Raw genomic sequence first — 144,179 nt, forward strand, 5'->3', positions numbered from 1 at the left:
TAGCAAAGATGATTATATCCGTGTTGGATTTACATGGTAATATATTTTTGTTATGTGAACGAAAGGCGGGAGGGGGGGGGGGGGGCATTGGGCTATTTATTTATTACACAAGTCCCCAAAGTTTTATGATAACGTTTTCTTATTCGTTGAAGTAACCATTTTAGGGACTTTTGAATTAAATTGGTTGGTTCATTAAGCTGAGAGTCCAAACGTTTAAACTTTCAAGCATTAATTGTAATCTGCAGAAGGGATTTTGTATACTATCATTGGAGAATTGTCTTATCCCTTTAGATATGTGTGTGAATATCTTTTGGCGACTTTGCCTATCATATCTTTGTTTACATTGTAAAAACACTTGAGTTGTTGACTTTTATTTGTCATTTTAACATTGATTTTTTTTGGGCACTTTGTCTTTTCAATCCCTCCTTATTGAAAATGTACTTTTCTTAAATTTATGTGAGTTCGAATGTTCCCCCCTCTCTAATCATTTAAAATAGACTATTATATTTTATCATATCTTTGTTAGTTTAACACGAATTTCTCGGCTACTATTACGTCTATCTATCGGTCATACCACATAAGCATATGAAAAGGTTCCATATTGTCCATAAAAGTATTGCTCATCTAATCTATATAGCTTTTAGTCCGTTTGTCAATTTATGATATTTTTTGTGCTTCGCTAGTTATGGATGTTGTCATTCTTGTTTCTCTAGCTCATTATATATCATCCTAACATTATCTTTCTCACATAAAACCCAGGAAGTGAGGGAACATTGGGCTGTTTATTGCATTGCATTGCTGTATCCAAAGTTTTACAATAACGTTATCTTTCGTTGGGGACTTTTATTGAATTTTGATTAATTGGTTCATTGAGTGTCCAAAGGCTGCAACTACTAATTTTAATCTACAGTAGGGTAATTTTGTGTATCATAATTAGGGGTTTACAATTACATCAAATTATCGGTTATTATCTATTTCTTATTTGTTACAACATTAAAAGCGAATCATCTCTATAATAGTACTTAAAATGAAAGTATATCCTAAAACAGTATCCTGTAATTAGGCAATTCACATAAGTTTTGCTTAGACAAAATCAATATTCTGTACATTTAGATCTACCATCATTACATGCTAGTTTTTCCTACCCTTCGCGTTTATGGATGTTGTCATCCTTGTTTTCTTTATCTGTTTTAATCTCTCTATTTCTTCTGTTGTAAAATTAAATGTCATTAATATTGATTAGACTAAATAGAGATAATCTAGACTCATATTCTCTAGATAAGCCAATATGATAACACAGGAGGAATAATGCGCTAATTTTTTTTTGAAACATTGTACAGATTTTTATACAAATTTAGTCAATCTTGTATCATATATATCAAAATATAATCAAAGGTTTTATACTGCTGGAATTTTATTTTTTTAGTTTGAAAAAAATTGGGTCATTTGCAGGGGCGTTCAAGCTTTTTTTTTTTGGGGGGGGTGGGTAAAATGGCGAAGCGCACCGAAAAATTTTTTACCCCCCCAAAATTTTTACCCCGGGGGTAAAATTTGCTTTAGGGGGGTAATCGCCACTTTACCCCGCACCCCTTGGACGTCTATGGTCTGTTGGAACATTTAGAAATAATATGTCTATTATTAGTTTATTTTTGTCAGTGTAACTTGTTGCTTTTACGGACAAATTAAACAAAGAAATTTCTTTGTAGCCAGTCTACTCTAAAAATGTAAGCTATTGGTCTGCCCGTCGTTTGTTCTATTTTTACTTATCTAATTTGATTTATATTAAAACAATTTTTTGGACATTGGGCTGTAAATCATATTGGTACCCAGAGCTTTATACACACATTATCTTATTGGTTGGATTAAAACTTTGAGTACTTTAATTAAATCTTTATTTGTCAGTTCAAATTTTTCAATCAGTTATTAAATAAACATAAGGGGTAATTCTATTTATAATCATTCGGGTTTTATATCAATTTGTTGTCCATTGTCTTAACCCTTTGGAATCCTTGGGTTTATTCAGCCTATATTAGACATGAAAAATAGGAAAGGCTAAATCTATTAGAGGAAAAAAAGTCTTTTACTTAAAAACAATTTTATTTAGACCATATAATGCATAGGAAACCCTTACTCTTAGGTTAGCATAAAAAATGTTATGGAATTTATTCTATTCTATCATATTTTATTTTAAGGCATTTCCAACATTGACTTTATCGTTCTTGTTTTTGTACAGAGAAAATGATATTTATTTATTATAATAATTTTGATACCACGTTTGATTTCTATTATAATTACACCTCAAAAAAAGAAAGAAAATATCAAATTAGTTTCCGTACATGAGTACTGTCTTTACATGATTAGGTTTTAATTTAATTTTTAAAAAGTAACTACTCAAAACTATGGCATGTATGTCTGTCCTTCTCAACGAGTTCTATTAGTTGGTAGATTTTTAAATTTAAAGCGTGTAAAAAGGGGCTGGTAATCCCACTTTCAACCCTTTACCAACTTATTATTAAATTTTTATTCGCGTCCAAAATTTGAACAAAAGCCATAGGCAACTATTTTATTATGCCTATATATTAACACTTTGTGTCAGAAACCTAAAGGGATAAGACAAAGAACTAAAAATGTATGAATATTCATAATTATGATGATCAAAATAACTCCTTCTGCGGATTAAAACTTTTTTCAGAAATTTGTGCACACTACCAATTTATCCCATCCAATATTTGTCAAAAAGTCTTTATATACCAGAGATCGGTTTTTAATAAATGCCGCGTTTTTTCGACAATTTTTTAGACATTGATTGATTGAACGAAGACGATGGGAGAGTATACAACATAAGAATTCAAAATTTTAAAATTATTATTATAGCCATTTGTATAATGTCTAATACAACTTAAATCCATTTTCGCTGCATATTTATTAATGCATCTTTTTAGATCTGCATATTAGACATTATACAAATGGCCAAAATAATAATTTTAAAATTTTAAATCCTTAAGTTGTATACTCTATTTTAAACCTTATTTCATCTTGAAGATCAATGCCCCGTAGGATTTTAACAGAGTATACAAATTAAGAAATCAAAACTTTAAAGTTATCATTTTGGCCATTTGTATAATATCTAATAATATAAATATGCAGCGAAAATGGATTTAAGTTGTATTAGACATTATACAAATGGCTATAATAATAATTTTAAAATTTTGAATTCTTATGTTGTATACTCTCCCATCGTCTTCGTTCAATCAATCAATGTCTAAAAAATTGTCGAAAAAACGCGGCATTTATTAAAAACCGATCTCAGGGAATGTGTTTGTAAACAGGGAGTAAGGGAGGGGACAATGGGCAATTAATTCAATATAAGAGTTATCAAAGAAAGGGCATGAAATCCAGTTTAATCCAATAAATTTTTAGGAAATTATAAAGCGATTGTTAATTGAATAATAGATTTCCATAGCGTCATGTAAAGTGAAATCACAACTTGTTTTTGATGAAATATATTGAGGTTTTTTGGTGTGATTTTTATATTAAAAGATTATTGGACCCGGCCAGCTGCTAGCAAGAATATGACTGCCCCTTTTTATTCTGTTTATTTCCCTTGCCCCCACCTCCCTTCTCCCTTCTCTCCGTCTGCTACATTCCAAACTAACACAAAGAGTGTTTATTTCCCTTGCCCCCACTTCCCTTATCCCTCCTCCCCGTCTGCAATATTCAAAACATACATAACGAGTAGCGGCATTTCATGCGCAAGTCCCCAAACTCAGTCAGAAACTGCTAAATTCTTGCACATTCCCTTTAAGCCAGTCCCCAAAGTCTGAGACTCCTAAAAATTGAATATTCGATCCATTGTCCCCTCCCTTACTCCCTGGTTTGTAAAACATTGGGTGCCAGTATTTCCAGTCTAGTCCCCCCCCCCACCCCAACTTTTTACCGACTCTAAATAATTGTAATCAAGTGTACAATTTTAATTCAAATATAAGAGGTCAAGTCTAAACTCTGAAATTAGGGCAACAGATGATGATATAGTGGACAAATAGATTTATTGCCCTAGATGCAGAATTAAAGGCAAAGTTTAATCCTCAAGACAGACTTATTGTACAAATGAAGAAAACTATGTCTTTTTTATACCAATAATATGGAAGGATTGTTCCTATTTTGTGTTCTAATTGGTCCAATTATGTGATTTGAGATCTAGACTTTCTATATTTTTTGGTGTACACTTTTTCTAGATGAACACTTGAGTTTAGAAATTGTACACTTTACCATCTTTTGTTGCCCTTAATTTTTACAATAGTAAGTAGGTTTTTAAAAAGCCTTTGAGCGTTTTGACGCATTGGTTTTTGCCCTCCATTACAATTCATTTAATATTTTGTCAGTAAGAAAACGCAGATATTTTTATATTGAACACTAAAATTTGTTTTCTTGTATTCATTCGAAACCGGTGGATTAGAATCGGTTCTCACCCATACGAAAAAAACAATGCCTTGCATCGTTTTATATCCAGTTTTCTACGAATATAAAAATGTACAGACATAAGATTTAAACCATTTTTTTTAGCCAGTGCCTTCAGCATCTTTGGGCTAAAAAACTGGTTTAAATCTTAAAATTGTACATTTTTATATTCGAAGAAAAATGGATTATAATAATGCGAGAAATAATTATTAAAAATAAAATAGATAGCTCTTATTATTTTGGTTAATGTAATTAAAAAAAATTACCCAACGGAGCTAAAACACAATTAGAGCTCTAGAAATAAGATCTCAAATAAAAAAGTTTTTAAAATTTAAAAAAGGTTCGTTTTTTCTACAGGTTCCCAGGGGTGATTTCTCTTGGGAGGGTGGAGGTACGTTCCCCAAAATAGTTACAAACCTTCCCTGAACCTATTATAAGCTTTACTATAAAGGATAATCATATCGGTTCAGCGGTTAGAGAGATCCTTTGCTACATGCAGACAGACAGACACACATCATGTTATTTTTACATTAGGATTTACATAATATAAAAATTTTGTTAACTTTAACTTTTTAACAAATAAATTTTACATTTTTAAAGGAATTATATAAAAACCTTCAAAATTGTTGCCTAAATTTCTCTAAAATTAGTTCAAGTACTTTTCCTACCCTGAGGCATATTTGATTTTACGCATTTTTTTGCGTACACATTGTGTCTGTGTTGACAATCGATATGTTATTACTTGGGTGTTGCACCACATTTTCACGTAGTCTAATAAAGTAATACTCCTAGCTGGCTAAAATAACAATACCCCCTCCCCTCCCTTCCTACTAGATGAACAAGCTGATTAATATATGAGTTCCATGGTTAGCAACCTAAATTGACGGTAAATTTCCCCCTGTCAATTTATCCATTTATTCTATATCCATTGTCTGTTGTGTTGACACCTTGAAGGCTTTTCAATTGTTGGCGTTCCAACAATACCGTCATAAAACTTTTTATGGCTTCAAAATCGACTAATATCCGTTGGATTGGAACCGGTTCTAAGCCATACTGAAAAATCATGTATCTTATTGTATTACAGACATTCTTTATCGCAAAACAAAAAAAATATATATATAATAATACCAGTTTTGTCAGATCAGGCCTTCGGTCCCTCGGTGCTAAAAGAAACTGGAAATAATCTTAATTATTTTTAGTTTTCCTATCCACGGAAAGCTGTCTATGATACGATGCGATAAATGAATTTTAAACGCCTCTAAAAATATTATGAATTGTCGGATTTTAAAGATACTGAGTTTTATGCATCCTAATTAAACCAAAACAATGAATGACAATATCCACAAGAAATTTCCTACAGCTTTATTTCCTTAGCTTAGTGGACTGACAGAACAATTGATAAACTTATTTACAAAAAAAGTTTAGCCATTTATCTTTCAGCGAAGCGCCAAAAATCTGCATAATGAAGTATCTTCGTTGTCAAAATAAACAGGATTGACAACACCCATAAAAGTTTATAGCAATATCAATTAAGAATTACAGAATACAACTTACTTAAAGTTTTAGGACTTAATTATACCGTTGCTTCCCATATAATATTGTATTTTTTTGCCCCAGGAATCATCATTTAAAGCCAGATGAATAGGATAACGATACAGGGAGTAAGGGAGGGGACAATGGATCGAATATTCAATTTTTAGGAGTCTCAGACTTTGGGGACTGGCTTAAAGGGAATGTGCAAGAATTTAGCAGTTTCTGACTGAGTTTGGGGACTTGCGCATGAAATGCCGCTACTCGTTATGTATGTTTTGAATATTGCAGACGGGGAGAAGGGATAAGGGAAGTGGGGGCAAGGGAAATAAACACTCGTTGTGTTAGTTTGGAATGTAGCAGACGGGGAGAAGGGAGAAGGGAGGTGGGGGCAAGGGAAATAAACAGAATAAAAAGGGACAGTCATATTCTTGCTAGCAGCTGGCCGGGTCCAATAATCTTTTAATATAAAAATCACACCAAAAAACCTCAATATATTTCATCAAAAACAAGTTGTCATTTCACTTTACATGACGCTATGGAAATCTATTATTCAATTAACAATCCCTTTATAATTTCCTACAAATTTATTGGATTAAACTGGATTTCATGCCCTTTCTTTGATAATTATTATATTGAATTAATTGCCCATTGTCCCCTCCCTTACTCCCTGATAACGATATCATACAAAAAATGTTGTCAAAAAAGTTGAAAATCCTCAATGGTCAAATTGATGGAATAATTTTAACATGCCCAAATTAACGATAACATCTATACCTTATAGAAAATAAAACGAATGAACGGACCAACCATATTCATAGAAAAGCTACGAATTTAAAAATAACCTAGATTTAGATTTTCTTTATGCATAGTTTTAAGTAAAGGGTAACAAGTTAGCAACAATAAACTAGCCTAAAAGATTCATCAAAGTCATAAATATGCATTTCTTGAGCTTGCCTAAAAGAAAGCCTGAAATTTATTTAATAATGTTAAAATAAACTTAAACTGTTTTTGAAGCAATTCAAAAAGGAGTATATACTCTGAAACTTGTAGAATCATACTGCAGAGTTGAAAATATATGAATAATTACCTGCATAATTATTTTGGGGTTATTTAATCTTTTTTCTTTATTCATTGAGTACTGACCGTTCGAATGCCATTTCTAAAAGCTAAAATCATATTTGAATAGTAAATTTACTCTGCTGCTTTTTTAATCTTCTGAATCTATTTTTTGTTGTTGTAAAGTTCATTTGGGCTCAGCAGATAAAGCCATCAAAAGCATGATAAACTGACCGGCTTATCAGACACAGCCATCTAATTTTGATTAAACCATTCTAATCCACAGTCATCATATTTTAATGCAACTACCCACAGCCGCAGCCAGTCATTGTATCCATAAGCTTTAGCCAACTAAAGCCACCCATAGCCGCAGCTAGTCATTGTATCCTTAAGCTTTAGCCAACTAAAGCCACCCTCAGCCGCAGCCAGTCATTGTAACCCTAAGCTGCAGAAAACTAAAGCCACCCATAGCCGCAGCCAGTCATTGCATCCCTATGCTTTAGCCAACTAAAGCCACCCATAGCCGCAGCCAGTCATTGTATCCCTAAGCTTTAGCCAACTAAAGCCACCCATAGCCGCAGCCAGTCATTGTATCCCTAAGCTTTAGCCAACTAAAGCCACCCATAGCCGCAGCCAGTCATTGTATCCCTAAGCTTTAGCCAACTAAAGCCACCCATAGCCGCAGCCAGCCATTGTCACCCTAAGCTGCATCAAAATAAAGCCACCCCCAACCGCAGCCAGTCATTGAATCCTAAGCTGCAGAAAAACTAAAGCCACCCACAGCCGCAGCAGCGCAGCTAATCCCCTGTATATTTTATTTTGTCCTTACGTCAGATAATGGTCTAGTAACAGGATATCTATCTGTCTGTCTGTACCGAAGGAGCTTGCTAATCACTAAATTGTTATGGTTCTCCTTTACAATAAGGTTTATAACTAGTTTTTGATGGGATTCCCCATTCTCAAAAGAAATCACAGCTAAAAAAGACCTTCTTAACTTTTTTTTTACTTTTTTAAGATTTAAGAGGTCTCTAGGGATGTTAGAAGTTAATATTTTTCCTGGGATGTAATTTTATCTGAAAAGTAATCACAACAATCAACAAGTTTTAAAGATTTTTTTTCTTTTCTTGCATGGTCTAAAAGAAAGTTTAGTTAATACAATATTGCATAAGCTTTCCCTTTGGCCAACATACAAAATCTTAGACGAGCGGGAATGTGGTATTTTATGAGCATGGTTAAAACAAGGATTAAAAGATCCACGAGCGTTAAAGCACAAAAAATAAAAAACTTTCAACGGACAGACTGGTGCTCTAAGGTGATGGAAGTTTTAGCCATTTATTTTTTTTATAGTAACTGAAGGTAAGCAAATATTTTTTTAAAAACGAAATTGTGTGTTTTTAAGAGCAGTACAGACAGACAAACATAATGACCATGGGGCCGTATATTATCACACATCAAATACAGCAGTCATAGCATGACCGACGGACAGAAAATTGTAAACTTGTCATAGGCATTCTAAAATAACTTTTTGGCCGTCTATCCTAAATAACAGAAAAGAAAATAACACAGACCTGCAGCAGTCATATCAAATTGTAGAGTTGCTCCGCTACTAAAATACAAAGCGGCAACAACTTTTGCGCGTGATAACATGAAGGAATGAAGCTTTCTCTTCGCCTAAGCCTGCAAAATTTTTGGTCTGGCAAACTCAGGAATCTAAATGGATGGGATAAATTAATGTACCCCCAATCATGATAAAAAACGTATCCTTTACGTATCTTAGATTAAAACTGTTGGTGAATAAGTTTAGACATTGAGACGTTTTACAAGTCAATCAGAATTAAGCATAACCCACAGAAGCTGAACGTTGGGGGGATTATTATGATTTACGGGCAATTGTCCCTGACTTCCCTGGACAAACTTGCTTTGTGAATACCCTAATCTATATATTTTCTATTACGTATTAGAAAGATCAGAGAATACGCCTCTGTTCATTCAACCCACACGCGCCTATGTGTTCAAAAGCTTTTCTATAATTAGGGTCGGTCCGTATGTCCGTTCGTAACGGTTAGCTCTTTTCGTTAATTTAAACAGGTTAGAATTGTCCTATTTATATCAAACTTTGCATGTTGATTCCTATGAAAGTTAGGTACGATTTAGAAAGCGCAAAAACTCTATAACCGTTATCAAAAAGTCCATACGTCAATTTAAAACATGGTGATTTTTTACTTGTTAGACAACAAATATTTGTACGTAAAATTATCCGATTCATATGAATTTTTTAAATACTGACTCCTTTTACAACAATGTACAATGTAAATAGCGAAGCATCTCTATAATCAAGTCCTAAAAATGGAAGTATGTCCTTAAACAGTATCCTGTATAAAACAGTTTTGCAACAAACTCATTTCCAATTTTGTTTGGACTTTTGCATTGATATTCTACTTATCCAGTTCTGACACTCTACAATTGTTAATGTTCGTTTGTCCTTCCATTTCAGAGCTTCGCTTTTATAGATGTTGTCGTCCTTGTTATATCTAAAAAAGCAGGGAGAAAATACGTGGATACATTGACAAGGGAAAATTTGTAGTCAATTTAGGTTTGAAGTTTACCAAGTAGGATGGGAGGGGATTGAATAAAGGGGGTTGATGGGGAATATCGTTATTTTAGCCAGCTATCCATCTACAATAGTTCTGTAGGTTCCACGACAAACGTAAGAGTCCCAAACGTCAGAGTGGAAAAACATCAGAGTGGACAAACGCAAGAGTCCCAAACGTCAGAGTGGGACAAACGTCAGAGTGGACAAACGCAGGATTTTTGGGACAAACGTCAGAGTGGACATTTTATAAGTAAAACGTATGAGTCTCGATTTTATAATCATTAAAGCGCTGCGGCTAGGTAGGCCAGGGTGCTGAGTGCTGCAGCCAGAGTCATTTTCTTTATGATTAGGTTAGGTTAGGTTATAGGCTAGGGGGCCGAGCGCCCGCGGCTAGGAAGGCTAGGGGGCCGAGCGCTGCGGCTAGGTAGGCCAGGGTGCTGAGTGCTGCAGCCAGAGTCATTTTCTTTATGATTAGGTTAGGTTAGGTTATAGGCTAGGGGGCCGAGCGCCCGCGGCTAGGCAGGCTAGGGGGCCTAACTGTCTATTTTTTGTCATATAATTAAAATAGCATAGACTCTGATGTTTTACTTAAGCAATGTCCACTCTGACGTTTGTCCCACTCTGACGTTTGTCCCACTCTGACGTTTGGGACTCTTGCGTTTGGGACTCTTGCGTTTGGGACTCTTGCGTTTGTCCACTCTGACGTTTGGGACTCTTACGTTTGGGGTAGGACCGTTCTGTAGCTTTAATATTGCATTTTCCAGTATGGCCTCGAAATCGATTGATATCTGATTGTTCTCAGCCATACTGAAAAATTCCGCATTACAGACAATATCCCACGAATAATAAGATAAAAATCATAAAATTGAAAACAGACCTGGCCTCTCGGTACTTACAAAAGTGGTTTAGATTTTATAATTTTAAATTTCTATATCCGCGGAAAACTGTCTCTAATATGATGCGATGAATAACTATTTCTTCTTTCATTGCAACATAAATAGATATTAGAAAGAAAATAAATTTTGTTTATTTAAATATAATCAATATTTTTATATTTCTGCCGCAAAAGCTTTTTTATTATGCAATTCCTTTCTTTCTATTTTTAAAATTTTTTCATGAGAGGGTGCGACATTGATAAGATTTACGGATAAAGGGATAGCTAAATGACATATCAATTTGAATATTCTCTTGTTTGTCAGCCAACCTTCAATCTTTTTATATTGAGGGAGGTTTTCAAAGGTTTTAGGGTGTATTTATTAAAATTTTGATTTGGGTAATATGAGGGATTTTAAAGTTTGATTGGGATAAACACCCTTTACCCCCACCCTATGACGTCTATGTCAACCTTCTCAAATCTCAAATAAAAAGGCATTGAACAAATGCCTTCATTTTTAGGCAGCTGGCCGCAGCGGGGGATGAGATCATTAAAGTTTTGCTGGCTGCAGATATAATAATGTTTGGATACGACTCCGTCTTCAGATGAACTAAAATTAGCCAGGCGGCTTCCATAGTGGCTTCCATAGTTATTACAGTATTACAATTTAGCTTGTTCTATACAGCATTTTTGTTTTGATGTTATATCAATTTATCTGCCATTATCATTTCCCTGCAACCCTGAAAAGATTTGAATGATTTGATAAACTCTTTTGTCTTGCAATTTCTTATCTTATTATGAATTTGCAAAAAAATATAAATGTTTAACAAAGGGCATATTAATGGAACCTAGACCTAACCTATTTCTTCTTTTTATCTTTTTTTTGTTTAATCTGTTAAATCATAGAAAGCGCAGCAACTTTAAACTCAGGTTATGCCGACCCGTCCTCCTGTTTGTCCAATAAAGCTATGGACATACTTACATTTTTGAAACTTTTTTGTATACTGGCTTTGCTTATAATTTTTTCATTGGTGTCCTAAGAAATATTATTTCACAAATAATATAAATAAGATACTTTTGATTATAGTTTTTGATAGCGATTATGTGTTTGCTACGTTTTCTAAATCAGACCTGGCTGAAATAATCTTGCAAAGTTTTAAATCTTTAGGTCAATTTTAACATATCAAAATCAAATGGAAGTTCATGTTTGTTTCTGAGTTTCTGCTCCGTTGGTATGAATTTTGTCATGTTTGTAGCCTGAAGATAGAATATGTGAACGGGATACACCATTCTCAACCAAATCTTCCTTAATTGCTGTATGGTCAGAAACCACCCCTTTGATTAAACGACTTTTGCCTGGATTTCCTAAATGTGCATGGTAATGAGTTGAGTTAATGCATTCCCTCCTTTTCTAAATATTCATGGTGTATAGCAACAATAGGAACCACCTTTAACGTATTTAGCATTTGTCGTCTATGGGCCGATATTCGAACCTAACATCTTACCGACAACGAGCGGATGCGCTACTTGTACTTGTTAGTCCACGGTCGTTTGTTAATAAACCCTTGTCATCATAGTGAGGAAAAACCATGGCCACACCCTATCTATAATACAAAGTAGCTTGATGTCTGTCCGTCTGTCTGTCCCTTAAGATCTCGGTAACCGCTGAACCGATTGGATTCTACTCTTCAGGGTATATACCTATTGGTCCTGTGGTGGTTTTAAGCTATTTTCTTGGGGGGTGGGACACCCCCAACCCCCCCAAAAACAAAAAAAATCCTCCCCATTTTTTTTTTTTTTTTTTTTTGTAGAAGAATTCTTTTGTAGAAATATTCTTTTGTAGAAGAATTCTTTTGTAGAAATATTCTTTTGTAGAAGAATTCTTTTGTAGAAGATTTCTTTTGTAGAAAATTTCTTTTGTAGAAGATTTCTTTAGTTCTTCTTATTTTTTTTTGAATTTTTTTTGTTGTCGTCTCTTGGGGCAAAGCCCCTAGAGGCTAGGGGCGAAGCCGCTAGTATATGTATATATTTGAAAGGCCAAGAAATTGTTTGTTATGGGGAATCACAAGAAAATGGGATTTCTAAAGATTACTCTTATATTTGCAAAATAAAGTAAAAGGCAGCTTTAAACAAATCGATATAGCATTATACTTTTATGTTGCACCAGATTTGCATGTACTCGGATAATGTGATGCTCGCTGCTGGCTATAATAATTATATGCTCCATCCACCCCTTTTACCCCGTCCCCTTCTACTGGATGAACGAACTGACCAATAAGTAAAGTCTTTATTAGCATGCTAAATTAACGACAAAGAGAGGGGTAGGTTTCTGGTGGAATCCGTAAAAGTGTGTGTTTATAGGCTTAAAAATAGTAGTAGAACGATAATATTCACTAAATATGTGTATTTCTTATTGAAAAGAACTATAGACAAAAAAATTTAAAAAGTTAACATAAATTTTTATCGTTCTACTACTGTTTTTAACTTATAACACATAACCTTTACGGATTCTACCAGAAACCTACTCCTCTCTTTCTCCCTGTCAATATATCCACATATCCTATAACTACATATATTAGAAAGGCCAATAAATTATTTGCAGTGGGGAATCACAAATAAAGAAATGGGATTTCTAAAGATTAACCTTATGTAAGCATAGAATTTGCAAAATAAGTTAAAAGCAACTTTAAACAATGAGAAGCACCTTAGGGACACAAATGCTGGTACAAATACTAACTCCGTCAATTTACATCATTAAATAATTCAATTATCTCGATTAAAAACTTTATTGCATAAAATTCCTTTTCCAATATAGACAGATTAGTGTGTCTGATTGGCCATTGACATGACATGTATGACGTATGGAGATAAAACTAGATGCTGATATGATTATGTCATGTATACAACTTTAAACAGTGAATTACAAAAATCTTTGAAAGATTAAAAACATATATAGAAAGTTCAAAGAGAAAGAAAGAGAGAAAAAATGAATTATTTAATAAAACAAAATTTAGCATAAATGAATATTTAAATCCCAAGGTAATAAATGATCGAGCAATAGCTAACTGACGAACGGAAAGACAGAGTAAATTATAGAGTAACTTGGCTACTAAAAAGAAAATCCTCCTGTGAGACATGGAAATCTAAAAGTGGTTATAATTTTTAAAATTCCCATGGAAAGATTAGACATTGGACTGTAAATTTTACGGGTACCCAAAGTTTTCAAACACTTTTTATTCGTTGCCTTGAAAACTCATGTGGACTTTAATTAAATCTTATTTAGTTGGCTTAAACTAGCAGTCCAAGTTTTCCAGCAATAATTGTATTCTATAGAAGGGGTAATTTTGTAAATTTTCAATTAAATATGTAGTATGTACATCAATTTATCGTTTTTATCGTTTCCTTAAGATATCTTTAAATACCAGGATATGGGAATTTACAAAGCAATATTAAATGTATGGTAAGAAGAAAACATAACTTATGCCAAGAATAGGAAGAAAGAGTATAAGAGAGCCAGATGAAAGCAAGCTAGAAATGGGAGAGATAGAAATCCCCCAAAATGAATTCCAAACCTATTTTTGAGAATTCACAAAAAAATCTAGTTGTCGGGAGAAAGCATTATTTATGGGGAAAATAGGAAGAGAGAGAGAGAGAAATTTTCTAAAAAGCTATCACGAACCCTTTTATTAAAGTTAGTTTGAACGAAGAAGGCTAACATACAACAACACCACTGCTATATCAGGCGTTCGAGTCACCATGAGTAAGTATTTAACTATTATCAAAATGTGTTTGTAATATATCTTTTTAATGTGTGCATTAAGTTTTTTGTTAGATTTAATTTAAAATTATCATAAAACAGGGGAAAAGCGTTCCTCTGTAATACAAAGTAGAATGATGTTTGTCCGTCTTTCTAAAGCTTAAGATTTCAGTAACTTTTAAATCAATAAGCCTTCAGGGAATATATACTGGTACTGCGGTGGTTTTAAGCTATTTAAGATATTTAATACCTAAAATAGGAAAATTACCCTCCCCCCCCCCCCCAAAAAAAAAAGTTATATCTTTTATATTTAATTATTTTTTTTGTAGTTTCTTTTCTTCTTCTAATTTTTTTTAAATTGAAAAAGATTGGGAAACCTTCCTGTCCCTGTAGATGTGAAGCCCCTAAAAAGCTTGAGGCAAAGAAATTTCTTAAGGCATTAAAAAAAATTAAAAATAAGGAATTATAAAAAATATTGACAATTATAAAAAATATGAAAAAAACATATGAAAATATGAATTATAAAAACAACATTTCCCTATGCCTGTAGGAAAAAACCCGCACAGGGTAGGGGCGAATCTACTAGTGTTTTTAAAAAGTAATACGAAGCTACTCAAGAAATACTTTTTGGCCTCTTATATTTATAAAATGGATATTTGATATTATGTTTTGTGTTTTTAGGTCCTTTATTGACAAACAAACTAAACCATAAAATTAATCAAATGTATTTTATTCTAGCCATGGAGGCAAAGCTAAATCTAGAATTGTCCTGTTCTTTTGTAACGAAGCTACTCTATAAATTGCAATGTGTATTTTTCCGTCCGTCTGTATCATGGAAATGAGAAAATGTATCATGACGTTAGGACTTTTTCAGTGCAGCTTTTAAGCTGCTTCTATTTTTAAAAGCGAAGCTTTTCTATAATTAGGGTCGGTCCGTCCGTTAGTCCGTACGTCCGTCCGAGATAGATAGCTTTTATTCGTTAATTTAGGCATGTCAGAATTGTCCTATCGATTTCAAACTTTGCATGATGATTCCTATAGTAGTTGGGTACGATTTAGTAAGCGTAGCAACAACTCTAAAATCAGTACCAGAATGTCCGTACGTCCATTTTAAAATGTTGATTTTCTACTTTTTTAACAACAAATTTTTATGTGATCTAATTATCCGTTTGATCTGATTTTTGGTATATTGATTCCTGGGACAACAAAGAACAATATTATAAGCAAAGCAACTCTCTAATCCAGTCCTAAAAATGTAAGTATGTCAATAAACATTATCCTATATTAAGCAGTTTTTCAACAAATTTACTTACAATTTTGCTTGGACTATTATACTTTTATATTCTTATTATTCAGTTCAGACACTATACAAGTGTTAATGTCCGTTTGTCCTACCGTTTCATTGCTTCGCTTTTATGGATGTTGTCATCCTTGTTAACTTACATTTTTTTTATATAAATATTTGATGTTTTTTTCTGGAAGTTTTTGTAATATAGAAAAAAAAATAGATTTCTATATGATTTTCATGTTTATACATATTATAGATAAAGAAAGCTTTAATAAAATTTTGCACATACTGTATTTATATCATTGATGTTATTTTTTTATTTTTATGATTATTTGAGGAATCATAATCAAAATCACCTTAGCCTATTGATAATGTGATTTCATTTCAATTCTATGTTGATTAAAAGGTTATTTAAAGTTTATTTGCAGATGAAGTTACTTTTAAATAACAATTTTCCGGATTTATTAGCATTGCGCGTCTTCTTAATACGTTACTTTGGTTTTGGGTTTGTTTTCTTCATATCCTATTTCTATTCATAAGATTCAGTGCTTCGCCACTTATGGATATTATCATTCGTGTTATATCTCTTTACACTTTTTAATTATTTTATTGGTAGGAATAATTTTAATTTGAAAGGTTGTGCGGCAGTTTAACTCATTTTATTAGTATCAAATACACTTCACAATTTATTTTGTTCGCTTATCCATAGTTTCGTCCGTCTGTCTGCTAAAATGACTTAATTATGATTTTTCATTAAAAATTTTCTTGTTTCAAAATTAGGGAATAGTAACATCGCCCCATAAGGGGCGATTCGTCGTAATTTTAAAATGGCTTTTTATAGGTTATTTTAGGTTAGGTTATGTTATATTGGGTTAGGTGATTGGCCCCGCAGGGTTAGAGCCCCCCGCAGGGGCTAGAAATAGGAGAAAAGCTACGGTGAAAAATACGGAGAATCGCCCCATAAGGTGCGATGTTACGAAAGGGACTATACCCCAAAATTGTTATATTATGATTCAATTATTAGTTACTGTAAATGTTTTTTTGTTTTTTTTTAAGATTTTCATGATTTTTGCGCTATTGTTGTTTTAAAGTTATACTTTTTTCTCTGTTAGTCAATAGTCAAACTGAAACTTAGTATAGACAAAGATTTACAAAATTATTGAAAAAATCTCCAATTTTGTCTATAATTGCCTAAATTAGTGATCGCGCCATGGATATATGATAAGTGGATATATTGACAGGGTAAAATTTGTCGTCCAATTAGGTTACTAATATTAACCTCATTTATTGGTCAGTTCGTTCATCAAGTAGGACAGGATGTGATGAGGTAAATGATGTGGATATGGGGTATCGGTTATTTAGCCAGCTGCTAGTATTACTTTACCAGAGTACATGAAATCTGATGCAACATCTAACTACTTATATATCAATTAATCTCGCCAAGGGGTAAAACTAGAATAATCCTGATTAAATGTCTTACTGGGATAAAACACCCTTTAGATTTTGATAATCTAAATGAAAAGTTACATATAGAGTAGTTACGCTCATGTGCCAGGGGGTAAATCCAGTTGAAACTTGTAAATACCCCTTCATACAATAAACCTTTTTTTATGATTCCTTCTCTTATACTTTTTTTTTCATTTTTCGCCCTGCAAGAAACATTTCATTGACCTAATGGGAAAGTCATATGCTTTCATACCTGTTTAACAATGTTATCAGTTTTTTTTTTAAATTTGCTTCCCAATAAGAAAAGTATTTTAAAACATGGCTAATATTTTCTCACAAATTATACACGTCTATAAGACTAGGTGCAAAAATCACCCTAAGACTTCAATTTATTAATAATATAGTCTAAAACCATACCAGGAGATATGTCCAAAATTTCTCTAAAATGAAGAACTCAAATGGTTCTGTGGTGGATCTTAACGCACAAACAAAAATACCTTAATTTTTTTTATAATGTTGTAATATATTGAAAAACATCACATAATCTTTATATTAACTTTTAACTATAAACATTAATTAAATTATATATTTAATTAATGTTAATTAATTTCTAAGAATAAAAAAAAGATCTAAAGTATAAATATTTTATTATTAATATAGAATAAAAAAGTACGTTATAAAGTGTCCTCTTATTATGCTTTGTATTAGCGTGGTATGATACAGTTTTCAAACACTCACATAGTACATTCTAATACCAAACCAGGGATGATGATGTACATTTTTTATTGAGATCTTGAGCTCTAGACAAAAAAACCTTACTACTTTATATAATAGGATTAAGAGCTTTGATAGTCTTTTTGTAAAATATTATTAGGATATTAATAGAAACAGTATTTTAACAAAAAAATACTGTTTCTTTAATTATTTAAAGTTTAGAGTAACTACGCTGCAAAAATCTTTCTTCTGCTATTCAGGGATTAAGGGATATGTCACTGGGAATTTCAATACATAAATATGAACATTCAACCTATAATATAGAAATAAATTTCTTGTTCAATTGGGTTATAGTTTTCAATAAAGTTTAATAATTGTCTTTGGGGGATTTTAAGCTATTTTTCTCAACTACATCACCTTCCCCTGGAGGCTACGGGCGAAGCAAATAAAAGTCATACCATGTTATTTTAGAAAACATATTTATCTCTAATTGATATATCCCTGTACGCCTGCTGACTATCTAAAATTATACACATTAAGTCATTCACCACCAAAAAGTACTTTTTTGTGTAAAAAAGTCAGACACTGCATTTAAAAATCCAAACGTTGCAGGGATCTTTAGGGATAAGACAATGGAGGATTAATTGATCTCCAATGATGATACCCAAAATAACCCCTTCTGTGTTTATAATTAGTGTTTTAAACGTTTGGACCTTAACTTAATGAACCAACCAATTAAACTTCTATGTAAGTCCAGAAACTGGTAAGGCAACGAATAAGAATACGTTATTATAAAACTTATGGGACTAGTGTAATAAACATCCCATTGACCCCTCCCGCCCTGACACATTGCCTAAGAAAGTTATTTCTTTTAACCTTAGATTCACTATTTTTTCTTTTTTCACCAAAATTAATCTAATATAAATTTGAAGTTAGTTCCTACCTATCATATATAGACCACAAACTAACTTTAACTTAACATGGATGAAAAAATTCATAGAAGCGAAGCTCCGAAATCAAAAGGGGTACAATAAACGGACATGAACACTTTTAGAGTGTCAAAACTTAAGATAAGCATAATTTTAATCTAACGGTAAAAGATCTAACCGTTACGTACAAACGGGTGTTCGGACGTTTATACCCTAATTAAAGAAAAACTTCGCTTATAAAAACATATTTTTTTATTTCCTTTATAGTTTGGGTTATGTAAAGTAAAGGTTGTTAGATTACCGCAGAGTGATAGTACAGATAGGAATAAAAAAACCTTTATTTTATTAATTAGGAGATTATTTTATATGAATAATCTTAAATGTTTGATTTTTCCGTAATTTAGAATTTGTTAGAATTTTCCTATCGATTTAAATCTGTGTTTGATAATTCCTGAAACAATAAGGTACCATTTTGAAAGTGTAATAACTTTAGATTCGTTTATTGAAAGTCCATACGTCCATTTTAAACATGCTGATTTTTTTGTATGATATAATTATCCTATTAATTTAATTCTTTTAACAGTGATTCCTAGGACAAGAAAATACAATTTTTAAAGCGAAGCATCTATTTAATCAAGTTATAAATGTAAGTATGTCTTTAAACAAAATCCTGTATTCATGCAATTTTGCAAAAGGTTTAGATACATTTTTGTTTTTACTTTTAAGTTGATATTCCGTTTTTTATGTTTTGTTAGCTTCGCTTTGATTGATATTGTCAGTCATCCTTGTTTTACCTTTCTTTGCTTTTGTGAAAATTATGATATAATGTTTAGTTGTGTTGATAATTGTTTTAAACTTCTTTGTTTTCATTCGGAAAATTTATAAATTTAATTGAATTATAACAATTTTTATTGTTGAAATATTTCTGTAAACTTTCAAACAATATAGCTGAAATGATTTACAAAATATATGATATACCGTATGCCAATTTATTGGCTTAAAGGAATTCAACCCACATGCTTGCTCTCAAATTGTCTATCGAGCACTGAACCCTTTTTCCTTAATATTGAAATAATATTTGAATATATAGGGGAAGGATGGTGTTTATCACCCTGCGGGAGGCCCTAAGCCTGCAATTGCCTATTTCTGCGATGCTCTAACCTTACGGGACTACTCAACAACATAACCTAACCTAACATGATATACAGTAATAAACAAACAATTGACAACCGAACCTAACTTTATATGTTTTAACTTAGTATACAGATTAAGTGGTAAACAAGGATGACAACTACCATAAGCGATACTAAGAACAAAGTTGAAAAATTTTAATATTTAAATTTTAAAACTTTATCATTTTTTCTTTCTTTTTAATTTGAATGCATAAGTACACATAAGAAAATAAATCAAGCATTGTTGAATATTTCTCATTCTTCTTTCTTCAATTTTCTCTAATTATCATTTTGATAAGTAGCTCACTTTTCGCTCCCTCCGTCTCTCCCTCTCTGTCTCTCCCTCGACCATTTTCTCTCTCTCTCTCTGTCTCATTCTCTGTTTCTCCCTCCCTCTCTCTCTCTCTCGTCCTCTCTTTCTGTCTTTCTGTTTTTCTGTTTATGCATTTTTGTGCAATAGAGCGGGAAATTTGATCGGTTTAATGGCTTTCATGCGACTGGCGTATGCAAAGGGTGTTTACAAAAAGAATAAGAACCATATACTGAAAATAGGTAGACTATAATTTTTACAAAAAAAGTAATAGGATACCTGTCTGTGTATATATGTGACTGTAGCTTCAGATCTCACTAACCGATCGACCTGGACCTACATATAAGAAGCTTCACTGTTAAGGAGAACCATATCGGTTCAACGGTCAGCGAGATCCTTCGTTACACACAGACAAAGTTCAATATTCAAGTACCTATACCCTAATTTAAGATAGTATATACGCCCTAGCTTTCATATTTCTTACTATTTCTCATATATTTTCATTGTTTAATTTTATAATAATTTTACTCTCTGTACTATTATCATATGATACAGTGGTTTTATTTTTCAGCTAAAATGGGTATTTAGCAAAATTTAATTATAAATTAAAGTTAAATAAATTGAAAGACATAGTTTTTATTTTATTTTTATTAACCATGGATATCATCAAGCCCAATTGCAGGTTCTAACTTAAAAATTACGAAGTGATTTACAGAATATTGAAGTGTTTACACAATGCGTTACGTAGGACGAAATCTAGAACTGCCAGACAAAGTCCATTATAGAGTAGCTTCGCTACTATAAAAAAGGTCTTACGTAACTTTTGTATTTTGGTTTTATTTGATGGACAATTTTAATATGGCCTAACTACTGCATATTGTATAATAAAGTTCGTTGTCTGTTTGTGTGTTTGTTTGTGTGGGTGTCTGTGTGTCTTCTATTTAACTTATATATTAGAGGTCAATGTTATGAAGTAGGTGAAAAGAAAATGCGCTATGAACTATTTTATCCCATAGTATACAGTGCAGTGGTAAGTTTTTTTTGTCCGTTAAGATCTTAATATATACTTGTTAACTACTGAGAAAATACACTAATGTTATAGGGCTATGTTATTTTAATAGGTAAATAAAAACTTTGGATAGTTTTGTGCTATATTTCTACACTATCTCTTCTCAACGAATACAGCTCCTAGATGCTAGTGCTGCATTTTATACTTAATAACTTATTTCAAAAAATAAAAAATAAATCGAAAAGATCAAATGAAAAAAAAAGACATAAATAAGTAAGATTAACGAAAAAGAGAGAAATAGCTTAAAAACAAATAAAAAAATTAATTAGAGAAATTAATAAGTAAAAAGTCATATTAAGCAGTTTATTGATAATGTTGATAAAACGTTAAATTTTTGTATTTTGACTTTAATTATAGTTTTAATAATCACTTTTTCCCCAAAATTTTCTTGTAAAAGATGTTACCTGGGAATAAATGCATTACTTATGGACAACATTGTCTATATTTTATAATATCTTGATACGCAAAGAATGCGTACAACGCTAGACATACTTTGATTAGTTTGCGGTAGAATTTTTACTTAGAACTTCAGTGGAGAAAGAACAAAAATAATATGCACACAAAACTATCAATTTGTAGAACAGCATATAAATTTTTTTCAATTGAAAAGAGTGTAATTTCTTTGATTAATCTATACATATTTATATTAATTTAAGAAGAGTATATTCTAATTGGTTAAATTAAATGTAGATATATGTTAATTTGTAATCTAAGATAATAATTGTTTATAAAACTAAAAGAATTTCACTTAACCATCTTAACAAATAACATTTTATATACATATAGAGTAGATCATTTTAATAATTAGCTTAGTTTACATTTCACCCAAAAGATGGACATCTGGAATTATAAAACTGCTTTGCTTTTAAAAACATTTTATTTTTTTTTATTAAATTACTTAATTAAGGTTAAATACATTAAAAATCTAGCTATTTAATATTTAGCCTGAATGAAAGTTAACCAAGAAAAGTCAGTCATATAGACCCATCCATCCATCCATCGGTCCGTCTGTCCGTCCGTCCGCAGTTCTCTGACACGCACACACACACACACACACACACACACACACACACACACTCACCAGAGTTGAGTTCAGTTGTAGATTATACCCCGGAGTGGTAACTAACTATATCTGGTGATAACACGTTAAATAATTATCATAAATCATAATTTTATTGTTAGGATTGTTATTCTTTTAGACAAATTGTTATTTTTATTTGTAACTCTAATACTCTATAATTGGTGTATATCTGTACGTCCTTCTGATCGAGTCAATGTGACGCTAATATAAACTTTTGTTTTATTGTCGGAATTTTAAAGTTTCAAAAATGGAAATTTAATTTTTTATTGTGATATTCTAAAATTTTTACTTATTTCGCTATGAATCGTCCTATTAAGATACTATTTTGTCTTTTTACATCCCCCTTTTTACTGTATAACACTTAATTTACACTTGTTATTGCCGCACTACTTTAGACAAATTGTCATTACTAGTTGGATTACAGTGGTTAACATTTCAAGACAATTTAACCATTAAAAAGCTATTTAAACTTATATTGTACCATATCATAAAATAAAATGTTAGATTGTTCTTTTTAAACTGAAACTGAAAATATTTCTAAAAGAATTATTTTGAAATTTTTTTTTAAACCTCTTAATTATCCTAATAAATAAAGTAGAAATGTTTTAGTAATGAGTTCATTAAGATCTTGATGACTTCTGAACAGATTGAGGTGTTCATTTTAGGAAAGCTTCACAAAAGGTGGTTATATGCAGTTTTCTTCCCATTACCTCATTCTTCGAATAAAGTGCCGCTAGGTGCTAGGTAAGCAGCCGATAGTTGTTTATAAACACTAAAAAGCATGGCACGCACGGCCGTTTGGAGGATAGCAGCCTAAGTTCATAGATTTCTTGATATAATCGTTACCAGGATCGTAATTACCTGCACTAACTGCACTAGATCCAGCATTAAATAAAGGGTTGCATAATATTTTCTCTTTTATTTATTTTTAATGTGCTTTCTAGCAATGTATTTTTTTGTGTGTGATATATTCTAAATATTTTGAATTCTTCTTGAATTTCCTCATTTCTATGATTCAAAAGTTTTATTTAAATCACAGTATAATTACATATTATTGAAAGCATAAATTGCACTGTAATTTTAAAATTTTAATAACAATAGGATCTGAGGAATGGACAGTAATTTAGTGACCCAAAATTTTTGCCGGGGAAATCTTCAAAGTCAGACAATAAAACTTTTAAGATTCTCTAAATCATAAAAAAAGATTCCTTTTACTGAATTAAACATAACCAGGGGCTAGAAAAATAGTATAAAACCATCCAAAAGCAAAAAAATGAAGACAAAAAATAAATAGCCTAAAACCATCACAAAACCTATGTGAAGCTTAGACAAAACATGAACCCAATGTGCTCATAAGTTATTGAGGTCTTAAGTTTAAGACAATAAACTCTCATTACAATTTTTTTTTTATAATAGGATTGTTAAATATCTAGATTCTTATGTCTTAAAAGTGCAATTATGACATTTTTATCAATTGATTCTTTTTCTATTTAATTCTTTCAATTCATATTCTAGAATTTCAACTTCAGAAAAGCGTTTGGACATAAAATAGGTGTATCTTTGCTTTTGAAATGATGGTGCTTTCATTCAAACCTAATTGTGGATCACAAACAACCCACCAAGCCTCCTTTTTTTCATATAAAATAAACATTTTTAAGTCCTTGTGGGGAGATCTAGCTCTAAAGGGCTCTTCTGACCTTTATTTAACCTAACCTAACCTAAAATAAGCACCAAAGATCGTCTCTAAAAAGGTTTGTTTTTGGACCTAAACGCGTCATGAGGGGAACTACTAAAATAATTGCACCACTGCAACAATCATTTATGGTTTACCAAATCTTACATCAGGGCAAATATCAATCTTTTCTTTAAACTCTGGCTTCAAAACTGATTGATATCCGCTGGATACGTTCTTAGCCATATTTAAAAATCATGAATCGTATTGTATTTTATCAAGTTTTCTACGAATATTATAATATAAATCATAACTTTAAAACCAGTTTTGTTAGCTCGAAACTTTAAGAACTGGTTTTGATCGTATATTTGTTTTATTTTGATATTCGCGGAAAGCTGTCTAAGGCGAAGTTTATTTAAAAGGCACCAATGCAATGGGCAAAATAAGTGTGAAAATACCATATTGTTATATGAATCTTTTTCAACTATTTTAATCAACAAGTAAAATTTCTATATTCAGTAAGACATGTTGACTACTAAGTGTAAAAAAGCTTCGTGTAAAAAAATAAGCATTCAATCAAATTGCAAAAAAGTATTCTTGCACAAAGTAAAACAAGGTTTATTTTTCTAACTGTTTGTGGGTTTACATTTTATGTAAGTAAATATTACTCACATTAGAACAATAGAGAACATTGATTATTCATTAAATAATGAAGCTTTTTAGAGATAAAGGACGAGTAAAGCTTTTTCTAGTTCGGCTTCGGAACCGATTAATATCCGCAGGATTAGAACTGGCTCTCAGACATACTGAAGAATTATGTATTGAATTGTATTACATCCACGAATATCAAAATAAAATCAGATATACCGGTTTTTCTTAAAATTTTTCATTTTAATATTCGCGGAAAGCTATCTATAATACGATGCGATAAACAAATGTTTTGCACTGGCTATCTTGAGCAAATAGTCCAAAATTTTTTTTTAGTATTGTTTTTAGAGGATTTTGTAGCATATATACAATATATTTATTTAGGATTTACATTTTTTTAGGATGGGGGAGTCTCTCTCCCCAAAGAAATTAGCCTAGGACAGACAGACGCCATTCTCCTTTTTAATATAGATTTTTTATATTGCCTTTTACCGCTCTTTTCAACCCTAAATTTAGTTTTGAAGCAACTAAAAAAGATATATAGTTAGTATATCCATGAATGTTTTTTTTTGTTTAATTATTTTAAAATGACAGAAGTAGGCACCAAGTTTAACAGTTTTTGGTTTCCGCCTAATTTTTCACTATTCTATAACCCTTACTGTCATTTATAGAACAAGCAATATTCTATAAGGTATAGCTTCTCACATAAAATAAAGTATATTTTAAAATGACGAAAGTTAGGTATAAGTTATCGATGTATAATTATTTGGATGTTGCGATTGAGTTACCCTATACCTTCCCCTCCTACTGGATGAACGAACTATTCATTAAATGGAGTTCATATTAGCAACAAATTATTTACGAATTTCCTCTGTCAATATATCCACGTATTCTATATCCATTGTATTAGAAATAGTAGCGTAGCTTCTAAATAACTAGGTTTTAACGTTGTATGTATATCAATTCAAAGGCGAAAATATCTGATTTTTACGTAGATTCTATGCTCAAATACAAGCAGAAATTAAACAAGGATGAAACATTCATAAGTAGAGAAATACAAACAAATGAAGAAAGGACAAACATACATTATAGTTACAGAGCAAATGTTCAGTGATCAAGAAAGCTGTCAGATATTTAAATTATGTTTATGTTTTGCATCAAGACTTAAAGCAAATAAGATACTGGATAATTTTTGGTATAGGAAATCTTCAAAACAAAATCAGCAATTAATTGTCTATTTTGAATAGCAGCTTAGAAAATAAATTTCCTATGAAAGCGTTACAGACTGACGAACAGACGCAGTGCTTTATAGAGTAGCTTCGCTGCTAAAAATCTGTATAAGTCTTATTGCCGGCCCTATTTAGTACCATTATTTCCTTGTTTTTTTTTATCCCCCGTTAATTGTTAGCTTAAAAGTGCACCCTACTAAAAATTATATTTAATAGCATTATTGTCCTTTGTGATAAATAATATCTTAATCAGGATAAAATGAAATTCAAAGCGGCGAAAATTCTTTTATTCTTTTCCAGTATGACATCGAAACCGATTAATATCCCGTGGTTCTCAGCCACACTGTTGATTATTCATGATTATTCAGCATGTGCTTATATTTATCGCTTATTGTCTTATCCCTTAAGATCCACTGTTATCCAACTTAACCAGCAATAATTAAAAGCTATATAAGTGGCACTTTTGCTAATTATTGAGAAAAATTGAAGAATCTTAAAAATAGAGAGAAACAATAGTTAGAACTATGATTAAACTAAGAGACGTCTTTTCCCTTATTTTTTAAAGTTAGCTATAGAGCAGTTGTGTTCATAATAATTATAATTAATAGTATCAGAAGGGTCGAAAGAACAGTAAAGCACAACAGATGGATTTTGCAAACATCACACACACACTCATACACACCAATACTCACACACACACACACACACACACACACACACACACACACACGTTCACACCAACAAAAACCTCAACAAATGACATAAAAAAAAGGTTGAAAAAAGAAACAAAACATATTGTGTGTTAGATTAACAAGGAAGACAACGTACACAACACATGAGAGCGAAGCTTGGGATGCAGATGTTGTAATAGTGTTTCAAATAACAGTAATATAAAGTATTAAACACAAGTGTTTCACAAAAATAGATAATAGTTATTTTAAAATCGTATTATAGACAGCTTTCCGCGGATACTAAAATGAAAAATTTAAAGATTAAAACCGGTTTTGTTATCCCTGAGGGAAAAAATGCCGGTCTAACAAAACTGGTATTATTTTATCATTTGTGGAAAATTGTCTTATTTCGATGCTATACATAATTTTTCATTATGGCTCAGAAACGTTTCTACGTTAAAAAAAAACTAAATTATTTGACTTTTCCGCTAGTCAAAATATTATAACAAGCAAAACCAAGTTTGACTTAATGATGATTGGATGATAAATTAAGATGAAACCTAACGAGAAGCTGCAAATTTTTAAGAAGGAAATATTAAATTTTGTTGCAAAAATCTCTTTCACAAAAATATCATTCAGACAAAAAGTCTTTATTTATAAAATAACAATCTTAATTATTTAATTTTTGTAATATCTTTTCTCATAGACGTCCAAGGGTTGGGGTAATGGGGCGATTACCCCCCCCCCCATTTAAAATTTACCCCTACCCTGGGGGTGCCGTAGGCACCCCCAACCATTTGGGAGGGGGTATTTACCCCCCCCATACAATTTTGGGGGGGTAAATACCCCTCCAAAATAAAAAATCTCTAATAAAAAAATTTTTTGCGCGCTTCGCGCGCATTTTTAATACTACATATATATTTAATAAAATTTAAATTACCCCCCTAAAAATTTTACCCCGGGGGTAAATTTTGGGGGGGTAAACTAAATTTACCCCTGCCAACAGATTTCAGGGGGGGGTAATTACCCCCCCAAGCAAATTTTACCCCCGGGGTAAAAATTTTGGGGGGGTAAAAAAAATTTTACCATTTTACCCCCCCCCCCCAAAAAAAAATGAATTACCCCCCCCCAAAATTAAAAAAGCTTGGACGCCCCTGGTCTTTTCTAAAAGAGTCAATTGCTCAAGTATACCGCTTTACTTATCCGTCTACTGATATTATTTTGCAAAATGTGATTTAATATATATTCAATTTATTACAATTTGTATTTTAGAATTATTCTGACATCAAACAGAAATGTAATACACATTTATACTTACTAAGATTGGCCGAGTGACTTACAGACATTCAAAAAAACTGAATTACCCAGTTTAAAGTGTTGCTACGCTTCTATGTTTCCTTTAAGGAAGGTATTATAGCAAGAAAAACTTCTAATCTGTTTAAAATTTTGTTTGGTTATTCTGTCCTTAATACGAAAAACTTAAAGAATTAATTTAGTAATAAAATACAGGGCATTTTTTACTATCATGGACTAATTTTATTCATAATATTTTAGGAGAATTATTCAATCTTGTGCTTGACAAGATTGTTAAATACTTTTGTATCTGTTGATTATTATAATTAGTACGTTTATTATAGATTGTTAAATACTTCTGTATATGTTGATGAAAGCTAGTAAGTTTATCAATTACTTCATGCATACTTAGGTGTTATGGATGTTGCCATACTTGTTTTATAGTGAAATTGAAAAAAATTCAATTACGGGAAATTGGGTTCTAAATTTTACTTCCCCATTTCATGTAACCTTAAACTTGTATAACCTTCCAAGGACAACCATAAAAACAACAGCCGTTTGTGAGATATTTAGTGACAATCCTCCCTAATGTATTTAGCTTTTAACAGGAAATTCCAAAATTTTAAGTGTACGTCTTTAATTCCTTAGACAACGTTTATTTAATACTTGTGGCAAATCAATGGAATGTTATTTTGATTTACATGAATTTACACACACACACACACACACAAACACATTCTTAAGGAAATACCTTTTCTATCTAAATTAATTTTTACACAAAAACATATTTTGTCTGATTTTATTTTGACAGTTTTCCGCAAATAATTTATTTCTTAATACGATGTCTGTCCGTTTGTCCGTTAAAATCTATAAAAAAGATGTTAACTTTTGTTTATCAATATTGTAGGAAAAAATATAGAACTACTACTTTGTACCATCCAATCAACATTTGGTGAAGGTCCACGAAGTATTTGATTCAATAAAAGTTAAAACCTATTTACAAAACTTTAGGGGCCAGTGTAGTTTTTAACCCAATGTCCTCTCTCCCTCCCCTCATTATGCTATGATTCATTGCTATGTTTGAAATCAATTGGTTAATTCTAACATGCCCAAATTTACAATAAGAGCTATCCTTTACGGACGTATGGACTAAGCCTAAATGTTAAAATACTTCGCTTTTTAAAGTTAAAAAAATGCACAATTTGTGATAGTGCGGAAAAAAATACAATAAAATAAAATAATTGTAGGAAGCATTTTTTTAATTTTTAACATTAAATTTGGCCTTACAGCATCCTTTAGGTGTTCTCATAAAGCCGTTGAACAAAAATAGTTACATATGTAAAGGTTTAAAAAGATTTTCATCATATCGAAATAAAAGTATTATATCCTAAGCAACATATCGTGTATGTGTGTCTTTACTGAATGATCTCGCTAACCGATGAACCAATATGGTTCTACTTTACGATGTAGCTTCTCCTAAGAAGGTTTATGATTATTTTTGGAAGTGGGGACCTATACCCTCCCGAAAAAATTACGCTAACCACCACCAATTTACAATCTTTTAATAGGTATACCTATCATATAGGTTAGCTTATGTTGGTAGATATTGTTAAGCTAATTTGTAAGAACACTTTTCTCCCTTCTTTTCAGCAATAACACATAACAACTCTTCAACTTACATATTGCACGGAGAAAGGGCTAGGAATAGTTATGTATCGCATGTTATATTTGAAAGCTTTCTGCGGATTTAAAATGCAAAATTATAAGATCCTTTGGTCCCTTAGGGCTAACAAAATTGGTTTAATTTTATGATTTTTATGTTAACATTCATAGAAAATTGTCTGTAATGCGAAGCTATACATGTTTGATTTTCAATATCGCCGAGAACCGGTTCTAATCAAGCAGATATCAATAGGTTTCAAAGCCCCAGAAGAAATATAATCTATGCTTGTTCTCTTCTTTAAAGATATTTATTTTCATATTTTGGATTAGAAAACACATCATCATGCCGTAATTGTTAGCAACAAAGAAATTAATGTACATAGTATTATTCTCTTGAGGAAAAGTTTAAAGCACAAATATTTTTTATAGTTAAAAAACACATTGAATTTAGTTCTTTATAAAAAAGAAAATCTTTTCAACAGAGGATAAAAAATAATGTTAAATGGTGGATTTTTATCTAAAGATAAAATATTTATAAACAACTTCATATGATAATTTAGACACAAAAACTATTGAATTTTATGTTGTTTTACATTTTAAGGCTACAATGAAAAAAAACGACAGAAAAGTTGAAGGCCGTTTATTTCTTTATATAAATACATCCCTTCTGATTTGTTACAAACTAAAACTTTGCCATAGTAATTGAATGCGTGTTTAGGTTAAGGGAGTATAAGGTGACCCCCGCAGGGCTGGATGCCTTAATCCACCAAATTGATCCTTTATATTTCCTTTAAAGCTAATTGAAATCAAAAGTGAACGCAAATAAAATGACACCAAAAGTCAGAAATCTTCCAATAATATCCAATAGTAGTGTATAAAAAAATCAGTTTTGATAAAAAAAATAAAGTAACATTTAAAGATAAACTGAAATCATAAAATAACTGGAAAAATACATCAAAAATTTTGATAATGTCTTTAATTTCTATTAGTATCTTAATTTAAGTTTTCATTGGTTACTTTAGAACAACAAATTATCATGTTTAAAATTAAAGATAATTTATTAATTGATACAGACGGACGGTCAAGAAGACTCTGGCTATAGAGAAGCTGAGCTAGTTATAATAAATGTGTCACATTAAAAAAGTGTCAAAATCATCTTTCCTTATTTTTGTTCACCCTTCTCAAAATCATCATCCCCCTTTCATCTTTTATTTTTATTGTATTTCCTATTTATATAAAAAGAAGCGTTGCTACTCTAAGAGTCAGGGTTTCCATAGCCTTAAACAGAAGTAAAGGAAAATGTAAGACTTAGATATAGGGTAGCCTTGGAATTTATTTTCGGATTTGGCCCAAAATATAAAAGTTTTTTTTTCCAGAATGTCAAATAAATTGGTTTTTACAACAGAAAATATTATTTCGTGAAAAGTAATTTTTTTATTTCACTATAATATAATTTATATATAGTGCAAACGACCTACACTTTGATTGCCCGACCAAATCCTTATTGTGCATAGTTTGGACCAATGCATTACCCCTGCTTTTTTCTATGTACTCAAAAGCAGAACCTTTTTAGCGTCTTCATTTATGAGGCGTTTTTGGCTGAGATTCGTTCTACAATTGTTGTCATCCTTGTGTTCCTAGCAACACATGCTTTGATCTTGAGAAACCTCATTGCATGACTTTCAAAAAAAAAAGGATTGACATTGTGAGATAGATAGATAAACATTGTTTCTTTGGTTTCTATATAAAACATAAAGGATGGCCCTTCAGAATAAGGATAATGTTTGCAAAAAAAAGGACATAAGAGGATGTCACTCAAATTTCAGAATTGTCATTGCCTTCAATTATTTCAAGTTGTTATACAAAGTTTTGTGTCATCATTTAATTATTGTCGCTATAAAATCATCTTTATATCTTATTTATCTATCTATTAATGGCTTATGAACTATTTAAGGTTTGAAAGCAATTAAACAATATTTATCAAATTTATCATATTTGGATGTGTGATTGTAATTTCTAAAAAGCTTTAATTGTATTAAGAAAGTTTTTTAGATCTTCCCTTAAACGTACGCCCTCTCCCTTTTTATTTGCATTATTTTAATATTTCAATTAAAAGTAAAAAATCTTTATATTTCATTTTTATATTTCTAGTTAAATATTTTAAACAACTTATTCTGTCTTACTTTTTATTGCATCATTATTGTTTTATTATTTATTCTGAAACTTTATAACGTTTTTTTTTTATAAATCTTGTCTTTCTTTTCCACAAGCATTTTTGAAAAAATAGTAAATGAATTAAAAGCTGGAAATATATTATTGCAATAGAGACTAACACTTACTGCAAAGCTACTCTATAATTAGAAAAGTCCGTCCGTCTGTCCGTTCTTACAAGGTTTCATGATTTTTTTAGTTTAATATTTTTTTATGATACTGCTCTATAGTTAATTTTTCCGGATATCCATCCATAATTTTTGAGCTTCGCTACTTATGGATGTTGTCATCCATGTTTTTCATTTAAATCACCTAAATTAATATCTTACAGCTATTGAAGAAGTCTGCAGGCAGATTTCAAGCTATTCGATTAAATATTAAGAAGAAGTTTTGTGTATAGAAATTGTCTCTATATCTAAGTTCACTATTTAATTACAATATAAATTAAAAGATATATACATAGATAGATTAAACAAAACGATAAAAAATAAAATATTATCTTGGGATAAATGTCGATGTTGACAAAGATTAAAGTGCATTAGGCTTTTATTTTAAATATCATTTGCCACGTTTCATTGATTACAAAATTGTCATCACAGTGGAAACATAGATTTTTAAATAATTTCATTAATTCAAATTGCTTATTCAATTTCTATTCATTTAAATTTAGAAAATAATACTGAATAGCTTTTACTATAATTGCTTTTACCAATTAAATTATAGACTAATAAAATAGGGATCTAAAGGGATGAGACAATGGCCAATAGTTAATGTACACCCCCAATGAACTATGCAAAATTATTCTTTCTGTATATTACAATTAACGTTTGGACACTCAGCTTAATTAACCAACCAATCAAATTCAATAAAGTCCTCAAATTTTTTAAGCCAAAGATTAAGGATAGGATATTATAAACAGCCTAATGTCCTCTCCCTCCCTAAATAAAAAGCTGTTTGAATAGGACTACTAGAAACTTGACACCATATATCCAAAAATACAATATCTTTAAAAATAGAGGACTTTTAAAGAGAAAGTAATTGCGCTTTGATTTTAATTCTGCTTGTTAAAAAATGCATCTATTAAGGAAGTCATAGAAGTCTAAAAAACCCAGCTAATATCCACAAATTGTTGAAATAAAGTTATAATAACAATCTGTTTGACATTTAGTTGAATTAATATGGCCATATTACAGAACATTGTGCAACTGCACTTTTTTCTAAATTACCCTAAAATGTGGAATTATAAGGAGTAAAAGGATATATAAATGCATTCGAAGTTATGATAAGTTACTTATTTGCTAATTTTTTCATTTTCTTGAATTTTAAAATTAATTTTGTAGTTTGAATTAACTATTTTTTAACAAATAATAAAATTGAAGCTCTTAATATTGCCTATAAAAAAGGGGATAAATATTAAAACTTTTGGCCTAAGTGTCCTAAGTGACGTCATTTTATAAAAAGGCATTAAAAGATCTTCTTACTATTCGTAAAAAAAATATGATACTATACCTGATTTTTAGTATTTTTGAGAACCTGTTCTAATCCAGCGGATATTAATCAGTTTCTAAGCCATAAGGTGGAAAGGGTAATTACTTATTTAATTATCCTGTGCAGCAAATTAATAAATTTTTTTGATAAATTGTCGAGATAATGTGAAGTTGACATTTAGCCATCTCTTTTAAATGACAGCCACTTCAAATTTGTCAGAATTTTTAAAAGTAATGCTTTTTATTAGCGCTGCTACTTTGGTGATGGATATTGTCTTTATAAGACTCAGGGATCTTAAGGAATAAGACAATGAACGATAAATTGATATACATTTCCAAGAATGATAAACAAAATTAACCCTGTTAAAAATTGCTGGTTAAAAATTTGAACACTAATAGTTTTGACCCAACCAATCAAAATTCATTAAAAGTATCCAAAGTTTTTGAGCCATCAAATAACATAACGTTGTTATTAAACTTTGGGTAATTTTTAAATATCCCTTTCCTCCCTGGTAAGACTTAAACTTATGTTCAAAGACTTTTAAAAAAATTGTTTCAAATTAACTGATATATCTAACTCAAATTGATAGTTTTCATCATTCTTGAGTAATAATTTAGTTAATATTTACTGGGATAGGATTGTTATTGCTGCGCTACTTATGAATACAATATTTCTTGTTATCAATTCATCTCTTATCAAGAAGGACAATGCCTTATTTGACAGCATCATGATTTTTAAATTTTAAGTTTAAGAAATGGGTTCATGGAGTATTTTAATTTTGTTTAATTCTATTTCTCTGCGATAGATTTTTCTTTTCTTTTTTAAAGTATCTTGGGAAAGTTCATATTTTTTTGTCTATTTTTATTTAAATGCCATAAAAGTATTATTTTGAAAAATTCTCCCTGTATCTGCTTTCTTTTATCATGTCCTTTTTAAGATCTCAAAAGACAAACAAACTTAAATGATAGAATTTAAGATTATTTGATGCCATGTTTTATTTATTTGCCATTAAAGTTATAGTACCTTCATATTTTCGTTGTTTCGGAAAAAAATATAAAATCTCCCAAAAGTTTTGAGAAAAATTCCCTATGGAGATTATTGAATCATTTTTTTACTAAAAATAAGATAACTTTGGGTCAAAATGTCTTTTTGTTCTTCATTCTCTTTCTCTTTAAAGACAAACAAACTGATAAGCAACCAATCTTAGTTGATGATAGAATTTAAAAGATTAATTCAGCTCATAAATATGAACAATGATGTATAATTTGATTGCAGAGCGTCAGCAAATTTTGTTGACAGTCATCTCTGCAAATAAATTGCACTGCACATTTATATTTTGCCAAAAATTATGCTATTTCATGTGAGTTTTTTGCAAAGTTAAAAAGGGCACGTAAACACTAAAAACCATAATTTTTGTTTGTGAGTCTCTTTTTGTATATTTTTACTCGCAGCACGTGTTCTATAAAGCTTTACTTTTCTTATTCTAAGTATATCTCTGCTTTCCTGTGCATGTATGCAGGAATGGCCATGTTTGGGTCAGTTTTAGACTTTCAACTGATTTTTAAAATTAAAAAAGGTTGATTTCCCTGAGCCTTACAGCTGCTGTTTGTATGGTATCATTTTATTTTTCAATTCGCATAACAAAATATCTTTCATTGGGAAATTTTTAAGGTTTTTTTTCTGCACTTTTACATAACTATTATATTTGGATTTTTACCTTACCAAACTCATACTTAAAAACTTATTTTCAAATGTTTTATCTGAAGTAAATGAAAGAAAAGTGAACAGAATATTAACAAGGTTAATGCCATCTCTAGATAGCGATCAACAATATTTTCATGAAATATCAACTTAAACTAAGAGACGGACGGACAACTGAAATTATGTATTAAATTTTTTAGGGCCTATGAAACCATTAACATATATAAATATTTTTTTTATTTAGAAATAAAATGAATTATGAATAAATGTTCATTAATCAGGGAATTCTTAACAAAAATATGAGTTGTCTATCTGTATTATCCAGACAGACAACCATAATGATTTTTACAGTATCTTCTCTTCTTAAAATACCGTGTTTCTATAATAAATAATAAAAATTGTACTCTATACAAGACAAAATGTGCAACAACTAAAATGAAATATTACTTTTTTTGGCAAAAAGTCAAATAAATGATCATTAATGCATGTTACGCTTTATAAATTATATTTTTGCAAGCTACATAATACCAGGAATCTTATGATAGTACTGTGAATTATAAATTTATATAAAATAAAATTACTTCGTCTTTGTATTGAATTATTGGTTGAAAAGTTAGGACAGTACTAGTTAAGAATCAACCAATGAAAATTCGATGAAAAAAGTTTTTGATTCTTTGCAGTAAAACATTATGTACCAGTGTAATTTACAGTCAAATGTCACCTCCCATACATCCCTGACATAATACACACATCTTTGTGTCTTTCTATGTATTCATTGAACTATTTTTAGTAGTGAAGCTGCTTAATTATTGGGTATAGTCCCTTTCGTGACAATGCCTCTTAAGGGCGTTTCGTCGTATTTTCACAGTACCCTTTCCCCTATTTCTAGCCACTGCGGGGGGGGGGGGGGGCAATAACCTAACCTAAAATAACCTATCAAAAGCTACTGTGAAAATACGACGATGCGCCCCTTAAGAGGCGTTGTCACGAAAGGGACTATCCCCAATAATTTTATAAGTATCCCTTCCCTCTGTTCGTTTTTCTGACACATTTGGTTTAGTTATTCTTTGACTTTTAATCATTATTGTTATTATGTCCGTCTGTCTGTCGACAATAACGGGGGTTTACTTGGCTGCTGCATATATGTATGTCATAGTTTCCTTGTGAAGAATTTTCTTAATTAAGATTTAAACATCCATGTTCGACAGTATAATTGGGTGTTTTATTATTGAAAATTTCTTACTTTTTTCCTGAAAAATATTTTAAATATTTAAAACAATTCTGTTAAAATAATTAAGTTATTTAAAATCTGTTATTTTACTATTGTACTTTGTCTATTTGGTATAATTAAATTAGTTTTACAAGTATAATTACTAAACCTAAATTATTGAAAATGATTACCCATTTTTAAAATTGGGTACTGTTTTTTTCAACCCAAATGTTTGTGTTTACCTCAAATAATAATAACTGTGTGAGGTTTGGGGTTAAAAGCAGGGATAAGTTATAGTTCTAGCAATTTGTGAGATCTTTAGGTACTTACATATAGTCATAGAAGATACGGAAAGTGTCATGTGTGACGTAAGTCCAGAGAGGAAGGATGAGAGGAGAACTAGGTAAGGAAACCCCTAAAAAAGAGATGGATTTAGACGTATTTTTATGACGTCACACATGACACTTTCCATATCTCCGTCAAAAGACATATTTTTTATTAGGTTGATAGGGCACATATTATTATGAAGTTAGAGCATTATCTGTTTCTACAGAATAAAATAGTAAAAAAGGTATTTCTGGGTTTTACATTCACATTTTTATATTTTGTTTCTTTATATGAACACCAAGATGTCAAGCCAATTATACTTACAGTGGTGTAGTAAGCTTTTGCAAATATTTGGTATTAATTAAAAACCAGCAAAAAATGTTTTTTTTCTGCTAATTTTACTCAAATAACAATCTTCTTCTATTTTTTTTATCTTTTGGGGATGAGGGGAAGGGTTAAAATATCAAGAACATAAAGTATGCAAAAATTTAGATTGAATATCTATTCATATTACCCCTCTTCTATTTCTTAAGAATTTCATTATTTTAGCTTGCTATTTTTTATTTGTGTAACATTGTATTAAAGAGATATTTTTAATCACTCTTTTTTAACTAAAATTACTTTTTCGCTTAGGTCGACGAAATCTATGTAACTCAATCTCAGTTTTAATTTAGACTTCAACAAATCAACATCTCAAAAGTAGCACAGATACAATTCGCCAAGACAAACTAAAAAAGATCACAAACAATAAAATGTTATACAGTTAAAATAAAGTACTATCTAATAATACAGATAATATTATGCCATATTAAGAAAATAAAGTATACAACAAAGTAACACTAAAAAACACAGCAACTGAAAACATATGAATCTGTATGTGAAATGAGCTTAAATAAATGGCCTAACGAGATTAACAGATGGGCAAGGGTTATAGAATAGTTGTGCTATTAGAAAAAAATATTAATACAGTATTAAGTTTATAATATTCGTTGGCTTTGGGTTCGTGTTCCTGCCAATTTGAAGTAAAATTAATAATTATTAACATATATTGTTTAATTTTTAGATTTAAGTGATGAAAGAATGTTTGTTGGTCTGTACATGATTCTAATTCTTTTGTAAGTACAACTTTTTACTAGTGAAGCTACTCTATATTTCACTTTGTACCTCTGTCTGTACATGATTCTAATTCTTTTGTAAGTACAACTTTTTACTAGTGAAGCTACTCTTTATTTCACTTTGTCCTTCTGTCTGTACATGTTTCTAATTCTTTTGTAAGTACAACTTTTTACTAGTGAAGCTACTCTATATTTCACTTTGTCCTTCTGTCTGTACATGTTTCTAATTCTTTTGTAAGTACAACTTTTTACTAGTGAAGCTACTCTATATTTCACTTTGTCCTTCTGTCTGTACATGATTCTAATTCTTTTGTAAGTACAACTTTTTACTAGTGAAGCTACTCTATATTTCACTTTGTCCTTCTGTCTGTACATGATTCTAATTCTTTTGTGAGTAGCACTTTTCATTAACGAAAGCTACTCTATAATTCACTTTGTCCTTCTGTCTGAACATGATTCTAATTATTTTGTAAGTACAAATTTTTACTAGCGAAGCTACTCTATATTTCACTTTGTCATTCTGTCTGTACATGTTTCTAATTCTTTTGAATGTAGAACTTTTTACTAGTGAAGCTACTCTATATTTCACTTTGTCCTTCTGTCTGTACATGTTTCTAATTCTTTTGCAAGTAGCACGAACCCAGTAATAGTGTCGGACTGATTATGACGTAAAAATTAGCCAATGAGAGGCAATTATAGACCAATGGTAAAATTTATAGTGGCCTCTCATTGGCTAATTATTTTTTTTACGTCATAATCAGTCCGACACTTTTACTGGGTTCGAGTAGCACTTTTCATTAGCGAAAGCTACTCTATTCACTTTGTCCTTCTGTCTGTACATGATTCTAATCCTTTTCTACGTAGAACTTTTTACTAAGCGAAGCTACTCCGTCTGTCCATCCAACAGTTTGTAACGCTATGAATGTACATGATTCAAATTCTTTTTTAAGTATAACTTATACTAGCAAAGCAATTTAAAATTCACTTTGTCTGGCGGCCCGCCAGTAAATCTTAAACGCAATTGATAACATTTAGCATTTTTAGGCTGCTATTAAAAAAAGACTTTTTAATACATATCTAATATAAACCTACTTAGTCCGTCAGTCTGTCAATCATGCTACAAAAGAAATTCATATATGTAGAGGTTTAGTCATTTATCTTTTATGTTATATCTGTAATTGTCATATCAATATATATTTGTCTATCTATCCTTCAAGTCTTTTTTCTCATTTTGATATAAGTTTTGTTCTGCTATTTGTAGACTTGAAATCTTTCGTTTTGTTTTTGTTCAAATCTTGTTTTGATTATACTAACAAACAATGTCTACAAACTTTCTTTAGTTTTTCATTTGTTTATGGTAATATCAAAAAATCCACATTCTTTTCCACTTTGTTAAAATTAAATTTGTTAGTAAAATTTTAATATGACTTAGCACAATCTGACCTATTAGTAAGCAGATGCGCAACTTTAAAGTCAGATTAAATGTTGTTTTTTTTTACAAAAATACTGGTTTTCTGTTTTCTAGCTTGATTTTACTCAATATTTTGCACGAATCTTAAAGGACTATCTGTAACTTTATTTTATTCAAATTAAGATTTACACATTCTATTTTGGTGTTATCAATTAGATATATTTTTTTCTACGATCTTATTTTTTAAATGATTGAAACTTAAAGTAAAATAGTCGTATCACGTAATATTGTATTAAAATAAAACCAAATTTTTGAGTGTCCATTTTTTAATTTGGCAGATTTTCTGTCTGAGTTTTGCTTATCTTTATGAAGTAAGAAAGGCTCTTATGTTTTGAGGCTAGTTAATTGATATCAGGGCTCAGCAGCAGGCTTTGTCCAAACATTAATCTAGGGAATGATTGCGGCTGTTTAAGATATAATGACAGCTGGGTTTCATAGACGTCCAAGGGGGGGGGGGGTAATGGGGCGATTACCCCCCCCATTTCAAATTTACCCCTACCCTGGGGGTGCCGTAGGCACCCCCAACCATTTAGGAGGGGGTATTTACCCCCCCCCCAAACAATTTTGGGGGGGTAAATACCCCCCCCCAAAATAGAAAATCTCTAACAAAAAAAATTTTGCGCACTTCGCGCGCATTTTTAATACGAAATTTTTGATAAAATTTAAATTACCCCCCCAAAAAATTGTACCCCGGGGGTAAATTTTGGGGGGGGTAAACAAATTTTACCCCTGCCAACAGATTTCAGGGGGGGTAATTACCCCCCCCAAGCAAATTTTAACCCGGGGTAAAAATTTTGGGGGGGTAAAAAAAATTTGCGGCGCGCTTCGCGCGCCATTTTACCCCCCCAAAACCGAATTACCCCCCCAAAATAAAAAGCTTGGACGCCCCTGCTGGGTTTATATTTTTATCGTATGCAACAGTATTCTGCCAATAATCAAACGGTAAAGACAATAAACAATGAATTATGTTGCCATCCAAATTATGAATAACAAAATTATCCCTTCTGTAGATTAAAACAATAGGTGGAAAAGTTTAGACTTAATATGTAATAACATATCAAGATTAGATATAAGTCCCAACAAATTTAAGCTAACAAATGAAAGAACGTATGAATAAAACTTAAGTGATCAGTTTAATTTACTGTCCAATATCCCTTTCCTCCCTGGTTTTATTGGGCAGGATTAAATTAAAGACAATAAATGTACCAGTCTTAATAATGGATATATAAAATGTGGATGTATTAACAGGTAAAAATTTGTTTTCAATTTAGATTGCTAACATGAAATTCAACTACTGGCCAATTCGTGCATCAAGTAGGAGGTGATGGGGTAAATGGGATAGATGGAGGTTATCGTTATTTTACCCCGCTTCGAGTTTGTCTTTATTAAAGAATATGAAAATATGGTGTAACATCCAAGTAATAGCATATCTATTACCATGACTTGAGAATTTAAAAATTATTTCTTAGAACAAAGATGAGTTCTTAATAGGTTTTTATTTTCAATATAATTCTATTTGTTTTTGCTTACATAACCTTTTAAATTACTATTATCAATCTCTATCTCTCTCCCTCTGTTTTTTTTTGTCTCTATCTTTCTCTCTATATCTCTCTATTTATCTATATCTATTTATCGTTTCTCTCTCTTGGTTTCATTTTTTTCTCCCCCTCATTTTACCTTCTTAATATTTTTTTTTAGTTGGAGAAATGTAATTTTTTGTCTTATATGAAAGATAGATTTAAATATTTTAAAAAAAGATTCCAATAGCCTTAAAAGTATCTAACCTATAACTTACTTTGTATGAACGTCAGTGTTTATTAAATATTTATTAGCTTTGATGTCTATGGGTGTTGATATTCTTGTTTAGGTTGTATTTTTTTATTTCGGTATAATATTTCTGTATAAATTCTTAATTCTTTGTTTAGATTTAAACTTGCACAAGGATTTAGTTTTCAAGAAATTGGCTGTACAGGTAATCTATAAATTTTGTAGAAAATTTTATTTATTCTTTAGGAAAGTTCAGGTAATGTTATATTGGGTACTGTGTAGCTTGGCAGGAATAGGGCACCGCAGGTATAGTATAGACACATTCCTTTATTTACCATTTATAAAAATAAGTTGGCGAGACAGTGTTCAGTGCTCGAAATGCTCTTTGAGGGATAGCACCAAATTACTGGATAGATGCTTGAACAGCTACTTGAAACTGAGTAACTAAATACTCAAATACAAAATAATTAGATTTAAACTTACTTATATGATAATTTGTAAGAAAGACAGTTAAACATATTTATTCAAAATAAGGAATAATAGTTATATCTCGCATCGTATTATAAACGGCTTTCCGCAGATATAAATGTACAATTATAAGATTAAAACCAGTTTTTTAGCCCCGAGATGCCGAAGGCATGGGCTAAAAAAAGTGGTTTTAATCTTATGATTGTACATTTTTATATTCGTAGAAAGCTGGATATAATACGATGCTAGACATAGTTTTTTCGTATGGATGAGAACCGGTTCCTATCCACCGGATTCGAATGAATACGAGAAAAAAATTAATATTTTTAGGTTGTTCCTCATTAATGGAGTGTCTACAGTGTCCAAAGGAAAAGGATGTTGATAGGTAAATCTTTATAAGAAAGTAGAGATCTCTGTCTGTCTGTCTGTGCTTAAGGATCTCTCTAACTGCTGAACCAATATGTTTCAACTTTAAGGTGTAGCTTCTCATAGGTCCTAAGAAGATTCATTAATATTTTGGAAGAGGGTACCACCACCATCCCAAGAGAAATAGCCAATATACCAAAAAATAGGCGGCGCTGCTGTGTGACTTACTGGTTTTCCCTGGGTGCCCAAACTTTTTTTTCTTAATACTACAATTGAAAGGGGGGGGGGGGGGGTTGGCTTTAAGTTCACATTTTTGAGAGGTTTCGTGATTGATATTTGATTGTTTCAAAATCAAACAAGACATGAAAAATTACCACTCTGGTAAAGTTATTTCTTGGTGAAAAAGTATGGATAGTGTTAGGTTTTGCAATTTATTTAAGATTTAATAAAAGTAAACAAAAGAGTGAACCTTTTAGATTCTAATGTCATTTTCCAAAGAATGTCAGTTAAAATCAGTGATCCACAGAATTTATTAAGCTCCGTGTTTTAAGAAATCTCAAAAAGACATTATTCAGCTGAATTCCCGGACGTACAGACGGAATGTCATGCCTTGATTATAGAGTAGCTAAGCTACACAAAATTACGGAAAAGGAAGAGTGAACGGGGTAGAGATTAATTATAAAACATTTATCAAAAAGATGAAACTCATCTAATGTCTAATTATATCTCTGTGATAAATGTCCGCAAAACATTAATAAAAACTCAGTTTAACATTAATTTTTTGCCTTTTGTATTAATAAAAGTAAAGATGATAACATCCACAATTAGCGAGGCACAAAGTGAGTTAAAGAGCAGATGTTCACTACAAAATATAAAATGTAGAAAATCACGAAACCTTTAAAAAATAAAGTTTATGTCTTTTCAAGCACTAACACCAGACAGACTAAACAATGTGTAGACCCCCAATAGTGTTACGGAAGTTCTAACGGGCAGGGTAAACTATACATTAGCATCGCTGCTGATAAATCTATAATATATTCTATCGATATGTATTTAATTAAAATGGTTTATATCTATTTTATGCCATGGCATTAAAGAAAAGTAATCAAAATTGACATAACAAGGTATTATTCTAATGAGTACAATTAACTTTTTATGTTGATAAAACTTTCTTTGAGCACTTTTACCCCGGCCAAAACCTTTTGCACGCCCTTGAGAAATATCTTATTTTTACTAAATATTGCTTGTCTTGTTTTGTTCTCAATTTGACTTAATTTTTGTCTGCCAGCAAAATTCTTTCTGTTCTGTTTAAGGACTCTACTGTATTTATTTTCCGACGCTATTAGCTTAATTTTAAAGATACAATTAAAAATTCAGGAAAAGGTGCCAGTCCTGTGGACAGAGTTACATACAATTCATTCCCCCTCTATTCTGTTACTCTAATGATTGAATATTAAAACAAACGGATATTGTCACTCTTGTTTGATTTATGTCTTGCACCAATGGCAATAATTCTGTTATTATTTAATTTGTTAAATCGTTAAATTAATGACATTATTTTGTCACTTTTTAATGAAACATAAAACACTTGAAATAAGATTAGTTAACGTTTTGCCAATTACATTTATCAAATACATTTTTAACAAAGATGACAACATCCATAAAAGCGAAGCTTTAAAATCAGACTGTGGGACAACAGTATACTTTGAATATAGAATCAAATAAGCAGAATATTAATAAAAAGTAATTGAAAATACATTTCTTGCAAAATTGCACAATTAAAGGATATTGTTCAAGGACATACTTCCATTTTTAGGACTTGATTATAGAGATGTACTTTGCTTATGATATTTTACCCTGTTCTGCAAGGAATAATATTCAAAAAACTAAAACTAAATTCTGTATGAAGAGGATTATTGTATTATATTAAAAATTGTAGTAAAAAAAGTTTTAAAAAACATCCTTGGTTATCAAAATGCTTCGGTTTTAAATAAAAGTGAATTGACATTGGACAGTAAGTTAAAGTTCCATTTACATGAATTCTTATTCGTTGGCTTCAAAACTTTAAGCAACTTCTATTAAATCCTCATTTTGGTTTTACAAACTTTTAATTCAACCAATGGCATGAGTCTACATAAAAGTTACTTTTGTCGATTATCATTGGGGTTGTTGTACTTCAAGTTATCGTACATCGTCTTATCCCTTAATATCCCTGTGTTGAACTGAACTTTTTTAGGAATGGAGTATATATTGGGAGATTAGGAAGCGCCAGAGCAATTAGGTAAAGTTTTTTTCTAATATTCATTCGAATCCGGTGGATAGGAACCGGTTCTCATCCATACAAAAAAACTATGTCTAGCATCGTATTAGATCCAGCTTTCAACGAATATTCGGCACCTCGGGGCTAAAAAACTGGTTTTAATCTTATAATTGTACATTCTTTATCCGCGGAAAGCCGTTTATAATACGATGAAAGAAATAACTATTTTTAACCGCTGTTTTACAGACGTATGGACAAAGTTTAGAGTAGACCCGAGGGAATTTATCCCAATTTCATTTTCCCATAACGTTTTTAAAGCGTTTATTAAAAGAAGTTTAAACTGGCTAGACTTTATATCTTAACCTATGTCTGCAGTGTCCTAATCCTATAGAATACCCTGTTCTCACTAAAACCTAACCTAAGGCAAGCAACACTAAAACTCGAAAAACTCCTCTCACAATAATTTTCTATGATATAAAAAATAAAAAGAATAATGGTACCTAGGCACTTAGAATAAAGCCGTTGACAGTTCATACTTTCATTTGAAATATTACTTACTTTATGTTTTAGATTGTCTGAGTTTGACCGTGGACGTGGCTGGAAACCTTTTTACCCATCCCTTCAATCCAGAAGGCCCTATTTACCCTACAAATACAAATAAGAAACAATTTTTATAACACTTTTTTTAGTTAGATAACAATATTCATTATTATTCATGATTCTTAGATATTGTTGAAGACATAGAAAGCCAGGGCTCGGCAGTCGCGTTTCAGCCGTGCTGAAGCCTCAAACTTAATCCCGCTTGTTTGCAAAATAAAAGTTTCCGAAAAGATGTATTGTCTGTCTAGGAACAGGTTTAGACATCAAGCTGAATTTTAAAGTTATTATATGATGATTTCACTGAGGTTTACACGCAAATGCCGAGCCCTACCTTTTTCCTTTTACTAAATGTATAGCAATGCAGAACTAAAGTAAAGAGGGGAAGGGGTTACCACCAGGGAAGGAGGGAACATTGGGCTGTCTATTAATAAGTCCCAAAGTATTATAATAACGTTTTCTAATTCATTGGCTAAACAACTTTGGGGACTTTTATTAAATTTTGATTTGTATTGGTGGCCAAACGTTTCAACCACTAAATGCAATCTAAAGAAGTGGCAATCTTTTCATACTTTTTCATATAAATTATAATTTTCAGTCAAATGCCCTCTCTCTCCCTGGTTTATAAATACTTTAATATTTGAAGAAGAAAACCATTGGATTGTTACCGGTGAATTATTATTTAACAAACTCCGGTGAATACTTCGTAAAAACAAGGATAACATTAGCGAATTCGACACAACACAGCCTTTTTGGGATTTGTATATTTTTTTGTTTAAATTGTGCAATAATTAGAAATAATCCGCTCAAAATATGTTTTTTGCTCAAGTTCTTTTTAGTTGCCTAAAAAGACCGATTGAGATTTTGTTTAAAGAAAAACTGTAGGTAATTGTTTAACAATACTTTTTATATGGGCATTTGTATTATAATGAAAACAAGAATTAGAAAAATTGTTAATTTTTATTTAATGTATATTTATATAACAATAAATACATTATTAGCATAATTAAAATACTTTGTTTCATATGTTTAAAGCGCAACTACTCTAAAGCTATAAAAGGTACGTCAAACCATAGACGACCAAGTGATGGGCCGGAAAGTGGATGTTAATCTCCCAGTACCCATTTAATAATATAATGGGTTTTACCGCTTTTCTCCCCCCCCCCCGCAAAAAAAGCTTGAAAGACCTTATTCTAAAAAAAGCCTGTCAAAAGATTTGTATAAAATTGTTACATATACTTTTTATTAATGAATTTTAAAAAAATAATTATAAATTACTTAAATGAAATATTTAGTTATGTATTAACAATGCTTGCAAAATAATTCTTAAATTATATTAATGCTGCGCTACTTGTGGATATAGATTTCTTTGTTATGTAAGTAGTTTGTTACAATAAATAGATGGAAGGATAAATAAAATTGTAAAAAAATTATAAAAAAATTTAATCACAAAATGATAAATTTTCTGATTAATACAAGTTTATCTAACACAGTTTCTGAAAATGTTTCTTATAGCTCGTCCACTATGAATCTGAAAAAAATATAAGTTTCTTTTTAAAATTAAATTGGCCTGCTAGGAGCGTAACAACTTTATTAGCGGCATTTTGCGCTATTAATAGTTCTTTAAAATGATCCATAATAAGCAAAGTTAGCTCTAGTACCCAAAGTCCGAGAACCAAAAAATGAAATATAGATCATTTGCCCCGTATATCCGCCTATATCTCTGAAAAAATATGTAAATACCATGCAATGTTATGGTTAAATAAGTATGATACAAGAATATGATTAAATGTAACGCTGTTATAAAATGTCGTCTTTTAAATTAAAGAAAAATTTACAAACATGACAAACTTACCATGTGACGTATTCTTTCACAGGGCCTTGGCATAGGTAGTCTAAAAGAGAAATATATATCCATTTTAGAATTTGATCAATTAAACATTTAAGATGAAAAGGAAAACACATATGTAAATATATATAAAAACAGTAAACACAGTAACAAGCCCTTTTCACTCCACAGGGGGAGCATAGGCCGCTGACAATTTGTCAGTGTTTCTGTAACAATGTGGCTTTTTATTGATATGGGATAGGGTTGTCAGCCCTAAGCCCTATGATTGCGGTGTAAAGCGTCCATTATGCCCATCAGACAACCAACCCTTTGATTGCACGACCTTTGTCTGAGAAGTCCTAACTGTGCATGGTAGTGAGTTGCGCCTGTTTTGGGCCAAGGCATTCCCCCTACTCTTACTATTTATGTCGCGCACCTGACATAGCAGCAGTAGGAACCATTTTTAACGTCTGTAGTTATGACGCGGTGTCGGACCGAGATTCGAACCTATCACCTTCCCGACGACGAGCGGATGCGGATATATATACATATATTATATAATTATATGATGCCTATTGTCTAATCCTTCTTGGAATCTCTAATCCAAAAATGAATTGTTACCTCCATCCCCCAAAGCAACCGAAATGGAAGCAGCAACACTGGCATCCTTCAGTATGAGTAGCACTACAAAAAAGACAAATACACTTGATTTTAAAACATATGGTATTATGATAACCTCATCGGAGAATAGGTATGTCCAACTTATTTTTGATTATGCTTATTTATTCAAAAACAAGGAACGATTTTGCCTTTCAAAAGCGAATTTAAGTTAATACATTATCAAAAACTAGCTGTTACGCCCTTAGAGGCTTATTAAGGAGAGAAGACATGGGCGATCATCCACTGTACATTTAAGTTTTGAAAAGAAAAATATATAAAAATATTGTTGGCTTATTTTTAGGGCGCGTTTTCTTTTGGGAGGTTGAATGTAATCTAACCCAAAATAGTTATAAACCTTCCAAAGACCTAAATCTAAAATGGAAAATGAAGGGATCGACTCCCCCCTACCCCTTAATACCTCAAATCCCCTAGAGGCATATATGGACGTAGCCGCTAGTGTAATTAAGATAACATACTTTTTGACAAACAATCATAAACTATTTTTTTTTCAAAACAGAAGACGACTTTTCAAGTAAGCTTAAGTTTGATTAAATAAAAAAATTGCAGGGAAAATTGGCTTACCTTGTATGAGGCATTTTGTAATATTTCTTTCAATGTTTATAACTAAATATCATGAGTATTTTTTTCTGAAAAAAAATATATAAATATATGGTTCATTATTGGTTTTATTCACTTCATTTGCTAATCATAAAAATTAAACTAGCGTTGTCCCTCAAGGTAAATTTTTCTTTATGCATTGTCTAAACTTTTCAACCAATTATTGCAAATAACTTATTAACTTTCTTTTTTATCATTGGGTTTCATAATCAATTTATAATCCATTGTTCTATGCCTTAATGATTTTAAAACAATTTTTGGATCAACTGCAGTTCACGGTAAAATATTCCTGGTAACGAATATTTCCAAAAATCTATGAATTTTAAAGGCTGCTATCTGCCAAACGGCTGAACGTACAGATCATAACCGCACACCATTTTAAGCGACATAAGAAGGCCTACAAATAATCCGGAATAACCAAGATCCACTGATTCACAGGGAAAGCTTCACTGAAGAAAAAATGCGTAAAATATGTCTTTTTCGCGCATTTCTCTGCACTGCGATATAATTATGCATTATTGATTTATGGCTATTACAGATTATTTGTAGGCCTTCTTATGCCGCTTAAAATGGTGTGCGGGCATGATCTGTATGTCCAGCCGTTTGGCAGCTAGCAGCCTTTAAAATTCATTGATTTTAGGAAATATTCGTTACTAGGAATATTTTACCGTGAACTGCAGTTGATCCCAATTTTTCACCAATATATTCACCAATTGGTATATAAAAGCAAACTAATGAAAGTTTTCCTTTAAAAAAATGATAATTGCTTGAGAAAATTCTAAAGCAGATTTATCAAGAAAAAACTTACACGAACCATTCAGACGTAGTGATTACATAATTAAAAGGATACATTTTCTTAAGAATCTAACTTTCAATTGTTACATCCATAAAAATAGTTTGAATTTTAAATTTGCAAATAATATAATCCAATGTCTCTTCCTTCCCTGAAAAAAAAGAGAAAGGATTTTATAGAAATAAAGAAAAACATATTTAAAAAAAATTTTATGATTTATTTTAACCATCACTGAACTCTAACTAAAAGTCATTGAAATACTGTTGAAATTTATTTAAAAACACTGAGTTTCAACATTTAAATTAATAAACTAAACACAGCTGTTCAATGAATACAAAATCATATATATGACTCACACTTTCTTTTTCATACACACAGGCACTCTGTCTCATTATGTTGGGTAGGCCTGAGCTAAGACTTTCAACTAAGGCGTAACGCAAGTGCGTAACAAGACCTAAGATTACACTCTAGCTAAAAAAGATATGTTAGCAAATTTTCAAAAAAATAATAATTTTTTTTGTTCTAAAATTTCATTTCAAATAAATCTAACCGACTTTTAGCTATTTGTGACTGCGGCACTAGCCTTTAAATTTTGTGATTTTCTAACATATTTTTAATTTTTTTTTCAGTTCATCTAAAAAGTGTAAAAGGGGAAGGAAAACTAGTCTTAAACCATCCCGGAAGCTACATGAAACTTCTTTTAGATGGAGAACTAAATCAGTTTAAGAGCAAAATTTTAACAGACAGGATAAATCATTTGGTTTAAAAACTTCACCTAACAATAAAATCATACATTTTGTATAAACTATTTTTTAAGAAATAAAATATACAATAAAATTATACATAATAGTAAAAAATAATTAGAAACAAACAAACTTTATCAAATAACATTTAAAGATTGTACAAATATTATAAATTACCTAAAATGTAAATAGAATAGTGGACAGATAAATATTTGGTTTTGCTCCACTCTTATTAATGTAATACTAATATGTTGTCAGGACTATCTAGTATCCATGCATGCAAGGAAGGTATACATAGGCAGTATGACGTCACAATTCCATTTTGGGCAGACAATTTCGGACTATGCAATAACTCAATCCTTTTATGAAAGTAACAGGGTATCTGTGAGTCTTTCTGTCTTTTTGTAACGAAAGATCTTGCAAACAGATATGGTTCTCCTTTACAATGGTGCTCGGGAAAATAATATATTTGTTATCATAACTAAGCTGAGCTTCTTTAGTGGAGTATCCTTGTTATGCTTGTCTATTATTAAAAACTAGTTGCTTCGCTCCTAGCCTATAGAGAAAAATAGAAGAAAAATACCCCTTGATGTTTCCCTGAAAAATCCAAACATTTCGAACCAGAATTTTCTAAGATCTTCAGATTTAGACAAAAAGCTTATACTACTTTACATTATAGAATTTAAAATTCAACTATGAGTATTCATACAAGTACTGTCCAAATTTACTAGCCTTGGTTTTGAATTCCAAATAAGGAACGTGATTCAACTTTGTACTATTAGATTATCTTAATACGAACAGGAACATTATTTGTAATGCGATGATTAACTTATTTCTAAGACAATTCCATAAAGACTAGGTTCTCCCACTTTGTAAGATTATCTGTCCCTCTGTCTGTAACATATATGCACCATGGCGCTAAATGTTTAAAAACTTGCCAAACTGATTTAACTCTAGAAGTATCCGCTTCCCTCACTGACTGACTGACTAAATCCTTCCAGCAGAAAGTTGTATACTACTCTTAGAGTATATTTGTTAGGTAATATTATTTCTCGTATTCATTCGAATCCGGTGGATAGGAACCGGTTCTCATGAATACGAAAAAACTATGTCTAGCATCGTATTATATCCAGTTTTCTACGAATATAGAAATGTACAATCATAAGATTAAAACTAGTTTTTTTAGCCCCGTTGAAAGCCGTTTATAATACGATACGAGAAATAACTATTCTCGTATTCATTCGAATCCGGTGGATAGGAACCGGTTCTCATCCATACGAAAAAACTATGTCTAGCATCGTATTATATCCAGCTTTCTACGAGTATAAAAATGTACAATCATAAGATTAAAACCAGTTTTTTTAGCCCGTGCCTTCGGCACCTCGGGGCTAAAAAAACTGGTTTTAATCTTATAATTGTACATTCTATATCCGCGGAAAGCTGTTTATAATACGATGAAAGAAATAACTATTCATTTTCCTCTAGATTCCTCTAATCATCAATCTGTTATTTTAATTGTAGAAAATAAGACAAGTTTTCTGTGTAATCAGTCTGTATTTATACATATAATAAATAATTATAATAAATAAATTATTATAATACATACAAACCAAATTATAATTGGGCATCACAGAACATGGGTCAAAATGTTAGAGAATAAAGGTCATAATGACATTGCAAATATATCAAAATTACTATTAAGGAGTTTGGTATGAATATTTATAAGGCTCTAACATATAATTAGAGATATAAAAATAATTATTTACTATTACAATATTATCAAGAAATTAATTAGGAAATATTTATTGCGAGGTCATGTGATATATTTATTGTAGATAAAAAATGGCGGCATTTTGGGTATAAAATAAATTATGGAAAGGTCCTTACAGTTAAAATGAATATAGAGGAATGGTTCCAATTTCAGATTTAAAGTTTGGAATGAACCTAAATTTAGTAAAATCCAGCTTAATACAATTTGAAATAAACTTAAGTTGGCAAATTCAGGTATTTCACCGTTAGAATGGACCCAACTTGGGTAAATCCAGGTATACTAAATTGCAATAGGTCTATATTTAGGGTACATCTTTATTGTAATTGCCCAAAATTGGGAAGATTCCAGGTAATGCAAATTTAGAAAGGACCTTACATAGTAATGGGCATGGTATGATCAGGATCACGTGATGTGGATGGGCGTGTCAAATGTGTGTGATGACGTATTATTAACGGCCATACTTGGGGGGTCCGGGGGCATAGGGCTTGGGAGCAGGGGGGTACTGGGGCACTCCTTCGTACTGAAAATATAAAAGAAATATATCTTTAGAAAAAATAAATTTATAAAATCAAAACCATTAAAAAACAATTTTAAAATTGAATTTATGACAAAAATAAACAGTTTTATCCTTTTATAAAAAAAATCAGACTACAACTCTTTAAAAAACTTTAGTTTTTTAGTTTCCTTTTAAATGATAAATATTAATTTGCAAATAACAAAAAAATATAACAGTAGTTCTTATCAATTATTTTGATTTAACGATTTCCGAATTAAAATATGCTTCTGGCCAAATATTAAAATCACTGTGCAGAAATTAACCAAAAATTAAATGCAAAAAATTAAATTGAATATCGAATGAAGAGACGTTTATGCAATACAAAAAAAATCAATTAAATATTAAAAAATACCCTTATGTACAATACAATATTACATATGCTAGAAATCTGATTAGGTAAAACTTTAATTATATTTCTCGTATTCATTTGAATCCGGTGGATAGGAACCGGTTCTCATGAATACGAAAAAACTATGTCTAGCATCGTATTATATCCAGTTTTCTACGAATATAGAAATGTACAATCATAAGATTAAAACTAGTTTTTTTAGCCGGTGCCTTCGGCACCACGGGGCTAAAAAAACTAGTTTTAATCTTATAATTGTACATTCTATATCCGCGGAAAGCCGTTTATAATACGATACGAGAAATAACTATTCCAGCACTGTAAAGCAGACCCAAATTGTCCAGACAGTGCTCATGGATCATGGACCATAATGACGGACGGACATACATAGTTTTACTTGCTATTATACGTTTGCTACTCCCCTAGCCTTTATTGGAGTGTTGTTCAGGTCAGAAAAAAGGCCATAAACCATCCGAAGACATTATTAAAGCTTCCATTAAAAGCGCAACCAATTAGGAGCATTATTTTAAAAGATATTCGGATTTAGTCTATTAGAATTACTGGAAAATATATAAAGATATATTTGCTTATTAATAAAAATGAAGACAGATTATGAACATGCAAAAATTAAATACTTCATTGCCATTATACTGTATAATAAATAACAAGATAATTTAGGCCCATAAGTAGAACAACAACAAAAAAGCTGTCGTATATATGTGAAATTAAACAACAAACTGTTATATATTACTTATTTAGAAAAGCATATTCTATATCCAGAAAATTGAAACCAAGTTATAGCAATGCTTTTAAACTTCATAATTGAGAATAGTTATATTTAATCTATCATATTACCTAACAAGGCCCCTTGGGGGGGGGGGGGGAGGGTAGAAGACTAGCACTGTTAACTTTAAGTTTTATTCTTAAATAGTAAAGAAATAATCTAAAGGGGGGACTTTTTCTAGCGAGATATCTTTTTGGATGGTGAACATACCCTCCAGTAAAGTAGTCATAAATCTTTCATAGGCATATGAACCACTACACTGTAAAAGAGAGAGTAGTTAGCGGTTAGCGATATCTTTAGATACAGACACTATGAATGAAAAATATACAGACTTCTTGCCCGTGATGACAGTTATATTAAATTTTATAATCTTTAAAATAAAATATTTGAGACAATTACTTTGACAATCGTAATAATTTATCTAAAGTGCAAAATTATCACTGAACCAGAGACAAAACGTTTGAAAATTTATAACAAAATTGTTTTTACACAATTAAATTAATCTCCAATTACTAAGCTATAGAGAGATAGATAGGATTTCCGCAATTTTAATTTGATGGTAAAAACTATATCAGCAATTTTTAGGTAAAAAACTAATTTTTTTTTAATTACTAAGCTTTGGCATCAATATAAATATCTTAATCTTTTTTGAACAATGGTAAAAAAAGGCAGGAATCTTGAAGGATAAGAAATGGAAGATAAATTGTATGTACACACCGAATTATAATAAACAAATTACCCCACAAGAATATACTTTTGGATGCTGTTAGTAAATATAAACCAATCATGCTTTATTAGGTTGAAGGAACAATTGTTGGGTGTACCAATTTAGTTTTCAACCAAAAATAAGATATATTGGAATGAAATTTTTTTCGTTGGAATGTCTAAACCCTTTACCACGCACTAGTAATTATAACATTTTTATATGATAATTCTTCTAAACATCTGGCTAAAGATCATACTTAAAACAAGGACAGTCTTATCCAGTAAACATAAACAAACAATAACAGCATCCTTAAGTAGCGATGCTCTAAAAGACCTTGATTGCCAAACAGATTATAAGGGGTTATATTGTATGTTCAATTGGTATCCTATTGGATTAAGTTTTAAGCTTTTTTTTTGTCTGTAGCGAAGGAACTCGCTAACCGGTAAACTGATATAGTTTCCTTTGCAGTGAAACTTCTTACAGGTCCAGGGAAGGTTTGGAGAGGGTATCTCCACCTTATTAAGAGCAGTCGTTTCTGGAAAAAAAATTGCCACCCCCCCCCCCCATAAAAAAAAATAAATTTGCTCTTAATCTTTAAAACTTGAATCCGCTCTCCCCTACCTTAAGTGCCCCTAGATGCTAGTAAATAATAAGACAGAGAAATTATGCGTTTGAACATAGAAACTCACGAAACCTTTACAAGAAAATCATATTTATGTCTATTATAAGCATGACCGACAGACTGACGGAACATGTAAATTATAACTGTATGGTACAAATAGTCCTCGACTTGAAAAGGGGTAAATAATATTGTAAGGCAAAAAATGATACTTAGTTAAAAGTCAATGAACATAAATAAAAAAATGTTCCAAATATTTTTGTAAAAAATCTTCTAGTATTTTTAGAATTTGTACTCAATAAATTTATGTTTTGGAGTTTCCCATTAATGATGACAAAAATTAATGATTTATATCACACAAAGTTTTGAAATAAAACGTCAAACTACTGTAAATCATCTTCCTTCTTCCTTATTGTAAAATTATTAAAGATTAAGTTAATTTGCAATTCCTTTTAGTAATTATTTCTTGCAATATGTTGCTGTTATATTTATACTAAAATTAACATTTATACGTGAAAAATAGCCTAAAACCCCCAAACAGAAACTTCATTGAAAAGCACCATTTAATTGTTTCAGCCGTTTCAGAAAGTTTTCCTAAGACATAAACTATTTATTGTTGTCTCCTTATATAAAAGTAACAGGATGTTAATCTGTTTTCATGTTCCGAATGATCTCGCTAACCGCTGAACCGATATGGTGCTCCTTTAAAATGTTGCTCCTCATTTGTAACACAAACTTTTTCTTTTACTTTTTATTTTCAAGGCTAAAATAGAAAATTGGAGAACGACTTCACCCCCCCCCCCCCTCAGCTCCACCAGAGGCTTAAAAGCGGCGTAGCTGCCGGTAGACAATAGATAGATACCATTGTTTGTCTCAACAATCATAATTTTTGACTAAAAATTAAATTTAAGAGAAAAGAAAAAAGCGTAATTGGCTCACCTTAACATCAGCAATATATCCATTATAGTGGTCAGCAGTGTAGCTAACAGTCTGCACACGACCGTCAGGAAGGTGGACTGTGTAGCTGCCAATCACTGTCTTGCCGTCACTGTTTTCATTAGCAGCGAAGTTTGTACCTGGCAAATAGATAAAATAAAGATAGATAGATTAAGAAAGGATGAAATAATTTGAGATAAGATAAAACAAGATAAGATAAACTTAGATAAGATGAGACAAGATGAGATAAATTGAGATAAGATAAAATGAGATAATATCATAGGATTGATGGCAATTGGTGTCTTGTCGTTGCTGTTCTCATTAGCAGTTTGCACCTGGAAAATAGATAAGGTCAGATAAATTAAGATAAGATGAGAGAAATTGAGATAAGATAAGATAAGATAAATAATTGCTGTTTTTTAATAGCATCAAAGTTTGCACCTTAGAATGAAATTTAATTTAAACCAATAATTTTAATCTACAGAAGAGATATTATAAAAATCAAAGTTATTGGTCTTAAAGTTTGACACTACTAGCTTGGAACTTTACAATTAAAACTAAAAAGAGTACCTAATTTTTGTAAGCCAACAAATGAGATAGCGTGGCTATAAATCATTAAGTACCTGTATGATTTATAGTCTACTGTCCCCTCCCTTCCTCCCTTGTGTTACCTGTGTAAGATTCACTGACAACAAAATTACTGGTATGCAATGGGTTTAAATTAAAATTGTTGGTTTAAAAGTTTGGACTCCATTAGATTGTAACCTACAAATCAAACTCATTAAAGGTAACCAAAGTTTTTCAGCAAACAAATAAGATAACGTGATTACCTGTGTTGAGTTACTGACACAATACTGGTATGCAATTGGTTTTTATCAAAATTATTGGTTAAAGAGTTTGAACACTACTTATTTGGAACTTACCTGTGTATGAGTCACTGACACCATACTGGTAGGCAAAGGGTTTGGGTGACTCATCATAATGAACAGGACCATGGTGAGGGACAGGGGGCTTGCCGTACACCGGAATTCCGTCACCGTGGACGGAGGCAACGGCGGCAGCTGCGAGAAGGAGGAGGACTTTCATGTCTAGACAAAAAAAGCTTTCTTAAAATAATCGAGTTTCTTTGGCCAAAAGTTTTTTAAATTTGTCCCCTATTTTACGAGGCACTTTAACCAGCTTACTTGAAAACTATGAAAGGCTAAAAAAAATATTATTTTAATTCTATTTCTGATAATTTTTTTTTAAGTAAAGATATATATGCCCGTCTATGTGTTTGTATCGAAAGATATCGCAAACTGCCAGAATAGACATGGGTTTCTTTACAGGTTTTAGATGTTTTTTTACTGTAATGGGGAGGGTATCTTCACTTATAGAAGTTTTTTTATCTTCCATTTTTTCTTCTGAAAACCACCACCTTTTATTGACATAGCTGCTGGTTCAAAAGATGGCGATTTTAATAATAAATGTAAGTTTTCTCTTTTCTATTTTTAATTACTTGTTCTTGTCTATATGGCTCTTTACTTAAATCAAATCATATCTTTGAAAGTTGTAAAATACTCAAAATTTATCAAATGTAATATAAATTAGATATAATTAAAAATAATCTAGTCAAAATGTGTATCAATATTCTAATCATTCTGTAATTATATCACAAATACCATTGTTTAAGAAGCGTTTTTGTTGGACACCCTAAGAATAAATTGTCAATAACATGTAAAATAATAGATTGAATACTTTATCAATACATATCAATTTAGAACACCCTGTATCAAACAACATTACTAAAAATAAATTAGCAAATGACTATATTAATAGACACTCAGTAAAAACTAAATACACAGATTTGCACAATGCCATCGAAGGTGATTTGACTTTTGTGTCAGAACCTGAATTGGGACATAGTGCATTTCATTACCCTAGGTTAGGTAACTTCATTTCACTTTTCAATAAAATCTAAAATGCAGCCGTTTTTGCAGGAGGTACCATTTTCTGTTAAAATTTTAGAGGAAAATTAAACAGTTTTTTGTTAATTTCTACTTCTATTTTCAACTGAAGAAAAAATCCTTTTGTGTATATACAGAATCATTGTTGTTACTTAATTTCATCAAAAAAAAAAATTTAAAAACTAACCCATAAAAGCCGATTTTTCATTTTGTTCAATATGGGTAAAATAAAAATATTACCATCTCCAAAGGGTTAAAATCAAAATTTCAAAGCTCTAAAATGTTGTTCATCGAAAATAAATAGCAGTTTATAAGGACTTTTTGCATCCATCTTCTCATTTAACAGGGAAAAAAAACAAAAATAGAATCTATTTTTTCAGTGTTGACATAAAAAAAGCGTTTGATTAAAAATATAAATAATTTTTTTAAGAAGTGCCAAAAAGTAATACAGACTATTCAACTTTACCTCTGACATTTAATTAGATGTAAAAAAATCTATTTATCATAGCAGACAATTATGATAATTTTTTAACAAAATTTTCACCAAAGCATTACTGATAAACCAAGGACTTATTAGATAACATACTATATGCTCCTTTGTAAAAAGATTCTATTAAAAATGTATTCTATAAGAAAATCATGTTTTCAAATGGACATTTCAAATTATAGAGTAGCTTTTAAAAAGTAGAATCTATTTAATCTTTAAAGAATTAAAATAAGGAATAAAAAACTTGAAAAGTGTAGCTTAATTTAAACTATGTTATTCAAAAGTTGGATTCGGTAGAATGTGATGGAAGGTTTTATTTTACTAACCTTTCCCTAACTGCTTTTACCCGGAATGATTTTAGGAATTTCCCCATCCCTTTGAATTAAAAGCTGCTAGATGCTAGTGGCGCATCCCAAAGTTTTACATAATATGATTAAAAACAATGTTTTTCTGTCCGACTTAATCCCAAATAAACATAATTTAGAAATAGTCACAATTTTAATAATGGATGTAGAATATACATGGATATTATGACAGGGGGAAATTGTCGTCAATTAAGCTTGCTAACATGAAACCCATGTATTGGTCAGTTTGTTCATCCAGAAAGAGGGGAGGATATAAATGTGGTAGAGGGGGAAATGTTCATTATCCTTATCAGAGAACATGAAAATCCAAATAATAATATATCCATTATTAGTAGCGAAGCTACTCTATAATTCCAATGTCCGTTTATCTCTTTTATATTTTTTAAAACTGGTTTACTTTAGCAATGTATATAGAATACATGTATATATTAACAAGGGAAAATTTGTCGCCAATTTAGCTAGCTAATATGTACCTCGTTTATTAAAGTTTGTTCATCCAGGGGGTGGATTGGGGTATTGTAACTTAAGCTGGCTGTGAGAATTACTTTATTACAATACACAAAAATCTGGTGCAACATCCAAGTAATAGTAATATTTCTATAGCATTCAGCAAATCTGCACATGGTAGAGAAAGGTACGAATCTTAGCCTAAACAAATTTCATAACTAAAGACAAAATAAAGACCTACTGCTGCTATGTCAGATGAGCGGTATTTATAGTAAAAGTAGGGGAAATGCCTTCTCTCAAAAACAAGTGCAACCCATAAACATGATCATTTTGGAAAAAGGGTATGTTACAATATAGTCTGCCTGCAATATTTTGGATCATAAGCGTGCAGAAGGGGATGTATACAACCCCTTGAAACAACATTTTATGAAGAACTGCATATCCCTTTTATCACCCTTGAATAGAGAGAGAAAGAGACAGAGAAACAAAGAGAGAGAGGGAGATTGATTGAGAGAGATAGAGAGAGAGGGAGCATAAGCGAGCGTGATTTAGAAAGACAATTTTACCTATAAAATAGACATTAAACATTCAATCTTGTCATTCTAATATACATACAGTACTAAGGTTTTTTGTCTGTATCCAAAATTCTCGGAAATCGCTGGTCCAACTTGGTTGCACTTTTATTTGGGTGTGGTTTTAAACTATTTTCAAGATCAATATCGCCCTAAAGTCAAAGGGTAGAACAACTCATGGATCCAAAGGGATAAGACAAAGGCCAATAAATTGATGTACATCCCCAATATTGAAACACAAAATTACCTTCTTTAGAGCTTAAGATTAGTGGTTGAAATGTTTGAACAGTCAACTTAATAAACTAACCAATTAAAAAAGTCATCGAAGTTGTTAAACCAACATAATTGTAAAACTTTAAGGACTAGTGTAATAAACATTGGTATCTCTCACTCTGGGAACAGCTAAACACTTGAAGCTACTCTATAATTTGAAATATCCGTTTGAAAACATGATTTTCTCATAGAATACAAATTTTTAAAGGAGCATTTAGTATGTTATCCAATAAGACCTTGCTCAGTTATGCTCTGATGAGAATTTCCATAAGAAAATTTATTTTAATTGGCTGCTATACAAAATTGACATTTTTTACATCTATTTCAATGTCAGAGGTAAAGACTGAATAGTCTGTATTACTTTTTAGCACTTTTAAAAAATAATTTTTTTGTTGTTTTTTTATCAAATGCTTTTTTTATGTCAACACTGAAAAAATAGATTCTATTTTTGTTTTTTTTCCCTGTTAAATGAGAAGATGGATGCAAAAAGTCCCTTTAAACTGCTATTTATTTTCGATGAACAACATTTTAGAGCTTTGAAATTTTGATTTTAACCCTTTGGAGATGGTAATATTTTTATTTTACCCATATTGAACAAAATGAAAAATCGGCTTTTATGGGTTAGTTTTTAAATTTTTTTTTGATGAAATTAAGTAACAACAATGATTCTGTATATACACAAAAGGATTTTTTCTTCAGTTGAAAATAGAAGTAGAAATTAACAAAAAACTGTTTAATTTTCCTCTAAAATTTTAACAGAAAATGGTACCTCCTGCAAAAACGGCTGCATTTTAGATTTTATTGAAAAGTGAAATGAAGTTACCTAACCTAGTGTAATAAAATGCACTATGTCCCAATTCAGGTTCTGACACAAAAGTCAAATCACCTTCGATGGCATTGTGTTTGAGAGAAGGGTTAAAAGTAAACTTTTTAAAAATATTTGAAAACCATGTTTTTTTAAAGTAATGTAATACCAGGGATTAATAGATATATGTTAAACTTTATTTACAAGTATCAATTTAGTAAAATATAACTTAGGACACCTTGTTTCAAACAACATTACTAAATAAATGAATTAGCAAACAACTTTATTTGTAAAAACTTAATAAACAGATTTGAGAGAAGGGTTAAAAGTAAACTTTTTCAATTCCAAATATATACAATTTTGATAGTTATTCATCAAATAGTATTATAAGCAGCTTTCCGCGGATATTAAAATGAAAATATAAGAATAAAACCAACTTTTTGTTCCCTAAGGATCGAAGGCTCAGGCTAACAGAGATAGTTTTAATTTCATGATTTTAATTTTATTATTTGAGAAAATTGGTCTGTAATACGATGCTATACATGATTTTTCAGTATGGCTTAGAAATATTTATAATTCAGCGGATATTTATCGGTTTTGAAGCCATATTGGAAAATTGTTTACACTGTTTTTTTTTCTAAGTATAACCTGTGAGATTGTGGAAGGATGATAGGATAGGATGTGTGAGGGGATGGAAGTGTGTAACTGAACATAACATCCATACAGAGTTACTTTAAATACGCACTCGTTTTTTACGCTCTTTCTCCCCTTTGCCTCCCTCTCTTTCTTCCTCTCTCTATCTCTCTCTCCTACTCTTTCTCTCTCTCTGTCTCTCTCTTCCTTTTTCTCTATTTATCTCTCTTTATTATCATCTCACTTTCATCTGTTTCGGAGTATCTCTCTCTATCATATCAGAGTAGTGGTGTTACAATATCTCAGATTAACAGTTCAAAAACAATATTGGACTAATGAAATTTTTTTTTTTTTTAATTTTTACATTAGAATACCAACTGTGCCTCAAGCAGCAAAGGGCTTTGTAATCAAAGTAAAGTATGGAAGAAGCTGTAAAATAGCCTAATACCGTCCTGGATCTATGTAAAGCTTCCCTACAATAGAAAACTTAATTGGTTCAGTGGTTAGAGAAATCTGAATGAAAAATCAAAAAAACCTGTCTACTTTGTATATTATTATTAAGTAATGAGAACACAAGTGGTTGATTCCTGAAATAAAATCTTTTAACTAAAATATAGTTATAATTTCCTTCTTGTGTTCATTTACCCTAAATGAAATATCATAGAAATTGCAAAGCAAGAACGTCCAAGATTTTATTTAAGGAGCGTAAATTGGAGATTTTAAAGGTTGTAGGGGGGTAATCTAAAGTATTTTTAAAGTTTTGAATGGTTAATATGAGGCGTTACAAAGTTTGAGGTGTAAAATACATTTCAACCCCCCCCCCCGCCCTGGACGTCTATGCTTGAGAGGTCAAATACAAACAATGTCACTTCAACAAGATATAAATTTTATATCAGCTAATGCAACTTTACAGACAATGAAACTACCAAACAGTGTTAAAGTAAATACTTTAATGATATTGTTTCTTGTATATATAACCCATTTTTTTCTGAGGAATTACAGAAAGAAAGTACTGAAGTAAAAAAATCAGTAAAGTAAAATATCTTTTGTTGTTATCTTTTTCTGCCTCTTTAAAAAAATATAAATCACATTTAAAACATAATATCTTACATTACACTATACCAACATAGTACCTTGTCAACCAATACTTTTCAATGGAGTAGTTGATGGTTGTTCTTGCCACCAAGAATTACAGGTTAAGGCAAATCAATTACCAAACAACTCCCCTCAGACACTCTAATAAAGTGAAACTTGTAGCTTGCTAAAACCAAGAACCCCCCTTTCCCCCTTACCCTATCCCATCCCATTTTATTGTAGGAACGAACTTACCAATAAATGATATCTATGTTAGCAATCTTATTGACAACAAATTTCCTCTGTCATAATTTCCATGTATTTTCTACATTCATTAATGTAATATTGTATCCCAACCCAAACTATCCTTTTCACAAAGCAAGCGCAACATTTAAAAGTGGAATCATTATTTTACAAACACAAAATGAACATGTCTGTGTTTGTTTGTATGTCTTTTAATTACTATTAGCGCAGCTACTCTAGATAACTAATACAGTTAAGGCCATCAAACCTAATTAAAACAATCTTCCCTTTGAAACTGAAGAATGTTATATACCAATAATATAAAACAATCTATGGAAAAGAGTACTTGTCAATATTTCAAAATCGAGTGAAGAGAAAAATTTTATCATATGATTAATAATTTTAACAAGGATGACAACATCCATAAAAGCGAAGCTCTGAAACGGTAGGACAAACGGACATTAACACTTGTATAATGTCAGAACTGAATAATCAGAATGCGAATGTATAAGAGTCAAAGCAAAATTGTAAGTAAAGTTGTTGAAAAACTGCTTGATACAGGATAATGATTATGGACATACTTACATTTTTAGGACTTGATTATAGAATTGCTTCGCTTATAATATTGTACTTTGTTGTCCCAGGAATCAGTATACCAAAAATCAGACCAATCGGATAATTAGGTCACATACAAATTTGTTGTTAAAAATGTAAAAAAATCAACATGTTTAAAATGGACGTACGGACATTCTGGTAATGATTATAGAGTTGCTACGCTTTCTAACTCGTACCTAACTATTACAGGAATCACCATGCAAAATTTGAAATCAATAGGACAATTCTAACATGCCTAAATTAACGAAAAAAAGCTATTTAAAAAAGTATAAAAATCAACATGTTTAAAATGGACGTACGGACATTCTGGTAATGATTATAGAGTTGCTACGCTTTCTTAATCGTACCCAACTACTACAGGAATCATCATGCAAAGTTTGAAATCGATAGGCCAATTCTAACATGCCTAAATTAACGAATAAAAGCTATCTATCTCGGACGGACGTACGGACGGACGGACGGACGGACGGACGGACGGACCGACCCTAATTATAGAAAAGCTTCGCTTTTAATAATTATAGAAAAGCTTCGCTTTTAAAAAGGTTGAAACAACGACATGTTCATAATGGAAATAGAGACTTTCTTGTAATAATTATAGAGTTGATAAGCTTTGTAAATTGCTCTTAATTGTTACAGAAATAATCGTGCTATATTTAAAACAGACATAAAATCAACAAAAAGAGATTCCTCAGCATAACGAGGTAGCGCTGTTGTCCAGAGTGGTAGGTGACTTCAGATGCTAAAGTAAAATAATAGATTGGGCCTAGAGCTATATGTAACTCTACCCACGTGGTGGTGAGGACCCACCACTTGGGCCGGATAGTTTTCTGGAGTACACATCTTTATTTATACATTAATTATTCAAGATAATAGTTTATCTTAGGTTTTTCTTGTTTTATATAATTGTTTCTTAATAACAGAAGTATATATATGTATATCATTTATATTAATAAGAAATGCATTTGTTTCAACACAAATGTAAATAGATACATTCAGGGCTCGTCAGCTGCAGCCGTTTTGGGAACAGTTGGCAGTTGGCTATCTTACTAAGGGAAAATACGCAGTTACAATCGTAAATTTGGCGGCATTAGCCTTATACTTCAACTTCAACATAAGATCACAAAATCCACAGCTCGTAACTTGCTGTCAAGGGTTCTTATAAAATCAAGCCACAGCTGTAAAAATAGCAGCTGGAAGCTGAATTATAATTAATATTTTTTTCCAGAATGGATTTCAAACCGATTAACAGCCTGTTCTGAGCCACACTGAAAAATCATGAATCGTAACGTATTATGGACAATTTTCCACGAATAATAAAACTGAAATTAATTTTATGATTTTTACAATTTTACTTTCCTCAGAAAGACGTCTAAAATACGATGCGATGAATAACTATTTTAGGACAGTCAACTGTCGCAGTTTCTTTTTACAAAATTTGCGGTTGCAGGCGGCTGCTAAACATGGTCAGTTGCAGAGCCTTGAAATAGAAACATGAACTGCAATTTGAAAATTAAATTTTACCATATTTGGTAAGATTAGAATATGTTAAAATTGCAAAGATTTGAATTGTCTTTTTAGGAGTTCAGCTACTATTTAAGTATACGTTCTCCTGCCACTAAAATATCTATTAATAACTATTAGTGTTTGTAACATTTTTTTGTGTTTACTGTAAGGCAACTATTTCCATTTTAATAACCAAAATAATGCTAGTAAATTTATTTGGCCAGACTTTTAAGGAATTTAAGCTTCTAAAAGAATACAATATACAAGTAACAGGATGTCTATTTGTGTGTTTGTTTGTTCCAGGAGAGGTTGTGGGGATGAGTACCTTAACCTTCAAAGATAAATCAACTCTGAGAAAAATTTTTTTTTACTTATTACTGGAGGCCTCTAGGGATTTAACGCTATTAAAAACTAAAAGAATAATATTCCCGAAATAACTAGTTCAATTACTGTTAATTCAATATTCATATTATATTTAATTATTATATTATTTGTTTGATTAAAAGATAATTTCAATTAAAACAGAATTAAAAAAAAAAATTTAGATAAAGTTGATTAAATCAATTAAAGTAGAAACAAAGTAACACAAGAATAAATTAATATTTAAACAATATTTTGTAGAGACTTAGATTATTACTTAAATAATGTTCTATGATAACCATTTCTAGAACCCTTTGGTTAGACTACCTTTGTCTGAATGTTTCTCATTTACTTAACTTTGATTTATAACTTTTAATGGGCTAAGGCATTGATTGCTTTAAAGTTTTCTAGTTTGACTATATAAAATTATATGAACCCATGAATGTATATTTCCTTGGGTCCCTGATAAAAATAGTCTGAAACCTGCCAGCTATCATTACAGAGTAGCTCTACTTTCTAAAACAACATGATAGACAGAAAATTGTAAAATTATTGACTGTAGAATGTCATAGGATTTGGCTCAATAACTAATGCAGTTATCATGATACAAATAATTAGGATTATTAGGTATTATTACAAACTTGGAAAAAAAACTCTCATTAAGAAAAAGGAAATTAAACATAATATCGCTTTACATTCTTATTATATTTAAATGTTTTTAAAGTGAAACTTTTTTGGCACTTATGGTTGAACCGTAGGTTATAATTGAAGCTCTGTCCATGTTTTACATGGTAATTTTGATACCGAAAAGGTACAACTTCTTAACGTAAGTTTGTACGTCAATTTTCTACGTGCTGATTTTTTTGCTTCAATACAATTTATATTATTTATGTAATATTTGGTTTTCTATTCCCAATTGCTGATAAACTATGACAAAGATGATAGTTCTTTACTCCCATTGTAAAGTTTAATCCCCCCTGAATAATCCTAAATAGGTGGAAAGAATGCAATTAAAAATTTTCGAGACTTTTGCATTATTGTTTGAACACTGTAATTATATAATCAAAATGTAAATCAATACAGACAAAGTTTGACAATCATTGACTGATCTAATTTTATAAGTAAATCTATTCTTCAAGTCCTATTTGTTGGTAAGTTTATTGGCTGAAAATTAAAAAAAAAATTTAAGCAAAACAAGTATGATTAGAAGAAGAGTAAAAGGTAACAGTTATTTATCTAATTGCATTATAGACAGCTTTCCGCGGTTATTAAAATGAAAGTTACAAGATTAAAACTAGTATTGATGGCCCCGGAGGCCAAAGTCCCGGCTTAACAAAACTGGTATTAATTTTATCATCGTTATATTGATATTCGTGGACAATTGTTTGTAATATGATGCTACACAAGATTTTTCATTATGGCTGAAAACCAGTTACAATTCAGTGGACATTAATCGCTTTTAAAGCCATACTAGAAAAGAAAGAATGTATAAAAATCATCATATTATTTTTGTTTAATATTTATTATTCAAGTGTCATTAAATGTTAAATTTTGGTTTAAATAACCTTGTTGAAATATAGAATACTAGCGGCTACGCCCCTAGAGACCTCTAGGGGCACTTGAGGAGGAGAGAGTCGAATTTAATAATTCAATTTCTTATTTTAGATTTTAAAAGAATAAGTTAAAAAATATTTTACGTTTGATGTTTGTTTTTCGTTGAACTCTCTTTCTAAAATTGGGAAATTTTTAAAAAAATTATTTTCTCTAGGGAGGGTGGTGGTACCCTACCCCAAAATAGTTATAAACCTTCCTGGGACATATGAGAATCTACCCTGTTAAGGAGAACCCGATCGGTTCAGCGGTTAGCGAGATCCTTCGGTACACACAGACAGACACACAGACATCCTGTTACTTTAGTATAAGGATTTATACATACATTAGTCTTTTCTAGAAAAATATATTAAAACTTTTTTAACAGGCCTTACTAATTGAAATATTTAGTTAAAAATATTAGGCGTGAATTTATGTACATGGTCTCGACAATAAATGTATAAGTATAGATTATCCAGACAACTACCTGACCCAAGTGGCAGAGATCCTTTTCGTCTGCTAGCAAATTGCTTTCTGTTCTTTTTTAGGGACTTGGCAGTGTTTTTATTTCCGATGATATTAGCTGATTTCAAAGACCCAATACAAAATCGGTACAAGTCCCCGCTCTGTGGGCATATTTATAAACAGCTCATGTACCCTCTATTATTTTATTTTATGTCTAGTAGACTGGATTCTAAAATTAAATATAAGACTTTAGAAAGTTGCATATAGTTCATAAAATAATTTGGTTTACTTAGTTGGTAGGGAGAGTTACTTTTTCATAGAAAAAAACATTGAAAAAACGTTACTTTTACTTAATTAGACTGAATGAGCTTTTAATTTGATGTATTGTTTATTTAGAGTGTCTATAATACAGTCAAAGTTTCACCATAACTTTATCTTTATTCATAGCATAGTAATAGCTTTCCGCGGTTAGTAAAATTAAAATTAATTCCAGCTTAGATTGGTTGGTTCAAAGAAGCACTGAAAAAACTTTTCCACCGATGATCTTAATTAGGGGAAATTTTGTTTATTACCATTTCATTTTAAGTAACATTTACATGCCTACGGGATGCTTCTATTCTTACCAGAGCTGGAGTATTTATTATTAATGGACAGATCAACGGATCCAATTTTTAGAAAAGCCTCGCCACCAATTCTAATTTGACCGTTTTAGTAAACGTAAATTGAAAGTTTTATTAAATCATGGCATCATTGGCGCTAATGAGAAAGACAAAGAGAGACAACTGTTTTAAGTAGCGCTGCTACTTGAAGGTTAGAAAGTCCTTACGTCCGTCAATTTTCAATTGACGTAACATGTTTCTATCTTTCTTCGTTGTTGATAGATTTACTAAATATACATATACATAAATTGCTTAACCTTAAGAAGCTGCTTTCAATTACACTTAATTTTAAACAATTAATAATAAGGGTGGGTATTTTGTGCCTATTCCTAACCCCTGAGGAATCAATACCGAAGCTTTTTAATAAAAGTTTCATTTTTAAGGATATATAAACTACTGCCAAAACAATTTTTACTCCTCAATATTTTGTTGTTACATAATTTGTCGTAGCTTGTAATATAACTGCGCTTCTTATGGACATGATTATCCTTGGTTTCTAAATCTAAAGTAATTACAGTGATTAGAGAGTGATTAAATAGTTTTGGATGTTATGCTCGAAATTTTCTTTTTATTTAAATACCATGCTTTGTATAAATACCAGGGAGGAAGGGGACATTGGAATCCAAATAAAAAAAGCAAGATTTATTCGGTGGCTTAAAAACTTTAAACACTTGAATTAAATAATGATTAGTTTGTACAAACTTTCAGTGTCTAAACTTTTCCATATACTACAATTAAAGAAGGGATAATGTTGTTTATCGTAACAGGGGGTATTTAACAATTTATCATTCAGTCTTATCCCTAAAGATCCTTGAAAATCACAAGTACTTTGACTTATGATCCTAGCGAAGTTTTTCTTTAAATATCAACAGTAGGCAGAGTGTTATAACTATGCTAAACATGCGAATTAATAAACATATTTGAAAGGTACAACAAAGACATATACATTCCCATATAAACAACCCCTTAAATAGTGGATGTAAATATTCATTTATTTCCCGGGTATGATCATTTATATCCCGGGTATCATTTTTAGAAGATTTTTATTTTTTTTGGAAGATTTTAGAATTTTTATTAATTACTAAAAGAAAAAAAAATAATCTCCTTTTTTCATATTTATAATATTTTTTGAAAAGAACACTTATTTTCAATATATATGATTTAGCATAAAAATGAGTTTTTGTTTAAATGAGAATGATATTCCTGTCCAGTTTTTTGTTTAGGGAATAAATGATGGACCGATAGGTCATCATTTATTCACGAGGGTAAAAAATATTCATTCCTAAACATAAAACTGGACAGGAATACCCCATTCATAAAATATTTTAGGAAATTTTATCAAAGCAACAGAGAGAGACAAAAAGAGAAAAGGGAGAGAGAAAAAGAGATATAGAGAGAGTGAATGAGATCAATATATTTAGTCAATGACAATCAAAATAGTAATAGATAAAAAAGATATAAGAAAAGCACATGAAAAAAACACGTGATTATGTGTAGGATATTTTCATAAAATTCTAATCACCCTTCATATATTTACACTTTTATACTATTACATATATTTTACATAGCTTTCAAATCCAACCATATCAGAGCTGGATCTTTTAATGTGTAGCCGTTGCTGTAGCCTTGGCCGTAGTCGTGGCCATAGTCGTAGCCGTCGCCACTGCCAGTGCTGCCAATTAAACATGGATTTTAAATGTTTGAAGTTTTTACGTTTTTTATTATTATTTTTTTTCTTCATATTTTTACTGAAAATTCAAAAAGTGGTTGTGATTATAAGATCGCATATAGCCGTGGCCACGCGTAGCCAATTTTATTTTAAGATCGCTATTAGGTTAGTGGCTGTACCTCTGGCAGCGTAAACGGCTACACATTTAAAGATCCAGTTCAGATTTTAAAGTCTATAATTGCATTTCAAAGGAATAGTTTCGAACCTGATACAATGTTCATGGCATAAATATTATAGAAAGTTCAACTACATAAAAAGTTTATGAATTGCAACTTGATTATATCACCTGGAATTTTATAAAACTGAAAGACCGAAATATATGGTTAAATTTAAAAGTCAATAAAGGTTTGTTACTTTTATGAAAGAAGACAACATGTATAAAAGCAACTTTTCTGTCTTTTTTTTGCTCTTTTAGTTTAACAAAATCCTATTATATAAAATTATCCGTTTTTTGTCTATTAAACCGATTGAGTTCTCCAATTTAATAATTTTTCACATATGTCCCGGGATGGTTTTAGGCCACAGTTATCATAAAATAGGGTGGCTTCTTTGTTTGTAAGTTAATATCTTGTTAACCACTTAACCGAGTGAGTTCTCCATTTGAGGTAAGATTCATATTGTCCATTGTCCAAAGGGTGGTTTTATTCTTAAGTCTAAGTATGGTTTTAGGCTGTTTTACTGCACTGCATACGATTTTGCAAATATCTACAGCACTTCAAGAGATATCAATTTACAAACAAAATCTGAAACATAGAAAATACATTGAAGTAATTTTATGAATTCCAGTACATTCTTGATGTTGAATTAACCTTAAATATGAATTTAAATTTTGCGAAATTGTGGCAATTTAGAATTAGAATTTTAATCAAAACCAAAGTTAAAATTTCCAGGGCTCGGCAGCTGCAACTGCAGTAAAAACTGGTGTAAACTAATGTGCTAAACTAACAAGCTGAAAAGAACATTCAAGCCATTTTTAAAATTGCAGTTAAATTCTAAAACGCGATGTCAACTAGCTTAATATAGATTTTTCGTCCGGCAGCTTTTTCTATGGTTTAAAAAAAATATTTTTAGATTTCAAAATAAATTTGTAGGATCGCAATTTTGAAAAGAAGTACTTATTTAAGGTCTTACTTGCAGCCCGCACTGAAAGGGATAAGCTACCCCAAAAAAGATGGGCTGCCGAGCCCTGAAAATGATTCGAATATGCATAAATTATGTTTAATTTGTCACAAAGGATTAAATTGAGGTTACACTCAAGTTCTAGTCAGATTAGAATATGGATATAAAGATTGGATTTCTAAATTAATCCTCGAATAAGTTAATATGTGTATGTTACAAGCGGCAGTGCCCCTAGAGGCCTTTAGAAGCACTTGAGGAGTGTGATTGGTGATGAAAGTCTACCTTTTACATTCTATTTTAGGTTTAAAGAGAAAAAGTCAATAAATAATTTTGTAAAATGGCACATTTACAGTACAGATATATATATTAATATACAAGAATGACAACATCCATAAAAACGAAGATCTGAAATGGTACGACAAACGAACATTAACACTTGTAGAGTGTCACAAACTAATAAGCAGAATAATTTTTAAGTCTAAACAAAATTGTATATATGTGAATGTGATAAAAATTACTTAAATCTATTTAAGAATTTACTTATATTTTTAGGACTTTATTTAGAGATTCTTGGCTTCTAATATTGAACCTTGTTGTTCAAGGATTCGATATTCAGATGAATAGGATATATAAAAAAAAGTGTTGCAAAAACAGTTAAAGATTAGCATGTTTTAAATTGACGTACTGACTTTCTAGTAAATATCATAGAGTTGCTACGCTAAAGTACAGTTTCATGAATCATCTTCAAAGTTTGAAATAAATATGAGAATTCTAACATGTCTGAAGTTACGAAAAGAGCTATACGTGTCTAAGTTTTGGATGGACCCTAATTATAGAAATGCTTCGCCTTTAAAAAGTGAACAAAAGGCATATTGGGGAAACACAAACAAAAAATACAATTGCGACATTTGTCCAAATTGCCATACGTTACTAGATATCTTAAACATTTTGTTGTCAATTAAGAAAAAGGAATAAGTTTAATAATTACTAAAATAATTTCAAAACTTTGAATTTTAAAAAGCTTTTCAGTTAGAAAACTTTCTCAACCCAATTTAAAAGGAAAAAGTCTACTTCATCATTCCTTCAAGTTAAAAATACTCATTATCAATCGCATCTGAAAAAAATCAACAAAATAAGTATATGATAAAACATTTTTTTTTATAGGTGAATCATTTAAACTTAACTTTGAATTCTATCAGCAAATTTGTTTTTTATCTGATTAAAATTGAACATGGCATGTTTATATGCCAGATATATCAAAACGTCTCAATAATTCTAAAAGTATGAAAGAAAGAAGCTTGTTGTTTTTCATGTAGATTCCTCAAATTATAGAGCAACCCCTCACACCTCGCATGAATAGGGTTAACATTGTGAATATGCTACTCATGAACTTATTTTACAGAAAAACAGCTGTTTACACTTAAACCGTTCTAGTTGCAAATCATTTACTTATCCATAAATCTCTGACTATGAACGTTTATGTTGCAAAAATAAATTTATCACTCTAGATAGACATCAGACACAATGACCCGTTCAAAATAAATAGGTATTTATAGAAGAGCAAGATTGATATACGAATTTAAGAAATTCCCTTTCGTAACAATATTTGTACCCTGTATATGCAATATTGCGGATGGATTGTTCCTACGCTATTCTCCTATTGAACCATATAATTAGGGATCTAGACTATTTATATTTATTGTTAGAAGCTTCCTTCACACTGCACGGGTGGGAGGCCAGATGAAAAAAGTTTATTTTAGTGTAAGGCAAAAATGACTTGTATAAGTAAGTAGGTCTAATTACACTCTTTGCTAATTTTAAATCCAATTTTTGAGAAAATAAGATTTGAAAATTTTAAGTTCAATTTTCATCAAACAAGTTTGCTTTTATAAAGTTCTTCATAAAACAACTCCTGAAGGGAAGGTTCCTACAGGGTAAAACTAAACATATAATAGATTAGGTATCTAGACTTACTACATCTATAATTAGAAGCTTCCTAAAGGGTAAAACTAAACATATAATAGATTAGGTATCTAGACTTACTACATCTATAATTAGAAGCTTCCTAAAGGGTAAAACTAAACATATAATAGATTAGGTATCTAGACTTACTACATCTATAATTAGAAGCTTCCTAAAGGGTAAAACTAAACATATAATAGATTAGGTATCTAGACTTACTACATCTACAATTAGAAGCTTCCTAAAGGGTAAAACTAAACATATAATGGATTAGGTATCTAGACTTACTACATCTACAATTAGAAGATTCCTAAAGGGTAAAACTAAACATATAATGGATTAGGGATCTAGACTTACTACATCTATTATTGGAAGCTTCCTACAGAGTAAAACTAAACATATAATGGATTGCATTTGGTTTCAAATAATTTGGTTCGGAGGCGTTTTGTCCCTTTTTCTGAAAGAATTTCATGAAAAGAGGAGGAAGCATTTAGGATTTTTAGTTGCGAGGCTACTCTATGATTATGAGTATTACTACAATTGACTGTAAAGATGAAAAATCTGCAAAACATGTAAACCACTCAATTTCCTTTCCTTCTTGCTATAATTTTTTTATATTTATTTTTTTATTTTTTTCACAAATATTTTTAACCAAAATTTATTTTGACATTTTAAAGGTTGCAATTTGACTTTTATAGTTTTTACGTTTATAGATTTTTATACATTGTTAATTGTTTATTAAAACTGAAATTAACGGTAGTTTTATAATTGTGTCCTTAATAAACAAACAAGGATAACAACATAAATAGAAAGGGTAAATAATAAATCTTATTTGAAAGTAACAGGATGATTGCCTTGCTTACCGAAGGATATTGCTGACCTTTAAAGATTAGCTTCCTATAGATCCTAGGAAGGTTTATCAGTATTTTGAGGGAAGGTACCACAACCCTCGCATTATAAATCGCTCCTACTTTTTGAGTAGGATAACTATACAAAAAATGATATATATTGATGGATTATCCAGCTGCCCCCATGAACAAAGCCACGTAAGGCTACGGGTGAAAAAAGCAAATACCTACATAGAAGCTGCGTTTTACTAAAATAAAATAAAATTTTAATACTAAAAACTCTGAACAATGTTATCTGAACTTTAAAGGGTAAAATTTGGGAAGTATAAAATATATAGTAAGCAGGGAGGAAGGGGACCCAATGTTTTATAACCACGTTGACTTATAAACTTTGGCTACTTTTAAGAAATTTCGTTTAAATGGTTCCAAACACTTAGTGTACAATATTTTCAACTTATAAGTTTTATCTTCAGTAGGAGTAAATTTGTTTATCATCATCGGGATTTAATATAAATTAATCCCACATTGTCTTATCCCGTATGGTCCCTGTCATTGGGAGTTAATAAGTGCATTATACCATGGAAATTATACCATGGAAATTATATGTCATTCTATATCTTTCTATCTGGCTATCCTAATATCTATCTAGCTATCCTAATATCTATCTAGCTATCCTAATATCTATCTAGCTATCCTAATATCTATCTATCTATCCTAATATCTATCTATCTATCCTAATATCTATCTAGCTATCCTAATATCTATCTAGCTATCCTAATATCTATCTAGCTATCCTAATATCTATCTAGCTATCCTAATATCTATCTAGCTATCCTAATATCTATCTAGCTATCCTAATATCTATCTAGCTATCCTAACATCTATCTAGCTATCCTAATATCTATCTAGCTATCCTAATATCTATCTAACTATCCTAATATCTATCTAGCTATCCTAATATCTATCTAGCTATCCTAATATCTATCTAGCTATCCTAATATCTATCTATCTATCCTAATATCTATCTAGCTATCCTAATATCTATCTAGCTATCCTAATATCTATCTAGCTATCCTAACATCTATCTAGCTATCCTAATATCTATCTAGCTATCCTAATATCTATCTAACTATCCTAATATCTATCTAGCTATCCTAATATCTATCTAGCTATCCTAATATCTATCTAGCTATCCTAATATCTATCTAGCTATCCTAATATCTATCTAGCTATCCTAATATCTATCTAGCTATCCTAATATCTATCTAGCTATCCTAATATCTATCTAGCTATCCTAATATCTATCTAGCTATCCTAATATCTATCTAGCTATCCTAACATCTATCTAGCTATCCTAATATCTAAACACCTATATCCTATTATCTATCTTTCTATCTAACTATCCAAAATATCTATCTTCCTATCTTACTATCCAAATTTTTATCTCTCTATCTTACTTCCTTTATACTGTTTAAGTTTCTCATAAATCTTTTATCTATCAAGCTATTTATCTATCTATGTAACTATCTATCTAATTACCAGAAGTGTGTAAATATTAGAACCACATCTGCCTTGTATGATGCTGAACCCTGGAAAGGTAACAACTAAAGAAACTGTTACTTTTGCACTTTTGTATACACTAAAAAACAAAACTATGAAATAAAAGATAAAATTCTAAAAATGAAGTCTTTTTTCCATAAACTAAATATTGACAGTTATAAAGACTTAAAGTTTATTATCTTAGTGTCTAATAGAGTTAGATGAGAGGACTAGAAATTTTGTGTGGTTACCTTGTATCAAAAATAATTTACAAGTTGTTGATTTTACTTTAGTCTTGACTAAATCTTTTAAGGTCCAGAAAATCAAAAAAATGACAAATATTCCTTACAATTTAATTTGAAAAAAATGCCTTTTTAATTGTATTTTAGGGACATTAAAACTAAATAAGCAAAACTTTATACTTAAAACAGTTCATAAATTTCCATCACCTTGACTGTACATTAAAATGTGTTAATTAAGCTGCAGTGTTTCATTTAACGTAACAATATAATACATAGCATTATGTCCTATAATGATTTAGTATAAATTAATATGGAATTAAACAGTTCATGTGTTTGTTAATATTTATTATCATTTTAATGTAATTATCTTAAATGTCGACTAATTAATGATACAAAGACTGGTAGTAGGTATTGAAAAATAGATATTTATGTTTTGTATTTTGTTTGTTTCTTTTTATTTAAACTAGCTTCTAGTGGCTGCACCCCAATCATCAAAGGGCTCTATATTGGAAGGGATAAGGATTTAATTATGTTACCCAAAGGTTTTGAGCCAACTAAAGATAGAACGTGTTTAAGTAAATAGGATAATTAAATGCATCATATAAAATAAAGAATTTAAAATAAACATACAAAAGTTTCTAAATTGTTCCTAATTGTTACAGGAATCATCATTTTAAGTTTGCAATTAATGATAAAAGTAACGGAAGATCAGACGGACAGAGCGTTATTTTATGAAAGCCTCAATTTTAACAAGAAAACTTTTTATTTCTGAGTTTTTTTCTGTAATAGATACATATGTTTTTTCTTTCATGACTTGGCAGAGTTTAAATTGAACTGAACTGTAAAGTGAGAGTTTGAATAGTTAAATAATAGCCTAAAACCTGCTAAATAGCAGTCAGACCGCCATGGATGTGTTAAAGCTAATTATGCTCCTTAGTGATGGGAATGTTGTCAAAAAGTTTCAGCCTTCTATCTGCCATAGGAGCCGAAAAAATAACGCCCCCCCCCCCCCCCCCACTTTGTCTCAGACAGACGGACGGACGGACATTTCGAATTTTAGAGTAGCTTCGCTACTAAAAACATGATATTAATACAATTTTTGTTAGACCGGGCCTTCGGTCCCAGGGGCTAACTGTTCCAAACTTACAATTTTTCATATTAATTTCCGCGGAAAGCTGCTTATTATACATATGCGATAAATAACTATCATTGATCTGCACAACGGACAAACAAAAAAAAAATAGGATTAATTTTTTATTGTTTAAAATATAGCAAATTTTTTTTTGCAAATAGGTAATTAATTTTGCGCAAAATTAAAACCTTTTACTGGCCCCCCTCCTCCTTATTTTCTGTTCAGGGATACATCAATTACTAAAATCAGTCAATAAATAAGGAAATTATGCCCCAAAACATGAATATCCCTGTAATAAGGTTTCCCCTCTGGTATACTGGATTTTCTTGATTTACCTCACTCAACTTTCTGGCGTGTTGTACAGTGAAAAAACTACCCCCCCCTTATTTTTGATTTTCTTCAAAATTAAGGGGGGGGTTAAGTCTTTGCCTTGCTGAGCACTTTTCCTCCTTGCCGTTTTCCAGACATTAAAAAACTACCCCCCCCTTATTTTTGATTTTTGTCAAAACTAAGCGGGGGGGGGAGGTTTTCGGTGCTCCAGTCTACCACATGTAAGCAAGTACCTTAATTTCTTTTTAAAGAAATTTAAAGGAGAACCATATTGGTCCAGTAATTAACATATCTCTTGGCAGAAAAAGAAAGACATGCATCCGATTACTTTTAAATGATTATTGCATTTATAAAGCTCTAGAAGAAAAAGCAATATAATACTGTTATTCATCACGAAACCTTTGAGTGAGAAGGTGAAATATTTACAAGTAAGGCTTTTCTATAATTATGGTTGGTCCGACCGTCCGTCCGTAATGTTAAGATCTTTTAATTAATTTAGACATGTTAGAATTGTCCTATCGATTTTAAACTTTGTACGATGATTCTTATAATTGTTGGGTAAAATTTACGAAGCGTAGCAACTCTATAATCATTAACAGAATGTGGTACGTCCATTTAAAACATGCTGATTTTCAACTTTTTGTATGTTATGACAATTCTATTGATCTGCTTTTTGGAATAATGATTCCTAGGACAACCTTGTACAATATTATAAGAATAGCCTCTCTATAATCAAGTCCTAAAAATAAAAGTATGTCAGAATACAGTTGCAACACATTTATGTGCAATTTTGTTTGGACTTACAAATTAAGTCCTGACACTCTAAAAGATTTATTGTTTTTTGTCATTCTTTCTGTTTTTAGAACTTTGCTTTTCTGGATGTTGTCATCCTTGTTAATATGAAATGTGTTTTGTAGGAAAAAGGAAAAAAATTACGTTGTTTAATTAGGACAATTAGAAATTGATCTTTATCTATAAATTACCTTATATTATTTTGACTTAAGTCCATAAAACTATCTGCCACATTTAATTTGTATTAATTAACAGCAACGATTTGATGATTGGAATTACTAAAAGTATATGTTATTGATGCGCCTGTTCATAGGCTAGTACATACCCAAAGCCCATACTATTTATGTCACTCGCCCTGTATAGCAGCAGAATATACATATCAAAAATTTCACTTATTTAAATATCCGTGGTCAATTGACTCATAGTCATTGAAACTATACATAATACATATGTACTTTTGGGGCATTAAAAATACGACATTGATAATATTTTTCCAGTGGTGCTGCTTTGAAACCGGATAATATCCGCTGGATTGGAACTGGTTCTCAGACATACTGAAAAATTATGTATAACATCGAATTACAAATAATTTTCCACGAATATTGAATTAAAATGATACCTTTTTGTTAACCTAAACTGGTTTAATCTTATAATTTTACATCTTAATATCCGAGGAAAGCTATCTATAATACGTTGCGACAGACAACTATAATTTGTAAACTATTTCATTGAAAAATTATTTTCTACATAAAAATTACTTACAAATAAATACCAAAAAAGTTGTACTAATATTGGAAAACTGGTATATTATTGTAGTCCTAGTATGAGAGGATTGAAAATCGATTCGGAAATATCAACTTTTGGTATTTACTTTCCAAATTACAGGTTGAGTTTTTTATTTAGTTTTTTTTTCTATTATATCGTTTTACCTTAATATATATTAGCCAATAGCATCTAGCAGTCCTGTATTCGAAGAAGTAATAAAAATAGCCTAAAACCAACAAATATTTATTAAATATCCTAAAACCACACAATGATCTCTAAGAAGTTTCCATAAAATAGAATTCAATTGGTTCAGTAGTTATCGAAATCTTTAGCTAAGAAACCTTACTACTTTTTTATATTATGTTATGACTTGAGGATGTGCCCATAGTATCTAAGGGCTTTATATTCCAAGGGAAAGGGATAGATAGAAAAATAGTCATAAACCATCCCAAGACTTTAATCTAAAAATAAAATATCCTAAATTAATTATGTATATTTAAAATTTTTCGAGGTAAAATGAGGGGTTTCAAAGTTTAAGGCAGGTATTATTGCGCTACTTATGCAAAAGTAATATTCTAGTTCATATTATATTTATTCAAGAACAATTAACATTATCCTTTCCTTTTAATATTATATTTGAATATGTAATATAATAACACAGAAATATAACAATAATTTATAATTTATACAATACAATTACTTTTCATACATTTATAATTACAATTATAATAGAAATTAATAGGGAACTTGTTGATTTTAAGATATTTGTTAAAGTATTCGTTGCTTATAAGTAGGATTCAATTTTGTAAGTGATTTATCGCATCGTATTAGAAGCAGGTTTCCGCGGTTAGTGAAAGGAAAAAGCTAAATTCCAGTTGTGTTGGTCCCTAGAAGCCGAAGGCCCAAATGAACAAAACTGGTATTAACTTTACTAGTAGTAGAAAATTGTTTATATTTAGTACAATAATATACATGATTTTAAAGAATGGCTGAGAACTTGCTCTAATCCAACGGATGTTAATCGGTTTCGAAGCCATACGGGAAAAAATATTTTTAGGCCTATACAAGAAGATTTTGTTGAGCTCTGTCTATCAGTAAGGTTTTTTAGTTCTGTTAGTGTTATTTTTATTCAAATTACGAAACAAATGCAATTAGCTATTGTTAGGTTTCTTGAATATCTTAAAATCAGAAAGTACCCTTTTAAAGCATTTACATATTTTATTACGAAATACACAAGAATTATGAAGAAATAAGTTTACTTTGAATATTTTTAACAAAAAACTTTTTGAATAATATTAGCACTTATATTTCAACAAAAGATTTTATTTTACTATTTGAATATTTATTAGAATTTAGATTGTCTAATTACGTATATTGATTGTTTTTAAAAATGCTGTGAAGTGTTTTTTTTATTTGACTTTCAAACATTTTGTAGACTTAATGGCCACATTCATACTGTCTTCAATAAGTAAAGTATTTTATTTAGAGTGATCATTTTATAAAATCTTTGCTTGATTAAATAAAAAACGCCATCTCAACTTTGAATCGTAGTTTTCTACAGTTAATCAAATGCTTTTATAAACTCAAGTAACTCCTTTAAAATACTAATCTATAAATAATTACTTGAATGTTGCACCAAATGTTTATGCACTCTAATAAAGTAATACTTCCCATCTTGCTAAAATAATAATTTCCCTTTTACCCCCATCCCCTCCCCTCCTACTTGACGAAATGACCAATAAATGAGGTCATATTAGCAATCTAAATTGCCTACAAATTATCCACAAATTCTTTTTCCACTAAAGAACTTCAAACCCACTTCTTAGCTGTTTGCATAAAAACAAAGTTGTTCATATGCAGAAAGTTTCATATGAGGCTTTTTACAATATTAATTGCAAAAAAAGTAATTTTAATTATCCTTCCCATTTAATTTTACTACCCACGAACCTTCCTTTATGATATACTCATAAAAATATACTCTTCACTTAAAGTCAGATATGATAAACGTAGATCTAGTGTTAGGAAATTTAAGTAATGATTAATTTTCTATAATAATACATCATATTTAAATTCAGAATAGTTGTATAAAGTAAAATGAAGTAAAATGAAATAGTTAAGTTTTGCATAGTATTTTAGACATAAATTCCACGGATTATTGAAAGGAAATATTATAATATTAAAACCACTTTTATTAGCACCGAGGGGCTGAAGGCCTTGGCTAACAAAACTGGTATTAACTTTTGTTATTTTCATTTTAATATTCTTGGAAAATTGTCTGTAATACGATGCTATACATGATTTTTCAGTATGTTTAAGAACCAATTCTAATCCTGCGGATATTAATCGGTTTCGAAGCCATACTAGAATATTTATTTATGCATCATCTTTTTGAATTCAGAATAGCTGAGTCGACCGTCTCCGTCGCTATCAAACTTCTTGAAGGCCTGCAATCATAAAATGTATCATTGTTTATTTCTATCTTTTAATCCTGCATCGAAAAATTTAATTTTATAAAAAAAATTCTTTTTTATTATAATATCTTTTTCTTATCATTCTCATTTTCTATCTATCTCTTTCTCTCTCCTTCCCCCCCCCCCTTTCTCTCTCACTCTATGTTCTTTATCTATTTTCTACTATTCGAGTACTCTAAATCTGTGTAAATAATCTGTTTAAACTATATTATTCTATCTATCAAGTTGCGTGCACAGGGATTCACCAGGGAGGTGTACAACCTTAAGGTGGTGAAAAAAGGGAAAGGCATGCCTCTTCTATTTAAATTTTAAAGGGGGTGTTGACATCCCCCCCTTCTGCACTCCTATGTATCATTCTATTCTATACAATATATTTATAATTTTAAATTTGATAACTAACTATATGTCAATTATCTAGTGGATCTTCTCAGGGATCTACAGGAATAAAGCAATGGTTGATGAATTGATGTACATCCTCAATGATGATACCCAAAATTACCCCTTCTGTAGATTAAACTTAGTGGTCGAAACGTTTGAAACTTTATGAACAAACCAATAAAAATTCTATAAAAGTCCCCAAAATTGTTAAGCAAACAAGTATAAAAACTTTGAGGACTAGACTATAATTCACAGACCAATGTCTCTTCCCTTCCTCGGATCTTCGTACCTTATCTATTTGATCCTTAGTCAGTGTTTTTGACAATTTGACCATCTCAGATTTTGTTATGAAGCCATCTTTATCCTAAATACAAAAATTAATTGTTATTGTTGTTTATTTAGTCACTAGATGCTATGCCACTAGAGGCCTCTTGGGACAATTTCAGTTTTTAAAAGGAAAAGGAAAAGAAGAAAAAGGGGGGGGGGAGGTTTTTTTTAGAAGAACTATACAGTTTCAGCTATTAGCGAGATCCTTTACTAGAGACTAAAAAAAATAATGGTACTAGCGGCTAGGCCCCTAGGTACACTTAAGGAGAGGGATTTTTTTTTGGGGGGGGGGGGGGTTAGTCGACTACTCCCTTTTTTAATTTTGGTTTCAAAAAGAAATTGAGGTTTTTTTTGAGGGGGTTGCGGGTGTCCCACCCCCCCAAGAAAATAGCTTAAAACCATCACAGGACCAGTAGGTATATTCCCTGAAGAGTAGATTCTAATCAGTTCAGTGGTTACTGAGATCTGACACACAGACATTCTACTTTGTATCATAGATAGTATATAATAAAATAATATATCTAAATAACAAAAAATTACTAGTAGGCAATTCGAAATTTTACCAGTTTTTTTTTATTAATAATTGATGATTAAAAGAAGTGACCTTATCAAAAAGTTTGAATGCCATTTCTGCCTTGTCATGTTTCTCTCCAGGATTGCCAGGGCCTCCACCACCACCTCCACCTTCCTTTCTAAATATTATTTCTAAATATTATTTCTGCCTTGTCAAGTTTCTCTCCAGGATTGCCAGGGCCTCCACCCCCACCTCCACCTTCCTTTCTAAATATTATTTCTGCCTTGTCATGTTTCTCTCCAGGATTTCCAGGACCTCCACCCCCACCTCCACCCTCCTTTCTAAACATTGTAAAAATAAAGGGACAGCAGAAAGTGTTATTTGTGACGTCGTAAAAATACGTTAATATCCATCTTTTTTTAGGGGTTTCCTTTCCAACTTCTTCTCTCATCTGTGGTGAATTCCTACATCATATGAACACCGAACTCTTAAGCTTAGTTGTCCCAGTGGAGGCCACTCAGTTAGTCACCTTCAGCCAAGCCAACAGGATCTGCCTTGTCTGAGCTGACACTCTACTAACCCAACCATATATCTACTGTTATTGTCCTTTCCTGCAAACAACCACCACCAACCACCTGCTACAGTCATTCATCAGTAATATTAATATATAATTACTTTGTACCTGTATTTTTTTTATGTAAATACATTTGTTGCTTTTCATATCTGACTTTTACTTCAATAAAATTTGATTAAAATATAATAATTAGTTGCTCGTATTATTTGAATGAATCATGTGACTAAACATTAGCAAATAGTTCGACATCTAGAAATTCCTATTCAAGTTGGACGTATTGTTGTATTCACTCAAGATATCGAAAACTGACCCCTCCCCCTCCTTATTTTCTTAATAATTAAGTATAATTTTGGGGTAGTGTTGTTATATGCCTATCCCCTCCATAGGCGCCAAATACTCCGGGGCCTAAACCTGCGGTGTCCAAACCCTGCATGGCTACCCAGTACCCAGCAAACCTAATTGATACCTGCTTGGTAGAGGAGACTTTGTTCCATCTACTTGTTTGGCATCTTCTCTCTAGGAATAAAACAAGAAAATTAGATATTCTAACAAATATGCGAATGTGTTCTACGATTGAAATACAAAATGTAATGAACAATTAATATCTAGCTATCTTTTTTATTAACATATAAAATAAATCTACATATTTCCTAGGGAAAGAATCTTTCAATCCATCCATCAGATCACAATATACGTATTTATTTATTTACCTTTAGTTCAGATTTAGTATCTCCTTTCCCCTCTCCCCTTCCTTCCTGCACGGTCTCCATGGCTAGGGTACTGTTCGCGAACTCCTAAAATTAGAAAAAGTGTTTGCTAGATTTTGAACATCAAGCATCAAAGTACAACACAACAGTAGAGGGAGGGAATATTCTTTCATTCGTTGGTTAGAAATTGAAACGTTTTTTTTAGATTTTTATTGGTTTGTTCAAACTAGCAGATCCTAAGCTTTTCGAACAGATTTATGTTAAATTTTGTTTAGACTTACAAATTGATATCCTTCCTTCAGATTTTGGAGTTTTCCTTTTTGGACGTTTTCATCCTTGTTTTTATTTTTCATGTTTGGAAATGTAAATAATGTACTTTGTTTTAAACCTAATAAATATATTTTTGATAAAGAATGAAATGTCAAAAATCTGGAAAGAAGTTGTATCAACTTTTTTTTTTATAGCTAGCCGGTTCTTTTAGTAAGTAGTAGATGTAAAATTTTTCATAGAATTCAAATATGCAATCGGTTTTTTTGTAGACCTCTTATTTTTTAAGTAATTTAAGTTTTTAAAAAAAATAATTAAGTCGGTTTTAAGGTACTAAAACGCAACAAAATAAAAGAAGAAAATGGTCAGTAAGAACAAAAATAGTAAGATCTTTAATTTGACACCTTACTTTTAAAATTCTGTTGAGTAATTATTGAAAAAATCTATTTTTTTAACCTCGGTATAATAAAAACTTTAGACCTAAATATTTTCTCAAACAGACATAAAAAACATGGGTTCATATATACCATTAGAATCAGAAAAATATTACGAATCCATTGTAAGCAAAATTGAAAAAAATTAAAAAATTAAAAAATTACAGAAATGGCCAATTATTTTTTTTGTTCAGACAACACTATTGTTTTCCCTTTTTTACCCCCTCTTTACCCCCTCTTTACCCCCTTCCCATTTTTATACTCAATTGAAGAATTAAGACGTTGCCTGTACAACATAATATGATATTTTCATATAATTCCTTTTATTGTAGTTTATATACTATATTGTAAACTTTTTTTTTCAATTTTGCTTACAATGGATTCGTAATATTTTTCTGATTCTAATGGTATATATGAACCCATATTTTTTTATTTGTGAAATAATAAAATTAAGTTCAAAGTTTTTATTCTCGTGGGTTTAAAAAAATCGATTTTTTCAATAATTACCTGACAGAATTGAAAAAGTAAGGTGTCAAATTAAAGATCTTACTATTTTTGTTCATAATGACCATTTTCTTTCTTTTTTTTGTTGCATTTTAGTACCTTAAAATCGACTTAATTTTTTTTTTTTTAAACTTAAATTACTTAAAAAATAAGAGGTCTACAAAAAAACCGATTGCATATCTGAATTCTATGAAAAATTTTACATCTACTACTTACTAAAAGAACCGGCTAGCTATAAAAAAAATAGTTGATACACCTTCTTTCAAATAATAACGAAAAAAAGTAAGGTTTTAAAATTAGTATGAATTGTACAAAGAAGAATAATAATGGTATTTCATTTATTGTGTATTATGACTGGTATATTAATAGATTGCCATTAAAAACTAAACATAGTTCAAACTATTGGATTTTTCATACGTCAATTTAACAGGAAATCAACTTTAAACAAGAACAATAAGTTAATTAATTTTTCTAGCATGGCTTCAAAACCGATTAATATCTACTGGATTGGGAACGGTTCTCGGCCATACTGAAAAAAATGTAAAGCATCGTATTAAAGATCATCGTATTCCAAAGATACTAAAGAAATAAACTGTAAGATTAAGCCAGTCTTGTTAGCCCCGATGTGGTATATAACTTTTCTCGTATTCATTCGAATCCGGTGGATAGGAAACGGTTCTCATCCATACGAAAAAACTATGTCTAGCATCGTATTTTATCCGCGGAAAGCCGTTTATAACACGATGCGAGAAATAACTATTCCTTATGTAGAAGTTGAAAGGGGACAAAGACCAAATTGTGTAAAAAATTATCCATGTGACGTCATAAAAACAAGGGATTATCCACCTTTGTTTAGGGGTTTTCTTTTCCACTTATCCTCTCACCTCTCTCATTTTTATGACGTCTCATGGATCATTTTGGACACAATTTGGTCTTTGTCTGAAAGGAATTTACAGGGCTTGCCATTTTTTATGTGAAAAATGTGTTTGTATTCCTATTAAAACTTTTATGCATGCTATTTAGTTTAAATATGACTATTTTACATCCTGTTATTTTTTTATTTGTTTGTTTAGAATACTGAAGATGGTTGATAAACTAAAATAGCTTTTTCAATTTAAACGTTTTGAATTTTTGGGATTTGTTGTCCCCTGCCCTCTTACTAAATGCACGAACTGAATAATAAATGAGGTCCATATTAGCAACATAAATTGACGATACATCAATTGATCAGACAAATACGACTTCAGAACTTGCTAACCACACATAACGAGAAGCTTCAGATTTAAAGCTAAAAGTTGCATGATTTTATTCTGTTGAACCTCATTAATAATTTACTACGAAAGGTGATGTCTTAACCTCTTTTCGAGGAAGCTTTGTGTTTATCAAGATCAAAATTAATTCCTTATCATTATCCCAAATTAAGCGCAAATGTTGTCTTGTTTGACTTTCCTTTTCTAAAGAGACGCGGCATGGATTGTTTATATTTTGATGCGTCCACGTTCGTTACTTTTTTTTGATATGTGAGTGTGTGAAGATTTCGGAGAACAAAATTGGGCCTATCATTGGTCTCATAGTGCGTGAACGACCCTAGTATACCAGGGGCTTGAAACCATAAGAACTTCAGGTAGAATTTGTTAATTTTATTTAAATGGAATGGTGTATAGGACGATTATATTTAGTTTAAAAGGCTTTAGCCAGCTAAGCATGGAACTTTATTATGATTAATTATTATGTTTTAGTAATTTTTTATGTGCTTTTATTTTTGCATTTAACAATGATTTATTAAACCAAATAATTTTCCTTTAAAGCCAAAGTTTCCAAAGATTCTTAACCGTAGAGAAAAATGATTTTAAAAAGCAATTAAGATTACGTGGTTATAAAAACTGGAATTTTGTATTAATTGATTTTGTAATTTCAGGACTTTGAAATAGTTGCCTCAATAAATCTATAATCAAACCTGCTGTTGAAACTTGATGGTTCCTGGTATTGGGGGTTTGTGTGCACGTCAACAAGATCTCTAGAACTTCCCGCTAATTCGGAAGTCACACTCAACCAAAGTGTCATGGTTGAGACAATTTCAAAGAAGTGAAGTTTGAAGTTTAGGCATTAGCAAATTTCAAATAACCTGATGTTTGAAGGAGCTGCACAAGCAATTTCAAATGGTTCTGAAGAATAGGCATTAGCATTCTTCAAAGAATCTGAAGAATAGGCGTTAGCATTCTTCAAGAGATCAATAGCATATAGTGATTATTGATGCAAAAAACATTGACAATTTTTCTGTGAAATAGTACCTAGTGAATCAATATGGTGCTCACTAAAAAGCAGAAAATTGAGCGAGCTATCGCTATTGGCAGTGAAAGGCTAGAAGTGTTTGATGAACAGATAAAAGTGTTTTATGAAAATCTAAAAGCCTGCCAAAGTTTTAGTTCATGTGAAAATGTGAATTTAAAATCAATTCGTGACATTTTTAGTGAGGTCAAGGACCAATCTGACCTAATAAAAAGTCTAAAATCTGCCGTGGAGACTAGTGAGATGCGCGAGTTCAAGCGTGATTTGGATGAAGCTAGTGAACAGAAAACTGTTGCAGATAAAGTTTATGCGTCGTTGGAGCAGTGTACGAAAATTCTGCACTGGCTTGACAATGATTCAGACGACGCGAGGTCGAGCACTGTCGCCAGGAACCTCGACGTCATTGAGAAGGTGAGGATGGATATGGGAGTGCTCAAGATTTCCATGGAGTTGCGCCAAGAAGTACGTGATATGTACCGAAGGCTTAGAGAGATGGAACGTCGTTCATCTAACTTGGATGAGAGTGGGACACCTGCCATACTCTCCAGAAGTATGTCTGCCGTGGATATTCGGAGTTCCAACCTGCAGTATGGGCGCTGGGACAACAGTTTGTTGCCGTCCTTTGACGGTACTGACACGGATTACTCCAACTTTAAACAGGTCTTTAAAGATCTATGCGCTGGTTACGGATTTTCTGACCAGAGGTTAAGTCTGATGTTGTGTATGGAGAAGGTGATAACCAACCCGGAGCTACGCAAGCAAGTGTCAGCGATTAGAGATCATAATGAACAATGGTTGTTTGTGGATCAGATGTTTTTATCAAACACCCGCCGGTTCATGAAGATTTTAACTAAGCTGAACAAGATGAAACCTGTGGATAAACCTGTGGACGTGGTTAGTGCAATTGCTACCTTCAAAAGCACTATGCAGGAAGTAGAAGCCATCGTTGGTTCTGAAGCTAAGGATTACCACCACCTAACTCTTATTCATATTTTCAAAGACAAATGTCCAGATGCCCTGAGAGAGAAAATTATGATGGAGCTAGGCAGCATGAACCTGCCAAACATCAAGAAGATTGTAGAACTTCTGGAGAGGACAAGGGGAGCAATGTTGGCTGGTGATATGTCCTACGACACTGGTGCCGGCAAGAGGAACCGTGACAGAGCTGCCGCCGCGCAAGTATCTGGCCGCAGTGACAATGAGAATGGACGGGCTGGAAAGGACAAAACTTCCAAGTGGAATAGTGCATGTCCTATTGAAAGTTGCAATGATAAACATCCTATTTTTACCGTTGTCTCACATTTAAGAAGATGGATGTTGTTGACCGAAAAAAAGTTGTCCAGCAGAATAAGTTGTGTGAACTCTGCCTGTGTGATGGTCATGCTGCTGACAATTGTAATAAATCGGATAAGCTTGGTGTCTGTGGCACCAATAATTGCGACAGTTATCATAGTCGTATGTTGCATGAGGCTAGTGCTAGTGTGAATACAGTCTACAAATCAAGTTCTGCGCCTAGCACATGTACCTTCCTGCTGCAAATAGTTCCAGTTGTAGCACCTGGCGGCGGCGCCTGCCATGCCGCCGTCATGTTTGATTCTGGTGCAAATCTACCACTTGTGTCTGAGAAGTTGTCCAGCAAGTTGAAGCTGAAATCTACTGGCAGATATACAAACATTTCTGTAGCTGACGGCAGTGAATCATCCTGCCGCAATGTGGTGTTCTATCTGAAGGACAGGGATGGTAATTTGAGAGAATTTGAGGCAGCTGTTATGCCTAACCTCGGAGGTGGCAACGAGATGCGCTCGGTCCATCCGGAAACCGCCGCCGAAATATTTAAGATGCCGCCAGAAAGATTCACATATATTAGTGGAGGCTTGGATATTATCATTGGAAATACCCATCCTGACGTGTTTCCGTCAACCTACCAGAAAGTGGGCCAGTCTATGTTGTGGAGAACCATTTTTGGAAGTGGTTTTATCTGTACAAGTGCTGACTGTGGAGCTGGTCAGCAGAAATCTGCGTATAAAGCTGTCAGTGTTAGTGGAGGCGCCTTGCCTGAATTTTTGTCCTCAGAGTCATCCAGGTACAGATTGGGTCCAGATTGGTTGCGCCAGGATGAGAGTGCGTGGCCGGTGAAAACTGCCGTAGCTGTTGATAATGAACCGGTTGGTACTGCCGTAGCTGTTGATAATGAACCGGTTGGTACTGCCGTAGCTGTTGATAATGAACCGGTTGGTACTGCCGTAGCTGTTGATAATGAACCGGTTGGTACTGCCGTAGCTGTTGATAATGAACCGGTTGGTACTGGCGTAGCTGTTGATAATGAACCGGTTGGTACTGCCGTAGCTGTTGATAATGAACCGGTTGGTACTGCCGTAGCTGTTGATAATGAACCGGTTGGTACTGCCGTAGCTGTTGATAATGAACCGGTTGGTTCTGCTGTAGCTGTTGATAATGAACCGGTTGGTTCTGCCGTAGCTGTTGATAATGAACCGGTTGGTTCTGCCGTAGCTGTTGATAATGAACCGGTTGGTTCTGCCGTAGCTGTTGATAATGAACCAGTTGGTTCTGCCGTAGCTGTTAATGATGAACCTGTTGGTTCTGCTTGTGATGCTGTTGTTGAGAAACCTGTTATTTCTGCAGTTGACGCTGTTGTTTGTGTTGCAGTCAATTCTGATGTTAAAGATACTGCCGCAGCTGTTGATAACATTGCTACGGCGGGTGAGGCTGTAGCCGTTCACAATGATGATGCTGAAATTGGTTGTGTTGCAGCCGGTTCTGATAATGAGGTTGGTGCTGTTGTGAATCAAGAATCGACCTGGCTGCTGCCAAGCTGGCCGCCCGACACAGGGTAAAGGGCCTGCAATATGGCGGGTGTTGCCGCCAGAAAGTTATTGAAAGTCTACCAACCCCACAAATCTAATTTACAACATAAACTATTTATGTGTGAAAATGATCTTTTAAAGAAAAAATAACACAAGTTATATATTAAGCTTGTGAAGGGAACCTAAAAGGGTTCTGTAAAGAATAAGTATTCATTATTCAACTAATTTTATTGTTCATATTTAAGCACAAAAATTCTACAAAATTGTTTAGACTTTTAAAGCAGATTTTAAAAGATTTCGTTTCTTTAAGTATGATTTTGAAAAGCAAAAGTCTGTGTGTATTAACCCATTAGTGCCGAGCGCCACTTTTATGGGCCGATCGAGCTGTAAGTTTCAGGGAAGCTTTATAATGGTCAAAACGGAATTCGTATTTTTTTGTTTTGCTCTAGTGGCGTGCACAGGAAAGTTGCAAAAAAACCCGGTTCGGCTTGGCCATAAATACCAACCAGGCATTAACACCCGTTTTTGGTGCTTTCCCCCAGTTTTAAAACCCGGTTGACCTGTATAAACCCGGTTATTTTGACCAAAAATCGAAAAATGTAATTTTTGAACGCCAAAAGTGAGATGAACACTTTTTAGAACTTTGATACGATCCGTAATTGAAAACTACACAACCTCATGTAATCTAAAGAGCTACAAGTATAATACGAAGCGATTTATTTCAAATTTAGTGTTTCGGCTATAGGTGCCGCCGTTTTCGGGTAAAAAAACCCGTTGCTCGAAGTTTTAAAAGACACACACTACAAAAAAAGAACATATAAAATTTGGGTGTTACATATCAGAAAACGAGCATAAAACTATTGGGTGACACCTATAGAGATTACTAGGGTTATTAGGGTGGCTCAAACCCTTACTAATGACGTAAACTGTTATTTTTATTGGTTGAAAAGTTAAAACCGGGTAATAAAAACCGAAACCGAGCCGGGTTTTAAAATTTTCGGGTATTTATGGCCAAGCCGAACCGGGTCATAATAGGGCGTAAAAAAACGATAAAAAAATCATATAAAAAATTATAATTTGAATAAAACGAATTCACAAATAGATGTACTTGTCAATAAACATTAGATTTCACAAAAAAAATCAGCGACTTTACTATAAAAACAAAAAAGTTAGAGAGGTATTTTGAATTTTCATGATTTTCAAATTTTGTTGAGCTATACCAGCAAACGGAAGTAAGCTAAACTGCCTGCTCCAGGGGGAAATGAAAGTCAGGGTAGTAGAGGGGGGATTCATTCTGAGAATGATGCAATTATGAAGCCGGAAACCGGTTTTTTTTCCATTTTTCGGAACCGGGTTTTGATGCCCGGTTCGGCACTAATGGGTTAACTACCAAATGATTTTTGCAGATTTTTTAGATTGAGAAAAATAGATTTTTTTAAAATTATTTTTCGAGGTATTTTTTCATGGTTCACGGTTGCTTAAAAATGTTATTCTCAGATTCTCATATGAGATAATGCATTAAAGTAAAGAACACAACATGTAAAATTATTATGATAATGTTTAAAATATTTCTTATTATTATTTTAAAAGATTATCGCAAAAAATCAAGATATTTGTTTAAATTTGTAAGCAAATAAAAGTTTTTCTTTCACTCCGGAGGCAAGGATTCCAAATAATCCACGCGTAAAGATTTTTTTCTTCTTCATTCCGAGAGCAGAGATTCGTAGTAATATACGTACCTAGCGATTTCGGACAATTTTAAACCTTGAGAAAGTATTTTATAGCAATTATTTCCTAGGTACATATATTTTGGTTCATGTTTAAAAATGTAAACTCTATTTTCTATGAGATAAGCATTTATAATAATGAACACGATGTATGATATTATTAAAATATTGATTATTATTTATATGAATATCACAGAATTAATTTAAGATAAACTATGCATATTTTAAATTAACCTTTCCTTCATTTTTATCGCAGATATTAAAATAAAAGCGGTTAAAAAAAATTATGATTAATAATTGATTCTTATTTTATGGAAACTAAGATTTTTTTTAGTAAAAAAAAGCCACATTTTCATATGCCTATTTTTATGCCTAAAATAAGAATCAAGCGAAATGCGATTAATTTTTATTCTGTTTCATATGCTCAAATTTAATTTTATTGAGTTTAATTTCTTTTCAAAAGTACAATTCATTATAAAACTTACCTGAAAAGTTTACCAAAAAGGAATAAATGTGTCGAGGTTGCGTGATTCGATATTTATTCTAAGAAAAAAATCAAGTATTTTTTTAGCAGATTTTTTTAAATTACATATGAATTTCAATCAAGTAAAACATTTTTATTCAGATCAAGGAATGATTGAAAATTCATATTTAAAGTCTCATATTTCTTTTACAAAGAAAAATTGGTATTTTTTTTTCATAATTTTGATGAAAATTCTAACAAAAATATTATTATTATTTTGCTATTATCTAAGTATTGAAAAGTTTTATTGTTGATTAAGATAGTTACAGTTCTTATTCATTAAGTTTGAAAAACTTTCTGCCCAAGGATTTTGAAATATTTTTTCTTACTACTCTTTTTGATGCTTAACAAATTTAGTTTTAAGTACCTATAAATCTTAATTTTCTTGTCTAAGATTTATTTCGTTTTATATTTTACCATTATTTGTTTACATTTCAACCTGATTTCGTAGGTACTTATTGATTTATTAATAATGATTTATTACCTATTGATTATGAAATGATTATTATTTAGTATAAGTTGTTATATTTACAACATCATGATTAATAGGATTATCCATTTTAGGATTTGTGTATGTGATCTTGTGAGTGTCATGTGCCTGGAATATTGTATGGTACAAACCAATCCCCATCCTTCTATCCTAAAATGTGAGGTATTATGAGTCCTAGTGAGGAGTATAATATTGTGTATACATTTCACGGGGTTTCATTTAGTTAGGAGCAAAAATTGTCATGTTTTTCGGGATGTGGCCATTCTCATGTGATTATGGTGAGTTGAGTTTAGTGAGAAATGTTGCTAGTGCTCAGCGCAAAAAACCTTGAATCTCGTTAAGGAAGTTAATTTGACTTTCAAACGGGGGGTGTGTCTTAACCTCTTGTCATGGTTGAGACAGGTGAACACAATTCCACAAAATGAAAAAAAAGCAAGGACGACAACAGCAATAAGTAGCGAAACACTAAAAATCATTGATGAGAATACAGACAATGAGATTAAAAGAGCATTTGTTAAAAAAGAAAATATTATGACAACAATAATAATTAGCGAATCACACTAAAAATCATGAATGAGAATACAGACAATGAGATTAAAAGAGCATTTGCACTGTGGGCTAGAATTGAATCAAGACAAAAGTAAGTGCCGAGCCCTGGGACCTATGTATGGTGAAAATAGACATAAAACTATGATGATTCCAGGTAAAACCAAAATATTTCAGCGGGGGCTTTTTGAGAAAATTAGATTTGAAAATTTCAAGTTTAATTTTCACCCCCTAGGAGATGCTGCATAATCATGACAAGAAAAGCAAATATTATCTATTTTAGATTTTGAACAACTTTGCTTTTATAAAGTTCTTCATAAAACCACTCCTGAAGGGAGTTTATAAATGGCCATTTTTATCACTTGCTTTGCAAAGGTCACGAAAATTCAGCCTAAAATAAATCATACATAGAGAGGTTTTAAGAAGGACTTCATAAGAGCAAAGTTGTTAAATAATATTTGCTTTTCTTGTCATGATTATGCGGCAACTCCTAGCGGGTGAAAATTTAACTTGAAATTTTCAAATCTAATTTTCTCAAAAAGCCCCCGCTGAAATATTTTGGTTTTACCTGGAATAATCATGGTTTTATGTCTTTTTTCACCATACATAGGTCCCAGGGCTCGGCACTTACTTTTGTCTTGATTCAATTCTAGCCCACAGTGATTTGTTAAAAAAGAAAATATATATTGGAGAAAAATCACGAAACCTTTGTCATGTATTTTTAAAAGATTTTTTAATATCTATAATCTGTAGCATGACTGACAGACCGACAGACAAAGTAAATAGCAGCTGGATGCTAGACAAACTGTTTCTAAACAAAATTTATTGGTTGATTTCATTTATCATTTACATAAATTAACTGCGCCCTATTTTAGTTGAGGATGTTGAGCGCACCAACAACATATTTCAGTTGAGCCTGTCTTTAGCTAAACAGCCACGAAACGAGATAATAACTAGCTGCTTAATGTTATATCCTTGAAACTGTTAGATGTCTCATTTTGATTAGGAAGCACAAACTACAGCTGTAGCCGCTATCCTAGCATTAAGAAAATAAGCCACACACTACTGATAAGAATGGTGTCGTTATCATGTCAATACATGCTGCCTTTGGAGTTTCATATCTATAGAATATCAGTCTAAAGCCTGTCATCCAGCCTACGGATCAAGGACGTCCAAGGGGGGGGGGGGAAGGGGTGATTACCCCCCTTAAACGAATTTGGGGGTGCTGTAGGCACCTCCAAAATATTTTTTATATTACCCCCCCCCCATTTTATATTTACCCCAACCATTTAAGAGGGGATATTTACACCCCTAAACAATTTTGGGGGTGTAAATACCCCCCCCCAAAAAATACAAAATCCCTGACAAAAAAAATTTCGCTCATTTTTATTACTAAATATTTAACAGTATTTTATTATTAGGAAGGTACCTTTTTATATTATTAAATTACCCCCCCCCCCCTAAAAATTTTTTTTTACCCCTGGGGTAACTTTTTTTTTGGGGGGGGAACAAAATTTACCCCTGCTAACAGATTTCAGGGGGGGTAATTACCCTCCCCAAGCAAATTTTACCCCCGGGGTAAAAATCCCCCCCCCCCAAATAAAAAAGCTTGGACGCCCCTGCTACGGATAACGGTTTGATGCTTATAATTCATTGGCAGTTCTTTCGCTTCTTTAAATTTTTGTTCCTCCATTGGAGCAGCGATTATATTTTTAAAAAGCCGTCCGTCCGTCCGTAAAAGTTTGCTCGTTTCGTTAATTTAGACAAGTTAGAATTGTCCTATCGATTTAAATCTTTGTATCATGATTCCTATAACAGTTACATACGATATAGGAATCGTAGCAACTCTATGATCGTTACCAGAAAGTCCGTCCGTCCACTTTAAATATGTTGCTTTAACTTTTTAACAACATTTTTTAAGTGACATATTTATTCTTTTCATATAATTTTTGACACACTGATTCCTATTACAACAAGGTAACCTGTTATAAGCGAAGCATCTCCATAATCAAGTCCTATAAATGTATGTATGTCCTTACACAGTTTCATGTAATTTAGCAGTTTTGCAACAGATTTACTTACAAATATGTTTATACTTATACATTCATTTTATTCTGCTTATTCAGTTCTGACACTTTACAAGTGATAATTATCGTTTGTCCTACCGTTTCAGAGCTTCGCTTTATGGATGTTGTCATCCTTGTTTTACATTAATTCCAGCTGAAAGGTTGGAGTAAAAACAATTTAAATAAATGTTCAGCAGTAAACACTGAGATGGAAAATTAAATCTTCACATTTATTTTACAAATAAAGAACAAAGTGTTGCTAGGTCTTTATACTTTTTTCTTAAGTTTTCTTTTTTTGTTGGTTTAGAATATTTGATGCCAGTATTAGAGCGATTGGTAAATTTGTTAAGTAATAATAGTTATTTCTCGCATCGTATTATAAACAGCTTTCCGAGGATATAGAATGTACAATTATAAGATTAAAACCAGTTTTTTTTAGCCCCGAGGTATTAATCTTATGATTGTACATTTTTATATTCGTTGAAAGCTGGATATAATACGATGCAGGACATAGTTTTTTCGTGTGGATAAGAACCGGTTCCTATCCACCGGATTCGAATGAATACGAGAAAAACATTTTACATTTTAAAAATGTGGGGTTTATCCCCTCACCCCACCCCACCCACACCTCCGCACAAAAAAATTACAGTGGGTTATTATCCCCCTCCCAATGTAAATTATACCTTCGAGGTAGATAATTGGGGGGAGGACGTTTTGGACTGAAAATATTTTTTTTTTGTAATCGAGCAACTATATATAAATTCATTCTACAGTACAAATATGTTTTCCAGTATGGCTTCAAAACCGATTATTATCCGCTGAAAAATCATGTATAGCAACGCATTACAGATAATTTTCGGTCCTCGGATCTCACTAAACTGATTAAATCTTGTAGTTTTTCAATCTTATATCCATGGTAAGCTGTCTATAATACGATGCGTAAATAACTATTATTTTAAACGAAGCAAACAAATTTAAATTTGTGTATCACTAAATGCCTGCAAAGTAAAGCAATTTTTACATATTCTGAATACTAAAATAATTCTAGACAAAATATTTGTACTGGAACAAAAAAAAAAGTTAACAAAAAGTTTGATGTATGACCCAGGTATATTATTCTTGGAGCTAGGCTTGCAAATATAAGGCATAGTTAAGCATTCCCACAAAGTAGATTTCGAACTTTGAAACCCAACCTCCCTGTTTTTAAAATAAATTTCACAAAAATAATTATTTCCATAACCTCTATGAGGGGGGAGGGGGGCAAATCCTACGCGGCTAATACCTGCAGTGCCCTAACCCTATAATAGGACTTAACTTACCTAACCTGACCTAGAGTAATAAACAATGTAATAATTTTGTTAATAGGGTATGAGGGTCGGCGCTCAACAAGAAGCTCGGCGCTCAACATCGAAGCCGCATTCATTTTAAAAATTGTGTTAATTATTATACCTGGATTGTAAGTTGACCGGTTCCGTCTTTGTCAGCAGCTAGCACCACTTCTCTAAAATATAGATAATTATTTAGGGTAATTCTAGAAAACCCGTGACCGCGGCTCAACATGCAGCGCATCTGCTCATCGGCAGGGGGGTGATATGTTCGAATTTCGTAAAAACACTGCGTCATAACTAAAAGCGTTATGAATGGTTAGAGTAAGGGGAATGTTTCGGCAAATAAACTGGCGCAACTCATTACCACGCACAGTCGGGACTTCCTGACAAAGGTCGTTCAATCAAAAGGTTGGTTGTTTGTTTGGTATTACTTAACCTAAAACACCGGGTGTTTGGACAAAAAAGAAGATATTTGATTCCCCTTATCCCTATCCTTGGCTGTTAACCAAATTATTCCTTATCAAACATTCTGGCAGCTTTTGGAGTGTATGGGGGGGGGGAGGAACTTAGTCGACACAACCACTTTCAATTTTAGTTTTTAAAAAAATGTGTGAGGAGGGTCTTTTTTGTAGGGGCGATTTCTATTGAAGGGGTTTCGTATATCCTTTAGTACAAACAGACATACACACGAACACAGATCCTATTACTTTTAAATAAGGATTCACAAAAGCCAAGTAAGCCAAATATCCCCAATTTAACAACTACTTAATATAATCAAATGTGGTAATTTATGACTATCCAAATAATTTATGGTGTCAAAAATACACATAAACCTGTTAGGAATTAATAAATTTATATTCCAATTATTTTAATTGATTATGCTTTTTACTAGTGCATATAATTTGAAAGAATGTAATCAATTACAGTTGAAAAGACATTTTTTTGGTGTTAAAGTCAGGACTCTAAGGGATAAGACAATGGCCGATAAATTGATGTAAATCCCACATAATGATGCACAAAATTATCCCTTCCATGGATTACAATTAGAGGTTGAAACACTCAACTTAGTAAACCAACAAATCAATATTCAATAAGTTCCTAAAAAAGCTAAGCCAACGAATAAGAAAACTTTAAAGAAAATGTAGAACTAAACAATTATCAAGCACTTTTTAAAAATCCTTAGTTGAGTATTTTTCCTTATTCTAGAAATATATTGGAAAATGACTGCATTTATTACAGATTTGTATCTACTGCTGAAAAATGACTATGCAATACATGTAAAATTTGCAGCAAAGAATAATAAATAGTATAGATTATGGTCATATTCATGCATAAATATGTATTTGTATATTTTTTATGTGCAATGTATATGAAAAAGAATTTTTTCAGTTGTATTACTTTGTATTATAACTAATGGAAACTACTTTATATAATAGGATTAGAGTTAATATTAGAAGATATTCTTTGAATTTAAAATCATATAACAGAAGTAATATTTTCTCCGTGGCTACACAGAATAAATGCTGATTAGTCAGTCAGAGGATTTTTTAAAATTGCAACTCTACACTACAAAAAAAACTATTAAAATAAAAATATATTTAGAATGGTTATTATCTTATGTTATTCATTGCCCTGATACAAAAAAATATGAATTACTTTATAGTGAACATTACATTTTATTTTAAATTAAGTAAAGCTAGAAACGAAATATATTTCTATTTTATTCTTCACATAAACATAGATTATCAAGGAGGGAGGGGAAATTGGGTTGTTTATTACTCTATTCCCCAAAGTTTAATAATAACGTTTTCTTATTTGTTGGATTAACAACTTTAGGGACTTTTACTGAATTTTGATTGATTGTCCAAACATTTCAACCAATGATTGCATTCTACAAAAAGAGGTTGTACAAAAATTTTGTCTTATCCCTTTAGATCCCTGATAGATTATGCCTCTGCATAAATATGAAATCTAAATCTCATCTTTAGTATTCCAACAGCAAAAACAGAATACATTTATCTCTTGGCCAGAAACCATTTCCATGTCTGATTTTAAAAAAAGATTTTGTATTATACATATCTTGATAAATAAATCCTTTATGTTGAAATTCTTATATATTAGTAAAAGGCAGTATGTCAGAAGCTCAAAATTTGAAAATGATTTTCGTTAACAGGGAAGCTTCTTATATGTCTAAGGGTATCTCCACCCTCGAAAGAAAAATAGCTCATTTTCTTTAAAAACCTGAAATTGTAAGTGGAGGGTCGACTAACTCCAACCCTATAAGCTTAAGTGCCCCTAGAGGCAGTAGACGCTAGTATATTGACATACTGAAACTATTATATATCTAGAGTATGTCATTGAAAACTTTTTGTCTTTTTTTAGTTCTTTTAGACATAATCGCCAAGGTATTGTTGTAACTTGTACGGGTTTATCATTTTTTTTTATTAGAATATCCTAAACTTTATTTAGGACTCTAGTAGTACTTGGGTGAATGGGGAGAAATGCATCATTAGACCCTCCACTTGGAAAAAAATGGAAGTATCATTTTCCAGAGGCGATTCCCTTTCCCTCCGTAAAAATAGTTAAAAACCATCTCTGGACCTTAAAAAAGCTTTCCTGTAAGGGAGAACCATGTCTGTCCAGCAGTGAGATACTTCGGTACAAATACAAAGAAAGACAGACATCCCTTTTTTCTTTACTATACCCAACAGTGTAAAATTGCAATTTACTGTGGTGTTGAAATAAATTATAAGCTTGTTAAAACATAAATACATATAATATCAGGGAGTAAGGGAGGGGACAATGGGCAAGTAATTCAATTTTTGAGTTTTCGCTAAAAGGCCATAAAGTCCAGTTTTATCCATAAAATTTTAAGGAAATTGTAAAGGGTAGGGTGTGTTAATAAAATTTAGAAAACTATAAAATAAGAAAAAGGTTTCAAGAAAAAAACCATTCATTTGAGAATTAGATAACCAGTATATCAGACTGACGTAACCATTATGTAATTAATAACTAGAAAAATCTCCCTGGAACTCATCCAACCCATATTCCTAGATTTTAAATGCCACTATATACAAGAAATAAATATAGGTTGTTAGATTAGGGTTCTTAGATTGTTTATTACACAAATATTACAATAAAGTTTTTGTCTATGAAATGGGGTATTCCTATCCAGTTTTTTGTTTAGGAATGAATATTTTTTACCCGAGGGAATAAATGATGGACCGATAGGTCATCATTTATTCACGAGCAATTCCTAATTTATTCAAAGCAATACCTAAAATATAGATTATTAATATAGAATGATACCGGGGAAAAAATGATACCAGGGAAAGATATGATACCAGGGAAATAAATGATACCAGGGAAAGCAATGATACCAGGGAAAGAAATGATACCAGGGAAAGAAATGATAATTAATTATAGCTTTATAGAATGGTATATTAGACGGTGCTCCCAAGAAAACAAAATTGGCAACCCATGTTATATTAGATTGGTAAAGAAAAGTGTTAAAATATTCTAAAAGTAATTCTGTATTTGATGAGCAATACAGATAAAAATGACAAGAAGTTTCTCTAGGGGTGGGAAGATTTAAAGCTATTGTACATTGTGTACATGCTGGACTAGTGTCACTAAATTTTGATAAATTTGCATTAAAATGAAGAAGATTATTACATAATTTAAAAGCAAAGTCTCTTATGTTCATGGGAAGATAGGATAATCTCCACATGCACATAAACCTTGATTCTCTATTTATATCTATTTCATTACTGAGCCACATGTTTCTAGTTTTAACGGGTTGACAATTTGTTAACATAGATTTGGATATATCTAAGAAGTATCTAAAATCTTTTGCTCTCAAATTGGGCTTTGAAATACAGACCAATATTGAAGCAGATTTTTGAGAAAATTTCGTTTTACACCTATTTAAAAATACTCTTAGATTATGTTTCATTCTTAGAAATTCATTTGGGGTTACATAACAGGAAGATTTCCTGCAAAATTCATCATAATTTAAAACATTGCCAAAGTTTGAAATAAAATTACTTAAGGTAAGATTTTTTAGTTCATTACCATACCTTAACCATGAGTTTATTGTAAAGAAGTTGTTATTAATCATATTTCCTTGATTATCCTTGAATAAATGATTATTAACAACTTGGGCAGCGAGAATGTTTCCACTAAATTTCCAATAATAATCACAAAAACGTAAAAAAGCTTTAACTAGATTGTACAAAATTGGGTTAGATTCTGGAATAATTTTATCGATTTGTATAGATAATGGGTTTTCAGGATCTGCAAGAAATTGTCTTAATTCTTTACCCCATGAATCATTTGCTTTAAGACCTTTTAAAAAAATGCTAACTTTAAGACTAGTGAGAAATTCTTTTGGGTTAGGCAGGCCAAGCCCACCCTTGCTACAGTCAAGAAAAATTCTATCCTTTGCAATCCTTCCAAAAATGTTTAATTGACGCCATAGGTATGCCATCTAAACCAACAGCAGCATTTAAATTAGCATTTTTAAGCACGGTTTCCAGTTCAGACATTTGAATAGGTGACTCAAGTTTTATTTTATCTTCTTGCGATAATTTAAAAGGGTCAAAAATTGGATCATTTTCATTTCTTTCAAAAAATTCTTCAAAAGAAATTTCTGGTTCAACAGGCGTGCTAAAAAGTTGTTTAAAATGATTAACAATAAAATTTTGTCTTTCATTATCATTTTGAATAATATTCCCTGAGTAGTCTTTAATTGAAGATAAAGATTCATGAGAGTTCTTATTTTTCAAAAGTTCAGAAAAGCTTCTAGTGCTTTTCTCATGGTTCAATAAGTTAAAATAATTTGTGTTTTCCAAAAGTCTTAGATTTTCCCTGTGTTCAATTTCCAAAAGTTTTGCCTCTATTTCTTTAAAATTAACAGAATTAAAATCACCAATACTTCTTAAATGTGATAATTGATCAGACAAATTGTGTTTTTCCTCCTTTGTTGTTTTAACATAAAATGACTGAAAAGATATACATGTATTTTTTATTTCATTTAATAAACATTCTAACATTAAGTCCGGTTCCAAATTAGTATTATAAGACAAAAAAGTTTCAATACTGGGAAATAGTGAACAGTTTTCTTCAATTTCATTACTATAAACTTCAAGTAAATGTTTACAAAATTTGTCATTTGGTAGCTTTAAGATCGTTTTTTCAAGCCCCTGAATATACAAAGATAAAATATTGATCCTATTAATTAGTAGAGTTAATTCATTTTTATTTGGAGGTTCTGTATTATCAACCATAAAGCTGAACACAGAAAATTTTACTGTAGAATATAAATGTTCAATATTTAGTAGGGAGCTATCAATAACTTTTGGTCTAGTAATATTCTTACTTTTTCCTAAGAAAACGACAGGTTTATGGTCAAAATATTTTGATAGCCTATTCGGATACCAGGGAAATAAATGACTATCTCAGGGAGAATAAAAGAATATTTACATCCACTATTTAAGGGGTTGTTTATATGGGAATGATATTTTTTTAAAACCAGCCATATCATAACAAATTTGCTATTCTGCTATTCTGCTATGTTCAAAACTAACTCAGCGAGTTAGCGGCATTTGATGCGCTAGTACCCAAACACAGTCAGAAATTGCTAAATTCTTGCACATTCCTTTTAATTCAGTACCCAAAGTCTGATACTCTTGAGAATTGAATATTCGATCCATTGTCCCGTCCCTTACTCCCTGTATAATATATATTATGGTATATCTAGAAATCCAATAAACATTATGAACATTACTGAAAATATACATTATCATAAATCCAATACTTTCTCAGCCTTGCCTGCAAAACCTTACATTACATTTTTTAGTAGCGAAGCTACTATATAATTTGTGTGCCGTCAGTTAGTAAGTCTGTAACGCTATGGAGGGAATAAGATTTTCTCGACTGCTATTGTTGAAGACAGACAGATTAAAATCTCAATGAGGATTCCTAGGATATATGCACATCTAGCCTATCTATTGTTTTGACCGTCTGTCTGTTGTTCATTCTTTAAAAGACAAAAACCTAATGCTTGAAAGGTTTCGTGATTTACTTTGAGTTTTTGTATATTTTTTCTTTTCTATGTAATACTTATTGAATATCTTCTATATAACTTACTTTTCCCGTTTGTCCATTTTATGATCTTTTTGCTTATAGATGTAATTATCCTTGTTTTTTATTCAAGTACTTGATATACATATTATATTAAATGGATTTTGCAGGCATTTGGTTATATAATGTTCATGTTATTATTTTGATTATCAATTTCTTTTAGAAAATTTGTATTAGGATTATTATTAGTTCAAGAAGACATTAAATATTGTAATTCTTAGAAATATTAAGAACTATTAATGGCTCAATATAAAGAGTTGTAAATAAGTTATTGACCATTATACAAGAATTATATTCCTATTAGAAAATTTATATTTTCAAATAAATCTATATTATAAAGTAGCAAGCATTCTTTGTCTGTTGCGAAGGTTCTCGCTAACTACTTAACCGATATGGTTATCCTTTACAATGAAGCTTTTTATAGGCTTAGAAATGGTTTTTATCTATTTCGGGGGAGGGTATCTCCACCCTCCCAATAAAGATGCCCCTCTCAAAAAATTTTAAATTTTTAAAACTTAAATTGAAAATAGGGGGTGGGAGGTCGACTGCGCCTTATCTTAAGTACTCTTAGTGGCCTCTAGGGGTGCAGCCTCTAGTGTTTCTATAAAGAACTAAAAAATACACGAAAGAATGCTATTTTTTAGGCAATATAAATTTCAAAAAAATGAAAAATGTATCTTTCATATTTGTTAAATAAAAAAAAACTTGTTGCAAATATTTTAAAAAAATTACCAATGTAAGACGAAAACAAATTTAAATATTCTTATAGATATGTAAAATGCCAATTGATTTTTGAAGAGGGCTAACATGTTTATAACACTTTGTAATGTCTGAATAAACATATATGAAATTCATATTTTTGTTTGTGAGTTAACCTTCTAATATTGTAGAAAGTATTGAATTTAAGAAGGGAGGGGACTTTGAGGTACATTTATAACACCAATCCCCCAAGTCGTATAATACCGTTTTCTTATTCGTTAGTTTAACAACCTTAGGGAATTTTATTGAATCGTAATTGGTTTGTTTATTTAGTTGAGTGTCCGAACGGTTCAACCAATAATTATAATCTACAGAAGGAGCAATTTTTCTGTGTATCACAATTAGGGATGTACATCAATTTGTCGGCTATTGTCTTTCCCTAATCTAATAACATAATGGAAAAAGTTTTATGAAGACATTTGAGAATTATGAAAATATTTAATGCCTTGTAAGGCCCATAAAATTGCAATGTTAGAGACATTTACGCTTAATCCTTCTTATCCCACAATTTTGAGTATCTAGACATTAGAATTAAGATCCTTTTTTCAAAACAGTACTTTAGGTGGACTAATTTAAAAGTTTGGTACACTCTTTTTAAAGGTAATCCGCAGATTAAAATGATTAGATTAAAACCAGTCTTGTTAGCCCTGAGGGGCCGAAGGTCCAGGCTAAAAAAAACTGGTCGTACTTTTGTGATTTTTATTTTAGTAGAAAACTGGATATAATACTATGCTAGATATAATTTTTGTATGACTAAAAACCGGTTTTAATCCTGCGGATATTCATCGGGTTCGAAGCCACACTGGAATATTGTACAAACTATTATCCTCACTTAAATTAATTACAAAAATGAATTCCTTTTCCTATCTTAATTTGTAATTTGGTTGATTTGTAATTTATCCCATGCAAGGATCAAGTTGTTAAAGATCTCCAACTTTATAAGTGTTGCAGTTTTGACCGAATCTGAGCTAGTGCATGTATCTGGATCTAGTGCAGTTCACGGTAAAATGTTTCTGGTATCGATTATCTCAAATAATATATGAATTTTAAAGACTACTAGCGGTCAAACGGCTTAACGTAAATATTATGTTTGTACAAAATCTTAACCAATAAATCGGTTTTAGCTATAACTTAATAATATACAGTTATCTCGCAGCGCACATAAATGCACGAAAATAACTTATTTAAGTTTGTTTTCTTCAGTCAAGCTTTCCCTGTGCATCATTGGATCTTGACTATTCCATATTATGTATAGGGCTTCTCGTGCCGCATATTACCATGTGTAGGTATACCATGTACGTCCAGCCGTTTGACAGATAGTAGCCTGTCGAGATCATAGATTTTTCGTGATAATCGATCCCGGGACATTTAACCTTGAACTGCACTCGATCCATGTATCTATCTACACTAAGGAGTAAAGATATTGTCTTACCTTATTTCTTCTATTGTAACTGGTACTTCATGATCCTAAAACAAAAGACTTTAATAGAAGCTACTTCTTTTTACAAATTTTCTTTTCTTTTTCACTTAATTTGTTAGTTACCTGGGATCTAAGGGGATAAGACAAAGGCCGACAAATTGATGTGTATCCCCAATTATAATACACAAAATAGCCCCTTTTGTAGATTACACTTACTGGTTGAAATGTTTTGACACTCAACTCAATGAAACAACTAAAAAGAATTCATATAAGTCAACAAAGTTTTAGCCAACGAATAAGGAAATGTAAATATAAAGCTCTAACCCTATTAATTGTTTGTCTAATTTGTGCAATTATACTGTGTGTAATTGCCTATAAACATGTTCTCACATTCCTTGGCTCAAAGACTTTTGGTACATTTGGTAAATTTTGATTGGTTGATTTAAACATGTAGTGTTCAAACTTTTCAACTAATATTTAATCTCAGAATAAATAATTATGTTTATTTATTTTGCATTAAGCTTTCTAGTTACAAAATTATTTATACTGTACAAAAAACATGAGAAAATATAATGTTTAAAAATATGATAATGTTTGACAAAATATTTTTCGGACCATATAATTCTATGCATGACATATTTACATTAATTTTTTTCATGTTTTTTAGCTTTAGAATTTCTTTTAGCTTTTGTTAAATGTCAACGACGACTTTTATATAAACCATTTGAAAATTTAATAATGGATTTATTATACTTGGATAATCATGTATGTACTTTAATAAAGTGAAACTTGAAGCTTGCTAAAATAGCAACCCCTAATCCACCCCATTTTCCCCATCAATTCCCTTCCTAATGGGGCACTGAAACAGGCCAATAAATGATGTCCATATTAGCATAAAATTTTCTCCCTGTCATAATATCTATTTTTATAATTGACTTAGAATTCCTAAACATACAATGTTTTAAAATTTTAAGATACAATTTAAAATTAATGTTTTTTTGTATTAGTTATTTTGTAAAACAATTTCTTCCTATGTCTCCAAAAGCATGCAATTGCTTAGTGTTTACCTGAAATATTTTGAAGATTTCATCTACAGAAAGTCTACCATCACCATTCAAGTCACATTCTCTAAACAAATCGAATTATTAGATCAGTTCAGGGATCGCAAGAGATAAGTTTTCGAGAAAAATTGGTTATAAAACTTTGGATACTAGTTTGATTAACAGTTCAATCTCCCCTCGCTTCTTGGCTACTTTACACGTTATTTTTTTTAAAGTCAATTCAAGAACTTTCCTGTAAATAAATCTAATTGCTTTATCTAACTTCCGACAGTCCCACCAAGTGATCAAACGATTTGTGTTGTTAGAAATATATTAAATGTGAAAGCTTATGAATTGCACCTGTTAAGGGAAAAGTATTCCCTTATGTAAGTCAATTTGGAGGTGAAGGGTTCCAATCTCTGCACCCAAACCACTTCATAACTAAAGACTTATGAAAATTGTACAAAATGCTGCTATGGCAGGTGCACTACATTAATAGTAAGAGTAAGGGAAAAACCTCCACCAAAATCAGATGCAACTCATCACCACGCACAATCAGGACTTCAAGACAAAGTTGTAGCAATCAAATAGGTCTAGCCCTGCGTTTATATAAGCCATCCCCAGAAGTATCAATCAGATATAACTATCTATCTATGTTTATTTTACTTACTTAAAAGCCTTGACAATAGAATCTCTATTTTCCTTGGATTTTATTTTCTTGTGTAGCTGCATCAAAATTGAATTTGCCGCCATTTTGTTCACATTACAAGAGCAATATCTGAAATATTCAAATTAAATGTCGTCTTTGATTTGAAATTTTATGCTTTAAAAACAATGGATACATTATTACTAGGATGTTACACAAGATTTTTATGTTCTCTAATAAAGTGAAACTCACAGATGGCTAAAATAAAGATACCCTTTATGTACACTCTTTACCCCACCTCCTTTCCTCCTACTGGATAAACGAAATAACATAATATGTATGCCAGTAATTATTTGGACGTACAAAAGCAATATCAAAAAGTTATAAACACCAAATGTTTTGTTCAAAAAAAGAATGTTTTTGTGTATTTTAAGGGAACTAAGCCATATTTTAAAATATAGTGAATGGTTCTAATTTATTTTTTATTAAACCAATGAGCAAGTAAAAAGTACAAGATTTGTAAGTTGTAAAACATTATTTATGATAAATTTTGCGCAACTAATAAATCAAAAAAAGAAATTATTTATGATTTGATTAAAACAAAGCATTTAGTTCGCCCTGGGGATTTGGTACTGGAGTTCTTTCAATGCTGTATAATAGCAAATTAGCAAATAATCAAGTGTTTAATACGGTGGAGCAAAGGAGGAGGAATAGTTTTTGCTGTTATGATATTAAGTGGTTTAATCAGAGAGAGAGAGAGTGGTCAATGGGCTGTTTATTACACCAATCCCCAAAGTTTTATACTAACGCTTTCTTATTCGTTTCATTAAAAACTTCCGGACTTTAGTGAATTTTGGTTAGTTGGTTTATTAAGTTAAGTGTTCCAATGCTATAACCTTGAAATTAATTTACAGAAGGGATAAATTTGTGAATCATTATTGGGGATGTATATCAATTTGTCTTATTCTTTTAGATATCTGGTTTTTAATGGTTTGTTTTTGAAATATTTGATGCTGTATTGAAGACCCGGCCTTGATATCTCTTTTTATCTGTATATCTATAAAACTAAGCTAACATTCATCAAACTCTATAATGAATAGATTTATTATTACTTGGATTTTACACTAAATCATCATGAACTCTAATAAAGTTAAACTTTTAGCTGGCTAAAATAACTAAAAAAAGTATTTCAAACCTCCCATTGCACTACAAAATGAATGAAAAACCTTTCTGTAAAATCATAAATCAAAATATTGTTGGAAGAAATTCTGGTTGAGAGATTTATGGATGAAAGTGAGGATAACAGATTTTAGATTCATGCTAATATTTCTCATAGCAATGGATATACAGTATACGTGGATTTATGACAGGGGAAAAATAGGGGTGGTTAACATGACCAACATTTTTTATTTTTCATCAAGTTGAAGGGGAGGGTATGATGAATATATAATAAAATTTAGTTTCAGTGCCTGAGGGTGGCTTAGGAACAGGTAGAGTTGGGCTGTGGATTAAAGTACTTCTTCTCCAAGCCTATCTTTTTTTTAATCTGAGTTGTTGAATTTGGGGGTGCCTTAGGTTTCGGCATTAGAGTAAAACACTAGAGGGGGAATGGGTTAAATAACTGTATTTCCCTATCGCAATTAGGCCTTTTAAAATCAACCAATTGTGTGAGAAATATCAACACAGCCAAGTGGCATAAAACAATTTGCTAGTAGACAAAAAGGACATTGGAAAAGGGGGGGGGGGGAGTAGATATTTGTATATTCAAGTATACTATAGATTTGTTGTTACAGCTGCACTGGTGACTTAGCAAGCCGCGTGGCTTATTGTTACTGTTGTTACCAAACCCCTAAATTAGCCTAATTGGCATTTAACATCTATTTCTTAAAATTACAAATGTTGGGTGAAATTATCTTTGTTTGGGTTGTAATCTTATCTTAAAATTTAGTAACCAAACTTGATTAAACTTTTGATAGTAAAGCTTTGTTTATGATTCAACTTTCCTCTATCTCCTAAATTACTTAAATTCAAACAAGAGGAATATATTTTCTTTAGGCAAACGCTATTTTTTATTTATAAAGTTATAGCTTTGGTATTCGTCCTATTCGTTTTTCAATTCTACCTGATAGGTTTTTAGAATTGAAGCTACTCTGATATATCACTTTGTTTGTCCGTCCTTTGATGATTTTGAATGATTTATATCATATTTTATCTCTTCTTAAAAACCCACTTTGTTTTATTATCCATCGATGATTTTTTTGCTTCGCTACTTGTGGATGTTGTCATCCCTTTTTTTTATCCATTTCCTATCTTAGTTGCACACTTTATGCAGATAACGACAATGGGATAGTTATAATTCTTCCCCAAAACCCCAACGTCACATTCTTCAAATTTTTTCTCTTATAATATTCTCATCATTGTCATATCCCTGATACGTAGTACGTATTTAGGTATTTTTATGAAGAAACTTTAAACATTTTTCAACATAAAAACTGAACATCAATAGAGTGCATTGCAAACCAAAATATAAAAATGTTACAGTCATGAATAAGAAATTTATTTAAAGGTTTTGCAGAATTTTAGGATTAATATAAAATAATGCATTTTACCTTATGTGTATGACTGGAATATGGTCATTAGACTTAATAACAATAGACCAAACATATACAAGGCTCCATAAAAAGTAAGGTCATATTTTGTAACCAAGCAAAATAAACTTAATTAAAAAAAACAGGATTTTGAAATAATAGTATTCATCTACCTGCAATTATAAAGGGTAATTTTTTGCCAGTAAAAGCTTTGAGATAGACTTTTATTTATATCTAGAATAAAGTCAAAAAGCAAATATATCTTATAGCTCTATATAAAAATTTGTATAAAACTGTACATTATTGCGTGTGAAACCTTGCCAAAATTAAACTTTTTATTTCTCAATTCTAAGTTTTGTTTTAGTGCCTTTACTGCACTGTAATTTTATCCAATAAAAAAGGTTTATATATGCTTACCTTGTAATACTTAGGTTGTTGGAATTAGTTTTCCAGTATGGCTTCAAAAACCGATCAATATCCACTGGATTAGAACCGGCTCTCAGCAGTTATGAAAATTCATGTATACTGTTTAGCATTATATTAAAGACAATTTTCGACGAATATCAAATTAAAAATAATAATAGTTTTGTTAGCCCAGTCCTTCGGCCTCTCAGGGTGTACAATACTGGTTTTAACTTTTTAAGCTTATAATTTTTCATTTTACTATCTGCGGACAGTTGTCTATGGTACGATGTGATAACTAATTATTATTTATTAATTAATAATTTTCATGAATATTCCAAGAAAAATATATTCTTAATTTTTGACCACTTAAAATTTGCTCTTAACAATTTTGTTTGTATGTTTGTCAATCCATGATTATTTATACTTCGCTACTTATAAATGTTGTCATCCTTGTTTTATTGCTTTTTCTATTATTTTCCTGAATTAATATTTCGATTAGTGTAAGAAAATTGAAAATTCCTGTATAAATTAATAACAAAATATGCAAATATAAATCAAGAAAACAATATAAAATAAAAAATCCCAAAAGGAAATAAAACTTTTAGGTTCTAGACGGTAGAGCTGAGAAAAGCTGTCCTACAAAATTACATCTTAAAGTACTTTTAATCAGATTTAATTTCACTACATACAGCAGGGAATCAGAAATGGATAAATCGAATATTTTGCAATGCTTATTATAAAGGAAAAAGATAGCCTGCAAATTAAAATAAATATTAAGCTATATAAGTTGGAAACAATTTTAATGTATATAATAGATTTGAAATCTGCATAAAATTTTAAGGATCTTTTTTTATAAAATTCATTTTTTGTATAATTCTTTATCTAAAAGCGCAAATACAATTTAAGTTAATTAATTTTGACATCTATGATTGGTGGGTTGAAAACAATCTGCGCTCTGATTGGAGAAGCTTAAGTGTCGTACATCATTCAACCAATTAGAGCTCAGGTAGTTTCCAATCCACCTATTTTATTAGTCAAAATTGATTAACTTAAATTGTATTTGCGCTTTTAAATAAAGAATTATATAAAAAACGAATTTTAAAAAAATCCTTAAAATTTTATACAGATTTCAATCTATTATATACATTAAATTCTTTCGAACTTATATAGCTTAATAAATATAACATCACATTTTTTTGGATTTTATGACTTTGTTTAATTTTATGCCCAAATAAATATGTTTATGTTATGTTAGTACATTTTATTTAGTTGAAAAAATAGGAGATTTGATGGTTATGTTGGTGGTCCCTTTGTCATGCCATAGATTCTACTGAACATTTGCATATTTCAAATATTTGTGCATGTAAACTTTTATTAACTGTTTACTTTGTTGTAACTCTGATTCTAAACTAAAAATATTACAAGATGACAAGAAACTTAAGACTCCTAAACAAAACAAAAATGATAGAAGTCTCTCATCTATGCACTGCACATCCATTTATTGTAAAGGTTGTGTGCAAACATATTGTATTCCTTTGTATCACATATGTACATGTACATATTACATATAGTGTACCAACACTTCTACAGGTACACAATAAAACTAGATAATTAAAAAAAAACTCTGCCAAAAATGCAGTCATACTTAAAAATAATGCAATAAATACATCTAAAACCAGCATTTATACATCCAAAATTGTCAATTATACATCTATTTCTTGCCTAATATACATCTAAACGTCATATCCTGTACATTTTAATTAATAATTAACAATAGTAAAATAAACCGGAGATATTTATTATCAATACATCTTGTCATAATTGCAAAGTGATTCATTTTCATAAAGATTGAAAATAATTTTAGATTTATGTTAAGACTAAACCAATGAGAAGAGTGACAATTTATGATTTAGTACTATTTCGCAGTTTTAATGTTTTTTTAACCCTTTACAGTCGGGCCCCTTGCCGCACCTTAATCGGTCGGGGTTTTTTTTGTGCAAGTCCCCTGTTTGATAATGAATTTCCGACCTATTATAAGTCTAAGTCAATTTTCGCTTCCTTCACCCTTTTATTTAACAACCTTTGTTTTTAGGTCTTTTTTTTTAAAAATTTCAAACGGCTGTAATTTTCTTATTTTTGAAGCTAGAAGAAAATTTTTTTCCCAGGAAATGTTTTTTTTATGTAAATTTTACATTAGAAATATTAAAATATAAATTTCAGCGGCCGCAGCTGTACTTGGCAGCTGCCAGCCGCCGCAATACGTTATGTAGACATGTAAGAAAAGCTTAAGTTTAAAATTTGAAGTCTCTAAGTCAAAAATTGCGGCCACAGGAGCCTTTTAAAGATTTCTGGAGACCTGGAGGATCAGGACCTGCAGGATCATACCTGGAACCTGAAAGTGACTTGAACACCTGTATTTTATATAAGGATGTACTACTAGATTTATGTTAAGACTAAACCAATGAGAAGAGTGACAATTTATGATTTAGTACTATTTCGCAGTTTTAATGTTTTTTTAACCCTTTACAGTCGGGCCCCTTGCCGCACCTTTTTAGTATTTTTGGTATTTTAGTATTTTGGTATGATAAAATGCTTTGTTTTAGTCAAAAAAATATTTTTGCTCTTTACCTGGATGACCATGCCAGGTTTGCTGGCATCCTGTGCCCGCCAGGATGGAGATATTCAAAAAATTCCAACTCTCAGTTGTGTGTCATACCCATACTTAAAAAGTCAAGCAGTTTGAGATAGAAAAAACCGGATGGGGGGGCGTTCAACGCCCCCCCCCCCCCGACCGTTAAGGGTTAATGTTTTATATTTGGTTCAAATGCTGGCTTATAATAGTAAACTGTAAGTAAGAAATGTAAATAAGAAAGTGTTGCATTATAAAAGAGTACAATGCAACTAAAATATAAGGGAGTATTTTTATAGTTCTACAAGTTTGTCTGTCATGGTTTTTTAGTTATTAATATGGAAGATCTGAAACTCATGCATATATCCTATTATATAAAGAAATAAGGATTTTTTGTCTGAAGCTTAAGATTTCATTAACTACTGAACCGATTGAGTTAACAGTTTTAAGTAAGCTTCCAAAAGGTCCTGGGATGGTTTTAAACTATTCATTTTCAGATTTAAGCCTTGGAATGGTTTTAGGCTATTTTTCTGCCCTCTTATCCCTTTAAATTCAGTGTCCCTAAATGCTAGGGGCTCATAAATATTACAAAAATATACTATATTGATAATGATAAAATATTTGTTAATGTTGTAAGATCCAAAAAATTATAAAATTTTTAAATGCATAATGCGTTAAGGACCAAATGGAAATTTTCAGTCTACTTTTATATTGTTATAAATGCCTATCCCTTTTTTGTGAATAATGCATCCAAGCACAAAAGATCAAAAAATTCCTTTTCCATAATATATTCTGCTTACAACCTTTTATCAGCAAGGAAAAACAGGTAATTACTGCTTTAGAAATAGAGTTGTAATAGTAGAACGATGTTATAATCTGGTTACATTATTTTTTAATGTTGTAGCTGGACAAATTGTTTAAAAAGTCAGCCATGTGACGTCATAAGAATGAGGGAGGTGAGAGGAGAATTGAGATACAAAACCTCAAAAAAATGATGGATAATCCCTCATTTTTATGACGTCACATGGCTGATTTTTTTGACACTTTGTCCAGCTACTTTAATGTTTTATACTTTAATTTCTTTTACTATCTCTTTTTTTTAGTTGTTGTTCATATTCATCCATATCTTATAGTGGAACTTTGTTAAATTGTCTGCATAATCCTGACATAAACTAAATTTGTAAAATGAAATTATCCCAGAATATCTGAAAGTTTGACAAATATATTCAAATAAACTTCATCTTTCATTTCAATTTATATCTAAACTCAGAGATTTTTTACATATTTCTATCCTAACATTTATTTCATTTTTATTTTACTTTTAAGATAATAAAAATTTAAGGTTAACAAATTAACAACATCAATAGTATCAAAGATCATATTATCATTGATAGACAAACTGACAAGTAAGTTATAAAACAGATGTTCAGTGGTAAAAATAGTGATAAAGTAAGAGAGAGAAATGTAGAAGACAATCATATCCTTATACTAAAGTATCAGGATGTTTGTGTGTTTGTGTGTTTGTTTGTACCAAAGGATCTCAAGGATCTCGCTAACCACTGAACCGATCGGGTTCTTCGTAACAGGTAGCTTCTCATAGGTCCCGGAAAGGTTTATAACTATTTTCTTGGGGGGTGAGACACCCCCAACCCCTCCAAAAAATGAAAAAAATGAAAAAAAAGTTTTGAATCTTTTTTAACTATAATACAAAAATAGGGGGGTGGCACCCCTTCCCCCCTCAAAAAAATAAATTCTCCCCCCACAATTTTTTTTTACTTTTTCTTTTAAAATCTAAAATAAGAAATTGGGTTATCAAATTCGACTCTCCCCTCCTCAAGTGCCCCTAGAGGCCTGTAGCTGCTAGTATATAATATTGTAGTATTTAGCTTTTGTAGCATTACCTAGGACTCCAACAAATTGTAAATGTTTCCAGAAATCACACATCTATGTTTATTGTTTAGCTTCTTATTATGTTCTTGATCTTTTAGTTATCAGACGACACGTCACACAATAAATGAAATAAGGTTGATTAGTAGCGAAAATAAAACAAAATCATAGAATTGACGGGCAAAGTTAGATATAAATCAGATTGAATAGTCATAACATGAATAAAAGAATAGAAAGATGGAGAATATGCTAAATTAAATGGACATTAAAAAAGTAATGTTTTTGTCTTTTGAAGCTGAACTAAAAGACAGTCGGACAAAACAATGTATAGAATATATGTGCAAATGTAAAAGAAATCTTTACTGAAGATTTTAGTTGTATATCTTCAAAAGTAACCGCAAAAATCATATTTGCCCTCTACGGACTAACGGACAGACAAAGCAAATTACTGAATAGCCGCGCTTCTGACACATACAACATACTAATTGTATATTGCATGTAGAACTTTAATGAGTTTTGTTTGGTAAAAATATAGAAAGTAAACACAAATGTTTTGATGAAGTCAAATTGACATTAAATATAGGGAAACAAAGACCAGCTTTTAGTCGACATTCTTTGACATGTACCAGGGATATAAAGAGACAAGACAATAGCCAATTAATTGATGTACATTCCCAATCATGATACACAAAATTACAACCTCTTCTGTAAATTACAATTAGTGGTTGAAACGTTGAAAGTTACGCAAAGCTGATACGCCAACGAATAAGAAACGTTATTATAAGGTTTTGGCGAATAGTTTAATTAACAGCCAAATTTACCGTGAACTACAACTGAACCCAAAACGTTTAAAAATGTTTGGAATATTTCATGATAGGATTTGAATAACTTACACTATTACATATTTTGATATTAAATGAATTTATGCATAATTAATATTAATGATTTAGTAAGAAGGAAAATCATTAAAAATGTAACAATCAAGTCTAGTATAAACGCAAACATTTCATTAGATATAAATATTTTATACAACAAAAAATAAATTAGGAAAGCTATCATATAATAATAAGAAAAAAATAAAATCCGCCTTTGATTAACTTATTTGGTTAAATGACTAGAAAAAAAGATGAATGTTTGAAAAATAATGTAGCTGTACTACTTTTAACAAGGTTGACAACATCCATAAAAGTAAACTCTAAAATTAGACGGTATGAAAAGCGAACATAAAAACTTTTCGAGTGCCAGAAATTAACAGAATATTTATTTTTAAGTCTAAACAAAATATATTTAAATTGCTTAGTTACAGGATACTGTTTGAGGACATACTTACATTTTTAGATTTAACAATTGAGATTAAAATATTATACCTTGTTGTCCTAGGTATCAATATTTAAAAAAAACTTATGACTATGACTAATATATCATACAAAAAAACAGCATGTTTTAAATGGGCGTATGAAATTTCTGTAACGATTATAAAGTTGCTAAATCATACCTTACTGTAACAGGAATCATAATGTAAAGTTTGAAATCGATAGAACGATTTTTACATTTCTAATAGATGAGCGACGTACGTACAGACCCTAATTATAGATTACCTAAGCCTTTATAAAATATTTGTATGGAAGCACAATAAAAATCAAAGCACAATATATGTAACATGTACGGGCCCTTGTTGGCATATCAAATGTCCCATTTGATTACTGGTACGAGTAGAAATGAGAGAGTGAGTGGACAGCAGCCTCAATGGTTATATGTAATATACTAAAACTTTGCTATATACTAAAAGAGAATGCCTGATAACAGATATATATTATACATATTCTCATATATATGTGTAGAAAGGTATTCTAACAAAGTTGCTAAACAAATTATGACATTAGCAAAATGAGAAAAAGCACAAACAGAAAGAAAACAACAAGAAACACGAAACGTTTCAAACGTTCATATACGTTTTAATATTAATATTTTGTAGTATGACTGAAAGACCGAATAGCAGCCAAGAAAATCATATTTCCTTCTTATCGGCACAGACTGGCGGATAGACAGACAAACTGTTCTATTGATTAGATGTCCTACAAAAACAAAATCCCAACTTATTGAATTTGCTTCGATAAATAAATATATTAGAATTAAATAAACTGTAAAAAATACATAAAACCAAAGTACTTTTACGATATACGTGACATAGGGAAGTACGTACTTTAGCACTATAGTAGCTACGCTTATAAAACTGTGACGTCAATGCTTTATATTGGTGGTAAAGTATGGGCACCGTTGATTAAGAGAAAGGGAGGACATGAGAAAGAGTAAGTGCATGGTTACATTCGGGGGTGTTTTTACTTTTCACATTATATTTTTTGCTACAGCAAAAAGAATATAAAATGTTTTGATGTAGTTTGCCTTCGCAATCTTTCGACAAAAAACAATTTTTAATGAAATAATTAATTTATCACAATGACTCTAATTTTGTTTATTAAAATACATATTTTTAAAGTCAAAACAGCAAACTAAATATTTCATGTTTTTTTTCAGTTTTCAATGTACACCTGGTATGTAATATTGTGCGTTAAGAGAGAGAGCGAATACGGGCATAAGAATGGACCTTACGGGTTACTCTCAACAATACTTTCTACACAAACCTTTCTTTCCTTAGTTTTTCTTCCTTTTTTTTTTACTTATTTTGTCTTTCTTTCTTTCTGTTTTACTCTTTTTTTACCTTCTTTCTTTTTTTTCCTCACTCGCTTAAGAATAGTATTACATTTTCCTTTTTCTATCTTATTTTCTTTTTTCTTATTTCTTGCAAAGGTTTTTAAGAATGTTTTCCTTTTGTTTCTCTCTATTTCTCCTTCTCTTTTTCTGATCTTAGCGTTCTTTAAATTTTACCCTCTTTTTCTTTTTCCAGTATGGCTTCCAAACCAATTAATATCGGCTGTATTAGAACCGGTTCTGACCCTTACTGAAATTTAATGTATTTTAGACATTTTTTTTCACGAAATTCCAAATAAAAACCATGGAATCAATACCAGTTAAGTTGGGTCGGGCCTTCGTCTCCTCGGGGCCAAATAAAGTGGAATTAATATTCTTCTTTGTATAATCCACGGGAAGCTGTCTCAAACACGATACGATACATAACTATTCTGATCTTTTGCACCTTGCCCATGAATTATTTTTAAAAGCGAAGCTTTTCTATAATTAGGGTCAGTCCGTCCGTCCGTAACGGATAGCTTTTTTCGTTAATTTAGACATGTTAGAATTGTCCTATCGATTTCAAATTTTGCATGGTGATTCCTTTAGTAGTTAGGTACGATTTTGAAAGCGTAACAACTCTATAATCATTACCAAAATGTCCGTACGTCCATTTTAAACATGTTGATTTTTTTACTTTTTTAAATAGCTTTTTTCGTTAATTTAGGCATGTTAGAATTGTCCTATCGATTTCAAATTTTGCATGGTGATTCCTATAATAGTTGGGTACGAGTTAGTAAGCGTAGTAACTCTATAATCATTACCAGAATGTCCGTACGTCCATTTTAAACATGTTGATTTTTTTACATTTTTAACAACAAATTTATATGTGACCTAATTATCCGATTTGTCTGATTTTTGGTATACTGATTCCTGGGACAACAAAGTACAATATTATAAGCGAAGCAACTCTATAATCAAGTCCTAAAAATGTAAGTATTTCCATAAACATTATCCTGTATCAAGCAGTTTTTCAACAAATTTACTTACAATTTTGCTTTGACTCTTATACATTCACAATCTAATTATTCAGTTCTGACATTATACAAGTGTTAATGTCCATTTGTCCTACCGTTTCAGAGCTTCGCTTTTAACGATGTTGTCATCCTTGTTATGTTGTATCTTTCTTGTATCTTTTTTCATCCTTGTGACGACGGATTCTATCCTTCCAAGATATTTAGGATATTAAATAACACCCATTAACAACCAGCCTTTTCATTGCACGACCCTGAAAGCCTTGTTTGAGTGTTGCAAAGATATTTCATTAAACCCCTAAAAAATAAAGGGGGGGGGGAGGGCATTTTTCAGATTTTATCAATTATAAAAAAATAACCTGAAAACCCCTACAAAAATGTTGTTGAACTCCTTAATCTTAACAATCAGGTAAATTTTTTACATATCACACCCTAAGTGTTTGTTTTACACCCCAAAAAATGGGGGGATAATTACACCCATCCCAATGTAAATCTTACCTCAACTGTTAAAATATTTTGGGGGTGTGTAAAATATCGCATTTAGCGCATTATTTTATCCCCCATCCCTCTAAAAAAAATAATAACCTTCCTATTTAAATTTTGTGCCCTACTAGTACCCCCCCCCCCCTAAGCATGATTCTTCCGTGACCCTCACTTAGTAAAAAAGCACCAATTTATTTATGAGTTTGGGATAAAACTAAAAAAAAAAACATATCTAGACAACTAGCAAAACAGAGGTTTCTAGTTATACACCACCTGAGCTAAAGTCACGGGTTACATTTATTATATCATTTTCATTTCACTTTTTTTCTAATATTCTTTTTATACTTAATAAAAATATTCCCTTTTACTCCTTAATTGTCTATTACCTATATTTCTTAATTTTGACATTTTTTCACTTTTTTCAAACGTTTGTGATTTTTTTTTCTCCTCTCTTCACTTTTTATGTACTACTAATGATTTTCTGGTTTGTCTGCTTCTAAATTAAGAAATGCATTAAGTGCATTAAATTCACACCTTTCCATTATAAGGATCATGTCGGCAACACAAAGTATACCTAGAATTATACTAAATATATTGGACCAGTGAAGGAACAATCCGACCATATAATTGGTTGGAAAGTGTACACATTTTGGTGTCTGGTATTTTTTATAAAGACAAAAAAAACAATGCTTTAAAGAAAAAATACAAAACATTGGTCTTCATCGTTCGTTTACTTGCACTACGATTTTTTCTGTGCCTTTTTAATTAAGGCTTTAAATTCCCTTTAATTCTTGTTATGTTATGGCAGTACTAATAGTAATAATGTTGTGTGACAATTGGATCATTTTAGTAGAATCCTTTAAATTTTAGAAGAAGAAAAGACACACTTTTCATATTTTCTGCTTGATCTTTTTATTTTGTTGCAATTTACCTCTCTGGGATTCTTTCCTTTTGCCTTTCTCTTCATTATAACCATCGTGGTTCTATTGGGATTTAAAAAAACAGCTGTATCCAAGGCCATAGGCCCTGCGGGGTTTTAACCTTTTGGGGTATTAAACAATGAGCTAGAAGCTATCCTAACCTTACTTCAAGAGACTTGATCTAACCTATCTCTCATATGAATATCTATTCTTCAGTTAAATAAGATATCTTATGACAACATTTTCTATTATAGAATACAATGGTGTAACCTGACCTGATTATGGCTGCGCTAATTATATATGGACCTATAGTTTAGTCATGCAGTACAGATTGACTACAATGGATTTATGTAGAATATATGGTAGGTAGGTCGTAGGTCGTAAATTTATGTTGCTAACATGGACCTCATTAATTGGTCAGTTTGTTAATCCTGTAGATAGGGAAGGCAAGGGGGTAAAGTGGAAGGATAGGGGGTATAGTTATTTTAGCCAGCTGCGAGTATCGCTATAATAGAGAACCTGAAAATCTGCTGAAACATCCAAGTAATAATATATCCATTTGCAGTACAGTTAGACTATATGTATTGAATCGTAAGAGCTTACGTCATAGTTTTTAAGCTTCGATATATTATCAATGCAAAGCTTTTCTATAACTCTTTCGTCCGTAAAGCTAGGGGGAAATGAAAAAGAAATAGATAAACAGTTAATTTTAGGGTGAAGATACCCCTTACATAAAAGTATCCAGAATAGTTATTTCTCACATCGTATTAGAAACAGCTTTCCGCGGATATAAAATGTACAATTATAAGATAAAACGGTTTTTATCTTATAATTGTACATTTCATATCCGCGGAAAGCTGTTTCTAAAAACAGTTTTATCTTAAAACTGTACATTTCATATCCGCGGAAAGCTGTTTCTAAAAACGGTTTTATCTTAAAACTGTACATTTCATATCCGCGGAAAGCTGTTTCTAATACGATGTGAGAAATAACTATTCTGGATGGATGAGAACCGGTTTCGAATAAATATTTTATTATTACTGCCAGTCTGTTGACCATGTTACAAAAGATAAATTTATCTGTTTATTGAAGGGTTTCGTGATTATATATTCTCGCTCTTTCTTTTTCTTTCTTAATGATCACTGAACATCTGATCTATGACTTACTTTTTCCGCTAGTCCATCTATGATTTCTTTGGGCTTCGTTTATTATATATATATGCTGTTATTTCAGGGCTGCTTATGCACATTAATGTTCTTGTTTATGCAGCATTATGGATTATAATTTTGTCATTATCTTTATCAAAACATATTTTGACTCTTATAATCCTTATATAAAAGTCATACACCCTCAAGATAAATTTCCCTGGAATAATTTTAAAACCTTAATGATAGGTTTGGTGATTTGATACTTTTTATATTTTGTATTGGAATTCTCATTATATTTTTGTACATGTTGCTTTGTCCCTAGCTTCTAGGAGCTTCACTTAACTATAGAATCTTCTTAAAGCTATAAAGATATTATAAAAATGCCATTGTCCCACCCTTCAAGAAAATAGCTTAAAAAGCCGGTTTGTACTATATTTCACTGAAGATAAGAGCTTATCAGGTTTAGACGGAGGGACAGACAGCCATAGCTCTACTTTGTATTATAGATATATTAACTTTTATTGTAATATGGGAAAAAAAACTTAAGTATCGCTTTTACAAACATTGGTGTTTGTTTAATGGTAAGACTCAGACAATATGTAATTGTACACTTTTTTAGCTACATTTATATTATGCAAAAGGAAAGAAAGGAAAAACTTTCTTAATCATAAAAAATATAGAAATATTTTAAAAATCGAGTTTTTAATTAGCTTCACCACAAGTTTTATGTAATAATTTGGCGTCTTCCTCGTAGAAGATTTATTGGATGTAGCTTTTGTTAGTATGTGTTTAAACCCGCGTGGTTGGGCTCCACGCAGAGGTTGCGTGCGGTAAGGTTACAGTGCTCGACAAGCTCTTTTTGGTAAAACATCAATTTAAAGTGATCGCGAATTTGATTTTTCAAAATGCATTTTCGTTTACCTTTTTTTATATTTTAAGTAATTTTCAAAGAATTATGCCTTAAAAGTTCAGTTAAGTTAGAAAAAAATCAGTTTAAAATGCGGAGAGTGTTTCCACATGAAAATAATGTTAAAATCTGGGCATCAATTAAACTAAGAGAAAATAAGTTATTTCTTCGCTTGCAGATAAAAACAAAAAAATTGTTACTTAGAAAATATTTTTGTAATATATCTCTATTAATATTTGTCTTCGAACTTTCTTTAAAATGTAATGAAAAAGTTTGGTTTATTTTAAAAAATCAATAACCAAATACCGCTTTGTTTATGCAGGTATAGTGACAAAAGAAAAATTGTTTAAATCTCTAGAATCAATAACATTTAAGAATTCATTTGTTTAAAAACCAAAGATCTATTATATTTGCTATACATTTACAGCATAAAATATAGCAGTCTTTCTATAGTATTAACATAAAAAAAAACATTTTATCATCGTAAAATAATCTCGTAATGTGTCGAATTTAATTAAATACACACACACACACACACACATACCTTACCTATCTTGCCACACACGCACACACACACTATCGTAGTGTAGCACTAACACACACACGCACACACAAACTATCGTAGTGTAGCACTAACACACACACGCACACACACACTATCGTAGTAAAAAACACACACACACACTATCGTAGTATAACACACACACACACACACTTAACGCCCCACCCACGAACCCACTTACTACCTAAATAACCAGGGAACTAGAGACATAAGACAATGGCCGATAAATTAATGGATATTCACAATGAAAATATACACAAATTTACCCATTTTGTAAACAATATTTGGTGGTTTAAACATTTGGACACTCAAAGTAATAAACCAACCAATTAAAATTCTATGAAAGTCCCTAAAGTTAATTAGCCAACTAACAAAATGTCATTAACTTTGGGAACTAATGTAATAAAAAGCCAAATATCCATTTCCTCCCTGCATACAATTACGTACAGAAGGGTTAGTTTTAAATGAAAAGATTTAACAATATCCTAATTTATAAAGTTGTAAGCTTTTTTTATCTGTAGAGAAGGGACCGCTGAAACGATATGGTTCACTTTTACAGTGAAGCTTTTTATAGTTTTTGGGAAAGGTTTTAGGCTATTTTATTTTTATCAAAAAAGTCGTTTGTTGGTTTTAAGCTATTTTTCTGCCCTTTTATATCCCTTTGAATATTAGAAAAATATAAATTTAGATTTGGTTTCTTTTTATACATTAAATAATTTATTTAACAACTCACCCCCCAGGTAAAAATCTGAATGTGTGAGAAAGAAAAACAGAGAGAGAGGGAGAGAGAGAGAGAGAGAGAGAGAGAGAGAGAGAGAGAGAGAGAGAGAGAGAGAGAGAGAGAGAGAGAGAGAGAGAGAGAGAGAGAGAGAGAGAGAGAGAGAGAGAGAGAGAGAGAGAGAGAGAGGGGTTATACTCAACAAATGCCTATCTTAGAAAACGCTTATAATAAAAACTTTGGTTCATGGAAAGAATACAAAGGATACAAATACAACAAAACCTGCAAACTTGTTTCCTTTCCATGACCTAAAACTTATAAATTATTTTGTGTTTTAAAGCTTATTTTGAATATCTACTATAAGTAGCCCTCTTTCTGTTTAAGTTAATAAATTATATTTAAGTAATACACACATCCTAAATATAAATTGTTATAATAATGTAACAGGATGTCTGTATGTTTGTCTGTTCTAAAGGATCTTGCTAACAGCTGAACCAGTATGGTTCTCCTTTACAGGGTAGCTCGTCATAAGTTCTTGAAATGACTATTATAACTATTTTGGAGGAGAATACCACCACCCTCCAAAACGATTTATACATTATACATTAAAAATTTTAATTTTTAAAATTTTAATTTTTTATGGAAGTTTGAAGCTTTTTTAGCAAGTAGTAAATATTGAGATAGGATGAGGATGCTATGTTACAATCGACAACTATAAATCAGCTGACCTTATATCCATATTTGGTAATATCTTTTCGATTATCGATAAAAATCGTTTAATCTCCCCGTAAAAAGAAATTATAAACCTTTTTGGTTAGTTTGATATGTATGTAACAAAAGAATTTATTCTACTCTAAATTTGCAAGTAAACCTTAACAAAAAGATTGTTATTTGTCGATTTTGATAGGTTTTAAGATATGTATAATAAAACACAAAATACATCAATGTTTTCAAGGGAATAAATTCGTTTTTTTAAAGTTTGATTTATTTTTAAATGGGAAGTAATTAAGACTTAATTCTCAAAATAGTACTCTTAAAAAACATTAATCAGTGACATATATCAACTTTTTCCCAGCTTCTTGAGCACTTTAAGACTTTGTATTTTGCTGGTGAAAATTTCCTTTTTTATGTATGGAAAACCATTAAAGACATCTTATACAAATCAGGGGCGTCCAAGCTTTTTTTTTTTGGGGGGGGGTAAAACATTTTTAAGGGGGGGGGTAATTCTTTTTTTTTTTTTTTGGGGGGGGGGGGTAATTACCCCCCTAATATCTGTTGGCAGGGGTAAATTTAATTTACCCCCCAAAATTTACCCCCGGGGTATAATTTTTGGGGGGGTAATTTAAATTTTATTAAATATTTATTATTAAAAATGCGCGCGGTAAATACCCCCTCCTAAATGGTTGGGGGTGCCTACGGCACTCCCAGGGTAGGGGTAAATTTTAAATGGGGGGGGGGGGTAAAATTTAAAAAATATTTGGTGGTGCTTACGGCTCCCCCAAATTCGTTTGGGGGGGGGTAAGCACCACTTTACTCCCCCCCCCCTTGGACGTCTATTATACAAATAACGTAAAAAACGGCATCGGCAACTGCAGATATTTGTAGCCGCAATTTTATTAGGAAGCCAAAAAAACAGTTATCCATTTAAATTGATAAAGATACATTCTACCACTTACTCAAAGAGTCAACATTCCCCACAGCGAAGCCACCTATTATCTAACTTCTTAATGGGTCGCCATTAATTTTCGCGGTTGTCGAGCGTTGCTCTGTAGGAAAATAAAATATATTAAAGGATGTAGAATTTGTGGTATTGACAAGGAAGTTTTGACAATTTAGGTTGCTAATATGGTTCTCATTTTTTATTGTTTTCGTTCATCCAGTAGGAGGGGAGGGAATTGGGTAAAAGAGGTGGATGGGGAGTATCGTTATTTTAGCCAGCTGAAATTATATTTTTTTAGAGTACATAAAAATATAGTACAACATCCAAGTCATAATATATCGATTAACAAATAACATATTGGTTACATATTCTTAAGCATACATATAAGTATTAGTATGTAGACACAATAATACGACTTATATTCAGCTACTCGATACATTATTTATAAACCATTATAAACTCTATATATTAAAAGCGTAGCTTTTCTATAATTAGGGTCGGTCCGTCCGTCCGTACGTCCGTCCGTAACGGATAGCTTTTTTCGTTAATTTAGGCATGTTAGAATTGTCCTATCGATTTTAAATTTTGCATGGTGATTCCTGTAGTAGTTAAGTACAATTTAGAAACTCTATAATCATTACCAAAATGTCCGTACGTCCATTTTAAACATGTTGATTTTAACAACAAATTTTTTATGTGATCTAATCATCCGATTGATCTGATTTTTGGTATATTGATTCCTGGGACAACAAAGTATAATGCAATAAGCGAAGCAACTCTATAATCAAGTCCTAAATATGTAAGTATGTCCATAAACATTATCCTGTATAAAGCAGTTTTCAACAAATTTACTTACAATTTTGCTTCGACTCTTATACATTTATATTTTGTTTGTTCAGTTCTGACACTATATAAGTGTTCATGTCCGTTTGTCCTACCGTTTCAGTGCTTCGCTTTTATGGATGTTGTTATCCTTGTTTTAATACATTTCCTTTTATCACTAAATGATCAGAAAATTGAATGAACAAAATTCTAAAGATTTTACAGTTTAATAAATGTTGAAATAAATGATAAATTGTAAAAATTATATAATGTTTTCCAGTATGGCTTCGAAACCAATAATATTTGCTGGATTAGAATGGTCCTCAGCCAAACTGAAAAATCATGTATAGCATCATATTGCAGACAAATTTCCATGAATACTAAAATAAAAATCATGAAATTAATAGCAGTTTTGTCAACCCGGGCCTTCGGTCCCTCGGGGGCTAATAAAGCTGGTTTAAATCTTAATAAGATATGATAAATAAATTTAAAAACCTTTCAATATATAATGCATTTTTCACCTATTTCATCGCCAAACCTCTTACAATTTTGAATTTATGTTTTAAAGAAATAAGAAGAAATAATCATAATTTTTTAAAAATTTTGGATGACACAATAGATAAAAAAAATAAAACAACTTAATATTAAGATTACCCTTTATGCAGATTAAAATTTTTAGTCAAAAAGTATCCCTCAGGTGAATCGCTTTGCACGCCACTAATCTAATATTTGCTTGTAATTATAAATAGCTTCGCTGTTATAGGTAGTAATCGTACGTGTTAAATATCAATCCATATTATTAATTAGAACTTATTGTTTAAAAGTACATAATTCATCAAATGTATCCTCTAATTAACAAGATTATAATCAAAGTCAGCGAAATTAGAAGTATAAACTTAACTTTTAATTCTAACAAAGCAATTAATTTCAGAGGGAAACTTCCCTACAATAATGGAAAATTAAAAATGGGAATTAAACTGTCGTTATGATTTATGAATTTTAGATTAAACTGAACAATAAACAACTTTTTTTATCTATTTAAAAAGGAGGGAGTCCAATAATTTCATGGTACCCAAAGTTTTTTTTTATAAAGACTTTCTCATTTCTTGGTTACTTTCACTAAATTTTTATTAGTTAGTAAAGCTAAGTATGTCCAAACTTTTAAGCAATAATTGCAATCTGTGATTTTTTTTTGTTATTGAAGATTTACATCTATTTATCTCTATTGTCTTATCCCTTAAAATCCTTGACATTCTCAAAATTGACTAAACGTATATTATTGCTAGAAATAAAAACATAGTGAATTAAGTTGCATAAAGAGTCGCTTCGCTGGCAAAATGCATCAAATTAGATGTAGTCCAATTAGACAGGGAGAAAAAGTATTTTTTTAAAAGCGAAGCTTTTCTATAATTAGGGTCGGTCCGTCCGTCCGAGATAGATAGCTTTTATTCGTTAATTTAGGCATGTTAGAATTGTCCTATCGATTTCAAACTTTGCATGATGATTCCTGTAGTAGTTAGGTACGATTTAGAAAGCGTAGCAACTCTATAATCATTACCAGAATGTCCCTACGTCCATTTTAAACATGTTGATTTTTCTAATTTTTTAACAGCAAATTTTTATGTGATCTAATTATCCGTTTGATCTGATTTTTGGTATATTGATTCCTGGGACAACAAAGAACAATATTTTAAGCGAAGCAACTCTATAATCAAATCCTAAAAATGTAAGTATGTCCATAAACTCAATAAACAATGTTTTTTATTAAACATTATCCTGTATCAAGAAGTTTTTCAACAAATTTACTTACAATTTTGCTTCGACTCTTATACTTTTATATTCTGATAATTCAGTTTAGACACTATACAAGTGTTAATGTCCGTTTGTCCTACCGTTTCAGTGCTTCGCTTTTATGGATGTTGTCATCCTTGTTTCATATACATTTTTACGGATTATCCATGTAAAAGAATTGAGTTTGATGTAAACTTGCCTTACTATGAGTGTTTATTCACTTATACACAATTTTATATTCCTTCAAGTTCTATATAGTTGCAAAACTCAAATGAAACAAGGATGACAACATCAATCAGATAATGAGAAATTAATTAGCAGGTTATGAGTTTACAAGTCTAAACAAAGTTGTTTGTAAATTTTTTGAAAAGTTGCTTGAATACATTGATTGATTGATTGATTAGCCATAGTCTCTTAGGGTTTGGACCTAAGTAGTCATGGAGTAGGCTGAGACACTTTTGTATAGCCACTAGGGCTATCAAGCTCCACGTTCAAGCACATTAGGACTTGACCCGCTATCTCATGAGAGCTACTCATTATTACCTCACCCTCGCCGAGTATGGCAGGTGTCCCAAATTAAGTCACCGTAATGAATGACGCTCTCCGCAGAGGAGCTTGGGATAAGGGTAGTACTGATATTATGTACTTGACTATTAAGTATCCAAACTTACTCAATAATCCCCTTCTTACACAACCAGGGGAAGTTGCGTGAATGTATTCAACTGAGAAATTCGAGTTGCCACATGGGGACTAGAACTCGAACTCTCATCACCGTAACTCAGTGCGTTACCACTGAGCTACGACGCCCCTGAGTTGCTTGAATACAGGATACTGTTTTAAATTTTTATAAATTCATTATAGAGATGCTTCACCTATAACATTTAACCTTGTTATCCAAGGAATCAATATTACATAATTCAGATGAATGTAATGATTGTACAATTGTATCGATTATATAGTAAAAACGGTTTCTAAATCGTACCTTACTGTTACAGGAATCATTATGCCAAGTTTAAAATCAATCAAAACAGTTCTAACGATGATAGCTATTCGTTATGGACGCACAAACGGGCCGACTCTAATTAATAAATAGCTTTGCTTTTTGTTCAATGATTGCTTATTTATGGAAGGTCAGTTTATTAGGTTGTAATAATAATCGCGATTAATGATGTGATACCATTGCGGAAGTGAATGCACATTATTATTATGATATAACTCGATTTTCATAAATTCGCTACATGGCATTTTTATGAAGCTGCTAAATTTATTTTTTTAGTAGCGAAGATGCTTTAGAGATATGCCAGTATCTGTCAGTCGGCAGTTCTAGGGTTTTCAGTAGGTATCTTCAATGATTATTATTTTTTTTCAAATCAGGTATTTTTTGTAGTCAGCTAAAACATTTATTCATTCTTTTTCACATAATGACTTCAAAATGAATTTGTAATATTATAAAAACTTTCCAATTTATAACTGTTACCTAGATGTTCTAAAGAGCAAAGCTTCCCTAAAATACAAACTTTTTGAAATAAAAATAATAATTAAATGGATTTTAAACCAGCTTTTGATGGTATCTAATGAAGTGAATCTCTCAGCGGGCTAAAATAACGATCCACCCCCTTTACCCCATCCCCTCCTAACCTACTAGATGAACAAACTGTAAAAATAAATGAGTTCCTAAATTGACGACTTTTTTTCGGTGCTTCGAACAACCACGTACTAGTTTACTAACAACGCAAGGAGTATAAAAAAGAGCCAAAAATGATAATAGCTTAATCGCTTTTTTCAATAAAGTGCACTATCCACTTTTTTGCGCAATTTTTTTATTACATGGATTTAGAGAATTATAAAATATTTTTAAATAATTTACGTTAAACAGGATAAAAATTCATTATTAATTATAATACAAAGTAGCTTGATGTCTGTCCGTCTGTCTGTCCGTCTGAAGCCTAAGATCTTAGTAACCGCTGAACCGATTGGGCTCTACTCTTCAGGGAATATACCTACTGGTCCTGTGATGGTTTTAAGCTATTTTCCTGGGAGGTGTGACACCCCCAACCCCCCAACAAACTAACAAATCCTACCCCCCCAAAAAAAATATTTACATTTTTTGTAAAATCTCAGTAACTGCTGAACCGATTGGACTCTACTCTTCAGGGAATATACCTACTGGTCGTCTGGTGGTTTTAAGCTATTTTCTTGGGGAGTAGGACACCCCAAACCCCCAAAAAAATAAAAAAAACTTCCAATTTTTTTTATTTCTTTTATTTTTGTAATTGGGGTGGGAAAACCCCACTGCACCATGGGGCGAAGCCCCTATGAACACCCCCCCCCCCCCTAAAAAAATTCTATATTTTTTTTTTTACAATTTTTTTATTTTTGTGTATGTGAACAACCTGGGTATAATTTGTACGAATTAAATTTTTGTGTATACGGCAAACACATCGTAAAATTGACGACCTCTCCATTTGCCCCCGATTATTTTTTTTATATTTATTTCGCTTGTTGGTTATACCTTATACCTGGCTTGATCGTAGCCATTTGGACATGTAATAAAGTGTTAATGCTTAAATAGTGGTGTGTAATAAATGTTACTAATATACTTATGTCTGACATTAAACCCCCTTATATCAGTGGATATAAAATACGTGGATATATTGACAGGGAAAATTTATCGTCAATTTAGGTTGTTAATCTGGAATTCATTTATTAGTCTGTTTGTTGACCCAGTAAGAGGGGATATAATGGGGTAAAGGGGATTAGTGGTGAGTATGAATATTTCAGCCAGCTGTGAATATCACTTTCCTAGAGTACAAGAAAAAATGGTGCAACATCCAACTTATTATATATCGATTACCATATCATATAGTTTAACAAGGAAACAAGCATGCATAGATAACACAACAACAAATATATTTATGCTTCGAATTTGAAGACTGGATTAAAACTGGTTCCTAATTATACTGAAGATTTACAAAATTATTTTAGTTTACATAAGTGAAAGAAAATAGAGATATAGGATAACTGTATTTTTTGGTTGGCGCAAGATTTCGAAACCGCTAAAAATCCGCTGGATTATAACCCTACTGAAAAATCATGCATAACATTAACGTATTGCAGAGAATTTTCCACGAATGTAAAATAAAAATCGTAAAAGTTTTGTTAGCCCGGGACTTCGGACAATAAGGGACTAACCAAACTGATTCTAATTTCTAATCTTAATATACGTGGAAAGCTGTCTATAATACGATTTTTGAATGTATGTATTGTATAAATATATTACAGAATAAAACATGGGCGTAACAAACATGTGAATTGGGTAAATTATTTAGTATCTCTGATGACAATAAGAATCCTGGTGGCTTGAAACCCAGGGAGAGAAAGTACATTGGACTGTAAATTACACTGGTACCGAAAGGTTTATAACAATTTTATCTTAACCGTAAGCTCAATAACTTTTGGTACTTTTTATAAAATTTTGACTAGTTTGTTCAAAACTATGATCTTCCTAAACTTTTCAACAAACCATTTAATCTACAGAATGGTTAATTTTGTAACCATCGTTCGGGGATGTATGTTTATCTATCGTTCATTGTCTTATCCCTTAAGATGCCTTTATGAAACCAGTATGTATTTGATATTTTATTGGTTTTACTCCTGACCGTAATTGGCCAGTGGCTAAATGATAACAAATTTTTACTTCGTCGTGTCACTCCACTGTTGCCCTGCTTTTTTTATTAGCGAAGCTACTTTGTAATTAATTTCATATGTGCGTCCGTCCATCAAACCGTAACGATAAAGAAGGTCTGCTATATAAGATACGAGTGGCTGCTTCCCTTTATCCAAAGGGAAAAGAAGGGGACAGAAAATCCTTAAAACTATACCAACATATGTGTGAAACTTTAAAAAAAGAAGAGAACTCAATGGGTTCAGTACACAAAAATACCTTACTTTATACCTCATATCAAATGGCCTCCAGTATCAACTTATTTAGTTCGTCAGTGTGTCGGTCATACTACAAAAAAAAATTCATATACTGATATGTAAAGGTTTTGTGATTTTCTATATTTTCCTATTATTCTTCCTGTCCATCCTTGTCCATCCATGATTTGTTGCGAAGATACTCGATAATTTGTTTGTCTGTCCGTCCTCTTGTCTTCCCTTCTGTAATGTTAGAGTGTTGCAAGGTTGGTTGTAAATTTTAGGGTCGATATTTCAAATTATTGCAAATTTTCGCCTCCCTTTTCAATTCCCTCCCCCTCTCCTTTATATTTTCAGCCACAATGTTTTATTTTCCAGAACTTTATATTCCCTAACTCTATGAATGTTTGACCGAATTGTAATTTCAAATAGTTTCGCTACTATTTGACGTAACCCTCCTTTTTTTTTGTACACCTTGCCTTTTTCTAAATACATTTTTTGTTACACATGCCCATATTTTTAGCTTGTATATTTAGGTCTTTTGTAATATCAGAAAAGTTTATACACAATTTAAAACATTCTTTACTGCATAAAACATTAGACTGTAAATTGCACTGGTACCCAAAGTTTTTAAAATTATTTGTTGGATTAAAAACTTTGGTTTCTATTAGTGAATTTGTATGGTTGATTTCAAACCTTCAATATTTAATTCCAACTTCTGAATGTGTAATTTTATTTATCATCATTCGATTTAGACATCAAATTAACGTTCACAGTCTTATCCCTTTGATCCCTGAAAATTGAAAAAGGTCCGAGGTATCTTACACATGGATATTGTCATCCTTGTTTAATATGGGCTACTTAATATTTGTTTAATGTCAAATTACAAAAGCAATATTACTTAAAAATATCAATATTATAGAAAGCATATTAGAAAAATGTATAAAGCAATGATTACAAAATCAATAAATGTTACACTTATTTTATAACTTTTGTACAATTTAATAAAAGTAAAGTTTTTCTTCATATCAAGCTATGATTGAGAATATTTCTTGGGATGGTACATTCAATCAGCGGTCAGCAGCCGCACTAAGGGTGGCTTCGGCTGCTTTGGACCGTACAAGCTTGTGCTGAGGTTGGGTGAATTCAATTACATTTTACGGCTGCAACTTATTTCGGCAGAGCGTGGCTTTTTTTCGGAGGGGGATGGGGGTTGGAGTAGGTTGTCTCGTTATCAAATGATGAGAAAAGGCAAAAGAGAGTTGTATCAAAGTCATTTTAAATCTTAGACAATCCCCCTATTAATCACAACACTCAAAGACAACCTATTGCAAATAAAGCATAAATCAATAGGCTTTAAAGTAAAACCATGTCCATAAAAAGCGCAGCAATAACAATGGCAAAATGCAGAGTTGAGAAATGTTTCAATCTGAGAAAAGGAGATTTTACTGCTATTTATATGCAATGATAATAGAAACAATGAAAATGATTAAATACATACATATATGAATAGAGGAAAATTTGTAATGCTGGGCCAATTGCCATTATCTCAATGTTTTCTTTTGTTTAGCTATATTATGATATGTCAGTCTGTGTGACCATATATTATGTTATTATGTCTGGCGTATGTTCAATATTTTTTTCCTCAAAGTGAAGCTTTTATACATTTATGATGTGTCTGTCTTTACATCATTAAAGAATACGCCTTTATTGTTCTCTTTATCTACCTATCTCACTTTCCCTGTCCATGGAGGGAGGGAACATAAGGCTGTTTATTACACTAGTCAACAAAGTTTATCAATTATGCTTATTTATTCGTTGGCTCAACAACTTTATTAAGTTGAGTGTTCAAACGTTTCAACCACTAGTTGTAATTTTAAGTATCATCATTGGGGATTTATATCAATTTATCAGCTATTGTCTGTTTAGATCCCTGCTCTCTGTCTTTTCACTTTCTCTCTCTTTCTCTCTATCTCTCTTTCTCTCTCTTTTTTTTATCTCACACTTATTTTTCTATCTCACTCTCTTTCTTTCTCTCTTTTTCTTTCTCTTTTCTTCAATTTATCTATCTCTTTTTTTCTTCATCTCACTCTTTTCTTCTTCTTTCCCTCTCTTTTATTCTGTTTCGTCTTTCTCTCTTATAAATTTATATTATATATGTATTTCTTTCTTTCTCTCTCTATTTATTTATCTTTCATGTTGATTAGTCTAATTTTATTTTTAAAATAATGTAATTTTGTCTCTAAATTGTGTGGCACACAAAAGCTTATTTGTTAAATGTCTTAAATTGGATTTGTATTTAATATTGAATAATCTGGCTTTGTCGAATTTAATAGAGGTAAGTTTAGAGTAAAACATTTATTCCTTTTCATAATAGATTTTTAAATACTAACTTATTAAGTACAATAAATGTATGAATATAGATGTATATTACAGATAACAAGTCCCAAGTGGTTGAGACCCTTCTCATCTGCTAGTGAATTGCTTTCTGTTCCTTTATAGGGACTTAGCTGTGTTTATATTTCCAACACTATTAGCTGATTTCAAAGGCCTAATTCAAAATCGGGCCAGGGTTGGGCCCTATAAGCAAAGTTACATATAGATCATGCTCTCTCTAAAAAAAAGCTTGAAACACAATCTAGCATGTTTGAGTCTATTGAAATTCCACTGGTGACAATTTGTATAAATGTAGACAAAATGCGGATACTAGAGTTTTTAGGCATTCAAAATCACTTCACAAAATCAATTTGAGTTGCCTTGGATGGGTGTTGTGATTCCATCGTAATAGAATGCTTCTAGAACCCAGGTTAAATTTAGAACAGACCACTGCCATAGAAAATAGAGATGACAACAATAGAGAATCATTCTTTGTAATGTTACGAGTGACAACACCTCTAGAGGCCTCTTTACATTTTTTATAAAGAAAAAGTAAAAATACATTTTTTCCAGGGGCGTTGTCTCTTGGGAGATTGGAGGATTTATCTCCTAGTTTCATTATAAAGGAGAACCAAGTCGGTCCAGTGGTTTGCGATGTCTTACGCTACAAGCAGACACACATTTTATATTCCATTTAATATAGTAATGTGTTGAATATCATTCTGATTCTATCTATTTCTGTATTTATCTAATTCTTATATGTTAAGAAAGGTGCTGAGGGCAATAGCCACCAAATTTGGTATTATTGGATTTAAAGTAGTGGTAATTCCTTTAGTTATTTCATACTGTATAATCACAATCAAATATTATGTTTATGAACAAATATACTCTGCTGTGATTTATGGATTGAACTAACCCAGAAACCACTGAAATAATCTTGTAACCGGATAATTAGGCAAATTGTGTTCATATTAAGCTAAATTTATTCAACGTTAAGTTTCAAAAGATAAACAGATTAAGAAGATAAACGATAAACATTTATTTGAAATTTTTTTAAAAAATAGTTGGATGTTATAGGTATTGTTCTATCAAAATAAAACCTTCTGATTAATTTGAAAATCTAAATTGATAAGACAATGGCCGATAAATTGATTTACATCCTCAATGATGCTACACAAAATTACATGTAAATTAATTAGTGGCTGAAACGTGTGGACACTTAATGAACTAACCAATCAAAATTCAATAAAAGTCTCAAAATTGCTAAGGCAACAAATACCTGCGACCATAACTCAATAAGCATCCCCTCGTCGTTAGGGAGGTGATAGGTTTGAATCTCGGCTTAACACCGAGTCATTACTAAAGACGTTAAAATGGTTCCTACTGCAGCTATGTCAGGTGCACGACATAAATAATTAGAGTAGGTGGAATGCCTTGGCTAAAACAGGAGCAACTCATTACCATTCACAGTTAGGATTTCTAAGACAAAGGTCGTGCAATCATAGGGTTGTTTGTCTATAGGACGAATGAACTCTTTACACTGAAATTAAGAATTAGTTTATTATTGGTTAAGAAAATTAGAAAAAAAAGAATCTTGAACAAAGGATTAATTTAGATTACTCAGACATTTTGATTGGTTAAAGACACAGAAAATTTCTGATTAAATTATATTTTAATCATGATATGTGGTCAAATTTTTATATTTTCAAATTATTAAAAAAACATGACCGCATCTGGCTTAGAAATAGTTTCGAAACCAATTAGTATCCGCTGGATTAGAACCTGTTCTCAACCATACGTAAAATCATGTATAGCATCATTTTATAAAAAAAATAATACGAATATTAGAATTAAAATTCTTAAATATACTAATTTTGTTGGCCTGGTTCTTTCGGCTCCTCAGGTCTAACAAAACTGGTTTTAATCTTTTAATCTTTTTAGTTTTTCATTTTAATATCCACGGAAAGCTTTCTATAATGTAATTCGATAAATGAATATTATAGACACAAATAAATGAAAAAGTTTTAAAAAATAGTATGCATTAGTTTTTAACAAGCAAGGATGGCAACATCCATTAGTAGCGAAGCAAAAATCTATTATGAAATAGACTAATGGACAAAGTGAGTTAAAAAGCAGATGTTCACTTCTCATAACAAACTGAATAGTATGCCTTAGTTTTTAACAAATAATGTGTCATATAATATTTTTAAATTTACATTTCTTATTTTAAAATTAAAATTTTCTTCCAAATACAACAAAAATAAAAGCTTTGAGGGACGAATAATCAACTTTTGGGTTTAGAAATCCGCAATTTAGTAACATTAGTTATGCACATTCAAAAAATAAATGCATGTGAATGAATTTTTTTATTGAAAACATGAAAAATTAAGTTTTTTGACGGTTTTTAATGTAAAAATTGCAAAAACAAGAATAAGCATATTAAAAAGACAAAAAAATAAAATTATACTTCGCTACAAATTTTCAACTAACTAAAAATTACTTTGATAACAAGACCATTGTTGGGAAGTCTTAACTGTTCTTGATAATGAGTTGAGCCTGTTTTGGGACAAGGCATTCTTCTTACTCAAACTATCTGACATTGCAGCAACTATATTAAAGTACTAGTTGCTTCGCCCCTAGCATCTAGGTGCTTTGCCCCAAGAGGTGATTCAAAAACAAATTAAGTACCACTGTACTGGTGCAACAACCACCACATTTAAAAAAAATTAAATTTAAAAACCACTGGTGCAACAACCACCACATTTAAAAGAAAAATTGGGAGGGATTTTTTTTATTTTTGGGGTGGTGGGGGGTATCCCACGGCCCAAGAAAATAGCCTAAAACCACCAAACGATCAGTAGGTATATTCCCTGAAAACTAGAATCCGATCGGTTCAGTGGTTACCGAGATCTTATTAAGGGACGGACGTACAGACATCATTCTACTTTGTATTATAGATAATATGTAATATTACAATGGATATAGAATTATACGTGGATGATATATTGACAATGGAAAATTTGTTGTTAATTTAGTACATTGGTATGGATTTCATTTGTTGGTCAGTTTGTTCATCTAGTAGAAGGAGAGGGGTTTGGGTAGCTGGAGGAAAGTATCACTTTTATTGAATACATAAAAATCTGGTGCAACATCCAAGTAATTATGTATCGATTATTATTATGCATACAAAATGTCACAAATTATCCCCAAGAAATAATTTTATGATAAATAACAGAAACCTAAGACATCATTATTATTATCTGATGGTTTTGTAACAAGAATAGTACAACCCGTTATTTAGCTTTAGCGAAACTAAATTAGTGCTGTCTTATAAAGTGCATGTTGGGCATTGAAAACCCCCACCTTTTAGTTAAAGGGGATGTTTTTTTTCCTTTACCCAACCCCGTGCGGGAGCCTAATCCTACAGGTTTATACCTACGGTGCCCTAACCTTGCGGGCTACCCAGTACAAAATAAAACTTAAAGAAATTAAAAACAAATGGAAGACTACCCCCTCCTTTTCTTTCTAAAAAAATCATGGGGAGAAGATTATCAATTAGAATTTCTAAAGTTACCCCAGGAGTAAGGGTTTCCTAAGTCTATAATACTTTCATATATTATTTAATATCAATGTAACTTTAACGTCTAATGCTTTCTTATATCTAGAGTAAGGGAAGATAATAACTGTAGAAAATCTTCACATGAAAAAAAAATGGTTGAAAATTATGTTTATCATATTGTTTGATATCAGGGAGGGAAAGGACAATGGTGATTAAATTAATAAACAATCTTGTATACCTATAATATCTATCAATTATAGAGTGCAGAATAATAATCATAAGAATTTGTTATAATATCAAATAAATGTCCATTGTCCTATGCTTGTACCATATGCATTCATTGAATCATCTACATAATAATTATGCATAGAAATTATGCTTCTGACTTAATCCATTGTTTTTTTTTTGTTCTATCTATCTATTGTTATATTGTAATACAAGCGGCTACGCCCCTAGAGGCCTCTAACGACACATAAAATGTTTTTTTTTATTTATGTTAAGATCAACTGCTTACGAAAAATATCTAAACTATCGCTTAGCGGCGGTACTTATATTTTTTTGCGATTTCTCATGGAAAGTTGGTGGTACCCTCCCCTAAAATAATTATAAATCTGCCAAGCTACATTGTAAAAAGGAACCGTATCGGTTTAGCGGTTAGCAAGATCCTTTTACTTTATCATAAGGATGTACCCAGCAGAAAGTTTAAAAAGTACAAGAGCAAATACCCAATATAAACTACTGTTTTAATTGTTAAATAATATTTGGTTTGAAAATATCTTTGTTTTCATTTCAATAAATAGGTAATAAACTATAGGTATGTACAGAGTATGTACTGTACAAAATTGGACCCTAAATTTTGTTGTCATCTGTTATGCTATTTAAGTCTTTATGTAATGTTCATATTTTTTCCAGTATGGCTTCGAAACCAAATAATATCCGCTGGATTATAACAGGTTCTCAGCCATACTGAAAAATCCTGTTTAGCAACGTAATATTAAAATTTTTCAAGAATATTAAATCAAACAAGGATGACAACATCCATAAGTAGCGAAGCACAAAAAATTGTGGATGGGAATACGTAGAAGTAGATTTAAAGTGTATTTATTAAAATCAAGAATAGATTTATTGGAGAAAATGAACATGAAACCTTGTTTTATTTTGTATGATAAAGACGGTTAAAGTAAATTACATACTAGATGCACATAACAATGGGGGAATAAAATTGAAACTGTTAATGCAAAAAAGTTTTAAAATTGGACCAAAAATACCAAAGATATGGGGAAATATGTCAAACATATAAAAATAGTCAAAAACCTGCTAAAAGGCAGTTTGGCCGCCATTGTTTCTTTTCTTAAAACACCAAAAATTTAATGTTAATATCTTTAACTGAAATTTTTTAGAAAATTGGACTATAAACACCAAAGATATGGGTAAAAATGTGATATATACAAAAATAGCCAAAAACCTGCAAAAAGGCAGTCTGACAGTCATTGTTGTTTTCTTCAAACGACAGGAAATTTAATTTTGATATCTTTAACTGAAAAAAATTCGAAAATCGGACCATAAACACCAAAGATATGGGGAAAAATGGGAAAAATATAAAAATAGCCAAAAACCTGCAAAAAGGCAGTCTGACCGTCATTGTTGTTTTCTTCAAATGATGGGAAATTTAATTTTGATATCTTTAACTAAAAAAATTTTGAAAATCGGACCATAAACACCAAAGATATGGGGAAAATTTGGAAAATATAAAAAATAGCCTAAAACCTGCTAAAAAGCAGTCCGACCGCCATTGATGTTTTATAGTTAATTGTGGTCCTTAATGATGGGAATGTTGTCAAAAAATTTCAGCTCTCTATCTTTTATAGGAGCCGAGAAAATCACGTTTCCCCCAATTCATTAATTACGGACGGACGGACGGACGGACGGACGGACGGACAGACGGACGGACAGACGGACGGACAGACGGACGGACGGACATTGTGAATTATAGAGTAGCTTCGCTACTAAAAACATTGAATTTGAATACCAGATTTATAATTTTAACGAGAGTAGCAGTGGTATTAAATCAGCCAAATAGACTAAACTTAACTAAAAAAAAACTAAGTTTGGTACGAGAATGCAGAGTCATCACCCCCCTTTGAGGTTAAATTGGGAACACTGCTTCCCCTTTTTTTCATCCCATAATTGTTTCCCGCCCCCATGGGGAATTGCTGTGCACGCCACTACATAAAACAATTTATATAGATTGTATAAGCTCTCTTATTAGTTTTCTATTAACAATAAATTGTAAAAAAAATATAATATAAATCTTTTAGAATTTATTAATTAATTTATAATTTAAGGCCTTATTTTGAACTTTAATATTTAGGGCATTAAATGTACTTAAGATATAACGATATGAATTGCATGGTATATATAAACATGACTTTTAGAAAAAAACACTTGTTCTGTAATTATATCCTATAAACTCGTCATAGATCTGTTATATTTTCTTAATCCTGTCCATTTGACCTATAAGGCTCGAACTCACACACACATTGAACACATACATACACACATACACAACTAAACTAACTACTGACAGGTCATGTGTTATAAAAATGGATATAGAATATACGTGGATATTATGATAGGGAAAATTGTCGGAAATTTAGGTTGCTAATATAGACGTCACTTATTGGTCAATTTGTTCATCTAATTGGAGGTGGGGTCTATGGAGTAAAGGGTGTAGAACTGAGGGAGGGGGGCGTTTTTTTAGCCAGCTACAAATTTCCCTTTATTTTAAAGTACATGATAATCTGGTGTAAGATCCAAGTAATAATAAATCCATTGTTATAAAATTATGTTTATTACATAAAGTATTAAAGTATAGCAATATTATACGTTTCAGATTTGTGTCAGCTCCTTTTACACCTCTCTTTCAGTTATTATCTATCTATCTACCTATTGATTGTGTGAATAATGTGTTGACCATGGGGGTGTTGACGACGCCCCGGATCTTTGCGTAGCCACTGACCCCATATCCCCCTCTTTATTTCTCTCTTTTTTCCCTTGAACTATCTCTCTCTATCCTGAAGCAACGCACGTGTGTATGATCTAATTTATCCCCCCAACTAACCAATGCACCGTCCGTGGTTTTAAGCGTCCACGAGACGGTGAAATGTACATATATTTACAAGTCGGCGTGCGACTATAAATACCCGCGTCCGTCCACAATTCAGTATCAGTTCAGTTCAGTTAGTGTAACAGTACACAATCCGTCCTTTTCCTAACCCACCCCCCATCCCTAAAATCCTAAAAATGTTCGCTGTTGTGCTCGGATTCGCTCTTGTGGCTGCTGCCGCCGCCGACCAGGCTCCCGCCTACGGCGCTCCTCCCCCAGCCTACAAGCCCGCCCTCGCCTACAAGGAGGAGGCCAAGCCCTACAGCTACACCTATGCCGTCGCCGATGACTACTCCGGTGCCAGATTCTCCGCCAACGAGAACAGTGACGCCAAGGTTGTGACCGGAAGCTACAGCGTCCACCTGCCCGACGGCCGTGTCCAGACTGTTACCTACACTGCTGATCACTACAACGGTTATGTTGCTGATGTTAAGGTGAGACTTACTTCATTTTGAAAGATAAATTAAACTATTAAAGAGGAAAATAATTTTCATCCATAGTCCTAGCCATACCTAACCCAAGTCATAACCCATATTGATTAATTTATGTAAATTCAAACAAATCGCATTTTAAAAAAGGAATGAACAAACTATTAATTACTTTTCAATTAGATATTCAGCATATTTGTGGTTATATTAGGTTTTGAATATTTTGATAAACTTTAAATTATTAAAGTTTCTAATAATGAAACTACACTAGAAATCTTTATTGCATAGCTGTATAAATTTCAAATTTGTTTCCCTTTATCGTTTTTATCTAAGTACGCCTGAAACTTAAAATTAAGCTTAAAAATTTAAATCATGAAGAAAGTTGCAATCTAATTTATTTTTATTTCTTATAATAATTTTTAAATCAAATTAATTGAATGCATAATGGTTATAAGAATTCTAATCTTTTACATAAATTGTAGATTTTACAATAAAGGAGATTTGAGTGTTCATTATGGTTTGGCCAGAGAACCACAAAAATACATTTAACTTTAAATTATCTTAGAGTAAACAATACTATTTTAAATTAAATTAGTTTAAATCTTTGTTTTACAAAAGATAATTGAATAAGTAGGAAGAACTATTATGTGTTAATAAATTAAATAATTTAAATATAGGATAGGTATACCTAAAGTAATTCAAATAATCTAATTCAATTTATATTTATTTCAGTACGAGGGTACCCCCGTCTACCCCGAGGCTAAGCCCTACAAGCCAGCCCCTGCTTACGCCCCTGCCCCCGCCTACAAGGCTGCCCCCGCTCCTGCCTACAAGCCCGCCCCTGCCCCCGCCTACAAGCCCGCCCCTGCCTACAAAGCCTAAGTCTTTGAGCATAGAGCAACCATAAACTACATTACGACCAAACCAAATTATTAATATAATGATTCCTTCTGATTATATGTTTTATTATTTATTCTATTTATGAATAAAGATAAAAAATAATTGTATATTCATCTATTATTTAATAGTTTAGCGCAAATACTCTATAGTTCATGTAGTTTGTTCGTCTGCATATCAGATTATAGTTTTAAACTGTTTTATTAGCATTCAAAAATAATATTTTTAACTCCCAAAAGTTGTAGATTAAAATGTAATTTAAATCTATTTTTTTTGTATCTATTTACGACCGGAGAACATTATTCCATATGGTAGTTGCTAGCTATTGGTTTCTACTTCTTCAGAAACAATTTAATATGAATTGGGGTTGATTTAGGCTGGTGTTTTCAATTTTTGAAGCCAAGTCAGTAGACGCTAGAGAAATTTATTATGTTGTTCTTTCACACTAACAAACTTTTTGTAATATCAAAAATCTCCAGGAGGAGAATATAATGAAAATTCAATCAATCTTTCTCTCTATCAATCCTATTATATAAAATAGAAATGTTTTTGTCCGACATGAGATTTCAATTACTACTGAACTATTTATGTTCTCCTTTTAAGGGAAGCTTTACATAGCTCCCAGGATAGTTTTAAGCTATGGTGATTCTTTTAACATTTTAAGAGCCCTTAAATACTAGAGGCGCAGCTGCTAGTGTAGTATATGGTATTCATTCTATGTTAAACCATATAAATTATAAAAATATCTACGTGCCTATGATCGTTTTTCGATTTTATTTGAAAACTCAGTATGGGTATTAATTTAAATTCTAGTTTTAAAAGTTGCAACTAAAAAAAATCCTGAATCTGGAATATAGAATATTTTTTCAATTTTCTAGATCAAAATGCAAAAATGATTATGTCCTTTTCAGTCATTTACAGTTATCCTTGCAAACAGAATTGACCGCTAAACTTGATTTTCAAGATTTTATTATGAAAAAACTGCACTTTAGATTATTAAAAGCGTAGCTTTCCTACATTTAACAGTTAGGGAGTTGAATCCATTATTATAGAAGCAGAAATATAATCTATGATTATGGTTTGGACCCTCTAAAACTGTAATCTACCCTTCCACTTTCCCCTCTCTTGGTGAAGATATCTTCAACGCTGATACGATTTTTGAAATATAAGATTCCACTTTTGTCTCTCTTGTTGAAGATATCTTCACCAAGAGAGGCAAAAGTGGAATCTTAAATTTCAAAAATCGTATCGGCGTTGAAGATATCTTCACCAAGAGAGGGGAAAGTGGAATCTTACATTTCAAAAATCGTATCAGCGTTGAAGATAACTTCACCAAGAGAAGGGAAAGTAGAATCTTACATTTCAAAAATCGTACCGGCGTTGAAGATATCTTCACCAAGAGAGGGGAAAGTGGAAAGGTAGATTACAGTTTTATAGGGTCCAAACCATAATCTTAGATTATATTTCTGCTTCTATAAAAATGGATTCAACTCCCTAACTGTTTAAGTTAGGTTAGGATTTATGTAAGGCATGTTAAAGTCTTCCGATTGATTTTAAACTTTGCATGATGTATTATTTCATGACAATTAGATACAATTTAAAAGAAATATGCCAACTCTTATCACCAATAACAAAAAGTCCATATGCCTGAGAATTTTTTTTGTTTTTTACATTATAATTTTAGTTAAATGATAAAATTATCCTATTTTATATCTTTTTTAATGGTGACTTCTAGAAAGAATAGTCAATCATGTCTTTAAAAAATAAGTATTCTGAATTAAATCAATTTCTAGATGGATACACAACAACATTTCAGAATAATCGATGTGTAGTGTTTCAAGTGCTTATGTAAATGTTAGTTTGTCTGACAGGTCTGATTTGCCCCTTATGATATTTTTATCCTTGTCATTTAGATGAAAATCAAACAAACAAATGAATACATTAACTAACCTCCAACCATATTTTTTCAAATATTTTAGTTAATTTTTTTTCAAGAATGGATTCTAAACCGATAAATATCCTTTGGGTGAGAACTGTATAGCATCGTTTTTTAGACAATATCCACAAATAAGAAAATAAAAAATCATGAAATTAATACTAGTTTTGTTAGTACTTGAATTCGGCCCCTTGGGCCGGGCTAGCAAAACTGATTTTAATCTTACATTTTTTATTTCAATATTCGCTAAAGCTATAAATTATATAATGTGATAAGTAACAAATAATGTACAAACTAAATAAATCAGTAAAATAAGGTCTTTACAATTTTTGGAACAAGTGTGAGAAATTCTTTATTCTTATGATTTCTATTGTTTTCTAAACAATAAAACAATATTTTTAAAAAACATTCATTATAAAGTCACAAAACCTTACTACGGGACAATTCTAACATGCCTAAATTAACGAAACGAGAATGTAGGAAAGGACGGACGTACAGGCCCAATTATATGTTGTCATTATATTTATAAAAGTGTAGATCCAGTGTCTAATTTCGTTCAGAGCTGGATATTTAAATAACCGAACTGCCCGAGCCACAAGCGAGCCGATTTTAAAAGTGGCTCACCTCATATCAATCATAAATCGAAATGGCATTGGTGATCCGGCTCACTAAGCAGCAACACTCGTATTGTAATGCCACCGAGCCGGGAAGTGATTCGTATTTAATATTTTTTTCAATTAGTTTTAGCCGCAAATCTTTTAAAGATCAATGTTTTCTTTAGCAGTAGATGTGGCTTACCTCGAGGCGGATCTGGCTCAGCTCACCACTAAATGATATAAAAATCCAGCTCAGTAAATATGTTTTACATATCAGTTTTTCTTAAGTTGCACAAATACAATTAGCAAGATTTTCAAACTAAAATGTATAAAACAAATATTTTCCATTGAAATAAAAAAAGCTTGCATACATTATCTGTCTAATGGGTTTCTGTCTAAATAAGAGCCCAGTTCACAAAAGACAAAGGTCGAATTCTGGAAAGTTTAGGTCGATCTATAGAAGCTTTAGGTTGACCGATTTTATAAAGGTATTTGTGGGTTGTACTTGTTTAGGTTGACCTACAGAAAAAATCGGTCGACCTTTAGAGTTAAGGGCAAAGGACATTAGCATCCAAAAGTTACGAAACCTTAACTTTCAAAGTTGCTTCTCTATTAATCTAAGTAATGAAATATTCAGATTAGTTGGTTAGTTGCCGACAGAAAAAAAGATTTATTCGCTTCTTAAAATAAATATATAATTTACTTTCTCTTATTCATTCAAAACCGATTAACATCCGATGAATTTGAACCGGTTCTCATCCATACGAAAAAACTATGTCTATCATCGTATTAAAACCAGTTTTCGACGAATATAAAAATGTACAATCATAAGATTGGTTTTAATTTTATAATTTTACATTTTATATCCACGGAAAGCTGTTTATAATACGATGCTAGAAATAAATATTCACACGCACATGTTTATTTGTCAGGTGAGTATGTTTGTGCATGTGCAATGGTGATTGTAAGATCATTTTTGACTATACAATATTTTTTAAAGATTTTTGTTTTCAAGAAACACTTAATACTTGAAAAGCAATTAACTTCTAGCTAGAGCTACCAAACTCTTCATCTATCATATCATGTGTAATTCATTAATTTAGCCAACGAATAAGCTCATAAGTTTATAAATCAGGCCCACTCCAACACTATTACGTTTAGTTTAAATATAACGATAAATTGACACAAAGAACATTTAAATAATGGTTATACAATCAATGGGTTGTATCATAGACGTCCAAGGGGGGGGTAATGGGGCGATTACCCCCCCCCCCCAAAACGAATTTTGGGGTGCCGTAGGCACCCCCAAAAAAATTTTCATTTTACCCCCCCCCCCATTTAAAATTTACCCCTACCCTGGGGGTGCCGTAGGCACCCACAACCATTTAGGAGGGGGTATTTCCCCCCCCCCCAAACAATTTTTGGGGGAAATACTCCCCCCAAAATAGAAAATCTCTAACAAAAAAAATTTTTGCGCGCTTTGCGCGCATTTTGAATACTAAATTTTTTATAAAATTTAAATTACCCCCAAAAAAAATTTTACCCCGGGGGTAAATTTTGGGGGGGGTAAACAAATTTTACCCCTGCCAACAGATTTCAGGGGAGGTAATTACCCCCCCCCCCCAAGCAAATTTTACCCCCGGGGTAAAAATTTTGGGGGGGGTAAAAAAAATTTGCGCGCCATTTTACCCCCCCCCCCCCAAAAGCGAATTACCCCCCCCTTAAAAAAATTTTACCCCCCCAAAAATAAAAAGCTTGGACGCCCCTGGGTTGTATTTATTGTTAGATAAT

At 31.4% G+C, this 144,179-nt stretch overlaps 3 protein-coding genes and 2 long non-coding RNA genes across 6 annotated transcripts; 2 read left to right on the plus strand and 3 right to left on the minus strand.

Moving 5' to 3' along the window:
• The first annotated feature begins 14,183 nt into the window (after window positions 1-14,183).
• LOC145313796 (uncharacterized) lies at window positions 14,184-45,442 on the plus strand. Of its 2 annotated transcripts, XR_013877489.1 has the most exons (6): window positions 14,184-14,274; window positions 37,456-37,507; window positions 40,904-40,950; window positions 41,544-41,598; window positions 43,816-43,860; window positions 44,410-45,442. It is a non-coding gene; the product is annotated as an uncharacterized LOC145313796 (long non-coding RNA). The 2 variants fall into 2 exon arrangements; XR_013877490.1 differs by lacking the exons at window positions 14,184-14,274; window positions 37,456-37,507 and adding an exon at window positions 37,879-37,897.
• Window positions 45,443-45,586: 144 nt separating this feature from the next.
• Window positions 45,587-47,590, minus strand: LOC145313797 (uncharacterized). Its single transcript, XR_013877491.1, has 4 exons — window positions 47,507-47,590; window positions 46,886-46,948; window positions 46,292-46,331; window positions 45,587-45,967 (listed from the first exon to the last, which is right to left on the minus strand). It is a non-coding gene; the product is annotated as an uncharacterized LOC145313797 (long non-coding RNA).
• A 3,022-nt stretch (window positions 47,591-50,612) lies between these two features.
• LOC145313801 (cuticle protein 7-like) lies at window positions 50,613-60,396 on the minus strand. Its single transcript, XM_080153414.1, has 4 exons — window positions 60,340-60,396; window positions 55,720-55,884; window positions 54,800-54,936; window positions 50,613-51,369 (listed from the first exon to the last, which is right to left on the minus strand). Exons 2-4 carry the CDS (start codon window positions 55,880-55,882, stop codon window positions 51,298-51,300), a joined length of 372 nt encoding a protein of 123 aa, XP_080009540.1. The 5' UTR covers window positions 55,883-55,884; window positions 60,340-60,396; the 3' UTR covers window positions 50,613-51,297.
• Window positions 60,397-77,917: 17,521 nt separating this feature from the next.
• On the minus strand, window positions 77,918-105,398 carry LOC145313798 (uncharacterized). Its single transcript, XM_080153411.1, has 9 exons — window positions 105,295-105,398; window positions 104,652-104,712; window positions 103,597-103,631; window positions 95,383-95,434; window positions 82,266-82,349; window positions 82,022-82,071; window positions 81,072-81,159; window positions 80,430-80,504; window positions 77,918-79,735 (listed from the first exon to the last, which is right to left on the minus strand). Exons 1-9 carry the CDS (start codon window positions 105,375-105,377, stop codon window positions 79,661-79,663), a joined length of 603 nt encoding a protein of 200 aa, XP_080009537.1. The 5' UTR covers window positions 105,378-105,398; the 3' UTR covers window positions 77,918-79,660.
• Window positions 105,399-138,560: 33,162 nt separating this feature from the next.
• On the plus strand, window positions 138,561-139,966 carry LOC145313799 (cuticle protein 19.8-like). The gene is made up of 2 exons (XM_080153412.1): window positions 138,561-138,965; window positions 139,692-139,966. Exons 1-2 carry the CDS (start codon window positions 138,669-138,671, stop codon window positions 139,839-139,841), a joined length of 447 nt encoding a protein of 148 aa, XP_080009538.1. The 5' UTR covers window positions 138,561-138,668; the 3' UTR covers window positions 139,842-139,966.
• The last annotated feature ends 4,213 nt before the right edge of the window (window positions 139,967-144,179 follow it).

This window comes from Acartia tonsa, chromosome 3 (assembly GCF_053477335.1).
Source record: "Acartia tonsa isolate MP-2025a chromosome 3, ASM5347733v1, whole genome shotgun sequence".
Lineage (NCBI taxonomy): Eukaryota > Metazoa > Arthropoda > Copepoda > Calanoida > Acartiidae > Acartia > Acartia tonsa.

Coding starts and splice junctions, on each gene's coding strand:
- LOC145313801 (XM_080153414.1), bottom strand. CDS start 55,882: ATGAAAGTCCTCCTCCTTCTCGCAGCTGCCGCCGTTGCCTCCGTCCAC. Junction 54,937..55,719: donor TGTCAGTGACTCATACACAG/GTAAGTTCCAAA, acceptor TCTATTTGCCAG/GTACAAACTTCGCTGCTAAT. Junction 51,370..54,799: donor GATATATTGCTGATGTTAAG/GTGAGCCAATTA, acceptor TTATATTTTCAG/TACGAAGGAGTGCCCCAGTA.
- LOC145313798 (XM_080153411.1), bottom strand. CDS start 105,377: ATGGCGGCAAATTCAATTTTGATGCAGCTACACAAGAAAATAAAATCC. Junction 82,350..95,382: donor CCGGTCAACTTACAATCCAG/GTATAATAATTA, acceptor TTCTAATTTTAG/GAGTTCGCGAACAGTACCCT. Junction 79,736..80,429: donor CTAAGGATCAAATAGATAAG/GTACGAAGATCC, acceptor TTATGATTGCAG/GCCTTCAAGAAGTTTGATAG.
- LOC145313799 (XM_080153412.1), top strand. CDS start 138,669: ATGTTCGCTGTTGTGCTCGGATTCGCTCTTGTGGCTGCTGCCGCCGCC. Junction 138,966..139,691: donor GTTATGTTGCTGATGTTAAG/GTGAGACTTACT, acceptor TATTTATTTCAG/TACGAGGGTACCCCCGTCTA.